Raw genomic sequence first — 128,528 nt, forward strand, 5'->3', positions numbered from 1 at the left:
TGCTTTTAGATATCCTCTAAGTTGATACTGTGGGGCTTGATTATTCAGTCTCTCCTGTTCCCTTTATTATACTTAGAGGTGTAAATGGGAAAACTGGCCCTTGAGGTATGTCCCCTGACTAGGGTGGTGCCCTGGGAATGACTAGCACATTTATTCACGTATGTGCTAACATAGCCTAACCTGTGTGTCTAAAAACTATCTTTGTGATCTTCTTATTCCTGCATCTAGCACATCTGAGCAGAAAGAGAAAATTGTGGCCCTATATGTCCACCTACCATAGTATCCCACTACCTACCAAGTATTTTAAAATGGACATAATTTTCTTTCTTTCTTTCTTTCTTTCTTTCTTTCTTTCTTTCTTTCGGAGAAATAGCTTCATTATTGAATAGTGTTGTTTGTGTGTATTCTCAATCTGGTGAGGTTCACTTGCTTATCTCTTGTAGGAGTCAGTTCCATGGGACTGGTCCAGTGCCTGTGAAAGTTCTGTTTCTGCATATGAAGTTTCCCTTAGTGGCCAATAGTTTCATGGTTCCACTGGAATGTAGCTGTCCTTTGAGAGGAGAGCCAATATCTCAGGTAGCTAGGGTAAAATCTATGAAGGGCCTTGAATATCAGGGCAGAAACTTTGATCCAGGCCTCTGTATTCAGTGATGAGCTGGTGTAGAGTGATGCACCAAGGTGGTGCTTACCATAACTTGTGCTGCTAAACATATGGGAGGTTGCCTTTTTAAAAAAAAATCACTTGGAGCTTTTTGTGGGTTAGAATTGCAATAACAAAGCCCGGAGCTGATGTCACGAATGTGTGGATCACTGTGTATGGGTCTGTGATTGGTATAATAGGTGAGATCTTCAGTCCAGTCTCAGATGAAGTCTGTTTTTTTGCTACTGTCCCTATTTGAGATTCCAGTAGCATTAAGGAGTCCAAAAAGACCTCAAGGCTATAGATCAACTTATCAATCTGAGGACAGTTGCCCTAAAAACTAGGGGGTGGTACGCAGGGCCGGCTCTAGTATTTTTGCCGCCCCAAGCACACACCAAAAAAAAAAAAAAAAAAAGTCACGATCGCGATCGGCGGCAATTTGGCAGCAGGTATCTAAAAGGGTGTCATAAGGAGGAGGGAGAAAACTTGTTCACCTTAGCCTATAAGGATAGAACAAGATATTATTAGTCCAGGCGCTGATTTTGGCTAATCACTGAGAAATCTGGGAGATGGTGCTGTTTTCATATGATGTAAAAGAGACAGAGAGCTATACATCTACTGCTGGCACTTCAATCCCATCTCATGTTGTCTCACTACCTCTCACAATGGCTTAATACACATGTTGAATAATACAGGGTAGATCAGTGATTCTCAGATCTCGAAAGAGCCACAGTAGTGTGAATTTATTGTTTCATTTACTATCTATCTATCCATCTATATACATTCTCACAGCAAAATAACTGACCAAGTATTATTTTATCAACTACAATTGGTTAATAACATAGTAAAAGCATCCTGATTGGTTAATAATTAAATCATGTGGTGTTTTAATATCCTGTTCTGCAAAGAGCCACAGGAGACACATGTGTCTCTCAAGCATCAGTTTGATTCATAGATTCATAGATTCTAGGCCTGGAAGGTGCCACCAGACTCCTTGTTGTTTTTGTAGGACTGGAAGGGACCTCGAGAGGTCATCGAGTCCAGTCCCCTGCCCGCATCTAGACCATCCCTGATAGACTGTCTAGACCAAATACTGTCTAGACCATCCCTGATAGACATTTATCTAACCTACTCTTAAATATCTCCAGAGATGGAGATTCCACAACCTCCCTAGGCAATTTATTCCAGTGTTTAACCACCCTGACAGTTAGGAACTTTTTCCTAATGTCCAACCTAAACCTCCCTTGCTGCAGTTTAAACCCATTGCTTCTTGTTCTATCCTTAGTGGTTAAGGTGAACAAGTTTTCTCCCTCCTCCTTATGACACCCTTTTAGATACCTGAAAACTGCTATCATGTCCCCTCTCAGTCTTCTCTTTTCCAAACTAAACAAACCCAATTCTTTCAGCCTTCCTTCATAGGTTGTGTTCTCAAGACCTTTAATCATTCTTGTTGCTCTTCTCTGGACGCTCTCCAATCTCTCCACATCTTTCTTGAAATGCGGTGCCCAGAACTGGACACAATACTCCAGCTGAGGCCTAACCAGAGCAGAGTAGAGCGGAAGAATGACTTCTCGTGTCTTGCTCACAACACACCTGTTAATGCATCCCAGAATCATGTTTGCTTTTTTTGCAACAGCATCACACTGTTGACTCATATTTAGCTTGTGGTCCACTATCACCCCTTTATCCCTTTCTGCTGTACTCCTTCCTAGACAGTCTCTTCCCATTCTGTATGTGTGAAACTGATTTTTTCTTCCTAAGTGGAGCACTTTGCATTTGTCTTTGTTAAACTTCATCCTGTTTACCTCAGACCATTTCTCCAATTTGTCCAGATCATTTTGAATTATGACCCTGTCCTCCAAAGCAGTTGCAATCCCTCCCAGTTTGGTATCATCCGCAAACTTAATAAGCGTACTTTCTATGCCAATATCTAAGTCGTTAATGAGTATCGCTGGGGTAGAGGATTGAGACTGGAGGGATTCTGCTGCTGAGGTAAAGGAAGGATTTGAATCATTTCAGGACATCTCCTTACACTTCTGCATCCTTTTGGGGGTGGAGTATGTTATACATTCCAGCAGAATACCGGAATTTGTATTCTGCAATAATCCATCCATTGATGTTATGGAATCTTTCATCCAATATCTCACAGTAGGGTATGTTACCCTTTCAAAGGGCAATGTGGCACTCTCACCAGCTGTTTTTTAATGCTCTATTGTATTGAGAGACATTCTGTTCCTCTCACACCCATGTCCATTATACAGTACTTTTATAGACTATAATTAATATAAATTGAGATTTTCCAGAAGTGCCTAAAGGAGTTAGGCACCCAATTCTCATTGATTTTTTTTTTTTTCAGTGGGAGATGTACACCTAACTTGGTCAGGCACTTTATTGAAATCCCACTCCTGGAGTTTGGTGGTTAACTACACAGAAACATTTCTGTAAACTATGATTATTACAAAGTTAAAATGTATTAACTTTATTGTGTTATCCCTGTGACATCTGTGCAGTTGATTCATAACAATAATTATACTTTGTTATGTAGAACTTTACATCTGAAGGGAAGGAAAAGCATCATTATTTCCATTTTTGTAGGGTTAAATATTAATCTCTGCATTTGTCATAAAGTCTGGAAGAGTTTCAAAAATGTTTTCTCAGTTTGTCCATTGAAATGTAAAATAAACAATGAAAGTTCATATCTCATACAGAGCAGGAAAAATAGAGGACCTGGTTGGCCGAGGGCAGTTAGTAATACATTATGTAGCTTTTTATCGTTAGGGCCAGATTCTGATGTCATTTACTCCAGTGTCAAGGTACAGTAACTGCGTGTGATTACTCTGTCTTTACACTGGAGTAAATGACATCATAATTTGTCCCCAATGTTGCTTGTTTGAATTCATTGCTGCTCAATATTGTTTCAAAATCATTATCAAATGACATCTATTTTCTAGCCTATGTGGAACGAGTTGATGACCTCAATTTATTTCCTTGTAGAGAGGTGCTCTCAACATAACGAGCACTGTTGATCTCAACATAGAGTTCAAGATTTGAACAGGCACCGCAAGCAAAGTTCTCTTGCCTCTCGTGTACTGATCCTACAAGAACAGGATTGAGATACACTGGGACAGGTGATGCCATATCAATTCAGAGTAAAACTGTTGAAGTTTACTGTACATTTGCATTGGTGTTACTGAGATTGGAATATGTTGATATTAGGGCAGTGCTGGGAACGCATGTATTAACCCTGTCCATATGCTACCTGTTCCAGTGCCTTAGGTTATGTCTATGTTTGAGCTGGGAGGTGTGACTCCCAGCTCTCATAGATGTTACCCTAAGATAACTAGCTCTCTGCCAGCTAGTGCCTATCAAGTGTCGTGCATCCACAGCAGCATGTGCAGTGGCTAGCCACCTGAGAACATAGCTGGGGAGTCGGGTGGGATTGTACTTGGGGTGGTGAACTCAAGTGGCCACCTGTGCTGCTGCAGACAAACTGCTATTTTTAGGTGCTAGTTCAAGCAGCGCCAGCATGGCTACTTCTACATGGGTGGGAATCACCACTCCCAGCTCATACCCTAAAGCCTCGATGGCTGCCAGTCGGGACCTTTCATGAGCTGGAAGATGAATAAAAATGAATCTGAATCCTGACTGTGGGTCAGAACCTGCGTGGCCCTTACATGTATGTCTTCACCCTGTCCCTCATGAGGCTCTCTTGAGTGCCAGGCAGAACTACAGCCTGTATGCAGAAGGGCATGGGGGCTTGTAGGCCTCACCCCGGTACAGAGGGGGTTAACTCACCTTGTTTGGCACAGCTAACCCCACCCTCTTTGCAGGAAGTTCCAGAAGTATAAAAGCAGAGAGCCCTACAACTCAGTTGGGGTTGGATCAAGGAAAGGGGCAGACATTCCTACCACATAGCTGAGCCACCAACAGAGCCCATGGCTGGATTCGGGAGAAGGTAGGCAGTCTCTGTATGTATAGAATACCTCCCAGTACATGCAGCATGGCATATTTGAGCTGGGTCTCAATGGCACATGATACCTGCAAGCTCTTAGCTGATGCAATATGTGGATAATACATTATTTTTGCTTGCACATTCTCAATTTATTTACTTCAAGTCATTATGTTGCAATGAATCATCATGACATGATTTTTCTGTTTTAAATGCAGTCAGAATGATATCTTCCAGATAGAGTCCAGTTTATATTTCTTATATGTGTGATGGGAACTGCACTTGATGTTTACTGACTTCCCAAAAACAAAAAACCCCTCACAACCACAACTATCCAGACTGTTATTGCACACAAGTCAAACACGTCTGTACTAAACATGAGTCTCAGCAAGAATGCAAGTGAGGGACGGAGGATCTGCAGGCACTGCTCCCTGGAGGAAGACTATGTATTTGCTACACTGTCTAAGCTTTCTTTCCCATGAGCTGCAAATCCATGTTAATAGGAGAATTCACAACCAGGAGTAAAAATTGGGCCAAATGACCCAGAAATATCTTGTGCAGGCAGCAGATTGTCAGTTCCGAAAAAGAATGTGTACTTTAATTTGCAACATTATTTATTATTATTATTATTTTATTTATTTATTATTTGCATTATGATAGCACTCAGAGGCCCAACTGAGCTCAAGACCCCGCTATGCTAGGTTCAGTACAAACAAAAAAATTAGACAAATCAGAAAAAGGATAGGACAGGAAACAGGCACAGAAAAGTGACAGTAGGATGCTAAATACGTGCCATTGTTACTGTAAGAACTGGGGGGAAAGAGAAACAACTGTTTGAAAGAAGGCTGCTTTGTGAGGTTTCAAGAGCTTGCCTGAGCTGGATGAGCTAATCCTGCAATATTTATGGATCCAGCCTGCTTCCCACTCTGCCTCTGGATTTTAATGGAGAAACCTCAGAGTGGTGTCAGGGGCAAAATAGCAACACAAACATCTCAAAAATAGAAAAAGGATAATTAAAAATATGCCAGCAAACAGGCCTGGTGTGTATTTTGTAATGTGGACCCCATAAAAGAAAGTGCTTTATGTTGTACTGGGGTGTAGCTGGAACTCTTGGGTTCTCTTTCCAAACTTCAGTGAGGTGCCTTGAGGGCAGTAGATTCTCTTCCTAGGGGTGGTTTAAAAATATTATTAAATGGCATTTTTCCAGGAGATGCAAATAAAAGAGCAGTAAACTATGAAAAGAGCTTATTATGCAAGGGTGTTACATTTAAAGAAACTGGCTGTGGCTAGAGTCATAAATTAAGACTCCAAACGTTCCAGAAAAAGAATACCAATTAAAAGGGCAACAGAACATATGGAAACCTCCTAACTCTGGATTGACAGTACGTAACTTCCACGCCATATCAGACACTGCCAGCTTGACTGCCACTCAGGTTGAACTGATGCTCTTGTACTGAGTATCTCCAGGTACGCAACAAAAAACTACATTTGTTTGTATCTATCTTATGCATCACCACCATGGTATCTGAGCATCTTTGAAAACGTCTGAACAAAGGGATGCTCCAAATATTATGGTTTGAGCTCATTTTGTATCTGTAATATATGGAGAAGGAAAAAGAACTAGACTGAAAATCATAAGGTGCTGTAGGTACATTCTTGGAAGTAGTATGGGATGTCAGAACTAGAGATGAAGTATGATTGTAACCTGGCTAATCTGTTAGGAGGAGTAGACTGCAGTGAGCATAGAAAAGTGTTTTAAACCTTAGCCCTGCTACAATGATAGGCTTTTGTCTGAGCAAGATTGATCTAAACTACTGTAGATTTCTCTGTTGAAACTTTTACTGAACTGGGAATTTCCAAAGCAATAGCAGAAGAAAGCAAAGGTCCTTGACTGCTTCAAAGGAAGTAGTGAGGGAAAGCACACAGTGGAGACTGTTGGTTTGTTTTGATTTTGTTTCTTGTTTCTTGGGATATTATGGTAATGGGGCACCACATGTCGGGAAAGATGTGGACAAATTGGAAAAAGGCAAATGAAAAGCAACAAAAATAATTGAAGAAAAACATGACCTATGAGGAAAGATTGAAAAAATTGGGTTTGTTTAGTCTGGAGAAGAGAAGACTGAGGGGAGATGCGATAACAGTCTTCAAGTATGTAAAAGGTTGTTTTAAAGAGGAGGGTGATAAATTGTTCTCCTTATCCGCTTAGGACAGAACAAAAGTAATGGGTTTAAATTGCAGTAAGGGAGATTTAGTCTACACATTAGGAAAATATTCCTAACTGTAAGGGTAGTTAAGCACTGGAACAAATTACCTAGGGAGATTGTCTAACTTGCTCTTAAAATCTTCCAATGATGGAAATTTCACAAACACCTGTCAGGGATGGTGTAGACAATACTTAGTCCTGTCCGCGCAGGAGACTGGACTAGATGACCTATTGAGTTCCCTTCCAGTCCTACACTTCTATGATTCTATTTGGAAGGGTATAAATAATGGTGTAAATTGATACATTTTGGATATACATTCTAAAGAAGTGGAGGTGGTCAGTTGGACAGGGATGTACTAACTGCCATGAACTAGACCAAGGATCGTCAACCTTTGGCACGTGGCCCGTCAGGGAAATCTGCTGGCGGGCCAGGACAGTTTGTTTACCTATAACGTCCAAAGGTTTGGCTGATCACAGCTTCCCCTGGCTGTGGTTCGCCATTCCAGGCCAATGGGGGCTGCAGGAAGCGGCATGGGCCGAGGGATGTGCTGGCCACCGCGTGCCAAAGGTTGCCGATCCTTGAACTAGACCCTTTGGGATTTTCATCGGGCTGCTATAATTTAACCTGGGAGTAGATCTGGAGGACCCTGGATGAAGCGGGCAGAGAAGGGCATTTTTGTGATTCTCCCTCACTCGGTTCCACTATGCTGAGCCTTGTCTTAAAATTGTTTTAAAAGGTCAAGTAGCTGCAAAAATAATCCCTGAATGGATCCAAAGAGCTTTCCTAAAAATGAATAGAAATTAGCTGAAATGAGAAGAGGAAAATAGGTGTATCTGGTTGACATATCCTTTTTTCTCTATAAAAGTGACCTATCACTAACAGGCCTGTAAAATCCATGCTAGAGCTATATAATTAAAGATGTAGGTTCTCCAATACCAGGGAAGTGAGAAAAGTAGCAGACTCATGAAGTCCACTAGGGAGGGACATTGACCTGCAGATGTAATTTACCTGGGAAGTACTTAAATACTACATGGGTGGGGACTATAGAAAACCCTAAGATAGAATTTATGTAACAAGACATGTAACCAAATAAGTTAATTATGAACTTTAAACAGGCCACAGTTTCCTCCCTTTCTTTGCACACTGAAAACATCCACTCCATGTGAAGTAGCAGTCAAAAAAGCTAACAGTGTTAGGAACCATTAGAAAAGGGATAAATAAGACAGAACATATCATAATACATCCATATAAATCCATGAAATGCCCATATCTTGACTACTAAGTGCAGATCTAGTTGCCCATCTCAAAAAAAAAAAAAAATATATATATATATATATATATATATATATAGGAATTGGAAAAGATACAGAGAAGTGCAACAAAAATGATTAGTGGTATAGAACAGCTTCCTTATGAGGAGAGTTTACAAAGTCTGTGACTTTGGAAAAGAGAGGATATGCTAAAGGTCTATAAAATATTGACTTGTGTGGAGAAAGTGAATAAGGAAGTGTTATTTACTCCTTCATGTAACACACTCCTTCATGTAACTAGGGGGCACACTGAAATGAATAGGCAACAGGTTTAAAACAAACAAAAGGAAGTATTTCTTCATACAACGCATAGTCAACCTGTGGAGCTCTTTGCCAGATGACGTTGTGAAGGCTAAAACTATAAGAGAGTTTAAAAAAAAAAACTAGATAAGTTCATGGAGGATAGGTTTAGTGTAGCAATACTATACTTGCATTTCATATAGTGGATCTAAAAGTATTTTGCTTCTAAACAAGGGAGTAGGTACTGAACGTCTCTGAATGCACACACAACTCCTCTATGGATTGGAAAATATAACCTTGCATTCCTCAGCCATCCCACCTGCCCATTGACTCCAATGAGTTTTGGATAAGGCCCTGAATGCACTGATTACAGCTACTTGGTTATATCACATCTAGTTTCTATTTGTGTTTTAATCCAACCCTGCTAACTCGTCTCTCTGTCCATCAAACACTGATCTTTTCAAGTCAAAGCAAACATTTTTTTTAAAGTCATAGTTGTGCCAAGTGGATGAGTTCTGACTTCTCGGATTTTCAGGAAAAAAAACCCCAATAACCTGGATTCATCATTTCACAGTATCGGTTAAAAGCAAACAAACAAGGTTTTACTTTGCTAACCCATATTCTCACCCACTTCCTGCTTCCTGTGTTGCAAAATCTACCTAATTAACCTCCTCCCCAAAACCCCCAAACCCTTAAAAACAAAACAAACATTTCCAGGTCTGTTCTCCTGAGGTAGAGTCCGTTGCTGTGTGAGAGAGGAGTTTTTCGCATGCATGGTACAAAGTTAAAATGTTTTGTCAAATATTCAACACTTAAAGCAAGAAGAAGGGGTGTGTGTGTGTGTGTGTGTGAAATTTAAAAGACAAAATGTACCCGTTTTGCATTGTGTGCAGCAAACATATCTCAGTGATTTAGTAGTAGGTGGGGAAGTAAAGAAAATTTCATCATTAAGCTGTCTGTTTCTTGGCTCTGGATATTCAATAACTTCCCCGTCAGGGACTTTATCCAGTTCTTTCCCTTTATGAACTTGGTCCTTCAAGATATTGAACATTCTGGACCCTACTTGTGTTTAAAGCTAAGAATGCTCTTTGCTACATTGGTGCAAGGGTGCCCAGCATTTTGCAGGCCAAAACATTTTCTTTGGCTTGGGCAATTTTGTGCTCAATATTTGATGACATACCATTTACCTCAGCTGAGTAATTTCTGTAGGAATTTCACAAATACATTACTATGCAATGGTATGTGTGAGCCATAAAAGATTTCAAGCTGCTCTTGACTATTTGTTTCTTTAAACTTCTTTTGAGGCATTCTCTTGTAAATCCTTGCTGTTTACATACAGCGTAAGATAGACAAGGTAGCAGATCATTCTGTGAACCTGGATTTTTGGGAGGGCTATATATCTTGACAAAAATATAATGTCTGAGTTACAAAAGATAGTTAATGGATGTTGTTTGTGCTCTCCACATATTGTGCAAAGTACTGTTCAAGCTGTGCTTGACCAGCAGCCAACAGATGGGAAAGTCATTAGTGAGGAGATCTGAACAACAGTTGCTTTTTGTGTTTACAAAGTTCTGTACAGGATCTGGACATTAACAAGTTGTAAATTGAATGGGAAAATGCATTATGGATTTCCAGCGTGCAACCAGTGTGAAAATGAAAGTAATCAACATATAGTTGATTTAGTGCACTGCAGGAATCTTGTCCAGCATATGGCTGAAGACTGTAATAGCCATTTGAAAAGGGGACAGTTCTGTAGGGAAAGAACAGAAGCCATCTGGCATAACTGTAAAAGAATACCAATTTGTGAATAGTACAACAAGTTCATCTTCACAAAAGCATGGGGCCTACTTGTACTTTCATTAAAATCAATGACAAAATTCCCATTGATCTCAGGAGGTGCAGGAATGGGGCCCTAGGTGCATAAATTATACCCACATCCAAAGCTGGAATGCTCTGGAAGTTCTTGGCAGCGTTACTAGAGGAATATATTCTCAAGGATAAACTGTGTTTTGGACAATCTCTAGAAATTACTAGGCACAAATGGATGTTTAGTTAACAGGGTTGGCATTGCCTTTTTTCCTCCTATCTAGTTCATTGAAGAAATTAACACTGGATTAAATTTATCTCTAATTTCAGTGGAAGTGTGCTAAAAGATGAATTTGGCCCATTATGGCTAATTTATTATAATGGAATCTCTGGTTTTTTACTTTTAAATGTTTCCCTTTGCTATAACATCAAACTGTTCCCTCTATAGTATTGTTCAGTGACCCAGGTTAATCAGTTTGGAAGCTGTATCAAGATGCCAGAGGCACTGTGTTGTTGGAGGTGCCATCTTTCAAGTGAGAGTAAGACTGACTTGATCACTGTTAAGCATTAAAGCTCATATGGCACTTTTGCATTCTAATCAAGTGGATTTTGATCCATATAGATCAACTATCCATTTAGATATTGAACCACTTGAAGATGTACAGTAAATCCACAAAGGGTAAGGGAAGATTTTCAAAGGCACAAATGGGAGATGTGTCCAACTCTTACTGATATTTAATGGAAGTTGAGCACCTAAGTGCACTTCATGCTTTTGAAAATCTCCCCCATAATTCATAATATCCCTCCCTCTCTCCTCCCTTCTTCTTAAAGCCAAAAATGTGATTCGTGAGAGAGATGATACCTGGGATGTGTGAGATCTTCAAAAGACTATGATATTGAAATGTGCCAGACGGTCATGAACTTTTGTGACAATATTAAGTGTTAAATATGTTTTCAGGAGTTCTGGCTTGCTGAGCTTGTTTCCTGGGGAGTTCCGAGTGGGAGGGGGGAGTGGATAATGCAAATCTTCCAAAAATGGTTATGCAGCCCAGTCTTTGAAGGAGAGGAGGCATTGACTAAGTTACCTGTTACAGGAGGTCAGAGATCAAAGACCCAAACTGTGTAAAGAAACAGCTGACCTGCTTGTGACGGGATGTTCACCTTACACTTGCCCTGAAAGGGTTAATGAAGACTAAAAAGAGGTCTAATTAACCCAACAGGCCACAGCCGGGAGGAATCAGGTGGCTAAGTAATCCCCTGACTGAGTGAGAGAGTCCAGCTGAGGAGACCGAGCTGGACTGGACTTATAAAAGCAGGAAATTGACAGCTGAGGGGGCTGCTGAGAAAGTCTGCAATCGCTCCTTGGAGGTTACAGGGACAGGTAGCCTACAATTGCTCCTTAGAAGGGGGTGGGGAGTTAGAAGACTGGCAAACCACAAGGAATGGGCAGAGCTAGGCAGTATGGAAGAGGTTCATGGAACGGTAGCAAGTAGCAAGGTGCAAGGAATGGAGAGCAATACAGCAATGCACAGACAATCCAGGAAGTTTTTGGAGACTGTTGGGGACAACTTCCTGGTGCAAGTGCTGGAGGAACAAACTAGGGGCCATGCTCCTCTTGACCTGCTGCTCACAACCAGGGAACAATTGGTAGGGGAAGTAGAAGTGGGTGGCAACCTGGGCAGCAGTGGCTATGAGATGGTCGAATTAAGGATTCTGACAAAAGGAAGAAAGGAGAGCAGCAGAATACGGACCCTGGACTTCAGAGAAGCAGACTTTGACTCCCTCAGAGAACTGATGGGCAGGATCCCCTGGGATGCTAATATGAGGGGGAAAGAAGTCCAGGAGAGCTGACTGTATTTTAAAGAAGCCTTATTGAGGGTGCAGGAACAAACCACCCCGATAAGCAGAAAGAATAGCAAATATGGCAGGTGACCAGCTTGGCTTAACAGAGAAATCTTTAGTGAGCTTATACACAAAAAGGAAGCTTGCAAGAAGTGGAAACTTGGACCGATGACTAGGGAGGAGTATAAAAATATTGCTCGAGCATGCAGGGGTGTAATCAGGAAGGCCAAAGCACAACTGGAGTTGCAGCTAGCAAGGGATATGAAGGGAAACAAGAAGGATTTCTACAGGTATGTTAGCAACAAGAAGAAGGTCAGGGAAAGTGTGGGAACCTTACTGAATGGGGGAGGCAACCTAGTGACAGATGATGTGGAAAAAGCTGAAGTACTCAATGCTTTTGTTGCCTTGGTCTTCGCAGACAAAGTCAGCTCCCAAACTGCTGCACTGGGCAGCACAGTATGGGGAGGAGGTGAGCAGCCCTCAGTAGTGAAAGAACTAGTTAAGGACTATTTAGAAAAGCTGGATATGCCCAAGTCCATGGGGCCTGATGCAATGCATCCAAGGGTGCTGAGGGAGTTGGCTGATGTGATTCCAGAGCCATTGGCCATTATCTTTGAAAACTCATGGCGAATGGGGGAGGTCCCACACGATTGGAAAAAGGCAAATATAGTGCCCATCTTTAAAAAAGGGAAGAAGGAGAATTTGGGGAACTACAGACTGGTCAGCCTCACCTCTGTCCCTGGAAAAATCATGGAGCCGGTCCTCAAGGAATCCATTTTGAAGCACTTAGAGGAGAGGAAGGTGATTAGGAACAGTCAACATGGATTCACCAAGGGTAAGTCATGCCTGGCTAACCTAATTGCCTTCTATGATGAGATAACTGTCTCTGTGGATATGGGGAAAGTGGTGGACATGATATACCTTGACTTTAGCAAAGCTTTTGATATGGTCTCCCACAGTATTCTTGCCAGCAAGTTAAAGAAGTGTGAATTGGATGAATGGACTATAAGGTCTATAGAAAGCTGGCTAGATTGTCAGGCTCAACGGTAGTGATTAATGACTCGATGTCTAGCTGGCAGCCAGTATCAAGTGGAGTGCCCAAGGGGTCTGTCCTGGGGGCAGTTTTATTCAACGTCTTCATTAATGATCTGGATGATGGGATGGATTGCACCCTCAGCAAGTTTGCGGATGACACTAAGCTGGGGGGAGAGGTAGATACGCTGGAGGGTTAGGGTCCAGAGTGACCTAGACAAATTGGAGGATTGGGCCAAAAGAAATCTGATGAGGTTCAACAAGGACAAGTGCAGAGTCCTGCATTTAGGATGGAAGAATCCCATGCACCGCTACAGGCTGGGGACCGACTGGCTAAGTAGCAGTTCTGCAGAAAAGGACCTGGGGATTACAGTGGATGAGAAGCTGGATATGAGTCAACAGTGTGCCCTTGTTGCCAAGAAGGCTAATAACATATTTGGCTGCATTAGTAGGAGCATTGCAAACAGATCGAGGGAAGTGATTATTCCCCTCTATTCCGCACTGGTGAGGCCACATCTGGAATACTGCTTCCAGTTTTGGGCCCCCCACTACAGAAAGGATGTGGACAAATTGGAAAGAGTCCAGTGGAGATCAACTAAAATGATTTGGGGGTTGGGGCACATGACTTACGAGGAGAGTCTGAGGGAACTGGGCTTATTCAGGCTGCAGAAGAGAAGAGTGAGGGGGGATTTGATAGCAGCCTTCAACTACCTGAAGGGGGTTTCCAAAGAGGATGGAGCTAGGCTGTTGTCAGTGGTGGCAGATGACAGAACAAGGAGCAAGGGTCTCAAGTTGCAGTGCAGGAGGTCTAGGTTGGATATTAGGAAACACTATTTCACTAGGAGGGTGGTGAAGCACTGGAATGGGTTACCTAGGGTGGTGGTGGAATCTCCATCCTGAGAAGTTTTTAAGACCCGGCTTGACAAAGCCCTGGCTGGGATGATTTAATTGGGGTTGGCCCTGCTTTGAGGGCCTCCTGAGGTCTCCACCAACCCTAATCTTCTATGATTCTATGACCTCGGCTGCTGTATAGAGGGTCCATGAGCCAGAACCTGAGTAGAGGGTGGACCCACATTCCCCTGCCAGCAACTGAGAGAGTGCCACTGTGAGGCAGTGAAGTGGGAACCTTGATATACTCCCCCTAAAAGGAAAAACCACAATAGTGACCTAGCCGGCGGGCTGAGTCATGAAGAGGACACTGCGATTCCTGGAGTGAGAGGGGCTGCAGAGGAGAAACTTCCAGTGTGTAATTGTTGGAAGGGGTGTTGGCCAGACCAAAGTAATCCCCAGAACCTCCAGTTGGCAGTGCTGTCCAGTGGTGAGTAGAGCAACCCCATCACCCCTGACATGAACTTCTAATCAAAAAAATCAAACCTGGTTGAGAGGTTTGAAAGTTTGACCCCCTACTAGAGTCCTGTGTTGGAGATTGGGGGGGACCTCTAGTAAGCTTTTAGCATGTGGGTAGGTCTGTTTGTTGTTTTATATGTTTTCTTTGTGATGCTTTTGTCTGAAGAATAAATGGACTTTGCTTTGTGAAGGCTGTTTGGTAACTGGTTATAGGCTGTTAGAGCCTGGGGAGAAAGGTTAACCACAGGTGCTGGACTCCAGTCAGACTGCTGGGAAATCACAGTGAGATGCAGTGCCAATGAAGTACCAGTAAGAACAGTAGCATTTTAACCCACTTTGCATTGGTGTAAGTGATGACACAAGGTGCCAGGCAAAAGAGTCAGCCCCAGGATGTTTCAGGAAACTTCCCCAGATGGAATATTTTAACTTTTCTGTCCCATTCTGTTTTGAATATCTTACTCTGAGCTATGTAAAGATCAGTTTCCTTTCTTAAAAACAAACAAGAAAGGTCATTCATCGGTTTGCTGTAGACATTAGCTGTTAATGGCAAATCCAGTTGTAGAAAGAAGAGCTTCATCTTTTCACAGTATATCAATAGTTTTTCTAAAATCAGGATCCAGGAAATGTGTTGGAAAATATGACTTAGCTTTCCTGCCAGGATCCTGCCAAATGACGATGTTAGGTATGACAGCTCAGCATAGTAGTGAAAAAGAACTAGAAAATTAGAAAACCAAATTCCCCTGTGTTGTGGGGGTGTCTGTGTATGTGTACAAGTGTTTTTTTTCCTCTCTGTATATAAAATAAAAAAATTCTTAACATCTACAAGCAACTTAAAACCTGCTCCTGATTTTGCACCGTTAAAGTCAAGGGGAGCTTTGCCAATGACTTCAATGAGGACAGGATCAAGCCTTTAGTCAGCAAAAATGCATATAGTATACTGAACTAATAAGCATCACACATATTCAGTCATTAAAGTGGTTTCTCACTTGTGATGGGGGGAACTTTCAAATGCTCTGTATCAAACTTGAAGTATAAACCTAGAACTATATTACCTGATTCTCCACTGCCTTGAACCTGGTGTAGTCACTTACATCTGTGCAGAATGAGTGTAAAATACAACCATTATGAGTACACCAACTTTGCACAGATGTGATAACATAAGGTGGCAAGAAGTGGAAAATCAGGACCTATGTGTTGCCAGGATCAGGCCTCTAGTTACTTTTCACTTGTATGTCAAAATTTTTCTTGCCATATTTGTCAGTTAATTAAGTTTTTGTTTACAGAAGACCTTGTCCCATGCTCAGATGGGGGAACTGAGACAAAGTAATGAAGGGCCTCCCAGCAAGTTAATATCAGTCAGAATTAGAACTCCGGGGTTCCTTTTTCCACATCCTATGTTCATTCCTTCAAATCACTCATTATATGTGGGCCAAAGGATATATTTTCCAACTAGTGGTTTATGGGCTTTATATTTGTACCTCGGGTATCTTGCCTTGAAAAATACCCCAAATTACAGGGTGACACATTCACAGCCAGTTCAGTGACAATGAGCAATCAGATTGTTGAATAAGGAAAACGAATATAAAGATAGGGTGTTTACTCAGAATCTGGATTTGTAGCTTTTTTATAAAATGATAGGGTTAGACACAGTAATGTGTCTAACCTGACCAAACACCATTCTTTGGGAACTTTCATATTTGGACCATAACTTTGGAGCTGGCATTAATCTCTAAAATGGGCAAAACCGAAATCTCAGCTCCAAATGCCTTGAATTTTGAGAGAGCTTGAATTTGGACCTGAACTTTGTAGGATGGGCCTATCACTAGTTAGACATAGTAAAAGATCACCCAGTGTTGTTTTCTTTCATCTGTAACTTTTTAAAATAGATTTCCTCTGACTATATTTTCACCTTGATTTGCTGCTTTAGGGAGAAAACCCTTCCTCTGATGCCAACATTGTTGTAATGTGCAGAACTGGTGGCAACTTGTCAGCTGTCCTCCTATAGAAGAGAGAAGCAAATCATCCAGGTCTCAGTCCTGTCATACTCTGTGTACATCCTGTGTACATCTGTCCATAATCCAGCAAAGTACTTAAGAACATGCTTAATTTTCAGCACTTGAGTAGTCCCATTGACTCCAATAGGATTACTTAAGGGTTTTGCTAGCTCAGGGCCAGAGGGCTCAGCACCGTGCAGGATCAAGAGATTTAGATTAGGGGAGTCACAATGGCTGGTTCTGGTGGCCCCAGAGAGATGCTGACCTCCTGATCTTCATTAGTCCTGCACTTCATGAAGCAGAGAGCGAGATAGTTTAGGATGATATTTCTGCAATCTTCTCCCTTGGGGCACTGGGGGATTATTGCTGTGCCGAAGAGACATTATTGTACATAAAAACTGTAATAAAAAGAAGCCTGTATTTGGAGTGGCACTAACTTGGCACCATGAAAGGAAAAACTGCAGCTCCACTGGAAAGAATGGGGTAAAGGATTTAAAAGAATAAAAAACTCGACAATTTTGCTTGACATGAAATTCAACTATATTTTCCTCATGCAAAATGAAAAATAATGCTGGCAATTGATACTGACTGTTGAATAAATTGAAACCATAGGCAGAGAATTAAGTTATAGTTTTATGGAAAGAACAGAATATGTTTAATAAGCGCTGGCTACAGCCAACAGGTCTTGCACTGTATAACTTGCAGGGTGTTTTAATTATGTTGAGGTCAGAATATCTGTTTCCAGCTTTAATCAGTTGATTCAGTTTTTTTTATTGGGTCAGAATAAAAGTGCAACAGGGATTTGGTGCATAGATTTATCTTGTATATTTAAAATATGAATTGGAGATAAAAAGGTAACAGAGTCTATAGTACGCTAGTGATGCCAAGTTGTTTTTATGACCAGACATTTAAGTTAAAGAAATATGGTTACATCTTTGAGAAATATGTTGTCTGAATTCTGGGTGTTGTGCAAATCTTGGGTTCTTAACCAGTGGCTCTTACTGTAATTTTGAGTCACAAAGCAGTTTAGTTTATATTACAAGGTGATAGTTAAATAAGGAAACAAACTTTTCAAGCCCTCTTTGGACTCACGGGGTCCTTTGCTGTTGGAGTTGAGCTATACTGGTATCATTTGTAAATGGTGCTCTTTAATGTGTACTCTCAAATACCAGTTCATTGATGTCAAATGTGAATTAAACAAGATAAACTCCTTGGTTTTCCTTTGTTGTATCTGCAGGGAGGTACCAGTCTTTATGTAATTCTGTCGCTTTCTCTACATGAGAGATAGGTAAAGAAGTGAGGAGGGGGGAATCGCCTATTTATATTTTTCATAGTGGTGGACATCCAGTGGTCTGGACATCTCTCGGCACTAGACCTACTCATTCCATCACAGTGGAGGCAATTTAGGCTTTTAAAATTTTTCCTCCCCTTCCTCTGAGCTCAGAAAGGCTTTGCTGAATTCCAAAGATGAAACTACAAAAACGAAGTCAAAAAAAAAAAAAACCATTGAAGATTATTGAAACTAGGTAGAAACAAAAGGACCATTGAAGATTATTAGATTAATAGGTTTAAGGTATAACACAGACAAACTTAATTTTATAACAGCTTTTTATATAGAGAGGGGCTTTTCAGACCCACTGCAGGCTTTTCATTATGAAATTAAAAATTATAGGTAAAGAAACCATATTTTTTTTCTTGTTGCCAGTCATCCACTGACCTGGACAATACTCAAGGGATGTATCCAGTAGTAAGAGCCAATTCTTACAGAGGGAACAAATATTAAATATATGGCAACATAAACCCAACCAGGAGAAATGAAAATGGAGTGTAATAATTTACTTTCTCCAATTTTTGTTTCCTTGCTTAGTTTAGATCAATGGCAGCCAGAATGACCAACGACTACACTGGTTGAGGAGATTGTCAGTTATGTAGTATGTGTTGAAAGAATTGGAAATCTCCAGTGGGTGTGGTGCAAATCCAACGTGCAAAGACGTAAGGTTCTCAGGAGCCTCTTGCAGAATGTATTTTGAAGATCCTATGAGGGGACTTAATGGATGCTTCGAATGTTTGCCATATGTTTGATATGATTCATTGACAGCATTAGTACTGGAGGCTCTCAAACATTTGTGAGACCCTTGGAGGTATGAGTAGACCCTTGGAGGTATAAGTATCTGATGTTCTCCACTCATTGGTCCAGTGTAGATAGATGATAAAACTGGCTGTTTTTCTAACAATATTTGGTCTTGAAACAAATATTAGGGAGAGAGAGAAATTGCTTAAGTGGAACTCATAGAACTAGAAGTGACCTTGAAAGGTCATCATGTCCAGCCCCCTGCCTTCACTAGCAGGACTAAGTACTGATTTTTGCATCAGATCCCTAAGTGGCCCCCTCAAGGATTGAACTCAAAACCCTGGGTTTTGCAGGCTAATGCTCAAACCACTGAGCTATCCCTCCCCCCTCTTTGTTTTCTGGTTGTATACAAAGTCAGGATCTTAACTAAATACCATCTTCTGCAAGACAAACTGAAGATACTTCCTTCATTGACAGAGGTCCCAACTTGCTCACTCTCCTAACAGAAGAAATTTCTGTAAGGAAGGTATCTGTAATGTCCATACTAGCAGATACCTTTGTCTGAGAATAGCCCATGAAGAATATGGACTAGCAGCTAGCGCACTGAACGGGAGTTAGGAGATCTGTGGTTTGTTCTTTTGTCAGGTTATGTGACTTGGGACAGTCACAACCTCTTTGTAAAATGGAGATAATTATATTTGCAGGAGATTATGAATAGAGGTGGGCAAAATATTTTGGCCAACTTTTTTTTAGCCACCGAAAATTGCATATTTTGGTTGACCAAAACATTTTGTCTGTCGCCATCTGGGATACAATTCCACCGACCTAGGAGTGGAGGCGGCCCAGAGGCAGGCGCCCTATTACATGGGTGCATCAAGTCTGTTCCAACATCGGACTTTCAGCCCATCAAGTCCTTGTGGCCACACAGGCACAGACCAAATGGCAAACTATCATTATGGCCAACTGTTTGGCTAAGCGTTGAAGAAGAAGAAGAAGAAGAAGAAAACATTTTGTGAATTCATGTTGATTTTGTTGTATTGTTGCAGCTGGAAAAAATTCAGGAATGTTGAAATGATTCATTTTGACCTTTCAGAAATTTATTCTTTTGTTTTGAACACATCATTTGGACATTATCAAAACAAAGCCTTTTGATTTTTTTTTTCAGACTAAATTCACATGGGGATTTAAGTGGAGAAGATGCCCTTATGCCCAAAAGCTCTGTGGTTAGGCCATTCACCAGGGATGCTGGAGACTCAGGTTTGAATCTGGAGCAGGGGCTGGAAGCCAGGTGTACTTCCCCTCAGATGAGTGGCCTAGCTACTAGGCTGTAGAGTCATTCTCTCTCAGGCCCAGTGACTGTTCAAGTATGTTCTATAAAGCAGAATTGATTCAACGTGAGACAGACCTACCTTAAAATAGCCAATAATATGGTGGATAGGACATTCACCTGGGAGAGAAGAGAGCAGGGAAAGGAGGCCACCAACACTGCCTGCTCCTTGGTTTTGTGGATGGTGCCCTGTAGCGGGGTGGACACCCGTTCCTGCCTGAAAGGGGTTTGAAACAGCCCTGGGAGAAGGCTGGTGCAGGGAGAAGCAGCTACTGGGCTGATTGGGGGAAGTGGCTGTAGATGGGCCACGCCCCAATCAGGCCTCAGCTGGCCTGTACAAAGAGGCTGGGAGCCAGGAGCTTAGCAGTCTCTCTCTGCCTTCAGAGAGAGAAGGGCCTGGCTGCAGGGAGACAGGGTACCTGAGTGGAGCAGGGCTGGGCTGGGGAAAGGCTGGGGAGCTCCAGCCTGGAAAGCTCCAGGCTGCGGCCTAGTAGAAGGCCAAGTGGTACTGGGGGTTGCAGAGGGCAGCCCAGGGCTAGGCCAAGGCAGCAGGTCCAAACCCAACCTTGCCGATGATGAGTGGCCTAGTGCTGAGGCAAGGTGGGGATAGTGGGTGAGGGTTCCCCAGGGAGGGGAGACCCAGATCTGTGGGGTACTGCCAGGGAGCAGCATCCCGGGAATAGGGGCACCGGGTCCTGGGAGGGACACGGGTGCCAGAAGAGGACAGGCAGATCACCAGCCTGCAGAGGGCGCTCCAGACGCTGGACGAGCTGATTCCCTGGAGTAACCAGCAGGAGGCGCTGCAGGGGTGAGTCTGGCTCCTCTTACATGCCCTAAATCCCCATATGAATCTAGTCCAAAAATCAAAATGCTTTTACTGCAATTGGGCTATAATTGAGAAGGCTCTCATGCAAATAGGGCTCAGATTGTGTGAAGACAGAATTGGCCACTAGTAGGTGAGTAGAAAGGGGAGTAGTGAAAGACCTGCTCTGTGAGGTGGGTTGAAGCAAACAATTGGTGCTTCTTAAAAACCTGGAGGGGCAGTTTTTCACTGGATGCCTAGTTGAGGATGTTTTCAGACATTGCTCCTTGTTAAGTAAGCAGCGTTTTATTCCATTTTGCTCTTGTGACCCCATGGATGCTTTTGCAGGTGCTTCCCCATGGGGGTTCTGTCACCTTCTGGTCTGCAGCAGCAGCTTCCTATTCTGAAGGGGAAGTTCCAAGGGGTGGCCACGTAAAGTCTAATATGGCCTCTTGTGTGCTCCTCCTTTCTGCTTGCCTGGGGTGAAGTCACAGACTTTGTTCCACCCAAACCTTGGAAATGACATTAAGAGAGGCAGCCAACATCCCTGAATGTCCAAGGCATGGAAACTTCTTGCAGGGATCACACTCGCAGCCAGCCAAGAAAAGTTCTTAAAAAGGTCACCTACACATGGAGAAGAGACCTTCTGGGCAGATTCTCCCATAGTGCTGATTAGAGGAGGAGTTAAGAACACCTTTTCAATAGTGATAGGAACCCCTTGCTTTAGATGGGCAATCAAGGAGGAAAAGCTCCCTTAGTTGTTGTAGAGCAAGGAAACTTCATGACCTCTTCCTCTTCCAAATGCAGAGATTGTGAGATTGTTGTCATCAAACCTGTGTGAGATCATATCGATACTGTCAGCTTCAACTTCTGTGGACTCTTGTCTTATGCTCTCAGACTGTCCCCTGAAGCAGAGTTTGGGCTAGACATGAGTGGGGAAACCAATGGGAGCATAACTTCAGAGGCAGCCAGGCTGTTAGGGGAATAAGTTGTGCAGAGGCATGGGGCTATCCTTCTAATGTACTAGACCTCTTCTGATACCCTGAAATGTGCAGAATTTCCCATTGAATCCTGGGACATCCACAGGCTAGGAGGGCCACTTTCCCAACTAAACCACCCAATCTGGATGAAATGATTAGAGGAACTTCAGTGGCCTTGATGCCACGGATGCTATGCTAACTTTTGCCTACGCTATGGATTGTTACACAGAAGGCTACAGTTTGGCTCAAAATATTTTGTATATATTTTTATTGCATGATTAATAGAACAAAATAGTCTAACCTGCACTAGGAGGCAAACATTCCATTGTTAGCTTTTTCACTGACAATAGTAGCTTTCTTTTTTCTTGCAGAGCACGGTGTCTCAGGAAATGAAATATTACTGCCGCTTGATATGTAGAAAAACTATAACTGTATATTGGTTGATGATCAGCTTTGCATGGACATACCAGACGTTTGGAGAGGAAGCTGTGGACCCTTTAGAATTTGGTTCGGTTTAGATAATGAGGCTGAGCTGAGAAGCAGAATGCTCCTATCAAGCACCCACATGCCGTGTATAAAGCATGTTTTGAAAAGTTACCATTAATACTAGAAACAGACCCATTTGTGATGAACTCCAGATGATTCCACAGATATTAATTTGAAAACCTGGAAGTAATTCAGAGATTCTTGCACTGTTAAAGAAATTGTGACACACTTTGGAACTAGCAAAAATGAAAATGATTCATGGCATCTTTCCTAAGTGGGATTTTTTTAAAACATTTATTTTGCAGTGGCTTTAAGTACAAGCCAGTTAGGTAACAATATCAATTTTAATAAACAAATGTTTGTAGACAAAGTTTGAAATGGAAAACATCTGCAGAACAGCATCAAAAGAACAATATTTGAGAGCTTTCCCTCAACCCCTCCCAAAGGGATTTTAAATTTTTGTTTAATTTTTTACTCTTGAACTTTAAAATGTTTGAGTGTTGGGCAGACAAATGGCTAATATTGGCCTCAGTTCAGTAAAGATCTGCAAGAAAGAAAGTATTGTGACTTTTTTTTTTTATTGTTTTACCTGACATATGTTATTTCTCTCACATCACTCAAGCAAAACTCTCATTGGCCTTCAGAGGACATTTGACTGAACAAAGCCTTTAGGAGAGGGAATGAGAGAATATCCTTGGCCCTCTTCTATCATGGCACTGTTGCCAGATGCTGCTGGGGGTGCAGTGTGAAGCAGCCACAGGGTACCCGAGGATCTGACCATACATCGCAAGGAGCAATCCTGCAGCCAAAAGGGAGGGAACAGAGAAACTAAGAGGTCTTTTCCATCTCTAATATATTGGATTCCATGATTCATTCTGCTAAATGCTGGAAAACTTTTCACAGTTCGAAATCTTTCCATTGTCACCAGGTGAATGCATGCTGAAAAAGTATCCATAAGCCAAAATGATCTTGCTCAGCCAACTTTTGCATGCAGGAAGGAGTAAAGTGGACAAAATAACAGTAAACGCAGACCTCTGCCTTATGTCAGAAATAGGAAAGTTAATTTAAAATCGCCCTTTCTCCTCTTTTGCACAGTTGTGCTTTTCCTGTATTTTCACAAATAGGGAATATCTGAACACAATTAGTTGAACTTTGGCACAGGGCTGAAAAGTTATAGGTTGGCAAGTGTCATAGTAAACAAAGATGGAAAAGCCCCAGGAAGATATCTTGTCAATCCTCTGCCAATGCAGGATTGTTCCCTACAGTATATTTCTAATGCTAGTCCAATTTTCCACAGACCAAGTAATCAGCCTTTTAGTTCCAATGAAATCTAAAAAGAAAAGTATTTAGTGTCAAATTTTTAGAACATGTGTAGCTCTCTAGATGAAATTTTCATTTGATATTTTTTCCCTCTGGAAGTTAGTAGTATGTATGTCTGAGTTTCTAAATCAAACATTACTTTTTAATTTCCACATTTTGAAAAGTAAATTAACTTACTTATGCAGCATAAAGTAAGCACTGTTATATTGCTAGCAAATTAGTCTTCACATAACCACCAATAGCCCAGTTCTAGAATATTTTATCTTCATTGGAAACTGCCTTAGAAGTTTTGGAAATTTCTTAGCCCTTTCTTAGAAGTGTTGTGTCTTTGGGCACGTCTTCACTACCTGCCGAATCGGCGGGTAGCAATCAATCTATTGGGGATCGATTTATCGCGTCTAGTGAAGACGCGATAAAATCGATCCCCGATGGTTCTTCCGTCGACTCCAGAAATCCACCGCGGCAAGAGGCGGAAGCGGAGTCGACGGCGGCACGGCAGCGGTCGACTCACCGCCGTCCTCACAGCCAGGTAAGTCGACCTAAAATACGCAACTTCAGCTATGGTATTCACGTAGCTGAAGTTGCGTATCTTAGGTCGACCCCCCCCCTGTAGTGTAGACCTAGCCTTAGAAGAAGAGGAGGCCTCTTTGAAAATATTCAGACAAGATAGGGCTTCCTCTGGAGATTGTCAGTAGGGGCTCCTGAAATAAATTTGACAATTTTCATAATCTCTTCTTTGCAACTTCTTTTTCTATCATACATGTACTTTTTCTGTGGTCTATATCAGTGGTTCTCAACCAGGGGTACGGCGCCACCTGGGAGGGCCACGAGCAGGCTTCCGAGGGTCCGCCAAGCAGGGCCAGCAATAGACTCTCTGGGGCCCAGGGCAGAAAGCCAAAGCCCCACTGCATAGGGTTGAAGTCTGGGGATCTGAGCCCACCACTCAGGGCTGAAGGCGAAGCTATGAAGATATGTAGCTTCATGGGGGGAGGCCTGTAGCATGGGGCCTTGGGCAGTTGCCCTACTTCCTACCCCTAATGCCAGCCCTGGCTTTTATATGCAGAAAAACAGTTGTTTTGACACAGGTGGGCCGTGGAGTTTTTATAGCATGTTGGGGAGGGCCTCAGAAAGAAAAAGGTTGAGAACCTCTGGTCTACATTATACAAGTAATATGAGCCAACAAGTGGGGAGGGGGCAGTAAAGCATGCACTGGATGTGTGGGTCAAGAGACCAAAGGGGCCAGAGATGGTGCCCAGATTCTAGGCTGGAATGACAGGGAGATTGGTGGGATGATCAATGGTGACAAAGTAGGGAGGGCTGGGAGGAGAGTACCAGTTACTTCAGAGAAAGGTGCAAGGATCTCTATAATAGAAAATTGTGGAATAACCTATGCATGAAGGAAGTGTCTCTCTAACCTCTGTAATTAGTGGCTGATTTATGTTGTGAGGATTTATAGCCCTTACATAAGTCATCCTACCCAATGTAACCAGGGATAGTCTCATTATCGTTATAGAAGTCTAATCCTGTTCTGAATCCTGCTAAATTCTTAACCTCAATGATATCTTGTGGCAGTGAATTCCTCAGGTTAATGTAAACAAATCTCTTATCAGTTAACTTTCTGCCTTTCAGTTTCATTGGATGCCTCCTTGTTGTAGTATTATGAGACAGTAAGTAGGAGCACCAGATTTACCTTCTCTACACCATTAATTGACAACGTTTTATCATATCTACTCTCTAAATTAAATAATCTTCATGCTTTTAATCTCTCATCATACAGTATTCTTCATGCTTCTAATCCAGGGATTCTCAAACTGGGGGTCGGGAACCCTCAGGGGGGTCAATAGGTTATTACATGGGGGGTCGCGAGCTGTCAGCCTCCACCCCAAACCCTGCTTTGCCTCCAGCATTTAGAATGGTGTTAAATGTTTAAAAAAGTGTTTAATTGATAAGGGGGCGGGTTGCACTCAGAGGCTTGTTATGTGAAAGGGGTCACCAGTACAAAAGTTTGAGAACCACTGGTCTAATAATTTTCACTACCTACCTATTGCTGCCATTCCTTTTCTGAGATTTGGTGACCAGATCTGAACACAATATTCTAGGTGAGGGGATATCATCAATTTATATATTGCCATTATAATGTTCTTATTTTCTATACCAGGGATTGGCAACCTTTGGCATGCCCTGGCAGGCCGGGCCGGTTTGTTTACCTGCCGTGTCTGCAGGTTTGGCCGATCGCGGCTCCCACTGGCTGCGGTTCGCCGTCCCAGGCCAATGGGGGCTGTGGGAAGTGGCACGGGCCAAGGGATGTGCTGGCCACCGCTTCCCGCCGCCCACATTGGTCTGGAGCGGTGAACCGTGGCCAGTGGGAGTTGCGATTGGCTGAACCTGCTGACGCGGCAGGTAAACAAATCAGCCCGGCCCGCCAGCGTGCTTACCCTGGCGGGCCGCGGGCCAAAGGTTGCCAATCCCTGTTCTATACCATTCTTTATGCATCCTTATTGTTTGGTTTGATCGTGTGTTTTTTTTTTTTAACCCATCACTCTGCATTGAACAGAAGTTTATTGAGCTGTCCACATAACATGAGTCTTTTCTCTGAGCTGAAATAATTAATTTAGAACTCAGTAAGGTATATGAGTAAGTCAAATGATGCCTTTCAATGTGTATTACTTTGCCTTTGTCAGGAGTGAATTTCATCTGCCGTTGTGCAACTAGTTTTGCCACTTTTGCAGTCCCTCACAGTCTTTAATCTCAGTCATCTGTCATCTGCACATTTTGCCGCCTCCTCGTTCATCCCTCTTTCCAGGATCATTAAAAATATCTTAAGATTAGTCCAAGGATAGATCCTTTGGACTTACAGCTATATTTACACAAAAAGAATGTGCATCTCCATTGTTATGATGTTAGAAAACATCCACATCTTTACTGAAGATAAACTCAAACTTACTGTAATGTCTAATATAGAATGGTACAACAACGAAAACCAAAATATTGTTTTACACCTCTTAAACATACTTCTAACAAGTAATTTATAAAATCTTTATAGTGGTTTAAAAAAAAAAGCAATCATGCCACAATGAAAAACAGTTAAGGGTCAGTGAAACTTTCTAAAAAGCTCAGATTTCTGTCCAAAGATACTCATGCTGAGTTACACTTCCATATTTATTACTGTGTGTGACATACCGGTATATTGTTTGTATGTGAATATTCTTTCTGTCAAGCAATTCTGGAAAGTCAGAAAAGGCAGAAAATCTTAGCGTAAATCTCTCTTGATTGTTCTTGATTTCTCAGAAATCTAATATAGAGGAGCCCTGCTGTGTTGAACTTTGCCACAGTGAATTCCCTAGGATCGTAAACTTTTCCTCAAGGTCTACTACCTTTCAGTCTATCCCACCAAATCACAATTGCTTTGTAATGAGATACTGTTAGAGTGAGGAATCATTGGCAACATAGACTCCTTGTCCAAGGAGTAATGGACAAATTACTCCTTAATCAAGTTTTACCATCTGTTCCATTCCCATTTAAGACTGCAAGAGGAACATATTTTACAATTACATCAGTAAAAAAATTAAATGATTGGAGTACACAATATGGATTATACATATTCATTTAGACAGTATAACATGTAATGGTGATGTTTTCTCCTTGCTCTGGGCATCTATGAAGGAGAACAGTTAATTTCTGGCACAATACATTTGGAGTTATTTTGATGCATTAACTACATGAAAGACTTTTCTCTCTCTAGGTTTCATTGGATGTACATCTTTGTATCAGAGCATCCTGGCGGGATCCTGGAAGCAAAGCTTAGCTTGTTCTACAACATGTGGAGGATTAAAAGGTATCAGAGGCATTAAAAACTGACAACTGTAATTTTAATATGCCAGGTAAATGGAGCTATTTTGTATCACTTTCTAAAGTTGTTAACAGTTATGCCATCACCACGATTTACAGAAAAAGGACCTGCGGTAACTATTTAGAGGGAAAACCATTATTTTTCCTGCAAACTCATGCCCTGGTAAATTACAATAAAGACTGATAGAGCAGCAATTAAATGAAAGAAAATCCAGTGGCAGCATTAAAGTGTGCAGTTAGGGGAAAACTTTGTGATAAATATGGCAAGTAAATCCTTTCCCTTCCATTCTCTCTTTCCACTGTTTCTTCCCCTCCAGGCTTTTAAAAAATTGTTTCAATATTTTAATTGCTATACAACATATACAAAATCTCTTTGCTGCTGTTTTTGAGTTCAAAACAAACTACTACCTGCAGCAGTAATGTACAGCAGATTTATCTCTTCACAGTTACATTTGATCAGGAGAGCATCACTAGAACCAGTCTAAGACCAGTTGTTCTACTTTCCATGAAGGTTCTCTTTTCTGATCAAAAAGATTGGGCCAGATTCTGAACTTGGTTACTTTGGTGTAGATTGATTGAAGTCAGGTGAAACTAAGATCCAGATTCGTATTATTGTAGCAACTAGGAGCCCTAGTCATAAATTACGACCCCCGTTGTGCTAGGTGCTGTACAAACAGTCTAGTCTGCTGTCTGTTAATTATCAATTCTGCCTAAGTGCTTAGTTATAACAGATTTAATGCCGCCTTTGTAGTGCTATAAGGGACTGACATCAACCATTTGCAAGGGGGGGCTCTTCTGATGGTTTTAGGAGGCACTGACTCTAGAATGACTGACTCAGGCATATAAAGAATAGAAGTGGCAGGCTTAGCAGAACAAGACAAAATACATTAGAGAGAGATTTGTGGCAACCATGAAAACCTGTAATAGAAATGGAAAAGTGGAAAGACAATCAAACCAAAATATACAGAAGCTGATTGCTGGATCATTCCTACAATTTTTTTCTTACTAAAGACAGATTTTAAAGGATGCTCAATATGAGCTATTTTCAATATCTTATGGACCTACTTTTGGCTAGTACCTTTCCCCTCAATATACATAAGTACTTTTCTTGGGAGTGGGGGGGGGGTATTTTTGTTTGTTTTTTTTTGGAAGAGAGGTGCCACAGGGGCTTATGTTTTTAGCTTAGAGAAGGCAAGTTAGAATAAGTGAGTCCTGTGCTTGGCAAAGTCTGTGATGGTCCTTAGATCCTGTAGGAGTTTGTTCCACAGTCTCAGACGATCCCCGAGAAAACTCTGTCTCCTGTGTAGACAAACTTTATCCTTATGCTAGAAAATTTCACTGTGTCATAGGAGTGGCATTGTTGACCATGGTCTTCATCCCAGAACAAAACCCTTTCAAACATCCCTTTCAAAACGAAATCTCCTGAGCCCAATTATTCAATTATTTTCTTTCTGTAAATCACCTTTATGTTTCAGTCTGGGTCCCACAGACCCCCACCAGTGGAGGCTTCCTGACTGTTTGAAGTGTTTGGAGGTTTGGCTTGTTAGTAGTCTGAGGAGAGATGGATTAGTGGGCAGAATACAGATGAGGTGGTTAAAAGTTCATGATAAATACATTTTATCATTTTGTTCTATAATTTATATCATGGATATAACCACTGTTTTTTTGGTGGGGGGGGACATGTACATACGCATGGGTTATCTATAGATGTGGGTTGTTTATGTATGCGTTCTGTAGTAAAAAAGAATTAAACAGTGGTAATTGTCTCTTAGTGGTAGCTGACATTTTGCTGATATAGTACTGAATCAACCTGGATCTCCTGTTTGGAAGTAGATAGCCTGATATAGGAAATGCATCCCACAATTGGAATGAATGGAAAACTCAGAAACTTTCAAAATCTTGAAAAGTTCTATTTTTTTTTTTTAAAGAAACTTGTTTGATTTAACAGTGGTTTAACTGTATAACACTGTTTGTTTTGCTGAAATGAAGATTTTCTTCTAGTGAAGAAATCAAACTTCTTCCTTCTTCCTGTGTCGATTTTGTATTTAGGAGGTGATAACATTTGGGCCATACTGGCTATAGCTGTTCTTTACTGTGTCTCTTGGGAGTTCAAACTCTGGAATGAAACCAGAGCTGCAGCTGTGGCAGTAACCATGCGGCTTTTCTAATGAGAAACATCTTGCTGTTTTTTTCCCCCCTCGGGATAAACTTGTGCTCTACACACACAAATAAAGACTCCAAATCATGGTTAGGCCACAATCTACTGAAATCTTTCATTTGGATCAAAGAATGTATCCTTAAATTGGACTTAATGACAACTTTTTTTGGGGGGGGGGGTGTTGGGCTATGAATATCATGTTTGTATGTTGAGATGCCTCTTGTAGAAGAATATCCTCTTTCGTCTATTCTGTGTGTTAATCCCCAAACCTCCTAAGAAATAGAAATATTGTTTTTAAAAAACAGTATTCTATACAAATACGTCCTCTTTTTATACAAATTGTAGCTATTTAAATAAGTTGATTTATTGGAAAAAAGTTTAAATTCTTCAGATTTAGCTTTGCGATAAAAAATTGGTTCATTTCCCACAGAGTTTGAAAACCACATACTGTTTCATTCATTCCAACACATCATCCATTGATGGGTTAATTTTGTGTATTTGGAATTCTAGACCTAATTTTGCTTTGGCCGCTGTATTTACTCCAGTAGGCTAATTGCTGGGAATCCCAGTTGTTAAGATGAGTTTATGATGTGTTAGCAAAAACTAAAAAAAAAAAAAACAACTGACAACCACACACTTTGTTTTCAGGACAAAATTTATATTTACTTGCATTTTTTTCAGTGATGTTGAACTATTAGAGCACAGAAGAATTCACTGAAAAGACTATTGTTTTGTTATAAAATACTACTTTTTAAAATTTCTTTTGTACTACAATTTACTTAATATTTCTGTCTATAATACAGCTAAATGCAGTGAACTAGGTAAACCTAAGGTAATAGTCTATTTTTGTAGGTTCTTATATTGCCCTCATCACCATATTATCTGAACACCTTCCAGAACAGCATTAAGCAACATGACTAACATTTGTGATCATTCTCTCTCCCGTCTTATCTTATACCACAAAGCTAAATTCTGATATTAGGGGCTCAATCTTTCAGGCAAAGGCATAACAATAGCAAGTGGCTGGAAGATGAAGTTAGAAACATTCAAAGTGGAAATAAGATGCAATTTTTTAACCATGTTAATCTGACTTATTTTTCCAGTTCTACAGACATCAAGAAGGCTCAGGTGTTTAATGCCTATTTTGTTTGTCTTCACTAAAAAGGTAAATTGTGACCAGATATTTAACACAATTATTATTAACATCAAGGGGAAAGGAAAGCAAGCCAAAATAGAGAAAGAACGGGTTAAAGAATATTTAGGTAAATTAGATGTATTCAAGTCAGCATGGCCTAATGAAATGCACCCTATGGTACTTAAAGAAGCAGCTGAAACAATCTCAGATCCATAAATGATTACCTTTGAGAATTCATGAAGGATAGGTGAGGTCCCAGAGGACTGAGCAAACATAGTACCTATCTTTAGAAAGGGGAACGCAAAGGACCTGGGGAATTATATATCAGTCGATACCTGGAAAGATACTGGAACAAATTATTAAACAATCAGTTTTTAAGCTCCGACCTAGAGGATAATAGGGTTATAAGGAATAGCTAACATGAATTTGCCAAGAAAAGTCATGCCAAACCAACCTAATTTCCTTCTTTGATGGGGTTACTGGCCTAGTGGATAAGGGGAAGCTGTAGAGGTGATATCTTAATTTTTAGTTAGGCTTTTGACACTGTCCCATGTGATATTTTCATATGCAAACTAGGGAAACATGGTCTAGATGAAATTACTATAAGGTGGATGCACACGACTGATCGAAAGACCATACTAAAAGAGTAGTTATTAATGGTTTGCTGTCAAACTGAGAGGATATGTCTAGTGGGATCCCACGGGGCTTTGGTACTCGTCAATATTTTTATGACTTGAATGATGGAGTCGAGATTATGCGTATAAAATTTGTGGATGATACCAAGCTAGGAGATGTTGCAAGCACTCTGGAGGGCAGGATTAGAATTCAAAATAACCCTGACCAATTGGAAAATAGGTCTGAAATAACAAGATGAAAATCAATAAAGACAAATGCAAAGTACTACAGTTGGGAAAGAAAAATCAAACTCACAACTACACACTGGGGAATAACAGTCTAGACAGTAGTACTGCTGAAAAAGGATCTGGGAGCTATAGTGGATCACAAATCGAATACGAGCCAACAATGTGATGCAGTTGCTAAAAAGGCTGAAAACATTGTGGAGTGTACTCATGGGAATGTCTTAAAACAAGGGAGATAATTGTCCTGCTTTACCCAGCACTGGTGAGGGCTACACTGTAGTAATGTGTTCAGTTATAGGTGCCACACTTTAGGAAAGATATGGACAAATTGAAAAAAGCAACACACGTGTTAAGCTTTAGAAAATCTGGCCTATGAGGAAAGGCTAAAACACCTGGGCATGTTTATTCTTAAGGAAAGAAGATCGTGGAGGCACCTGATTAGCCTTTACCTATATTAAGGCCCGTTATAAAGAGGACAGTGACCAGTTGTTCTCCATGTCCACTGAAGATTGGACAACAAGTAATCAGATTAATCTGCAGGAAGAAGATTTGGGTTAGGTATTGGGAAAAACGATAAGGATAGTTAAGCATTGGAATAAGCTTCTAAATCAGATTGTGGAATCTCCGTCATTGTGGGTTTTAAGAACAGGTTAGAGCAGTGGCCAGACGACGAGCCACGGAGGACCGTGGCGGCGGACGAGCATCCGCCGAAATGCCGCCGACAAGCGGCAACGTCAATAGATGCCGCCGACAAGCAGCGTCATCCAGAGGCGTCGCTGCTGAAATGTCTCTGGCGACGCCTCTGGATGACGCTGCTTGTCGGCAGCATTTTGGCGGCTGCTCGTCCGCCGGCCAGTACGCAGGCGCACTTAGACTTAGACTTAGCCATGGCGCCCGCAGGCACCGCTGGGGACCCCTGGGTTAGAGAAACAGCCTTCAAGGATGGTCTAGGTATACTTCATCCTGCCTCAGTGCAGCGGGCTGGACTAGTTGACCTCTAAAAGTCCTTTCCACCCGTACATTTCTATGATTCTGTGAACATACGTCAGTGAGTCTATAAACAAGTTCAGATATAAATCTAAGCAAAGGGAGGAGTCTCTTGAAATGTACAGTCACATTTTGGAAGCAGTTTGGTGTAGCAGTTTTTACATGGGACCATAAGTCAGAAATTCTAGATTTTATTAGCTGATATACCATTGACTAGCAAGACATACTAGAATTTATTATCAAAAGATGGACATGCAACTGATTGCTTAATTAGCACAGACAATTATAACTTCATTAGCAAATCATGCATGCAAGTTTAGGCTTTGGCCTATATTTAATCAAGATTTATTTATGCATAATCTGTCTCTAGGTACTTATATGGCCCCCATTACTCAATCTAATGCATTTATCCTCACAACATGCTTCTGAGATAGGGAAGTACTAACATCTCAATTTTACACAAGTTATTGAGGTCGAGTATTCTGTAAAGTTCAATGAACCTGGAGCTGAGGCCCAGAGATTAAGGTCTACGTTCCCAAAGGTGTTTAGGCACCTAATGGGACTTTCAAAAGCATTTAAGCAGATTAAATGCCCACTTCCCATAGAAATCAATTAAATCAACCTGTTTAGGCACTTTTGAAAATTCACCTAGGCACCGAGCTGCATCTTCAGATACCTAAATACCTTTGAGAATCTGGCCCTAAATCTGTGATGGAAGACTGATGTTTGATTCTCTGATCTAAGACCCAGGCTGAAACCCTAACCACTGTACCATCTTTCCGCTCTACTGCTCTTTAAAACATTGGATTACTCCCCAAGAAGGTATGGGGTTTTCATTTCCTTGTCTACAAAGCTAAGTCTTTTAGAAACCGTGTTAGGGAAGGTCAAGTCTAGTAGCTGGAGCTTGGGATGGGGGGTCAGAACCAGAATCAGGAGCCCAGTGTGCTTTTGGAACAAGGCTGGACCAGGAGCAGGACTGAAGCAAGAGCAAAGCTGGAGCCAGCTAGGGGTTGTGGAGTCTGTTACCACTAACAAGCAAGGGAGAATTCCAGACCAGGGAGTGATGTTCAGCAGACTGAGCTGCTGTTTCTTCTGTGAGGCTTATATACCTGCCCTGAGAGTCACCAGACCAGCTCTTGACTTGTGGATTGGCTAGAGCGTAGCCTAGGAATGACACATCAACACATGTGGCTTTATCAGGCTCTAGTTGCTTTTAAGAACAGCTTATCACCTTACAAGGCCTGCCAATGTGTGTGGGTTTGTTTTGTTTTTTTGGTCTGAAAAGATGTGCGTGGGTTGACTATAATATCTTCCCCAACCAGCTGGAAAGGAAGGGTTAACATTCTAATTAAATAATGGATTTGTTAGATGCCATAGAAATCTTAGTCTGCTTTGAAGAACACAAAAACAGCAAACACATGTCCAACTTTGAAAATCTGGTCCTACCTTATGAGTCTTATAGCAAATATTCTGATTTTCTAGGAACCAGATTTGAGAGGAAACAAGTGATTCTTCTCTTCTCTACTTTCTTGCTTTCCACCCACTCTTTTGCCTCTCTTTCTTGCTTTTTAAATAGTTTATTGTACGAGAAAATGGAAACTAAAAATGTCATCTTCTGTTTCTGAATTTATGTGAGTCAGATTAAATTAAATGTAAACCTACTCATATGTGATGAGTTGAAAGAGACTGAGATTATAAAGAGGAAAACTGCCTCAGAATAAAAGGGGTGAATACTTCAAGGACCCCAAATAATTAGGAGAGAGCAAAGCTGATTATTTCATGCTATCACATGAACTCATGTCAACATTCTAATTTAATGACAACTTGCAAGAGATGTCACACATCAATGTGAATTACTGTGTCAGCGGAACAAAATTTCTAACCTGAATAATGGATCATGTTGTGTCACCTCACCAACGTATCTGTTCCAGAATCTACAGATATAATACTGGTTTCAGAGTAGCAGCCGTGTTAGTCTGTATCCGCAAAAAGAACAGGAGTACTTGTGGCACCTTAGAGACTAACAAATTTATTATACTATATATATAATACTGTATGTATGAAATAAACTCTATTAACATTGTAAAGACAAAATCAAGCACGTATCTCTGAGTTATCTGCTGCAGCAGTATGAGTGCCATTAGGTTCCCCCCCACCCACTTCCTCAGACACATTGGTTAATATTGACACATGGAAATAATGGCTATATGTCAGTATCTACTCACGAGACCTCAGCAGAAGAATTTATAGCTGAAAACAACATTGAGTTTACAGCAGTGCCCTAATAAACTTTTCATGCACCGGAATATCATGCCAGGATTTTAGACATAGAGGATACAAACAGCAGATGCTGAAGTACTTAAATTAAAATCATAGCGTAGATCTTCAGCAGATGAATACAAAGTATCTAGAGGGATTTTAGAAGTAAAAAATAATGTCCCTCTCTAGTTATATCAAATTTTTCTTGTTTCTATTTCAAAGCCCGCAGTTATGATCCCAATTACCATTACTAGGAGTTTACACTATCTTGCTATGTTCCTTCATGCAAGGATTTTTTTTTAACTGACAGCCTTTTCTACTTTTCCCTTTGCTAAATATAAACTACTGGCATTATACCAGTATTTTAATATACATTTTCTACCGAGAATACGTATAATGATGACTTGCACAAAATAGCATGGCTAACATGGGAGATATGCTTACGTCAACTCTAGAAAATTAATCTGTTTCTAGAGATTTTCCAGATGCCACAATGATTTCTGATATCATTAGAAGTTTCTCCAATGCCCGCTAGTCAGAATATATAAATTAGAGCAGATGGGATTTTAAAATTGTTTCCCCTTAGTGTTTTCTCTGAAAGTTACAGAACACCTCACCCATTCTTTTAGGATAAGTACAGTAGTTAATATGCCTTCCATCTGCCTCATTAGTGTAGCCTGGCATGTGAATTACAAGATTCAAAATGAATATTCCATATTAGTCCCATCTCATAAAAAATGTATTTAAAGTAAAAAATACATGTTCTTCCTTTATAATTGATAATTAAACTCATATTTTACTTTGTTTAATCTTCTAACATTTCCTAGATATTAGTCAGTTTGGCATATCTAATTTTTCCATGTTTTAAAACAAATCCTTTCATTAAATTTTTTAAGTCTTCCAGATTTGGAGGCTCTATTAATCTTGCTGTCATTCTTTTCCTAACATGGGGCCAAATTGCCTCCCATCTGCAAAGGGAGAAAAATAGTTGAAACTCAGAATTTCCAAGGTTAAGAGTTTACTATTGCTTTGCCATTTGTAAATAACATGGCTATCCCATACTCATGACAATCAAACCTTTGGACCGCACAACTCCTTTGAAGAGGGAAATCTAATTCTCATTTTAAAACACTCAATAATCTGAACTATATTAAAGAAATTGCCACTTGATACCAGTAACTTTGCAAACTATCACCCAGTTTCCAACCATCGAAGCAAATTAAATGAGAAGCTAGCTAAAAATACCCTTCAACACCACCATCTACATCCAACAGCCTGGATCTCTCCTAATCAGGTTTCAGACCAGGGCAAGGTACAGAGAGGGCACCTGTTCTTTGGTGTCCACAATGGAAGTGCATCCTGCTGGAACTGTCTGTCCCATTCAGGAGAATTGATCATCAAATACCTGTTCTGCCTTCAAGAATGAACAGAAATGCACTTAAATGGTTCAGGAGCAGGTGCTTCCTCTCAGACTGAACCCACAGAGTTGTAATGAGTAAACTGTTCCTCCACCCCTACTGCATTCAGAATTAAATTTCAAACCCAGCTTGTCAAGGCTGTATCCCCACTTTGAACTTTAGGGTACAAATGTAGGGGCCTGCATGAAAACTTCTAAGCTTATCTACCAGCTTAGCTTTGGTCCGCTGCCACCATCACAAGAATTCCCTCCCTGGGAAGCCTTGAGAAACCTTTCACCAATTCCCTGGTGAACACAGATCCAAACCCCCTTGGATCTTAAAACAAGGAGAAATTAACCATCCCCCCTCCTTCCTCCCACCCTCCTTTCACCAACTCCTGGTGAATACAGATCCAAACCCCCTTGGATCTTAAAACAAGGAGAAATCAATCTGGTTCTTAAAAAAGAAGGCTTTTAATTAAAGAAAAAGGTAAAAATCATCTCTGTAAAATCAGTATGGAGAATAACTTTACAGGGTAATCAAACTTAAAGAGCTCAGAGGACCCCCCTCTGTCTTAGGTTCAAAGTACAGCAAAACAAAGATAAACACTCTGGTAAAAGGTACATTTACAAGTTGAGAAAACAAAGTAAATCTAAGACGCCTTGCCTGTCTTTTTACTTACAAGTTTGAAATAGGAGAGACTTGTTTAGAAAGATGGGTAGAACCTGGATTGATGTCTGGTCCCTCTCAGTCCCAAGAGCGAACCACCCCTTAAAACAAAGAGCACACACAAAAGCCTTTCCCCCCCCAAGATTTGAAAGTATCTTGCCCCCTTATTGGTCCTTCGGGTCAGGTGTCAGCCAGGTTACCCGAGCCTCTTAACCCTTTACAGGTAAAAGGATTTGGAGTCTCTGTACACAGAGAGCTGTTACCCTTCCCTTTATAGTTATGACACAGCTCTTTGAGTTATCCTCCAATAGTACATACACCAGCTCACTCACACATTTTATATTTTAAAAAATTATTTATCTCCGTAGAAGGAAGAGAGAGATCGAGAGAGCACCATTATGTCTTTATAGTATGAGGCACTCAGATGGTATGGCTTTGGGCACTAAGGTTTGAAACTAGGCAGATAATTATTTTATAAAATCTGGTAAGAAGTGACTACAGGAATTGTACCATACATCAACAGATGTTAAAATATCCATCCATTCTTTTGTATATTGTCTAACACAGAGCCTATCTGGTGGTGCTGGGTGCCCTTAATTCAGTCTTCACTAGAACTTGAGGGTGCCTTATACCTCACACGGTCTGACCCTTAAATTCTGAGCTCTTTGGGGCAAAGACCTTGTATTTGTAAAGTACCATGTACATCTAAAGTACTTCAGAAATAAAGGTAACTAATACTAATAAAAACTTCATGGTGTAACTTACTTGGTCAGGCTTGCTATGCGCTTGATTCTGTAGCAGGAGACGGGCAGCTGCTATAATAGATAAGGGATCCTAGAAAGACACTTTGCTGGGTAAATTCTACAAGTTCTAACTTGCAATGATACCGGTCAGAGACAGAGATTTAATAGCATACTCTCATGTTTCCCATTACCACTAACTCCTGTCTATTTGTTTGTCTATCTTCAGAATGTTAGCTCTTTGGGGCAGGGATTTTTAACTTTTTGCCTGTCTGGAAAGAACCTAATACATAATAGGCAAAACCACAGACAAATAACAAACTGTATCTTTCACTCCGTTCATCATGTAACTAGTTTGTAGTGGTTCTACGTTACAAATTCACATGCAGACTCCCAATCAAATAATGGGCCAAAACCTCTCCTAACCTGTGCCCCCATGGAATTCTACTGAAATCTCAGCAAAGTAAATGTATCAGTTACAGTACCAGTGTTGAATATTGCGTACCTATGCATCAATATAATATTGCCCCCATCTCTTTAGGTAGCCACAGATGCAGAGCCTAACCATCTCTTTCCCCTCCAACTTTAAATGTATGGCAGACAGCCTGATTGCACACAGTCAAAAAAAAAAAAAGAGAGAGGATGGAGTTCCAGATTCCTGGCTCCCTTAAACATGCATAACCTTCTGCTCTGCAGAATTATTATATTTGATTGATCCCTTGTATGCCTATAGACCATATTGGTACTTCAAATTTTTTGCCAGCTATTTTGGAAACTGCAAAGATGCCTAATACTTTTCTTCTGCTTATCCCAGTTCAAGGTATGTCCCAAGGTTTGCAGATGATGGGAAGCTGCTTGGTACCCACAGAGTGGTTGGCAATGAGTGGTTCATTCAGATTCACCCTGGCAGTCTGACTCCCAAAAACTGATGGTGTTGCCAAAGTGCCTGGCAAAGGAAGTATGTAAATAATTCCAAACTATGCAGTTACATCTGTGATATTGGGCTCAGCTTAGTGACACAACATACCTACTTTTACCTACAAATTACTTTGCAGAGTCACACGTGGATTTAGCACACTATTATTTTCACAGATGTAAGTGGCATGTTAATTAACTTTATTATGATGGGGAAAAAATCATATCAAGCACAGCCATTTCCATATAAATAGCACTGAATGCAGCTTCCTGTACTTGATGGATGATCTTGGAAGGGCGACTTGGTTGTACAGACAAGGAAATGTGTATTTTTACGTAACGCTATTTGTATAACTATTGGAATATCTATTCGCGCAGAAACATTGATGTTGCTGCTGGGGTTGCTGTACAGCTTGAAAAATCAATACATTTTGAAATTATTCTGCTGTTTGTGTCCTGGTATTTCTGACACTTCCCTAGGGGAGTAATAGGGAAAAAGTCAGGGTGCTTCCATACTTAGTCTAATCTACTGAAAGCTGTTTAGCCAAAAGAAATGCCAAAGTCAGTTTTCAGATATTTTAAAGACATTGGTCTCTGGATTGGAACAACAGGGTAAGCAAATGCTTGACCCAGTTTTCTACATTGCCAAAGTGAAAAGTAGGACATGCTGAGAGAAGACTGAGTTCAATTAGCAAGGCCTCTTATAAGGAGACAGGATTCTTCCGGAATTCTTGAAAAAAAGGGAAAAAGTTTTTCACATCATGCCACATTACATTGTGCCATAGATAAGTTGATTTTCCTGGTGGTTTTTCCCCCCTACAAAATGTATTAAGAAGAATTAGAAAATTGTTTGCCATTTAGGTTACTTGTATCTTAAAAAAAAAAAAAAAAAGCAAAGGGCTTGGTCCTACATTCCACATATACACAAAACCCAGATTTATTTTAGTTGCAGTTTTGAGTGCTCACTATCCCTGAAAATTAGGCTATTTTATTTAGTTGACAAATTTCAGGTATTTTAGGCACTCAGGCATTTTCATACTGCTCTACATTCATCTAAGTACTAGAGGCATGCCAATTACATACAAGAGATTTTGGTACCTATTATAGTCCACACGGCTAACTAGGGAGGGGGTTGAGGAAGAGGGCAGTGGGAATCATCACTGAAGTCTCTTTATCCAGTCTTTGTGCCTATCCAACCTTAGCAGTTATTAAATATTAATACTTTTTTGTTTCTAGTTATTCTTTTCATTCAAGGATCTCAAAGTGCTTTCCAAACATTTAGAAAGACAAGGTGGGTGAGGTAATATCTTTTACTGGACCAACGTCTGTTGGTGAGAGAGACACACACTTTCGAGCCACACAGAGCTCTTCTTCAGGTCTGGGAAAGGTATTCCAAGGGTCACAACTAAATGCAAGATGGAACACATTGTTTAGCATAAGTAGTTAGTGCATGTTCTAAGGGATCATTCAAGGTAGAGTGACCCATTAATACCTCTTCAGTCATAGGACAAAAAGGGGGATTAGAGGGTTAGATTGTTGTAATAAGCCATAAATCCAGTGTCTCTGTTCAGTCCATGATTTTTAGTGTCTATCAGAGTTATGTGCTAACTACTTACACTAAACAACCTGTTCCATCTTGCATGTAGCTGTGACGCTTGGAATACCTTTCCTAGGCCTGGTCTACACTGGGGGGGGGGGAATTATATTAATCTCCCCAACTTAAGCCTACGGGAAAAACGTAGCTGAAGTCGACGTACTTAGATCGACTTACCATGGTGTCTTCACCGCGGTGAGTCGACTGCTGCCACGCCCCCGTTGACTCCGCCTGCGCCTCTCACCGAGATGGAGTACAGGAGTCGACGGGGGAGCACTCGGGGATCCACTGATCCAGCGGGTAGTGTAGACATACCCCTAGAACTAAAGAAGAGCTCTTTGTGGCTTGAAAGTTTCTCTCTCTCACCAACAGAAGTTGGTCCAATAAAAGATATTACCTCACCCACCTTGTCTCTCTAATATCCTGGGACTGAGATGCCTACAACTGAATTCCAAACATTTATTAGTTAAGCTTCACAACATGCATGTTAGGGATATAAGTGGTAGGGACTCCATTGCCCAACCACTAAAATGCAGCCACCTCTAAAGTGAAATGCAATAGTAGTTTAACAGTGTGTCCACCAGGTTAGGTCAGGAAGTAAAAAAATAATATCCTCTTTAATTGAATCTGAAGGAGGAACTCAGGGGTAGAATATTATCTAAATTACAGTTTGGCCAGGACAACTGATATATAATGTGTCTACTATGCAGAAAAGTGATATGGAATCTTTACTGACAAAAGAAGTCAGGATCTCAGTTTTACATGTCATGTGAAAGACAGCAGGCCAGATTCTGACCAGTTACGTTGCTGTAATCCTCGGGCACCTCTACTGAAGTAACTATATTTATATCACTGTAACTGAATATAGAATCTAGTCCAGCACCAGACAGGCACATTGATTCAGAAATGACTCAGAAGTAACAACTACTTGGTAAGTTATCAGAACTAATTCCGGCAGCACTGGAAGCTTAATTTGGAATTTAAATTAACATCAGTTTCTACTTGCAATATATATAACTCACAGAGAAAATACAATTAATCATAAACTACTTTGGTAAATTCAGTTTTTATCACTAATAGGCAATGCCATCTTAAAATCAAAGTCAAAATTGTCAGTATTTTGTACTATCGGTGCTTAAGAAATATGTAATAATACAATAATGAGAGAGACAAGATAAGCAAGGTAATATCTTTTACTGGACCAGCTTCTGTTGGTGGAAGGTATAAGGTAGTCCAGTAAAAGATATTACCTTGCCTACCTTGTCTCTCTCATCCTTGGACCAACATGATTACAACTACACTGAAAGTACAATAACAACAGTTACAAGGAATTATGCAGCCTATTACTTTAATGGATAGTCCACTTTTTCTTCCATTTCAGAATTAAACATTGTTTTTTCAAAAAACAAAAAACAAAAAAAACCTGGCAATAAATGCCTGGCATAAATCATTACTTAGAAAATATGACTTCTTCTTTCACAGTCCCCTGAGTTTTGTTGGGAAGCAAAGAGCAGTTGGAAAAATTTCTCCAATAATTTTTTTCTGAAGAAGCGCAAGTTGTTTTAGCTTGAGATGCTGGACTAAGATCAGAAACAATATTTAGTTTCTGTTACACAACACTGTAGTTGCTCCTCTTCTTTACCACTTTTAAGACCTTCTCATGCTTTTGAATATATGGCATAACACAGTTCCTCCACTGTCTTATTCAACTGGTCTCTCTGTTCAGAATTAACAAATGCTCTAACTTTTCTCAATGTATATTGGATCATTTTCATATCCAAGTAAAGCAGTCATGACAAAAATATATATGTATGCAGTATCTGAACCTAAACTCCCAACAAGAACCTCCCACGTACAAAATTTATGGACTTTGTCTGATGACCGAAGTTTTTTTCTTTTTTTTTCTTTTTTTTTTAAATATTCGCATATGCTCCAGGACTTTGTTTAGTCCAGTTTTAATGTCTTAAATGGTGTGACTACCATTGGCAGACTATTCCAATCTAAAACATCCAATGGGATATTGTTACCAGTCCTCTCAATTTTTATGAATATCAATATGAAAGAAGCTGATGTTACAGCATGTTAAGATGCCCTGGTCATCCAGTCCCATGAAAATACCTATGGGGTATCCTGGTGTGAAGAAAATTTCCGCAAGGATTTCCTCATGAGGTTTCCCACAAACCATTCTGAGGGGATGGAATTTATGTCCACAGAATGGGCTGTGGTTCCCCTCTCCCCCCACCCCTTCCCCTGAGGACAAAGTAGTTTGAGATCCTCCTGAAGCATAATCCTAGAAAATTATGTCTCTGTTAAACTCTCTGATCTCCTTGGCAAATCAGGCCCCCTTTGCAAGCCATCCTCTGGTAATGACAATCCCCAGAATCACTCTTGAAGGGACATTCCTTGGTGTGGAGAGGGCTTAAGAGAAATGTAATATAGACTACAGTTGAACTACCTTTTCTGAGTAATCTCCATAGAGCTAGCGAGGAAAAATGTATGGTCCCCCTGTTACTGGCCCAACCTTCCCCACTCCAGGTTCACCCTCTATTCTGTATTGATTTTGATTCTTAAACAGGTACAGGAGGTCAGTATACAGTGGTGCATAAAACCCCTTTTATGCATGGATTAGATCTGTATCCAGATCCTGAGCCTATGAAAGAGCCAATTAATTTTCCACGGTGCATTATTATTTGAGGTCTGAAACGGATTTGATTTTTTTTAATATTGATCCCTCTCTTCTATAATAGTATTGAAGACTGGCTTTAAAAAGTGATGGCAACAAACTTAATTAGCCTGTAAAGCAAGAGATGTTCAACAGTGAAATGTGTTGTGGTAATGAGTGGATTAGCAATATAGATTAGCTTTGGTAGTCATGTGGAGTGGTGCCAAAGAAATAAAGGACTGGCATATTTTAATAAATAGCATATTTCGTGTATAAGTGGTATTATCTAATGCCTACTTATCCCTGCATAAAGGTTCAACAGCAAAAAGGAGGTACAACATGTAACACCAGAGGTTTACTCCATTTCAACAAAGAAGTTTTTAGAAGACGAAACAGAAGTTTTCTACAAAAATACCTTAACTTCAGCAACTTTTCTCTGTGTGAATGATCTTACTGTTGTTTTCTGCCCTGTTATCTCTCACCACAAACTCATTTTGAATTATCTTTTTTCCCCCAGACTATTTTGTAGAGTATTATCTCTGATGCACCTCATGAAATGACATTCCTGCCTTAGATTCAACTAGTGAATTTACAAACATATGAGGATTAGAAAGAAGGAAAATCCATTAGCAAGATGAGAATGTGAGAAAAGGGTGGAGGGAAAAAGCTGAACAAGGAAAACTAAACTTTAAAAAAATGTAAAATGATGCAGATGAAAAGCCAAACAATTACCCTCTTTAACTGGCTCAGTGAATGCGAAAGCTACTATAGTGGAATAAAACAAATAAAATAAAAGGAATAAATTTTCCTTATACCATGCTGTTTGCCAAGTGCAACCTAGAAATTATGGTCATGAAATAATGTATTAATCTTTAGATCATGTTTACATTATGTGGATGTATGCTATTTTGAGTATCCTGTCAAATTATTTTAATTAAGTTTCAATGCAAAACACTCTGAATTCTGTCCAAATCTTTTTTTCTTCAGTGAACTGTGCAAAACACATCTCTTCTAGTCTTTCAAACACAGCAAATTAAAAAATATGGAGATAGTGTCCCATTGGTCTTCACTCAGCTCTGTAAGCTTTAGCCTTCATCTTTGGAGCCATCTAAATGTTCAGTTCATTTCAGAGTTTTTCTAGGTCATCACAACATAACGCAGGATCTCCTTTTCATGTGATGTGATTCTTAGAAGGCTCTAGTACTACACCACTATTTTTCATACAAAAATATTCTGCTGCGTATTTCACTCCTATTGAGGTTTTACTGTTTAACTCAGACTGAAGGACTCAGATTGAATGTAAACCTTTTGGCATTGTTGAGTATCCATAGTAGTATGTGTATCCATGGTAACTACAAGAGAAGGTATGGGTGTATAAATGCTCTTAAGTAGTTCAGATTGATATTTCTATTGGAAGATGAGAAATGCTAGATATTTATAGGCTTATTAAAACAGCTTGTGCATATTCAAGGATGCGCACACATTCTTTAGCAGCAAACTGGATGCTGTTATTGTAAATCTTTAATATGTGACAATAGTTCAGGAATATGGATAAAAACCAAGGGGATTTCTCATTCTATTGCTTTGGATGTTAGCAAGCAAACAAACCTAAGAAATGGCAGATCTAATTTAATCCCTGTTTCCTTATCTTCATCATATAATAAGTGTCATCATCACTATTTATGTCATTCCTCCTGTTGCTTCTTACATAAGGGGTACAACTATGCCCTCCATTTCATAGGTTCAGCTTACTTTGATCAAAGTAGAGTTTGCACCCTTTAATGTGATCTGCAGCCAGGTAACTGAGGGCAGAATTGGCCTTACTGTGTTCACACATTTTTTTCCATATTGTATAAATTGATAGTTGAAACACTGACTAAACACGATATTGGCTATTCTTACAAAGCTATCCTGGATATTTTAAGCTATTTTCTTGTTTTGTTGCTATTTTAGGTTTGTAAAAATAACCCAATGGTTTAGAATTAAAATTATGACTAGAGTTCAAATGTTTCTTACAGCAAAGTCACAAATTATCCACACATCATTTGATTATGTATTTTCCAACACTGACCTTGCAAAACCTTGTGTGGACAGCAGGAACTGCAACAGTGCTGCTCTCCACCACCATTGAATGAGCAGAAGCTGTGCGTGGTCACATGGAAGCTAAAACACTAGGCATAGTCCTGTATTGAAATAAACCTTAAACTCCTTGTGTGCCTACTCTCTTGCTCTCAAGAACTCAGGGTAAAAAGAGGGCTGGATATGGATGGAAGATAAGTATGCTGGAGGGAGACATCCGTTTAAGAAACAAAATACTTTTCTGATGCAGAAGAGGAAAGAAAAAAACAAGAAAATATTATATACAGGCAAAAGGATTTCTAAATGGAAGATTTTTTCCAAAGATTTCCACGAGGCTTCAGCTGCTCTTTAACTGGGCATAAAAATTGAAGAAGGAATGCAAGCATAGGTTCTGATCCCACAGAAATTTTCTTCTCCAGCTGCTGACCTACAGAAATTTGGCACGCGTGGCTTTCCAGCCATGAATAGTAAACCCTATTCTTGAGTAGAAATCCACAATTTTCTGCAACTATGGATTGCTGAATTAAGCATTGTGAGAGATACCCTTTCACAAAGCTAGAAAGTCTGATTGTGTCTAGCCCAATTATTATTCAAGGGAATAAGACACAGGGACTCTATAGTCAGCAGTTTCCTAACAACCTAATGCTGGATGAGTTTTCCTCTGATTGACCAAACGTCGGTTGCCAGCGTGATGCTGTGTATAAGAAAGATGTATCGTTGTTGCTACCACTGTTATACAATTACAACAAATCATGTACAAAATATGTCATATAAGGTGTCGATGGAAAAGTTATGATTTGCTAAGTATGATTATCCTGTGCATATGCATGTATCATCATTGTATCTGAAGTTATGAATATTGGCTATATGCTTGTATCTTACACATGTGTTGTATTCCTGGGTGATATCCCCCCCCACTCCCCCCGCCAAGTAGATTTACATCCAGGCTAGACAGTTATGTGCTGATGTCCCATTAAGAACACTTCACTCTAACAATGGACCATTGAAGAAACTCATCCCACCCAGCAGTGTTCCCTCTAATTTTTTCCATCCATGTGCGGAATGAATTTTGTTACATGCACCAATATCGAAGTAATGTGCGGATGTGCACCACCAGTAGCAACAAAAAACCTAGATATAATGTATATTTTTAAAAGTTACCATAGGGATAATTACTCCAGCCAGGACAGGTTAGTCATTTTAGAATTCGCTACTCAAAGAATTAAATTTAAGCATAAGAGAGAAATAAAATTATGAAATTGCAGGAAGTACCAAGAAGTAACAACAATAATACAAGTATGTGTTGGGAGGTGAGGGTGAAAGAGAGTGTGTCTGTGTGTGTGTGTGTGTGTGTGTGTGTGTGTGTGTGTGTGTGAGTCAGAGACTGCGTGTATGTGTTTGTCAGCGACAGAGACAGTGTGTGTGTGTGCTGGCTGCTGGGGAAGTCTATGAGAGACCGTGCGCTGTCTTTTTAAAGCACTCACACACCAGAAGGCTCAGACCACAACATCTGAGCCCTGTCCCCTCTCCCCCACTCTGCAGAGATGGGGTACATGGGTAGGTGGAGGTACGGGAGGAGGATACTGACATCAGCGCCCCTTCTTCCCCCCACTCTGCACAGCAAGCAGGAGGACCCTGGGAGCAGCTTGCCAGGGGCTGCAAGGCAGAGGGCAGGAGCAACATGGCTGAAGAGCTGCATGGTGAGGGGCACCTGAACATGACGCTGTGCATGGCTCTGCTAACCAAGTGTGCAGCACTACATTCACTCCTGGGCGGGTGTGTGACCGCACAGCTTAGAGGGAATACAGCCACACAGTAGGTCTTCCTGTAGATGCCTCAGACTCTGAGGGGGCCAATGGCCACCCCTTGTAATTCAGTAAACTATCTATGGACATGTTATATGCTCATGTCACACTGGACTCCATCTTGGACAAGTAACTCTCCACAATGGGCTGTAGACTTAAGGCACCTGAGACATCTCCATTTGGTCTTCATTTCTCTGGACTGGATTTCTAACAAGGACTGATGACCTCAATCTGTTTGGGTGATTTCAGAGAGACTTTTGCAAACTAGCAGTTTATTCCATCTCTGCTACAAACCTGATATAAGGACTTTGCAATCATTTGTATGTATATTATAATTCTCTTTTCTTTTCTTTTTTCTTTTTTCTTATTAAACCTTTAGTTTTTAGTAACTAAAGGATTGGCAACCGCGTGATTATTATGAGCCCTATTCCAGGCACCCAGTCACAGCCAGGTGGAAAAAAATAGGTATTTGAAGTAGTTATAGTTTTGCCTGAGTGACCATTTTGTTATAGAGTGCAGACGGAGAGTAAAAAAGGGATCATAAATCCTGCAGATTTTAACCCTTCCTGAAAGCCTTTTTAGTGTGTCCCCAAACCTTCACAGTACAGGCTGGGTAAGGGGAAACCTTCCTCACTCAGCATAAGAATGACTAGGGAGAAGGCCTTGAAACTATAGAAGATGGAGGTGTGAAGAGATGGTGAGCAGTGGGAAGAAGTCCCCCTGCAAGTCTTTCCAGTACTTGAGAGAAGAATCCATCCCCAGTTAATGCTGTAGATGACCAATCATTAAAGGTAGGTCTGTATTCCAGTACAGAAGGAGATTTTGATAATTTAAGTCCTAGTAGTACTGTTTGCTTAAAAGAAAAGGTCAGTGCAGGAAGACTCTTAGGTGCTGGGGATGCTGCATGCAATGTTAATGGTGCCAGAAGGTCATCTGGCTGTGATACCAACTGTAGCACCTACGTAATCCCAGTCAAATCCTCTTGCAGCAAAAGGGAGTCCAGAACCAAAAGGCAAAGGAAATCTCATACTACTGCATAGACTTCTGGTGTCACTGATACCAATAAAGTTTGAGGCTGTCTCTAAGGTCGAGTGTCTAATACCTTAGTTGGAGCTGGTCTCAATGGTACCTGCATCAGTACCAGAGCCTACAACCAGCCTTCTTGATGTCTGTCAATTGTCGTTTCTGGGGGGCCATGAGTCTCCATCCGTGCTCTAACCCAGTCACTGTTTTTTGATGGACCTATCTTCCATGAACTTATCTATTTCTTTGTCTATGGAAAACTGTGTACGTGGAGCCCCTGCCGTTACAGCCTGCAGTTTGCTTACTCTCCTTGTGGATATTATGGCAAGAAGAAAAGCTGTCTTTTGGAAAAAAGGACAGAGAACAACTTGCTTGAGGCCAAATGGAGGTCTGATGAGGGCAGTTAGTACAGTGTTGAGGTCCCACAATTGAACTGCTTCTTTCACAGGTGGAAAGATATGGACAATACTTTTTAGAACTTGGACTACCATGGAGTTAAAAGAAATTGACTTCCCTTGGATTGGAGGATGGAATGCCAAGATGGCTGCTAAGTGGACCCTCAACAAGCTGAGAGACAGATTTGAGGATTTAAAATGTATCAGGTAATCCAAAATGTCCTGAATGCAGGCTAGCATTGGCTGAATTCCCTGAGACTGGACCAAACTAAAAAATACTTCCACTTGGCAGAATAGGGAGAGATAGTAGCGGGTTTTCTACTATTAAATTGGACTAATTGAAGTGCTTCTGAACATCAACCTTCCTCCTCATCTAAACACGCAGATTCCATGCCACGAGGTACAGAGTGTTCAGTGTCGGGTGTCTGATCATGGTGTTGAGTCAGGAAGGAGGGGAAGAGGTGTGGGAGGCCGAACAGTTAGACTATGACATTTGGAGAACCAACATTGTCTTGGCCAAGCTGGCACAATGAGAATCTGTTTGGAATGATCTGCTTCAGTTTGAGAATAACTTGCAGGATGAGCAGATTGTGGGGGGAAGGCATATAGCAGTGCTGATCCCCAATTCAGATGGACAGTGTTGGTTAAAGAGCCTGGACTGAGATTTGCTTGTGACCAAAAATGATTGAACTTCTTGTTTTTTTTTTCTTTCTTGTTTTTTATTGCAAACAGGTAAACAGACAGAATGTCCCATTCTCAGAAGATGGGCCTCAGAACACTGCACTTCAGGGGCTACTCATGATTCTGGGAGAAATTCCTGCTAAAGTGATCAGCCAACTGATTCTGGCCCCTGGTAAGTGGGCAGCCATGAGAATAATGCATTCCTTGATGCAAAAAAAGCCACAACTTTATTGCTTCTTGACAAAGCTGCTTGAAGTGAGCTTTCAAAGTCTCTAGATGCAGTCTCCAACCTATTGTGGAGATATCAGTAACTGTAGTCTTGATCGGTGGAGGATGGGCAAAGGATATATCCTATCATACATTGTTTTGATCTGTCCGCCCCTCTAGGGACTCCGGGATGACCAGTGGCACTCGGACAAAGCTGTCCAATGACTGGGAACTCCAGAGATAGACAGACAGATTTTAACCAGCTTTGAAGTGGATCTCCCATGGTGGACTAAATAAATGCTTATGCCCAGGCACACAGACTGTAGTTGAATGATGAGATTGGAGGGACAGACACAGGTGATGAATTGTTTGGAATCACTTGTGCAGGGGAAAAGCTCTCCAACTTGTAGTCTAGTATGACCCCAATGAACTCAATTTTTTTCTGTTGACTTTCCCCTGTTCAAAATCAGTCCCAACAAATTGATGAGATTCAGCATGAAGTGAAGTTTAAGGACTTGGTCTTCAAACTTGCCCTCACTAACCAATCATCCAGGTATGGGAAGACATGAATCCTCATTCTCCTGAGATAGGTGTGGCTGCAGTCATGAATTTGGTAAATATGCATGGGGCAGAGGACTGTGTATTGATAATGTTGATCTGCCATTATAAGAAACTTCATGTGGCTTGGGAAAATCACCATGTGGAAGTAGGAATTCTCAGATTGAGGATGGCAAACCAGTCATTTTGATCCAATGCAGGGAGGATTGTAGCTAGTGTTACCATACAGAATCTGATATTTGATGTGCTTGTTGATACCTCGGTGGTCAAGAATAGGTCTCAGCCCTCCCTTGGACTTGGGGATCAGGAAATAACATGAGTAGAATCCCTTTTCCCAAAACTGAAGGGTAACTTCTTCTATGGATCCTGAATCTCAGAGTCTGAATCTGCTGACAAAGAAGTGACTCATGAGAGGGGTCCCTGAAAAGGGACAGGGTAGAGGAGTGGGAAGGGGGGATGGACAAGAATTGGATCGCATCACCTGTTCACAGTTCTTAGGACCCATTTGTCTGTGGTTATTGTTTCCCAAGTACTGTAGAAGTGGGACAGCCTGTTCCCAAATGGAGGCAATATGGTCAGGAAGTTGACGACTGGTATGCTGCCCTTGAGAAGAGAGTCACATTGGCAGCTTGTCCAAAGCTGATGGAGGATGAGCTGGTTGTTGGTTGAAGTTGGAACCAGAGGGCCTTCTCCTTTGTGTCTTGTGTCTCCTCAGGGAGAAGTCTTGCTGCCTAGCAGGATAAGCCATCTGCCTGCAGTACTGCTGGTAATATTGACAGTATTGCTGCTGCTGTTGCTGAGCTCCATAATGATGACTCTTAACTTCTGGTATAACCCCCAATGAACATACAGTGGCTGGAGAGTCCTTAAAGGAATGCAGCATCTCATTAGTCTTTTTGGAAAACAAGAACTGACCATCGAAGGTAAAATCCTCTATACTTTGTTGAACCTTGGGAACTATGGCAGAGTTCTGTAACATAAGAACATAAGAATGACCCTACTGGGTCAGACCAAAGGTCCATCTAGCCCAGAATCCTGTCTTCCGACAGTGGTCAGTGCCAGGTGCCCCAGAGGGAATGAACAGAACAGGTAATCATCAAGTGATCCATCCCCTGTTGCTCATTCCCAGCTTCTGGCAAACAGAGGCTAGGGACACCATTCCTGCCCATCCTGGCTAATAGCCATTAATGAACCTATCCTCCATGAATTTATCTAGTTCTTTTTTGAACCCTGTTATGGTCTTGGCCTTCACAACATCCTCTGGCAAGGAGTTCCACAGGTTGACTGTGCATTGTGTGAAGAAATACTTCCTTTTATTTGTTTTAAACCTGCTGCCTATTAATTTCATTTGGTGACCCCTAGTTCTTGTGTTATGAGAAGTAGAAAACACTTCCTTATCTGCTTTCTCTACACCAGTCATGATTTTATAGACTTCAATCATATATCCCCTTAGCAGTCTCTTTTCCAAGCTGAAAAGTCCCAGTCTTCTTAATCTCTCCTCATACGGAAGCCGTTCCATACCCCTAATCATTTTTGTTGCCCTTTACTGAACTGGAATTTTCCAATTCCAATATATCTTTTTTGAGATGGGGCGACCACATCTGCACACAGTATTCAAGATGTGGGCTTACCATGTGTAGTAAGTGAAGGCCCTGATAAAGGCTCAGTATGAGGCCTGAGGCCTGAACTAAAGTAATGGTCAAGACTTTGCTAACATAAAGCAAAGTTAAGCTGTGAGCAAGAGGCAGGCCCTGCTCACAGAAGCTGGCAAGGAAAGGGCTGATGTTGCATAAATATATATCCACTTAGCATAGTTACAGTATAAACATGGTACCAAGACACACTATACCGAAACATTCCACAGATAACATGGAACAGGCCGACCCATCCCAATGACAGGGGCAAAAGGGTAAAATGATGGATAGAGTTGTTTTGATCGAACCAACAGGTACAAGGTGCGAGGTTGTACCTTACTACGTAGGGAGGTTGTACCTTGCTACGTGAAGGGGTTGCACCTCAATACGTCAGGAGTGATGTGTAACTTGTTTGTACCTGTGTATAAAAATGTATCCCTGGGGTGGTGTCTTTGTCCGGCCACGGGGGCAGTGGAAAGTCCCGTCACTGAGCCGGGTCCTTGCCAAGAGGCACTTTCTCGTAGTATGCCCGGTAGACTAAGTAATCTACGGGGAACTTCCATTGTGTCCGAGATCGCAATAAACCTACTCGACGTAATTTTGCATCTTACTAGACTCTGTGGTTATTGGGGTTCTCGTCGGGTTTGCTGTGTCAGCTATCTGCGCAGAGCTGGGGCAGCACACAGAGGGAACACATGCACGCACGCAGCCGAGTGATATCAACAGGAGAAAGCAGAAGCACCACACCGGTAGCATCTGACAACACCATGGATTTATATAGAGGCAACATGATATTTTCTGTCCTATTATCTATCCCTTTCTTAATTATTCCCAGCATTCTGTTTGCTTTTTTGACTGCCGCTGCACATTGAGTGGATGTTTTCAGAGAACTATCCACAATGACTCCAAGATCTCTTTCTTGAGTGGTAACAGCTAATTTAGACACCATAATTTTATATGTATAGTTGGGATTATGCTTTCCAATGTGCATTACTTTGCATTTATCAGCATTAAATTTCATCTGCCATTTTGTTGCCCAGTCATCCAGATTTGAGAGATCCTTTTGCTCTTCGCAGTATGCCTGGGTCTTAACTATCTTTAGTAATTTTGTATCATCTGCAAATTTTGCACCTCACTGTTTACCCCTTTTTCCAGATCATTTATGAATATGTTGAATAGCACTGGTCCCAGAACAGACCCCTGGGGGACACCACTATTTACCTCTCTGCATTCTGAAAACTGACCATTTATACCTACCCTTTGTTGCCTATCTTTTAACCAGTTACCAATCCATGAGAGCACCTTCCCTCTTATTCCGTGGCAGCTTACTTTGCATAAGAGCCTTTGTTGAGGGACCTTGTCAAAGGCTTTCTGAAAATCTAAGTACACCATATCCACTGGATCCTCTTGGTCCCCATGCTTGTTGACCTCCTTAAAGAATTCTAGTAGATTGGTGAGACATGATTTCCATTTACTAAAACCATGTTGACTCTTCCTCAACAAATTATGTTCATCTATATGTCTGACAATATTGTTCTTTATTATAGTTTCAACCAGTTTGCCTGGTACTGAAGTCAGGTTTACAGGCCTGTAATGGCCAGGATCACCTCTGGAGCCCTTTTTAAAAACTGGCGTCACATTAGCTATCCTCCAGTCATCTGGTACAGAAGCTGATTTAAATGATAGGTTACAGACTACAGTTAGTAGTTCTGCAATTTCACATTTGAGTCTCGATGACTTATTGATATTTAATTTATCAATTTGTTCCAAAACCCCTCTAATGATACCTCAGTCTGGGACAGTTCCTCAGATCTGTCACCTAAAAAGAATGGCTCAGGTTTGGGAATCTCCCTCACACCCTCAGCTGTGAAGACTGATGCAAAGAATTCATTTAGTTTCTCCTCAGTGGCCTTATCATCCTTGAGTGCTCCTTTAGCACCTCGATCATCCAGCGGCCCTACTGGCTGTTTAGCAGGCTTTCTGCTTCTGATGTACTTTAAAAAAAATTGCTATTACTTTTGGAATCTTTGGCTAACTGTTCCTCAAATTCTTTTTTGGCCTTCCTAATTGTGTTTTTACACTTCATTTGCTGGTGTTTATGCTCCATTCTACTTTCCTCACTAGGATTTAACTTCCACTTTTTAAAGGATGCCTTTTTGCCTCTCACTGCTTCTTTTATGTTGTTGTTTAGCCACAGTGGCTCTTTTTTGGTTCTCTTACTATATTTTTTAATTTGGGGTATACATTTAACTTGAGCCTCTATTATGGTGTCTTTAAAAAAGTTTCCACATAGCTTGCAGAGATTTCACTTTTGGCACTATACCCTTTAATTTCTGTTTAACTAACCTCCTCATTTTTGTGTAGTTTCCCTTTCTGAAATTAAATGCTACAGTGCTGGGCCACTGTGGTGTTTTTCCTGCCACAGGGATTTTAAATTTAATTATATTATGGTCACTATTACCAAGCGATCCAGCTATAGTCACCTCTTGGACCAGATCCTGTGCTCCACTTAGGAATCAATCAAGAATTGCCATTCCTCTGGTGGGTTCCAGGACCAGCTGCTCCAAGAAGCAGTCATTTAAGGTGTCAAGAAACTTTATCTCTGCATCCTGTCCTGAGGTGATGTGTACCCAGTCAATATGGGGATAACTGAAATCCTCCATTATTATTATTGAGTTTTTTATTTTAATATCCTCCCTGATCTCCCTGAGCATTTCACAGTAACTATCACCATCCTGGTCAGGTGGTCAGTAATATATCCCTACTGCTATATTATTATTAGAGCATGGAATTTCTATCCATAGAGATTCTATGGTACAGTTTGATTCATTTATTATTTTTACTTCATTTGATTCTATGCTTTTTCACATATGCCACTCCCCCATCAGCACAACCTGTTCTGTCCTTCCAATATATTTTTTACCCTGGTATTACTGTATCCCGTTGATTATCCTCATTCCACCAAGTTTCTGTGATGCCTATTATATCGATATCCTCATTTAATACGAGGCACCCTAGTTCACCCATTTTATTATTTAGACTTCTAGCATTAGTATATAAACACTTTAAAAACTTGTCTCCTTTTAGCTGTCTGCCATTACACGATGTAATTGAATGGGACTCTTTTTTATTTGACTGTTTCTGATCAGATCCTGCCTGTATTTTATCATTTTCCATCCTCTCGTCCTCACTAGGACATAGAGATTCTCTATTAATACATCCTCTCCTAAGGGATGTCCAAACCGTGTGCTCCTCCGCGCCAGTCGGCTTTCCCCCAGCCCTTAGTTTAAAAACTGCTCTACAACCTTTTTAATGTTAAGTGCCAGCAATCTGGTTCCATTTTGGTTTAGGTGGAGCCCATCTATCCTGTATAGGCTCCCCCTATCCCAAAAGTTCCCCAGTTCCTAATAAATCTAAACCCCTCCTCCCTACACGCATTGAGTCTCTGCAGTTCTGCCTATCTAACTGGCCCTGCCTAGAGGCTCTTCTCATTGTTACCGGTGAGGCCATAGTTCTGGAGGAAGTGTCCAGCACATCCAGTGCTGATTGCAGTGAGGTCTTAACAACTAGATGATCTTTCACAATTAAAACTTTAAACTCTTCCCTGGAGGATTCTGGCAATTTATATGTAAATTTGGACACCGCATCCCAGTTGACAAAGTCATATGTTGATAATACATATTATTATTGATTAGGCTGTTGATTAGCAATGCACATCTATAGTGAGGAGATAAAATAAATCTTCCTTCTCATTAAATCTAACCTCTTAGACTTCTTTAGGTGTAAACTTATACCTCCCTTTTCACAACCTCTCATTTGCCACTGTTACAAGAAGAGAGTTAGGGGCCAAATGGGACTTAAAACACTGATACCCCTGCATGGGGACATAGTACCACTTATCTGAATGGTTTGCTATAGGACGTAAGGAAGCTGGGGTATGCCACAAGGCTTTTGTGGGTTCCAAAATAGGTTTATTTATAGGGAGAGCTACCCTCCCTGGTGCCGAAAGTTGAATAATGTCCACCAATTTATGGCTATTCTACTGAACAAACTCATCCTGAATGCCCTGTAGCCATTTGCCTCACGAGTTCTTGACAACACTTACAATCCTCAGACACAGGAGAAAACAAATCCAGCACTGTGGAATCATCTGGTGAGCAAGAAGAGGAAGAAAATAGAGCCAATCGGATCTCCTGCATCAATACCTGCTGCTGAACAATGGTTCAGGATGAACCAGTTCAGATGGAGCAACATCAGTCTGTGTCTCCAGCCTGGGCAGCTTGGGAGGCGAGATTACCAAAGATTTTGTTGACCTTGCTCTGGACTGGGCATAGGATCTCCAAGGCACAATAAGTACCGAGTGTTTAGGGATAACCACCCCACACAACAGGCAGTGCTTAAAACCTGGCGAAGGCATTGCACCAAGCTAAATTCTCCTTAACTAAATGACTACTAACTGAATACTAAGGGTACTACTGTAACTTACTATAACTATGCACATGCATTCACAGAAAAAGTACTATGATAGCAAAACATGAGCTAAGCACTAGAATAAATTGCCCAAGGAGGTTGTGGAATCTCCATCATTGGAGATTTTTAAGAGCAGGTTAGACACACACTTGTCAGGGATGGTCTAGATAATACTTAGTCCTGCCATGAGTGCAGGGGACTGGACTAGATGACCTCTCAATGTCCCTTCCAATCCTATGATTCTATACCACATAGAATGCTCTGGTGGTGAGAAAGAACTGAGGGGAGTTGGGGTGGTGTGGCCCTTAAATAGCCATGGGAGAGGTTAAGGGGTTCCAAGGGCATGTGTGTCGCCCCAACTGATACTGCTCAGCAAAGTTCTCTGGCTTTTGGCGCACTAGGCATGTGCGCACCTTTGTGGAATACACATTTGCAATCAATCGAAGAAGAACCTTACATGACACCCATTGGTGAACTAGAATGTAAATACCAGATCCAGGGGATCCTTGTAACCCTTATGCACCTCTGTGCCCTCTGCCAGTCAGCATCAAGAGGTCCTTGGATCACACCATGCACAGATGGCCCTAGCCTCCAGTGAATTTCATGAAATCCATCTACATATTCAGGAATTGTGGGTACTGGTGGCTGACACCTCCACTGTTCAGCTGCCTCATTATAAACCCCACTCCCCAGGCAGAATAATCTAGGTAAACTTCATGACATAAATCTCAGTTTTCCTTCCCACTTCCCATGGGTTTTCCATGGAAGGGGCAATCTATCCCTAGTTTTAGTAGTGCCTTTAAGCTAAAACTGGCTGTCTGCAAGCCTCCTTTCAGAATATAAAATGCAGGGTTTAACCTATAAACCCATAATAACGGGTTTTGCTACCTGAGGAATAATTGCCTTTGTCCCATGCTCTAATGCTTGTGATCAGAGGACATGCTCAAGCTAGATACCCCACAATTTAAATGGGAAGGTCTCCTGGCAGGTCATTTTTCATGATGTGTACTTGACTCTTGATCAGTCACACTTCCAGGCATTCTAACAAGCCCTTTTTTCCCATTTGGAAAGGCAGTGGGGAAAGAATTAAAAATGAGTATTAACTGTTTAACTTAACTGTACCTGGTATTTATAGCTTTTTGCATAGAAAACAAATACGTTTAGTGATGTGAGTGTAAGTACTTCATTAAATAATATATATGATTTAACTACTACTAAGATGGTTATCTAGGATTTTTTACTTTAAAGAGGAGACAGCTAAGAAAAATCTCAAAGAAGCTTCCAAAAACCACGCCTTCCATATAAACCACAATATTACAGAGCCTTTTCATCATACAGTGTACAGTATTGTTGACAACAAAGATATATACTGTTCTATTTTAAATTAATCCGTATTTGCAGGGTAGATATGTTTGACTATATAAAATGATGTAAGTCTCTTTCCCTAGATTTGTTTAGCTGTTTTCACCTTCTTATTTGAACATGTACATATGGTATGTGAGAGTGAGAGCACTCTCTGTAAATGTTTGGAAGGAGCATCTGTCAGACAATAAAACGTACAAGGAAATATGCTTCTCATTTAAAGCATTTCCACCAGAACAATTTTAGTTTTGGACTCAGTTCATTTTTATAGCTTAGAAAACTTTAATAAGATGTACAGAGAACTATACAGTCACTAGAAAACCTGAGGTGTTGGTAATAATCTAAGATAATTTTAAAAAACATTCTGTGTCTAGTCAGCATCACAATTTTCCAATAGAAACCTGAAGTAACTGGCGTACAGGAGATTCTGGTATTGCATAAAAAAAAACAAGCAACAGTATGGAATTCATTTTGTTAAACTGGAAAGTCTAAAGGTTACGATAACTGTTGGACCAAAGGGACCCTCTTCAGGCATAAATAGCAAGACTCCTACTGTCCTCTCTTGCAGAACAGCTCAGCTGCCAGCAAAAGCAGGTGCTCTCGCCGTATCTGAGCTCCAGAGGAAATATTTAGTGAGTACTCAAAACTCTTTTAATGAATTACTGTATTATACAACTATTAGTGTTTCAATTATGTTGATGCAGTTTTCTCTAAGGACAAAAGCATTTAAAAAGCGGGATTTTAAATAACCGAGTTTCAGTCTGATGCAAGGATGTTTGCAATTATGTTAAATTTTAAATGTTTTTTCATAGCAAATATGATCGCAAAGTAATGAATTATATTTGTAATGTATTTGACTTTAAATCTGTTCTAAAAATTCTGCTTCAACTTTTATGTTACTTCTCCATGCTTTTTAAATTTAATTTTATCTTTAAAATAATAAATGTATCATTAATGTTTTTACAGAAACATTTACTAGTCTAATTAATTCAAGATTCTAATAAGATTTTAAAAGAAAATCAAAAACATGTTTCCTCAAACTCATTACCATGAACAAGTTTAAGATATTTTTTATTTTCCATTAGAAACAGTTGTCCTAGATAGAGTTACAGCTTTGTAACATACTGCATGGAAACTTCAACTCTGTAAGTCCTATATGTTCTTAGATGCATTAAGTTTTTAAATGCATTGGATGTGTATTTTCTTCTAGTTCAAAACTTATGCTATATTAAATTTCATTGGGTTACAGTTATTCAGTTTTGAATCTACAGTGACTAATAAGGCTAACATGGACACTTTTTTTTTTCTTTCCATGTGTAGGGAAATGGAAAACCTGATGCTTGGCTACAGTTCCTGTAAAGTTATCTGGACACTGCTTATAACAATTTTAGGCTATACCAGCTGTCTGCCTGTGGGTGATGATTCTGTTTGCACAGCAGAGGAAGTTGCTAAGTACAGCATAGTCTTTGTAGGGAAATGGAGTCAGGCTGCTTTCCCTAAGCAGTATCCCCTTTATAGGCCTCCAGCACAGTGGTCTTCCTTGCTAGGTAAGTGAAGTGTGCACAGTGTCAAGACCAGATAAAACTTTCTACAGTTGTGATTACTTCTTTTTGTTCTTTATTTGAATTTATTGAGAATTCCCTTTAGTAAAATGAAAGTCAAAACTGATGTAGCTTGACAGATAAACAATAACATACAGAACTTGCAGCATCCAAAATACTTACAGAATCTACAACGGTTTTCAATTGACTTCAATTTTCAATCGGCTACAGCTGAAATAAATAGTGATAAGCTAAATGTTTTAGAAAATCCTAAAGGTAAATACCCAAATGGTTCCACATCAGAAATAAAACAGAGAAACTGCAGCAATTACGATAATCCAAAACAGACTTTTATATTGAGCAATGTGTTCCCTTAAATAGGTGTTACCCATAGTTCTGACTATAACATGTGGAAAAAAGATGAATATGCCAGCAATGGTGTGCGTGATTTTGCTGAAAAGGGTGAAGCATGGACATTAATGAAGGAAATAGAAGCAGCTGGAGAAAAAATTCAAAGTGTGCATGGAATCTTCTCAGCTCCTGCCATTTCCAGTGGTACAGGACAAACCTTCACGGAATTAGAAGCACATTCAAGACACTCCTTAGTACGTACATTTACATTTTCATTTTAAGGGTCGCTTACTAGTTTTATGCCAGCAGGATGCAAAAGGAGATATTTGAAATGCCACTGATAGCTTTTAAAGAACTTTATGAACATAAAATCAAATAAAAAAAGCATATGTTCTTTTAGAACCCTGAAATAAAATAGTCAGAAATATGTTTGACCCATTGTCATACTAGAAATCAGACCCTGAAGTTCCTGCTACCCAAGCCTGTAGAGGCTGGCAGGTGATTGTTAATTATTATGATGTTTTTCTTTCACTTCCTAGGTTTCTTTTGTTGTACGAATTGTGCCCAGCCCTGATTGGTTTGTGGGTGTTGACAGTCTAAATCTATGTGAAGGAGATCATTGGAAAGAACAAGAAACAGTAGAACTTTTTCCATATGATGCTGGAACAGACAGTGGTTTCACATTTTCCTCACCAAACTTTGCCACTATTCCACAGGATACTGTTACAGAGGTAAGTGTGTATATGTTGTATACATATAGTGCTTGCGGAAGTGGGAAAGAATAGAGAAGCTGAAGCACCACCCTCTGTGACCCCTTATAACAATACCACATCTACTACAGCACCCATTATTCCCCAGTCCGTATCCTTGCCACTGCCAGCATTCCCTACCTACAACTTCTTGTCTCCTCCATCAATCTGCTCCAAGCATTATTGTGCACGCTGACTACCCTCCATCCAGTAACTCCATCCAAAAATAGTCACAATTTCTTGTGTGATCTCAGTCCCAGAATCCTTCCACAAAAGTTAGTGGGATTATCTTCATGACAAGAAATCACAGCTTTTTTGTGAGTCTCGGGTGCATAAAGACTGTGCACCCCCAATTCATATGAGTTTTACTTGCCCAGAAACATAATTAAGACGTGATATTCTGTTTAAAATTTCTATCCTTACTAACATGGCAATATTATTTCTATAAACTTCCTTTTATTTTTAATTCACAGATCACTTGTTCCTCTCCAAGTCACCCAGCAAACTCATTTTATTATCCCAAGCTAAAAAGTTTGCCACCTATTGCTCGAGTAACCATTGTAAAACTTAAAAGAAACCAGCTGGGTCTTCCTGGTCCTCAGCCTAACCTGACTGCTGTAGGCAATGAAATAGATGACTCTGTCTCAGGTAAGCGGTTAGTACTTTGATCAACTAGATCCTTTTGTTCCCATTCACTGAGCAGCAAAGGAGAGAAGCAAAATTTTAGAAAACTTCAAATCTGGCAGGCCTTGTGGAAGAGAATAGGGTTATGTAGAATATTCCTGCTACAGGCTGCAGCAACTTTTCCCTTTACAAAAATGCTGCAGAGAAAACGGGGGCATGCCCAGTCAAAAAGCAGCTGAATGTTATATTTCTCTGTACCCTTTTCTACGTGAAACAGCATTAACTATTCCTCTGGATCTAATTCTAATATCACTTACACCTGCATAAATTCGGAGTCATTCTACCAAAGCCAATGGAGTTACACAAGTGTAAACATAGCGTAGGTGAGATTAGAATTGGGCCCTCTGTGACAGAGACCGGAGACCACAACAACAGTAAAGGAAATAAACTAGTCCAAATGTCATAGGAAGAGGATACCAAAAGAAACATGGGGGGACGGAGGGGGGAAGCCTTCATGTCTGGCCAGGGATCCGCAGATTTGGGTTAGATCCACATGTCTTATTCAAGCCATAGAACTTCCACAGAGCCACCAGTCCTGTGTGAAAGGGATACTCTGTCAGACTCTCAGCTCCCCAAATCCTGTGCAAATACTAAAGAAAGTGCTTCCTTCCTGTGAGTTCTTACATAATGGAGCAAAGCGATTATATTTACTATATTCTCCTTGGTAAGAAGTATTTTGATAGTGATATGAAATAAGAAAACAAAATTCAGTTCACCAGCTTGAATAGAATTATGATGGCAACTGATACCTACAGAACAAGGTACCCGAGGAGAGTTTGAAATTTTTATTGAAATGCTCAAGTGAAGCCAAGATTTAATTTCAAACAATAATATATTTATCCCACCACAGCATTCTTTTTTTTAAACTGTCTGTGAATGCTAGTGCTCATGTAAGTGAAGGTTCATAGCACTGATTTGACCCAGTCTTAGTGACAAATTCTAAGCTTCAAACTCAGCATAAATGCTACATCCCCTCTGACTGGAGGAAAGAGGACCGATGGTAGAGAGCCCCGTGCAGGCTTACTCTATGCACCCTCTGGTGACTTTCTGTACAGGATCGTAGAAAAGGGGAATGAGGAGCACTTCTTAAGAAAGTTGTGCAGAGACCAAAATCCTCCACAGGAGAGATCCATTGGACACATTCCCTGCATATTCTGTAGTAGCAACCACTGCCCAAGTGCATGCCAGCTGCTTCAGATTGGGACTGGAGAGTCTATTTCTCTGGCATTGGCTCTGTGCCAGGAGTTTGGACCATAAGGTGGGCTTCACAAATTTCCTCACAATTAATAAATAAAGAAAACTTACCTTCCCCATGGTTAATAAGGCCTGACTTGTACATTTAAAACAAGCAGATTTCTAGTTTAAAAAATGTTTTCTTAGTAAACAAGAGCTGATCATCCATCATTCAACTTGGGTGACACAAATCACATATAGCATAATATCCTTTCCTCCACAACATTTGAGAAGGGATTACTATTTACTCTAGCCCCAGTTCAGGAAAGGAGCTCAAGTATGTACTTAAGTGCTTTCCTTATTAGGGATGGTCTTTAAAACGTGCGTCAGTGCTTCCTGAACTGGGTCCTTAGTATGCTACTTTGAAGATATCATGCAGGATTCTCATTCTTGGGTCTCAGCTCCCTAGCCTAAGACAGATGGGTTTGTCTTGTCCTGAAAGCTTAAGATCCAAGAGTTGGAAGTCACCAGTATGGTATTTTTAGAGACTATTTATTTAATTAATATTTAATTTTTATTTAATTCCCCATAAATGTGAGTAACTGGACGTTCTAGCTAGAGCAACATGTTGTATTAACTTCCCCACAACGTTAATTAATGTGCCTCAGTGTAGTTTAACCCCCCCCCCCAACCCCCACCCTCAAGTGTTCCAATACTGGGCATCCCCATAGCAGATACTGTAAATCAGTGGTTCTCAAACTGGGGGTCGGGACCCCTCAGGGGGTCACGAGGTTATTACATGGGGGGTTGCGAGCTGTCAGCCTCCACCCCAAACCCCGCTTCGTCTCCAGCATTTATAATAGTGCTAAATATATTTTTTAAGTGTTTTTAATTTACAAGGGGGGGTCGCACTCAGAGGCTTGCTGTGTGAAAGAGGTCACCAATACAAAAGTTTGAGAACCACTGCTGTAAATAGTAGCAAACTATAACAGGTTATGTAATATATTTGTAATACGTTTGACGAGATAATAGTCATTGTTTAGACAAACTACACATTTAGTTCTTTTAAGCTTTCTATACAAGTCCATTTTTCTACTCCATTAAAAATGTTAGTAATTCAGGAGATATTATAAAATAAGAGCAACACATACTGAATCAGAGCAATTCATTGTAAGTAAAGTATTTGTTGGACATTCCTAGTCAGAAGTCTCCACTTTGTGTATATACCAGTAACTTAATCCATATAAAAAACTTACTCCACAGGCATAAGGAAAGATTTAATTACCAAAGGTCAAACCATGTTCCCCATTCACTCAAGGTCCATAGAGATCTGCGACTACAGACATATTTCCTCCCAACTGCAGAGGGAGAGAGTATCTGTCTATTTTCTTTGAGAATTTTATAACTTACATATCATTCATATATATATTCTGTATATATGTATATATTACTTTACAGAATTTCTGATTTATTTGGTTGTAGTAAATGTAAAGGATATTAGTATTAAAAAGCTTTTAGTTATACAATTTATTTTATTGGCAAAGGGAAGACTGTGTGTATAAAAGGTGCTTTACCTTTTCTTGCCAAAAACTAACTACAAGAAGATTTAGCCTTAAAAAGAATTAACATTTTCTTTACTCATGAGGAAGAATAGAATAGGACTTAAACAGAAAATGAAATGAATAGGAACAATATATACAAAGACGTCCCAGACTATATAAATAAACTTGATAAAAATCTTAATCCTGGTATTATCCAGCAAGCCATGCAAGGGCAAATGAGTTATTAGTAGTGAGATGACAGTAAAATACAATTCTATTTTCAGAGCATGCTCATTTTAAAGTTTTCCATGAAAATAACATTTTAAATTCTCAAATAAATATTATACCATAACTAATGCAGTACCTCAAACAACCTCTACATTACAGTAAAAAAGTCTACCTTTTCAGGAGCTGAAAACAGATGTCTTTATTTACTAGACAACATATGGCTTTTATTAAAGGAATGTAAAATTAAAATCATGTTAATTCTGTTTTTTCAAGTAGATCTTTTTAATATTATCAGTAATGTAACTGATAGTAAATTCTTCATGTATCAAAACAAACATCAGCCTTATATTTATATAAGTAAGGACAATTTGATAATAGTTTTGTACATTTTACCAACTATGTGTTTGCCTTAAGCACATATTTCTGTCAAATCACCTCTTCTTATATATGTTACAGAGACACCATTGGACTGTGAGATTTCACTGTGGTCTTCCTGGGGTCTTTGCAGAGGTACTTGTGGAAAGATAGGGACCAAAACCAGAACTCGTTATGTACGCCTTCAACCTGCCAATAATGGAACTCCTTGTCCAAACCTGGATGAAGAAACAGAATGTGAACCAGACAATTGTGTCTGAAATCTCCTTTCCAATGGAATAAAGAATAGACGATAATTTAGATCATTTAAATTAAGGTTAGATTTAGTTGAATCTATACTCCATGTCAGTCACTATTCCTTATAATTCAGGTATGTTGTCATGTTTAATTAGACTGGATGCTGATTCTATTGTTTGATATCAAGACTTTTTTTAATGACTTAATTTTAGTCCAACAGTTTTTGATCATTTACAGGGAAAACAAAACAAAATCCACGGAACTCATTCCTTTCTACAAATATTGTGTAAGTTCTTGCAGTACCATCTAGTGGCAGAAAAGAAAATTTTGGACATACTGCACAGTTCATTTATGTTAACAAATCTTTTGAATACAATCTAGATTATCACATACATTCTTAAATATTAGAATTTGTAGATTTAAATTTGTTTATTTATACCTATAAAGCTAATTATTATGTTGCTGTAAATTATGTTTTATTATAATTTATTGGCATTAATGTTGACTTCTTTTAATCATGTTTAATTGAGTACACTTCTTTGGAAAACACTTACATAAACCAGAGTGACCAGATATTGTAACCTAGTTAGGACAATAAAATAACTGCGTAAACTTGTCTTGAATCCTATGCATGCAGAGCAGGAGGTTGGTTTTTCCTCAGACATTGGAAAAATGCCAACTACAAAACTACTCAGCTCAGAAGCTTCATATAAGCACTCAAAAGTCTGGATACTAATGGAGAGCCACTGAACTCAGTTGAGTTGAATCTCTTTTCAGATTTAAAAACTGACTGATCTTTGGTGTGGATCCCTACACAAATAAACTGACTGGGAAATAACTGGTGAACAATTGTAAAGTCTGTTCAGCTGACTATAAGTTATACCATTTTCTACATGTATGAAATAAATGTGTCCATGTTTCTCTAAAAGCATATGTGGATGTGAATTATTTGTTTATGTAAAAATCACAAAGGCATAAATGAGAAATTATAGATTTGTTTTTAAATGACTCAAAACAGAATTATGTATGGATTTCACAAAGCATAATATATCAAAAATGGTTCCAGACTGTGAATTTTGTTACTCAAATAGCTAATTGGTTGAAAAAATGATAGCACGTGGGTTATGCAGAGTTTTTAGTTATAACATAGGAAAAGGATTTTTGAAATATAAGAGTTCAACAGAAAACTTTTAAGCTAGTTGGGTGTTTATAGGTCTACAGTGCACTGTCCTAGAAAATATACAAAAATAAGAAAGGCACAGATATGAACAAGAAAGATCTTGGATGGGGCCGGGCAGGTTCATTCTGAAACATGCCATCTATGAAAACCATTTTTGTATACTAAAAGGGACACAGCACACTGCATTCTCTTTAGGTACAGGAACACTTAAAAGTTCTGACACTTTTTTTTTATAGGACTCAGATGAGGATCCTGACGAGTCCTGAAGAAATTAGAACTTTTATCAGCATAGTACATACTGGTCCTCCAAACACTGAATAAACAATTAAAACAAACACTCAGCTCCAGTTGAATACAGCTAAGTATTTAAAAAAAACAAACTAACTTTTGTCATTTCTGGATGCCTTGCATTCTTCTGATTATCACTCTCCTGTCCTCCATCCCCCTTGTTTCACTTATTCTTGTTTATAACATCTTCTTTTTCTCCATGTTCCTCCTGTGTCCACATTCTTACAGGTTCATTAGCTCTCAAATATCCTGATTTTGGAGAGAAAGGAACTTTTCTCAGGTCTCTCCACATTCTGTATTACTTTTATGTCCTTTTCCATTCTTTCTTTATTTTCTATACAGAAGTCTTCCTTATTTTCTGTTTTTGGTTTTTATTTTATTTAACTGTATAAATACCTAGATAAACAATTACATCCATCAGCAGGGTATCAGAACAACTTTAAAATGTATTAAAATATACATGTGAAGTATGCTCTCTGCTTTTATTCTGTTCCCTTGCCCCTTCCCCAATCCATTCTCATTGCTCTTTGCCCCATTTCAGTGGGCCATCTTGCTCTGTGAGACAGCCATGTCACTGTAAGGGATGAATTCAGCCTCCAGCATCATTCCTATTAGTGGCCTGGACAGAATTTGAACTGTTGACTGATAAACGGCCAAAGGCTCCAAATCCTATTACTAGTCCATGTTCCTGGACTGATGATAGAACCCTAAGTTAAAACATAATATGTGATGGTTACAAACACTAGGAGTGAGAGGATAAGAAGGAACTTGTAATATTTTCCACGGGATCTCATGACAACAGCTGTAACTTATAACAACATGAAATATATAATAAAGGGCAGATTTTTCAAGTACTCAGCATCCGCAAATTGGGGCTGGTTTTTCAAAAGCACTCAACCACTGCTTCCATTATGACATTTATGTAACCCCCTTGGGGTTTAGAGAGGATGGCCCCTTTAAAACCTTGTCCTGAGGCAGAGGGAGTGCTGATTGTTGCAGCAAGAGGAAGTGCTGGTTGTTCCAGGGGTGTGGAGAGAGGTAAAGTGACAGAGTAGGTCTGTCTGTAGCTTCAGAGAGAAGGACTATATCAAGCAGGCCCTCACATAGTGAAGCAGCCAAGAACCAGCCCGAAGCCTGGGCGGGACAGAGTCACCAACCAGGGATGCCCCAGGACAGGAGCCAGGAGGAGCACCATGCTGAGGAAGAATCACTTGAGAAGGACAAACCGGAGCTGGACTCAGTATCACAATTGCCCAGAACTGGATGGGACCATGAGTACTGGGGCATGTGACCTTGCATTGGACATAAGGAGGGAGGCTGTCGCTCTGTGTGGCTTTGCAGAGAGCGGCAGAAAAGGGACTGGAGGAGTTTATTGTTGAAAGGTTACTGGCGCCGAAGACCAGCAGGAGCACCCAATACTCACTGCCATACTGGAACTCTGCCCCGGGTTACTGGACTCTGAGTGTAGACACATTGCTTGGTGTCTGTCCTTTTGTATTGTGGTACCACTGGACCTGTGGAGCCTTGTGTTTGGATATAACACTGTTTTACCGCTCCCCCTATCTTCCCTCACATTGTTTTGCTCCAATCATCCTTCTGTAAATAATATTTGCTTTTCCTATATTCATTGTACTATGCTGGTGTGTGTGTTTACACCAGGGGGTGTGGAACAGGTGCTCCTGGGCTGGGGGAGAGTTTCCCTGATGCGTTCCTGCACATGCCTTTTGTTGGCTGGAGTTGCCTGTTGAGCAGACTCAATCTTGGCCATGAGGGTGCATTTATAACCAGGTTTCCTAGCATGCAGGATATGGTCACTTATTTGTATGGTAAATCTGCTGTGTTGAAGGTTTTGCTTTTCACATACTTGCTGTCTGTGTCCCCAAATCAGGATGAAGGATAGTCCCTTGAGACAGGAGGTGGGAATCCTGAGGTAAATGCCTGTATTTGTCTATTAACGATTGAAGCAGCTATTGTGAAACAAACGTATCCTGGCAAGTCAACTGTGAAAGCACTTGAATCTCCCAGAATCTTGTGGATCACTTTGTGGAAACTGTAGAGGACACTGTGATACTGGGGCATCACAAAGATATCCACGTGTCTCATCTGCAGATTGTGACAGAGGCTGCAAAAAATTCTATGGATAGGTGTCCTTTCCTGGAAATTAAGGGCTGGCACAGTGAAGGAAGGAAACTCCATATGCCTCAGAAAACTACTCTGGGTTTACAGTCTACCTGGTAGTTGTTCTTTCCTCACCTCACCTTATGGCACAATCTAGATCTAGGCCAGGCTTTAGTGGAACTGATGGATGATCTCCTGCAGCCAGTGCAGAGGACAAACTCTCATCCTCCTGAACTTCTCTGCAGCTTTGATAAGAAACTGCACCTCTACTATTAGACCCCTCACTTGTGGAGTCTCAAAAGGATCAACTCTGTCTTTGTTCTATTCAACAGCTTCATACAGGCACAGAGTGAACTGGTAAGATGCCAAGTGCCAGCAATATGCAGATGATACACTGCTTGTCTTTCACAATATATGATACCACTACCACCAAGATGGCCCACAATTTGAACAACATCAGCTCATGGAAAAAACCCAACAGGTTGAAGCTGAACCCAAGCAAGACAGAGGTTATGGTAATAGGCAGAGGAAAGCATTTTTAAAGGTTTGCAACCACAGTGGAGTGTCTCCTTTGGTTGATGGTACTCCCTCGCTATAGGCCAATTTAGTCTGTAGCTTAGAAATGTTCCTGGATTCCTCACTGATATTAAGAGCTCACACAGCAGCATCCACGAGTGACACTTTGTACCATCTCTGGTTGCTGGGAGATTCTGTCCCATCCTGGCAAACGATGACCTAATCACAGTTACTCACATGTTTGTCACCTCTTGGCTGGACCTCAGCAATGCAATATACTTGGGAATGAAGCCTTTAGTGCTTAGTTACACAACATTGCACCATGTCTGCTCAGCAACACTGGCTACTGCGAACACATCAGTCTCGTCCTCCACTCCCTACATTGTCCTCTCATGGAATATCATATCAAGTGCAAGGTCTCAGTCTTCATCTGCAAGGGGCTCAGTGGTCTGGGCCAACAGTAACTAAAAGACTGACTAAAGCTCCGGGATGAGGATGTGATCGACAGTTTCACTCCTCTGGCACAATGGAACTTTCTGCAATAAAGATAAAGCTTGTCTGTGCAGGAGACAGAGCTTTCTTGGATCTGGGCAAAGACTAGGGAAGGAACGCCAATAGGAACTGAGGGCCATCACAAGCCTCACCACCTTCCACTCTAAATACAAGGCATGTTTTTTCCTTATCTTCTCTATCATAAATGTACCAAAATGTATGTGTCCAGTGCACAATTGTCCGCTTGGGGAGAACATGAGTGAACCAACTACTGGAAGGGGCTCTTGTACTATGGTGAGTGCTGCATTAGGAGGGCTGTGTTGTGAGATGGTGGGGTGAATAGCCGAGTGTCTGTCTGCTGTGACCATTTGTTTGACTGGAGCTAGTTGCAGGGACTGTTTGACCATGTGTTTGTTTGAAAAGTGTGACTGTTTGATCGTGTGGTTGTTTGTTTGAAAAGTGTGAATTGGGAGTGCTTTGTTCCAGGTGGTCCTTGAGTGGTTGATTGGAGGGAAGGCTTTGAGCTGGGCCAAGTGCTATGAGCCAGCAGCCTGATAAAAAAGCAGCCAGTTGCAAACAGAGTGAGCGGTGAACAGAGGACAGGCAAACGGAGTTCGCCTGGGAGTTCGCTTGGGATGTTTTTGCCTTTCAGGCTTCTGTGAGCAGTAAATACAACATCTGAAGAGGCTCTTAGAAGAAAGACATTATGGATAGTGAGCGATCAGTGGTTGTGACCTGCACAGGATGTGCCATGTTTGTCTTTCTCCCAGAGGATAGAAGCAACTTCACCTGTACGAAGTGCAAGCTGGTCTCCATATTAGAAGAGAAGGTTAAAGGACGAGAGACCCAAGTATCAACCCTGCATTGCATCAGAGAAAATGAAGATTTTCTGGATAGAAGTCAGCATTTGGTATTGCAGGCACAGAATCTGAGAGGGCAGTGCAGCATTTGGTATTGCAGGCACAGAATCTGAGAGGGCAGTGCAGAACGGGGAAGAAAATGGACAGCATGTGATCTCCAGAAGGAGAAAGAGGAGAACCCATGTATCCCCAATGCAGATAGAGGTAAGAAACTTTTTTCGGGTTCTCTGCACAGGTATTATGGCGGAGAATGATTTGGAAGAGTCATTTGAGGGAAGGGATCAGAGGGAGACCACATTGACTGGAAGGCATGGGATGCATTGTCCTAGGGATGGTGGTTCTACGACCACCACTCCCAAGAGGAGGAGACAGGTGGTGGTGGTCGAGGACTCCCTCCTAAGGGGGATAGAGTCATCCATCTGCCGTCCAGACTGGGAAACTCGAGAAGTGTGCTGCTTGCCTGGAGCTAGAATTCAGGATGTGATGGAGTGTCTGCGAGGACCACTCCCACTTCCTACTCCTCCATGTGGGCACCAATGATACTACAAAGAATGTCCTTGAGCGGGTCACTGCAGACTATGTGGCTCTGGGAAGAAGGATAAAGGATTTTGAGGCACAAGTCATGTTCATGTCCATCCTCCCTGTTGAAGGAAAAGGCCCAGGTAGGGACCGTTGAATTGTCAAGGTAAATGTGTGGTTACACAGGTTGTGTCAGAGAGAGGGCTTTGGATTCTTCGACCATGGGATGTTGTTCCAGGAAGAAGTATTGCTAGGAAGAGATGGAATCCACCTAATGAAGAGAGGGAAGAGCATCTTCGCAGGCAGACTTGCTAACCTAGTGAGGAGGGCTTTAAACTAGGTTCGCCCGGGGATGGTGACCTAAGCATGGAGGTAAGTGGGGAAGTGGGATACTGGGAGGAAACACAAGGAGGAGGGTGCATTACACTGCAAAATACATCCTTTCCATGGAAAATACTGTTTTTCTTAAATGATCCTGTGCCATAGAAGGAGACCTTTCCTTGAAAAAGGCATTTTTGGTCACTAGCACATACACAACAGAGATCCCTTTTGACAGATGAACAGAAATAATAACACAGCAAAACTTTGAGATGTTGCCAGGCAACTCAATAGACAGAAATTATCCCAGACAGTGCAGTGATGCTGGAATTGGAAGCAGAGAAGAGTTTATTTTAATCTTTATTTTTCTCTTGTTTGTTGAACTTAGGAGCAAGAGAGAAATTTAATTTATTTACACCCCTCCCCAAACAATTTTGATTTCTCATAATGACAACATCCATTGATAGGAACATTCCACTACTTAGTGATCCTGGCCATCTTATTGACTATGAAAGCAGCTGTGCTGGATTTTATTTTTAAATACACACACAGAGAATACTCAGCTGACCTGTTGGACCAAAACCCAGCAGTAACTGTCAAAGCTGACAAACACACTAAAAGCATACAACTCAGTAAAACATGAAGTATTGCATTTTCCCATTGTGGCACTTTCAGTCCTAATGTAGTCCGTGTGTGTGTGAGAGAGAGAGAGTGCGTGCGTGTGCACACACACACACACACAAAGAATTATAAATTAGTCCTATAAAACTTCATATATCTGAGCTATGAATAAAATTTTGCTCCTTTCATGGTAGGAAAGACTTCACAAATTATCTTTTTCTTATCTCATTCGGTAGCGCATACACGTATATAAATAACTGAAGTAACTACCAGATGTCTTTTCTCACATTTTTTCCCAAAACCACACTGATAAACAGCAAACAAGGAGTGAGCACAGAGCTGTACTCATTTCTAACTAATCATTTCCAAAAGGATACACCAAAATCATGAAGAGCCACTTAATAGGAATTCTTTTGAGCTTCTGGGTTGCTGTCTCAACTGCTTTGTATTTTCATTCAGGGGAAAGAGAGGAGAAATGCATAATAGAAGACATTCCAAGTGATATCTTGATTACTGGTAGGTAGATGTTGCTACATGATGGTCAATGTGTTTAATATTTAAAATGTTAATCTATGAAGTTCTAATGCTGATAGCCTGATATATGGCTTTCTTGAATGCCAAAGCCCTGTGGCTGGCCCTGCTTAGGTGAATGAGTGGTGGTGTGGTGAGCAGGGCACAAAGAGCATGTCCTTCTTTACTCCCAAAACGAGTGCCAGTCACGATATGGAAATGCACTATAGCCATGCTAGCCATGAGTGTTACAGTTGTGTTGTGTACTGCATGCTGAGTAATAACATGAGAGGACTCCATGTTTCTGAATCTAAACTGGCTCTTTATTAAGAGAATTAGTTACAGAATTGCTGTGACAGCAGCTAGCATTCAAGCTATGTGCACACAGAATGGCTTCCTGATGCCTTCTCCAAACTCTTCCCTTCTATCTCCTGTGCTCATCCCTCCAAGTTCCATGCAGGTTGCTAAAGGAGTCCTCTGCACAGACCAGAAGAGCTGGCTGAACTAAGATGGAAAGCACAAAAGGCACCTATTTCTACAGTGCTGGAGATGCCATTGCAGTATGTGCTTCCTCAGAGGAATTCTGGTTTAGTCAACCATTACTCCCAGGGCTCCTATTATTGCACGGTTTTGCCACTCTCCCCCACCAATGTGAGATCTGCATTTTCTGTTTACCAGTGGTCAGGACCTCATTCAAGACCTGCTAAAAAAAAGGACCATTCCACTAAGTGTTTTATACTGCGTTCATTAAAATATTCCCAGATAATGAGAAAGCAAAAAGCCCTTATTTGAGAAGGAGAAATATGCAAGACTGCCAGGGAACCATCAAAGAGCTGATCGCTTTCTTGTTCACAAGTGCTAGGGGCTGCATGAAAGACAATCATACAAACGTAATTTGAGTAATGGATACCTGAACTTTTGGGACTATCTGCCATGTGCCATGGCTTGCTAACCAGGTCAGAGCATGCACGGCAATGATAATAAATTGTCACTTTTCTTTCACTGGTTTGTAACTTCTTGCTCACTCCATTGTGGTGCAAAATGCCACAATCTAATTATATGGTGAACTGGAAAAAATCATAATTCTATTAATTATGTAAATTATCTTGTACTTAATTTTGTTTTTATAGTGACTTGATGTGAAATGAAAAAGTGAAAGATATTTAATATACTAACTTGTAATTAACAGATTTGTATCTGTTTCTCAGGGAGTTACAAGGTACAGCAATGGGACATACATGAACACAGGTTTCTTGAATCTGCTCCTGGTTTGGGAATGTTTGTGACCATTACAACTCCTACTAAGGAGGTAAAACTTATTATTCACGTTTTTGGAGGCATTTGTACTGACTCTTGGAACTGGAAGGTCATACTATCTAAGGGGAATGGACAATATTTTTAAAAATAGGTGCCTAAAATTCGGTTCCTTAATCCATATTTAAGCAGCTAAATAAGTGGTCTGATTCTCAAAAGTGCAGAGCACATGTTGGTTTCATTAAGGTCAATAAGAGAAAAAGGGTACTCAGTGCTTTTGAAATCCAGGCCATTTATTCATGTATCTATATGGGTTTAGCACCTTGATTTTAGTCGTCTTTTATTTATTTAATCTGGTAATGCTTTTTGCGTTAAAGCTAGATTTGGAAAAGCTTGCCATCAAAGAATACTTAAAATATAGTTGAAAAAACAATATTTTACATACAGACAACGTGGTTTTGTATTGACTACTGAAGCAACATAGTAAAGCCAGTAGCTGTGTATGGAGAAAGGAAGGAGATGATAAATTAAACCAAAAATATTAGATTAACCGTCAGGATGCATATACCAGCAATTCACAACAACTGCCTTCATTGCCATTGGGTGTTCAACACTTCTGAAAATCAGGCTACTTATTTATGTGCCAAAGTAAGGACTTAGGAGCTACACTTAAAACACCCATTTTTGAAAATTTTGACTTTAGTTTAGTGTCTATAGATAAGTTTTTAGTTCTCAGTGTAGACCACATTTTTTTCTAGTTTTTATTCCCTAAATAAAATGTGAAAGTTAGGTTAATTGTATTTATATTAATAATATAATATAATTAATATTAAGTTTTAAATGTTAAAATATTCTGAGGTATGATACATAGCATTTTATTTTTATGTTAATATCTGTGGTTCATAAATTAAAAAAATACACTTAACACATTACAGCTACTGTTGTCAAAATTGTATGGTCCACAAGGAACATTCTCTTTTACGTCACACTTACCTGGGGAGCATAATATCTGTTTGCAGTCTAACTCCACAAAGCTTATCTCATTTGGAGGAAGTAAACTGGTAAGAGTATTTCTTGAATATTCTTTTTAATGATGATATCTGTCGTATCTAAACCACAGGCTCTGGAAGACAAATGGACATACAGTATAGAGTTCTAGGAGCATAATTAATGACAAGAGTGAAAGGATTATGAAAGTATCTCAGTGGATCCATGTGTCCAATGTTGCTCTTTGATCTTGCAAAGCAATTCCACGTAGGTGGACCTTTGGACCTCCTGAATTCAATGGAGCTCCACCCATGCAGAACATTCTGTATTATTTTGGTTGTGGTCAGTGTTTGAAACCAGAAGAATCTTGCTTTGATGAATTATCTCAGAGATTGGCAAATGACTCTTTAGCCAATATATGACATTTCCTAATGACTGAAAAAGATAGTGCTGGAGCTCAGAAGATGAAGAGATGAAACAGACTTTCCTTTCATGTCCAAGGAGTCAGGGCACAGTCAGTCTAATACAGTGTAGATTAATTAATATTTGTACAGCACCTTGATTATGTAAAGCTTCAAAGTCCTGATTAATATGATGAAATGTTATAAGGGGAAAGATTTATCAACACAAATGCAGGTACAAAAGCTTACTTATCTGAAAGCTATTACATTTATGTCGCTCCAGTGTCTTTGAGCAATACCTCTATAAACTTTAAAGAGTTAAAATCTATGGGAGAGAGCCACACATGAATTATGTATTTATTGTTCTTTATATCATTATAAACCAAGCTAAACTTTGGAAGTAATTGGAGAAAATTGCCTTTAGAAGCATATTTAATAACCTACTGGAAGTGCTATAGTATGCCAGGTGGAAGACCTAGGACTGATTCTCATTATTTCTGTTTCTGACTTTGCTTCAGCTACAGCCTAAGTGGGAAGAGTATTAAAAAAAAGGATTGATAATGGTATCAATTTTTAATTAGAGTGGGTAGCCCTAAGAATGTTCATTTTTTGCCCTTTGTTGGACACAGTATAATAAATAGTTCACACTGGTTGAATCAATAGCATTAGTATAAAATACAACACTAATAACAAAGTATGTAAATTTGTGTAATTAAAGATTAAAACCTTGAAATATATACATTTTAAATATCTTATCTCTTTAGTAAGGACATATATAAATAAGTTAAATACCATTCCTATAAGAAGGCTAAAAAGAAACCTTTGTTATTTATGCCTCGCTTTGTTTCTGACGACTTTTTTTTTTTTTAAATACCCACACCATAAATTCATGGGACTAATAATTGTTGTTATTGTGTTCATAGCGTATCCACTTGGACATTAGAGTTGGAGAGCATTTTCTTGATGAAGCTATCGCTCAAGCCAAGGACAAAGTTAATGAAGTTAACTTTAGACTCGGACATCTAATTGAGCAAATGCATCACATATCCAAAGAACAAAACTATCACAGAGTATGTTTGTTCCCTAATAGAAATATGAAAGAATAATGCATGGAAACATCTGGATTTGGAAAGTAAAATGTTGGGTGGCATATTACAATATTTAGTTGTAGTATTATTTTTAATTAAATGTTATTAAAAGTACTATTAATATTTAACCAAAGTGGACCACAGTATGTAAGTTATTACTTAAAACTGAACAATACATATTAATTAAGGTTTGTAAAACACTTTGCAGCTATAAAGCAAAATACAGTATATAAGCTAAGAATTAATTATTAATTAATCTTTATATAATCATCAGTTTTACTCTACAGTACTTTCCACTACTTAAATCATTTGGTTAATTTTAGTTTTGCTGGTCATAACTGCTATAATTCAAGTTGTATGTGCATCAAATTTTAATTTAAATTCTATTTTCACATGTTCATAACTTTGTGATAAATTACTATTTTGGGCTGAGATTCTCAATACTTAATCTCAACCTAAAAGTGAATTTGTTTTAGAAGGACTGAGTAAAATCCTTCCATAGAATCATAGAATATCAGGGTTGGAAGGGACCTCAGGAGGTCATCTAGTCCAACCCCCTGCTCAAAGCAGGACCAATTCCCAACTAAATCATCCCAGCCAGGGCTTTGTCAAGCCTGACCTTAAAAACCTCTAAGGAAGGAGATTCCACCACCTTCCTAGGTAAACCATTCCAGTGCTTCATCACCCTCCTAGTGAAAAAGTTTTTCCTAATATCCAACCTAAACCTCCCCCACTGCAAATTGAGACCATTACTCCTTGTTCTGTCATCTGGTACCCCTGAGAACAGTCTAGATCCATCCTCTTTGGAACCCTCTTTCAGGTAGTTGAAAGCAGCTATCAAATCCCCCCTCATTCTTCTCCTCCGCAGACTAAACAATCCCAGTTCCCTCAGCCTCTCCTCATAAATCATGTGCTCCAGCCCCCTAAACGTTTTTGTTGCCCTCCGCTGGACTCTTTCCAATTTTTCCACATCCTTCTTGTAGTGTGGGGCCCAAAACTGGACACAGTACTCCAGATGAGGCCTCACCAATGTCGAATAGAGGGGAATGATCACGTCCCTCGATCTGCTGGCAATGCTCCTACCTATACAGCCCAAAATGCCGTTAACCTTCTTGGCAACAAGGGCACACTGTTGACTCATATCCAGCTTCTCGTCCACTGTAACCCTTAGGTCCTTTTCTGCAGAACTGCTGCCTAGCCATTCGGGCCATAGTCTGTAGCAGTGCATGGGACTCTTCCATCCTAAGTGCAGGACTCTGCACTTGTCCTTGTTGAACCTCATTCGGTTTCTTTTGGCCCAATCCTCTAATTTGTCTAGGTCCCTCTGTATCCTATCTCTACCCTCCAGCGTATCTACCACTCCTCCCAGTTTAGTGTCATCTGCAAACTTGCTAAGAGTGCAGTCCACGCCATCCTCCAGATCATTAATGAAGATATTGAACAAAACCGGCCCCAGGACCGACCCTTGGGGCACTCCGCTTGATACCGGCTGCCAACTAGACATGGAGCCATTGATCACTACCCGTTGAGCCCCATGATCTAGCCAGCTTTCTATCCACCTTATAGTCCATTCATCCAGCCCATACTTCTTTAACTTGCCGGCAAGAATACTGTGGGAGACCGTATCAAAAGCTTTGCTAAAGTCAAGGAATAACACATCCACTGCTTTCCCCTCATCCACAGACTCAGTTATTTCCTCATAGAAGGCAATTAGGTTAGTCAGGCATGACTTGCCCTTGGTGAATCCATGCTGACTGTTCCTGATCACTTTCCTCTCCTGTAAGTGCTTCAGAATTGATTCCTTGAGGACCTGCTCCATGATTTTTCCAGGGACTGAGGTGAGGCTGACTGGCCTGTAGTTCCCTGGATCCTCCTTCTTCCCTTTTTTTTTAAAGATGGGCACTACATTAGCCTTTTTCCATCTGTAACAGCAATTTGTAGACACTTTTAACAGAACACAAGAATGGTAATTTCAGTTTCACTCCTCTTCACAGGGATAGCTCAGTGGTTTGAGCATTGGCCTGCTAAACCCAGGCTTGTGAGTTCAATCCTTGAGGGATCCATTTAGGGATCTGGGGCAAAAAATCTGTCTGGGGATTGGTCCTGCTTTGAGCAGGGGGTTGGACTAGATGACCTCCTGAGGTCCCTTCCAACCCTGATATTCTATGATTATTTTCACAAAAATTAAATAAATAAGGGTTAGATTATAGCATTTAGCTATGCCCACTCTATACATCTCTGACCAGTTGCTTGCAAGGGAGAAAGTATCAGGAGAGCAACTGTTCTCCTTTGTCCATGTCTGAGCCCTGGTTTCAACAATCCTAATATGGATGGAAAAGGAGGACACTTACAAGATCTAGTTGTATATAAATAAAATAATGAAATAAATAAATGTGAGCTGCAATGTTAAAAAAGCTGTTTGAGCATGCATAGTAGTAATTTTTGCTAATAATAGGAACTACAATGCTAACTGTGGTGCTTAGCATCATTAACCCCAATTCTAACAACACAGATGTGAATGATTTTGCACACATGCACTATTTGTAGGATCAATATCTATGAAGAATGTTTGCAATGCAGGAATGAATTCTATGAGTGTTATTACTATATATTGCATATTATTGAATAAATTATTGAAATCTTTGTGCCTGTGCCAGCTATAAGCTCATTAAGCATAACAACGCTGGATTTTTGCAGTTTGTTCTAATTTTTCTATTTAGAACAATTCTCTCTAAAATAGAAGAAAAAGTAATTAAGGAAGCCCCATGAGACTTTCTGAGCTTGATCCTGCATGGCACATGTGCAGAGTAGTGCATATGCACATACAAGGTAAAAAAACAAGTCTATTAGGATGGAAAGGGTAACTCAATCCTGAAGTCATGAGCGTGGAGTTGTATGCAAGTTACTCCAATTTAGTAGTAGGAATAAAGCCCAGGATATGATCCAATACTTTTGAAATCAATGGAGTTTTGTCATTGTCTTTAACAGGAGCTGGAGCAGGTCCCAGAGAAGGAAATTTGGATTGAAGGGTCAGATTGCAGTGTTGCAAAACTCAGTCCCTTTTGTGAATCTAGTTCCAGGCACCTAGTTGCTTCTTCAGATGCCTAAATACCTTTAAATATATGGTCCCTAAGTGCCTTATTGTGCCTCCAATTCAGGGAAAAAATTAAGTCTGTGCTTAAGTCCATCCCTGTTCAGGAGAGCACGTAAGCATATGTTTAACATTATGAATGTGTTTTAGTCCCATTGACTTCAGTAGGAAGTATGCATGTGCTTAAAGAACTATACCTAATGCTCAGCCCAACCTGTGACCATATGAAACTTCTGCTCACACTTTCACTGCAGCACAAAAGCCAACCTTACATAACCTGTTGTTCAGTGCTCAAATTGTGATTTGCAACCCTGAAAGTAATATGGATAAGAAGTTCAAACTCTTATTTTCATCAAATTGATTATAGTTAAGAAGAGAACATCGTATAGGGCTTGTTCATTCTCTCCAGTATGTGGACAGACAACATGTGCCTTGATACCAGGTAGCAGCATCAAATAGTGTACTTAGATTTTTTTAAATCAAATAATTATGCCTTTTCCCTCTTTTCAACAGGAACGTGAGGAGTACTTTCGATTGACAAGTGAAGAAACGAATAGCAATATCCTGTGGTGGGCTCTTGCACAAACATTAATCCTTATCTTAGTTGGAGTCTGGCAAATGAAATGTCTTAAAGATTTCTTTATAGCTAAAAAGCTTGTTTAAGACTGATAGAAGTGAATATACTTCTAAATTATTCAACATATAATGCATAATGTCTACATTAATAAAGCACAAAATGCAAAAATATGCACTATTTTTGATGTCTTATTTACATAAAAAGGTGAAATTAAACTAGTTTTCAAGTAGCTGAATACAGTAATCCTCTGGTAAGAAAAATATTACAAGAAAATATGAAGTACATGAATTGAGGGGGGGGAGGAGGAAATTGTCAATATACTCTTCTCAAGCATCACTCATGCCTCCCAGTCTCAATAATTACCACTCCCACCTCCTGCTCCCCTATCAGATTCACACTGTTGGGTCTCTCCTCCCATTTCCTTTGGCAGAATCCCAACCGTAGTTCCCCCACTTCCTTCTAAAGATTTAGTTTATATCTAAATCTGAATAGCACCATACATATATACATCTAAATGGCATATAGTTGGCAGTCCATCCTGCCTTTTGGCAGTTTTGCATAACCACTCCAAATAATCTTGAATAGTTATGTAAATTATCACAGGTGAGAACTATCCTACTCAGTCTGATTGGATTATAGAATTCCTGGCAATCCCTAGATTTGTGACTGTCAACTTTATATGTAAGATTATTCATACAGTTTCAGTTCTTCAGTGTTTTTCTTTGTTGGAAAGCTATTTTTATTTTAATTAAGAGGCCACAGATGTTACTTTTGAGTACTGATCATAGTGGATTTATCAGGAGCGTTGCAGTGTATGACTTAATCATGTAGTTCCCCTCCAATTGGATTAACAGATGGGTTGAGAGAGTTGCTTCTATAATTTGACAAGTTTTATTTAGTTATAGTTTATGGAGAATTTGATTTAAAAGCAGAAGACGGGTGGTGTGCATCTCCTATCACAGCAAACACTTAGCAACTTACTTCCTTACTAACCTATGTCCTATTTCCTTCTGTGAAGAAAATAGCTTGTAAGGACATATAGACCTTACATAAAATTTAAAGTTATATATTTCAAGTGGGTTTCATCCTTTAAAGTAATTTTTCTCTGTCAAGCTTTTGGGCTTGTGTACATAGCCCCACAGTGCACTACGGGGGACAGGGGGTATGAACGGCAGTGTGCAATGTGTCTGCCCTCATGTAGACCCTACTAGCAGGAACTAATAGGAACCTAATTCATATTAACCTAACTCCCATTGAAATCAATAGTTATAGGCCAGACAGTTTATCTTCTGAAATCAATGGGAATTAGGGATCTAGGTACTTTTGAAAATCCCAGTATCTGCATCTTTAGGTACCTAAATAGCTTTAAAAATGTGTCCCATACAATCTTTTAAAAACATTTAATCCAAGCAGTCTATGAGTCTGAATTTTTTATGTTTTGGGAGGGGTCCCAGACTAAGTCTGTGGGATATGGAATATACTAAATATTTTTAAAACTGGTGATTTAAGCAGGACTTTTCTAAGTTGATGCTTGCTAATTATGTCCTAATTCAGACTTGATAAGACCAAGTTGCATGGGTCCCAGATAGGCCTCACCTCTGATTTGTCCATAGACTTTGAAGGTAGGTACTGAAAAATAAGTGAGAGAAATTTGTAAACCGTAAGAATCAAAGGTCAGGCCAAGAAGCCTCAACTTTCAGATCAATGAACCATCTGAGGAAAAACTCATGTTCCAGAGTCTCCAGAACTGATCAGCTTAGAGAGAGGAAGTTATGACAAACAGGCTATTTCTACCTTTGACCAGTCTCTCCCTGCACCTGAAGAAGGTCTACTAGTGCGAAGTGCTATGCCAGCAGAACATCAGCATTTGGCAACTTGTCTGCAGTTCCAGCTCCTACACGAAGAAAGTCCAGAAAACACAACTCCTCTATAATTTTATGTATCATATTTCATCCTTTTGTATTTAGTCTTTTGTTTTTAATTCTCCGGGAGCTGTTCCATCCTTTATTTTTAGCATATGAAAATAAAAGTGTGGTTGTGTGCACACATATGTGTGTAGAGCTAGGCAATTTTTTTTTTACTAATTGTTTTGCAACATAAAAATTAATTTTGGGGGGGGGTGATCTGAAACTATTTGCCTAATTTGGGTCAAATTCAATTAATAGTTTTGATTAATGAGTCAATTTTATGTTTTAAATTCTTTTTTTTTTAATTTTTAAATTTCACCAGTTTTAAAACAACACACTCACACAAAAAAGGTGAAAACCACCTGTAAAGTCAAATCAAAATGAAAAACTTATGAAAATAAATCATTTTGTGTAAACCCAAATGTTTCAGTCAACTCGAAACAAATCAAAAAACCCAAAAGATTTTGTTTTGGGTCAACTCAAAACATTTTGGTTGATTCTAAATTCAAGTTTTTTCTGTTTCGATTCAATGAAAAAAAAAATTTTTTAAATTGGGGGTTTGAATGAAACCTGGTTTTTTTCAGAGGGGCGGGGAGGTGTTTCAAACTTTTGGTCCAGCCCCCAAACCAAAAAAATCCATTATTTGCTGAGAGCTGTGTGTATGAGAGCACTTATAAAGCCCACACAGGGAAGGTGCCAGAAAGAAACATTCTCCAGGTTAAAGAGCTCTAAATATTGTCTTATAAAGACACTCATTGAAATTTGTTCTGTGTTTAGAAGTCTAGAGCCATTAGGATTACCATCAGGTAAACACGATTGTTAAACATTGGCTTATTATTGAGTGTTCTGTTAAAGTGTATATTATAATACTTGGTTGGATGAGAAAAGGTTGCCAGGAGTTCTCAAACTTCATTAAACCACGAACCCCTTCTGAAAACAAAAATTACTATAGGACCACAAGAGGGGGGACTGAAGTCTGAGCCCACCTGAGCCCTGCCACCCCAGGGAGGGAGGCAAAGCCAAAGTCTGACTGCCCCAGGCTGGGAGGGCCAAAGCCGAAGCCCAAGGGCTTCAGCCCCAGGTAGGGGGCCTGTAACCTTAGCCCTGCTGCCCAGAGCTGAAGCCCTCGGGCTTGGGCTTTGACCCTGAATCCCAGCAAGTCTAAGCCAGCCCTGGAGACCCCATTAAAATAGGGCCATGACCCACTTTGGGGTCTCGACCCACAGTTTGAGAACCGCTGGGTTAGACACAGCATACTAACTGAAGGTTAAGAAGGAAGTTTTATAATTGGCTCTAAGGTTGTGGTTCAAACATTAGATAATAATTTGGTTTCTGTATTAAGCTATTTAGCCAGATTCAAATTATTGATTTGATTGACATTAGTAAAATTCCTTCTTTGGGATTTATAAATAAATGGACAATTAGCCTCCCTCTTAAAAGTTATATAAGGATTGATTACATCTCTGGCATTAATTTGATGATTTAACTTCAGTCCAATATTGAGACTACCTGGCTTGATTAGATTATGATATGATAGTGTCTTATTCTTAGTTTAGTTTAGTATTACTAATATCTTGGCTTTGGTGACATGTTTTCTTGATTCTATTTTAATTTAAGATTTTTAATAAGATTTAGAAATTGATACTGAATCATGTTTCTTTCAATAAGCAACATGGATCCAAACCTTTGAGAGCCTATGCTGGATAGCAGCAGGTCAACCTAAAAGCCTGACCAATTCCTCCTGATAAGTTTATGGTTCTCACATTTCTCTAGCTTATATTCAGGGCAGCATTTAGAGTAGTGATTAGAGATGGTTGAAAATTTTCTTTTGAAATTTTTTTCAACCAAAAATGCCTTTGTTTTCCTCAATGTAAAAAAACCCTAAAATCAATTTTTACTTAAAAAAAAATCCTCAAAAATTAAAAAAAGTTTTCATGGCAAAGTTTTACCATTTTCTGACTATCTCTAGTTGTGATTATTGTACCCATCTATTGATTTAACAAGTTTGTCTAGATAAAATTCTATTATAAAATACTACCTATATTCAGCTATTTAGATTGCTTAATTAGCTGAACATTCTAATATTTTTCCTTTTAAAAGAGTTGCCAGATGCAACTGATCATAGAATCATAGATATCAGGGTTGGAAAGGACATCAGGAGGTCATCTAGTCCAACCTGAACTGATTGTTCTATTGTTACACATCACCGGGGAGTTTCTAACATTGTATTTTTGAAATGCAGTTATTGAAAGATGTAAATCAGTAGGTGCTTAATAAAATTAAGTAAATAGATGCAATGAATGATGTCTTTTTTCATAATACAAAATATTCCTAAAAAAAGCACTTTTGGAACTGTGAGTTGCAGGAGTTTTTATTTTTGTTGTCTTTTCACCATTAATACAAATGAAAAAGGAATACATATAACTGTTTAGAATGCACTTAACTGATCTTAAATCACTAACAGTTTCCACCACTATTCTGAAAATTAAGAAAGGTATTCTAAAAGTAATTATTTTTTTGTCTCATACATTCCAGGACCTCCGTTCTGGGATCTGTGCTTCCCATGCATATGCTGATAATATCAACAACACATGCAGCTGAGCAGACCAGTGAAGTGCCTTTCTTAGCATGATTTAACTGTTAGTGATATCATCAGCTGCAGAAGGAACCTGAGCTCAGATTCTAGCAGGTAAAAGAGAATGATTCCTGAATATCATTTAAGCCTGATTTGTAATAGAAGGAATACATTTGTGCCAGTACGTGGTTATTTGTTTATCTGGCCATGTATGGACAAAATCAGTATTTGCATGCTCATCTCTGTTAAGAGCTGCACACAGGAAACAATCTGTGGTACCTTTTATCTAGAGTTAGTTAAAAAAAAAAAAACCACGAAAAAAACCAGAATTTCCATCCTGTGGGAAATTGAGATTTTGAAATTTGGATTTATCTCAAATAGGGATGAAAAGTCAAAGTCTCAGAATTATTCACAAAATGATAGATTCCAAAATATTTTGTTTTGACTTTATCAGAGCATTTCATTTTAATATGGTCAGAAAATGTTCATCTCAGCTATATTATACTATAGTGGAAACAATAAAGTCAAATGAGATGATGATTAAGTCAAAATGAAATATTTCAAATTTACATGAATAAAATGTTTTGCCATTATAGAAACAAAACATTTTGATAATTACCCCAAAATTTAGATGAAATTGATACATTCCAGCAAAATGTTTTGATTTAATTGAAAACTGTTCTGTCGGAAAATTTTTGGCCAGCTCTAATATTAACAATCTTATTGAACCCACAAACTTATGAATGATATCGGGGATGCTATTGTTCTGATATGCCATCAGATGGCAATGTGTATATATATAAACTCCCTGGTAGTTGGGCAGAGGTGAGTAAATCCATCCCACCTCATCGCCCTGTTAGGGGAGAGGAGCGGATAAATCCTGCCCCTCTCACCACTGTTGGGTGCTAGGAGCAGGGTGGGAAAATCTCTGCCCCTCACCCGGTTCTCCGCCCCTGTGGGGTGGCAAGGTCAGGTAAATTTCCCCGACCGTCCTGTTGTGGGGGGAGGTGGGTGAATCCCCCATCTGCTCACCACCTTGTTGGGAGTGAGGGAAAAAAACCCTCTTATGCTCATTGCCCTCTTGGGGGGGAGGTGTGGGTGAATCCCACACACACATGCTCACCACCCTCTTGTGGGGGAGGGACGGGTGACTCCCCCCTAACATGTTCACCGGCCTCTTGGTTGGGGAAGGGCGGGTGAACCCCCCCACCACCACATGATCACCAGCCTCTTGGGGGGTGGGGTTGGTGAATCCCCCCCCACGTGCTCACTGTCCTCTTGGGGGGGAGGGGTGGGTGAATCCCCCACACACACATGTTCACTGCCCTCTTCGGGGGAGGGGCGGGTGAATCCCCCCTCACACACGCTCACTGCCCTCTTGGGGGGGAGGGGTGGGTGAATCCCCCACACATGCTCACTTCCCTCTTGGCGGGGGTGAATCTCCCCACACATGCTCACTGCCCTCTTGGGGGGGTGGGGTTAGTGAATCTCCCCTCACACGCTCACTACCCTCTGGGTGGGGGAGGGGCGGGTGACTGGCAGCTGGAATTCCCTCCCCTCATAACTGCCACTCACTTCCAACCCCGAACTGCCACCGCTCCGGGTGCAGCTGCCAAATGCTGCCTGCAGCGGCTGGAAGGCCAGGAGACGAGACAGCCTCCATCGTGGTTGGGCTCTCCGGGCACATTAGCGCCCCAGCTCCCCCATTAAGATGGCTGCCCTGGTGTTCTGCAACGTGTGTTTCCGACAGCCCCGAACGGCCACGCCAAGGTTCAGCCTCACCAATTGCGGCCATGTTATCTGTGAGCCGTGTCTTCAGAAAGGTAATGGCCTATCACGAGAGGGAGACGTGCCCTGTCCCAGGCCATGCAGCTCCCTGGCCTAAGGGCTCAGGCAGGGAGCGAGGGTGGCAGGTCTGGTGGTGCGTCAACCCATCAGGGTCACATCAAGAGCTGTGCAATATTTCCGACTGGCCATCGGGGTCCTGGAACAATGTGTATAGTGGGGGTGCTGGGAGCCATTGAACCAAACTGTAAACTCTGTATATAATGGAAACCACTTCAAGCCAGGAGGTGCAGTAGCACCCCTAGTTCCAGCACCTATGCTGGCCACTCTAGCAAATTAGCTTGTGGCTGAAGGGCAGTGTGAGCTTAATCAGTGTGAAACAGAGCAGACTAGCCACTAGGTCTTTTTATGAGGAGACTGTGCGCACTCCTCCTTCCCCTTCCGCCGCCCCCCCCCCCCCCCTGCAACCTCCGCCTTCATATAGTCAAAAGATCATAGGGCTGCATGGTATTTGTCCACTGAAATTGAAACGCCTGAGAGTTTCCTTTTTTTTTAAATCACCTAACATAAATTTCTTACCTTAGGTTTCGTTAAAACAAATATTAAATGTTTTCTAAATTAAAATTTTAAAAAATTGAATTAAAAAACTCCTTATCTGACTATAGTGTTAGTCAAGGTCTTGATACTTTGGAATCATGCCTTATGCATCCCAAAATCTCAGGCTTTAGTAAAAAGTCTGAGGCAAGACAGATAGGGTCCCCACATTCACTGCCTGATTCAGATTAAGGTGCAGACATGCACTGTTTCATTCACTCTGAAGAACTGTTTAATTTTGCTTTAATTTTATAACAGATTTCAACATATGGGATTTACATTATAAGATAGATTTTACTAGTTGCTTCAGACATTTTAAACCCCACTACAATATTATTATTATAAATTTTCCTCATTTAAATCGTTACTGTTTGAGAGCTGCAGGACGTTTTAAAAAGGGGGAGTTCCTGCAATAATTTTAGACCTCCATGTTATGCATCTGGCCTATCAGCTACATTTTGGAAGCCTTACAATATATATTTAGGAGCTGTGGCAGAAGCATAGGGGAGGCAGATTTCTCTTGGAAATATCAAGCTCGTAAAGTGGGATCCACAAAGGGATTTAGGCGCTGCAACACTCAGTGTCACAGCAGCTAACGCTTACGTGTCTAGAAAATCACAGGAGCAACTCTGTGATCCACAAAGCTGAGTTAGGTGCTTAGGCTCCTTCTACAATAAATGGGGAGAGAGAGATACTTCAGAATGGAATTCACAAAAGCCAGCAGAGTAGGCAAGGAGCTGCCTAAGTTAGCCAATGGGAGATGTTAACCAGAAAGTTGTGTGCTAGGCCCTGCTCCTCTCTCCGGGATAGGCACAAAAGTCCAGGTTGCAGGGAGATGCCTGTTTCTGCTTAGTGGTCCATGAACTGGTACACACAACGTGGAGTGAGGCAGCTTAGGCACCTAAGCCTCTTTGAGGGAATGAGTTAGGCACCTCGCACCACACAAAATGGCCCAATTGTGTTTTAAGTATTTATCCACAGTGGAATAGTCATTGGGCCAGAGAGAAAGCATCTGAATGACTCTCTTGTCCTGTGGTTGGGGCACCCACATGGTATGTGGGAGACCCTGGCTCCAGTGCCCTGGCTCCAGACACTCTTTCATTATTTATCCAATAGTGCCACAGCTTCAACAAGAGAATATGAGGGAGTCAGAATATGTCATATCTCAGTGGTTAGAGCATATTCCACAAAGGATTTGAATAGGGGCACCTATTCAAACCCTCCCTTTCTCCCCAGCTGGCAGAGAAGGGGGAATTGAATGTAGGTCTCCCACATCCTAGCTGAGTGCTCTAACCACTGGGCTAAACATTATAAGGCAGGCACCATCTTGTCCTTCGTATGCATTTTGAATGGAACCCCATCCAGTCAATGGTCTCTGTGTGCACCTGTTTGCCCCGGCTTTGCAAATTGCTCTGGAGCTTAGGCAGCACATAGACTGCTGGACAGATAGAGGGAGGCATTAGTGCGTATGCCCAGACTCTGAAATATAGGTGCCTAGAAAATGTTTACTCTGAAAAACTTAGGCACTGAGTGAATTTAGGTGCCTATGGATTGTACAAAAGCCAAAACTGGGATTTAGGCACCGAAGTCTGAGGTTTAGGCACTGAAGTACCTTCGTGGATGCCACCCCTATTGATTATCAGACAGACACAAAATATGGCATTTCTTCTCTTTCCTTGTCAGACTCTGATGTCATTTCAACAGTTCTGGTTTTTCTGAAGGTTTATGAAAAAAAACAAAAATTCATATATCAAAAATTAAAGAAATTCTTCAAGAATTAGCTAGTGTAATCAGTGGCTTTGTTTAAGAGGAAGGTGCCCAAAGTGCAGCCCCAGTAACTGAACATAACTAAAATGTGTCTCACATCTGTCCCTTCTTAATAAAGTCTGAGTGAGAAGAAAATTGATAGAGTGTAGGTTTTTACTGGTGTGAATTCAGATACTATTTCTACCTGTTATAATACCATTTTTACAGTGTTCTTCATCTCCAAACATCATTATAAACATTGATACTCAACATGTTAGGCAGTAAGCAAATAGCTATTGTATAAATACATAAGACATATCTAGTCAACTATCAAGGAAGATAACGAGTGTATTTAAATATTATGATTGTGTGTATCTATTTAGAATAATTGTTAATGTGTTTCAAATAATAAAGACATATTTTAGAAAATGATTACTTTTATGCTAAGGAATAAAGTCTGATCCTGCTTATATTGAAGTCACTGACAAAAAAACACAAAGGGTGAAATTCTATTGAAGTCAAGACTTCACAAATTTCACCCACTGAGTTCAGTGGGGGCAGAATTGGGCCCAAAATATCTTAAAGTCATACCTCTGGTTAGTTCTCATCCATCAAATCATTTAAGCATGAACTTAAATTTAAGCATGTGAGTAGTCTCATTTAAGTCAACAGAAGTACTCAAACAACGGGATTCAGTGAGACTACTCTTGTGCATAAAGTTGCTTGCATACATAAGTGTCTGTAGGATTCAGGCCTGGGAGCCATTGCACATTTTTCCCTGTGCAACTGTGTGTTCACATTTTTGAAAAATCTAACTCTTTATATGATTTTATTTGCAATTATGTACAGCCTCTTTGATTCTTGATACAAACAAGGTCTAAGCATCAAAACAAGTTGCATATGCTGTATGACATACACTCCTATGGCATTCATTTTTATTTTACAGGCAAAAAAGATGAATGTTTGATTTGTAGAGCTCCTTGCCGTACAATATTTCTTTCTAAAAAGGTAAATTAAGGCTTTCATAATATTTGTTTTATACTAATTTGTAGTTTCCTTAACAGTAGAGTTATTTCATTACAATATACTTTCCTTTTGTTTGTCAGCTGTACATGGACATTCACAAACGTTTTGACAGTAGTCATAGATGCTCTGTTACTATATAGGGTACATTTATGGATTTCTTCAGACACAACTATATATAGCCTGGAGTGTATACACCCCAGAAGTCAGCAGCAAATCAGTACAACTTCTTCAAGAAGCAAGTTGGTGACTAACGTAAAAGGTTAGAAGTGATTGTCAAAAAGTAGAAAGTTCCATGTTATTATCAGATTTCGGGTAAATTAACCCTGTCCTCCTGTGCACTACAGTTCATTGTACTGAGTGTGGCCTTTTTGCCCTCCACAAAAAGTGTGCAACCTGCACCAGTTACTCTGGCTCTTGGATTGGAGGAAAAACTTAGCCAGAATAAAAAATTCAAAGGGTGTGATTTTCAAAAATACTTAGAAATGCTAATACTCCCATTGACTTCAGTGGGGCAGAATTAAGCCAACACTAAGTGCTTTTGAAAACCCCACCCTAAATGTGTGTAGATATCTATATCAACATCAATGTGTGAAGCTTAAAGGGAAATAATAAGTAAACTAGACTGTCTGGCAATTGAAGAAGATCTTTATGGCCTAGGCATTTCTGAATCTTGGTGGCATGACAAACAAAAGCCTATGCTATGGAATCCTCTATTATTAAGGTCTAAGTCATACAATAAGGATAGATTAGGTTGTAGAGGTGGGGGAAGTACCATTATACCAAAAATAATATAAAATCTATTGAACTAAAATGTATTAGTTTTGAGTAGAATATGTATGAATATAAAACTCAAGTCATAAGAATGTAAATATATGATAATAGTTTTACTACTGTCCTCTATAACAGGAGGAGAGACTTTTCTTGACATAGTCCTAAGCAACACACAAGAATCAGGCCAAGGAATAACAACAGATGAATCACTAAGGCTCATTATAATAGCTGATCGCAAGATAATTAAGTTCAGCATCATGATACTGAACTTTCAAAATGGTTTAACTGAGGAAGCTAATGAAAAAGACCCTAAAGACAAAAACAAAAATCCTTAGACTTAGTATGGAGGCTATTTAAGCATACCAAAATAGAGTTAGAGTAGGCATGCATATACAGACCAAAAAAAAAAGGATGCATAATTAGATGGCAGAGCACAAAATGTTATTAGAGCAAAACAGTTATCTTTCAAAAATGGATATCCAGCCCAACTGAAGCCAGCAGAAGGAGACAGACTCTGGCAGGTAACATGTAAAATGGAGACTAAGAAGCATAAGAATTTGACAGCAAATAACCAAAACATAAGAACAAATAAGAATGTTTTTAAAAAATATATCATAAGTAGGAATCCATGGGTCTGCTGGACTACCAGGGAGTAATTAAGATGGACAGAACATTGCAGAGAAGTTTCATTATTTCTTAGCATCAGTTTCACCACAAATGATATTGGGATTTACATGCCCAGGTCACACCCACTATTTTCAGGTAAATCAATGAATCACTGTCAGAGATTGAGATGTCAACAAACTGATAAATTATAGTGACTTCTGGCTCCATTGCAATCAATGGGAGTTTTGCCATTGAAGTCAGTAGGGCCAGGATTTCAATCTTAAATTGGAACACATCACCAGAACTGGATGGAAAACATCAAGCATTCTAAAGGAATTCAAGAGTGTAGTGGCTGAGCAGTTAACAAAAGGATTAACTGTTTCATTAAAACCTGCTACTATATTGGAGAACTGAAAGGTAGCTAATTACTGTATCGTTTAAAAAGGTACTAGTGGTGATCAGTAAGCCTTGCTTAAGTAAATCAATGGGAATGATAATTAAGCATCCATACACACAAAAAATGGTTGAGCTCCATAATTTAGGGACCTGAGATGAAAAATGGCTAGTAAGTTTTATGGGTATGATGCTGACCCCATTGATTCTAAAGGGCAAAACTCCCAACTGACTTCAGTGAAATCAGGATAGGGCCCTATAAATGTGCTAAAACTCCTCATTACATTATTTATTTGGGGTAGCTGAAGGGTCACATTTTCAATTAGTGCATGGTTGTCATGTATAGCTTTATATTTTTACTATTTTTGTACTTCAGTCACCAAACTGGTCGTTATTGAAGAACAAGCTTAAGTACTTTGCTGAATCAAAGCCTCAGTGTTTATTATTTTGGGATATTATAAAAACATCCAATATTGCTTTATACAATAATAATCTAAACATTTGTTACAAACCCTTATTTTTGATGGTTTGTAAATCTCTTCCTAGTGGAGTTCTTCATTTAATAGATTTCTAGCATGAATTCAAGAACCTCTCTCTTTGCTAGAACCTTAAATAAATTTTATAGCTTGTCCATAAAATACATTTTAAATATGCATACTGCACTTGTATGAATATGATGGTTGCTCACTGGATGAAATTTTATTTTCTTATATTGGTGAATAAAGGTCACTGAGATTTGCTAGCACAGGTTTCAGTTTGAATAAAAGATAGGTTAGTGTGCATTAGTTTATATTTATATAGGTATACAAAATGTTCACTCAATGAGAACTAGATAACTGCTTCATAATTTACATGGTAAAACAATAGGGGGTCAACCATGTCATTATGTTAGAAGGCAATGTGGAGGGGCACTGCCCCAGCAGAAGCTTCAGGAAAGAAAATTTTATCAAAGAAATTATATCTCAGAGTCTATTAAATCTTTCTTGAATAGCACTACTTACCAGCCTCTACAATCTAGTCTGTCTTTCATTTATATTTGATAGGCAAGTGCTCCATTATCCCACTTATATTTGTCATTCCATTATGTTTCTGTACAGACTAGTCTCTCCCCTAAAAAGTTACAACAGCTAATAAATTTATAGTCCCACTTCTTTACATTATCTATTCATCCATGAATTGAAATCCTGTCTAGTTGTTCCTGAACACAGAACCAGAAACATTTCAGAGAAAGCTATCATCATGTATTATGTTATTTATTTTGATATTAAGTTCAGTTTATTATACACTACCCCCAAATTTTAAAATGCACCACATTTTCTTAAGAGAAAATACTTAATTGCACTGTAGACATTTTTTAGTAAAACTCAGGAGGTTTCATAATGGAGTAGGGAACAGCTGGGGATTTTGGCACCAAAGTAACTATGAGAGGTGGCTTTTTTCTTTTGGCATTCAGGAGGCAGCTGAGATTTTCTTACTGGGGAATGGATAGAACTCAAATTTTCCAACTTTTTGGGGGCAGAGCTGACTTAAAATTTGGGGGAGAAGTTACCCACCTCAGCAAGTAGCTGTCCCACTACAAAATGTTTAATGTATGCTACTGCATCCAACAATAGTGGATAGTCACATTAGCTTGTAATTTCTGCTGAAATGCTCAGCTCTGAAATAGTTCATATGGCTATGTAGACCATGTGTCCTTCGGCTTCAGAGTCAGCACCCTTTACAGATGAATGAAAATATCTCACGCTTCTCTAAGAATTCTTGTTTCAGGCTCTTCAGACATCAATTTTAAACTCAGTTCCAATTAGGAAGGGTTTTCTTTGCCACTATATGGAGGTATTTACTTTTTGCATGCGCGCTTAAAATATGGAACACAATTATGCAGCATATTTAAAAATTTCAGCAAACCATTGTGTTATATTAGGGGCCTCACTTATAAAATACCAGGATAAGAAAACTGTCACTTCTTCATATATTACTCTCCATGAATGTTCACTTTTAAATTTTCACTCTTAGCTATATGAAGCACATTTGTTTAATAGATTATCTATAGTGTTTAAATATATTATTAAAAATTCTTCCAGATTATTAAAAAGATACTGAATGAAACCAGACTTAATCTCTGCATCTTCCTACTGGATACCACCCTACAACTTGTTGCATTAGCATTTATTATCCATGTACAAGCATTCAATCAATCAGTTTATGGAACATTTAATGTAATGCTGTATTTTAAAGCTTTTCTAAGTACCAAGGGTAACATTTTCAAAAGTGCCTTATTAAAAGTCAATGAAATTTAGGCTCCTAAGTACATAAGTCACTTTTGAAAATGGAACCTAAGTTCCTTAGTCATAAAGGCACTTTTGAAAATTTTACCCTAAATATGATATCCACTACATTTTCTTCAGCCACTAATTCTGTCTTTTAAAAAATTACAATGCTATATTGTAGACATTAATTTTGGTAACATTTAGTTACTCTTTCTCTGCAGACAAATCCTGAAATTCAATCACTGTTTATGGGAATAGATATGTTATGCAAAAAATATTCAAGAGAAATTACACAGGTGAGTCCTATGAAACTTGTTTTGCAAGATTTGGTTGCCATCTGTCAATCAGAATCCAGATTTTGTGTGTGTGTGCTTTTTCTTGTTTTTTAGAAACTGACTTATCTTCATTCCTAACCCATTTTTTCCTCATTGTCAGTATAGTTGTAGGTCTAGCAGTTCCAGTTTTCCTCATTTCTTTTCTCTGTTTTTTTGTTCGTTTAGCTAGTTGATTTTTGTTCCCGTTTTGTGTTTTTTGGCATTTTTGGACTGACCAACTCACTGTGGCCTGATTTTCAAAGTGCTAACCATTTGCAGCTTCTATTAACTTCAGTGTAAAGGGAAAAATTGTATGAATAGTTCAACTTCCACATTTTCTTTCTCCAGTACACAGTTCCAAGGTGCTTAAGAAAGCATCAGGGCTACTGTTTGTGTCTTAATCTCATACTAATTATCACTACTTCTTGTTATTTTAATGATGCATAAATATTTGCAATGAAAAAGTATCAAATATTGGCTATATCAGAAATTAAACAGGTAAATTTAAATCACTGTTGGCACCACATGCTATGGCTAAAAAAAAATACAAACCACAAAATGTTTCAAAGGGAGGGGGAAGGAAAATATGATGTAGAAACTCATGTGAGCATTTGGATGTTGTCTAGATGAATAGTCTATAGAAAATGTTTCAATGTGCACAATTCAGAATCCATTCAGAAATTTTCAAGACTACAGTTAGAATCAAAAGACAGTTATTCAGATGTCTGTTCAATAGTTTCCAGTAAACTCTTAGCTTTCTTAATTTCCCAGAAAATGAACAGTTTCATGTGACAAAATCCAAGTTTCATTTAGGACATGGCACATGGCTTGGGTACTGAGTCCCAGATCCGAATATATTAGGATTCTGTTTTTTATTGTACAATATATTTCTTATTTCCCTGTAAGGGGCACAGAGAGGTTGGTTATTCTTGCTTCTCCACTATTTTATATTCACAGCCTCTTTATCAGTAACATTTGATCAGCAACCCAAGCCTTTGTTTTTTTTTCCTGTGCCTAATACTTTACTGCCAAAACACCTCATGCCATTTTGACACGGCCACAAGAAATTAGCATATAGAGAGTCACTTGTTTCTCTTCCAGCCCAGTTGATATGTACAGTTAACAGTTTATCTTACACCCATTCCCACCGTGAGCCTGGCCTCACAGACTAGGCATTGTAATATTTGCTTATAGAAATAAAAGTATTTATTGGAACACTGCAAGTAACAACTCCAGCACACAGAGACAGGACTGAACTTCCTCCTAGCTGCCCCTCCCTCACAGCTATGACAACAACATAATATACAAATAAGACAACTTAAACCTAAGATAAAGATACATTTCCACCTACAATAGAAGTGCTGTCTGCACTGACCATTACAGATCACATCCTAGCCCCATTAGTATTTTGACAATCGGATTTGTCAAACCCCAAATAAAATATTATTTTAATAAAATAATTGTGAAATTCACTGCTAGAGTGTGTGTTCTTTTTACTGCCTTTCAATGAGTTCTGAAAGCAAAAACAACATATACCTGGCATGGCCTCGTTTTCCAGCTGCTGGAAAAATATATTATGTGTTTAACCCAAGGGTAACTATTGTGTGTAAATTTATACTCTGCTACTTCATATTAGTGAGATTTGCCACAATATGCCAGTTTCCAAGTAGTTTGAAATTATTTTTTGAGTTCAGCAAGAGTTACTACTTACTAAAGTAGTATTAACAACTAAGTAGGATGTCTCACTGTGACCAGGGTCCTAGTGGGGGCCAGCTATGGTCACTCAATTAGGGTGAACTGCAAAGAATGGGGCAGACAATCCCCAAAAAGCTGGTGGATATTCCAATACTTAGATTTACCCAACCATCATAAAACAGCTTCTTTATTACCTCACTGGTTACTCAGAAGTCCAAACAACATAGTTCCCTTAAAGTGATCCAGCCTCAGGCCTCCATCCAGGTACCTAAGTCAAATATGACAATTTCTGAAAATCTTATTTCATCATATAAAATAAAAGGTTCTACTACTCCCAAAGGATCGGACACATTACCTCTGAGGTTATTGAATATTCCATCTTTTACCCAAATACACGCTACAGCCAATTCTTATTAACTAAACTAAGCTTTATTAAAAAACAAAAAAGAGAGATGATGGTTAAAAGATCAATATACATACAGAAATGAGTTCAATTCATTTAGGTGCAGATTCATAGCAGAGATGGTGAGATTTGTTGTTGCAAAGAGTTCTTTTAGAAATAGTTCATAGGTTAAAGTCCAATGTCCAAATATCATATTCAGGGTGGAGCAGCATAACTGGGACCTCAGCCTTGCAACTCAAACTTCCCCTGATGAAGCCTAAGCAGATCTGAGATGACAGAATCAAGACCCAAAGATCTTTTTTACAATTTTATGTCTTTTGACAAGTTGGAGTTCCTCAGGGAACAAAAGGTAATTAGGATGACTTTGAAGGAGGTCCATCACTGGTACTTGGCTATACAAATTAACTTACGGCCATTTACTTGTTCCTCCAACATTCACAGTACATTTCAAAGAGAGACGAATACTGATATATATCATGTTTACAATTCATTTAAATTATAGGATGTTCTTTTGATCTCTGTATTATCAGAATACAGCAAAGACGGGGACTGTTGATTACATTGTCGACCCTACTCATACATATGTAAATACACAAAAACACAAACATTATCTCCCCACATGTCTTTTGAGGGTTATTTATTTTGCAGGATGTTAAACTCTTTCTAGCCATGTGTCACACTCGGACAATATTTGTAATTAACAGAATATATTTTTACAAGACAAGCTATAATAGCCAATAAGACATAGTATGTTTTATATTGCCATTTTATTTGTGTTTGTGTTTAACTCTATATTGAATAAATTTTGGGCAAACACTGTAGGAAAACTACACTTCCTCTTTTTCTCCCTTGTCATTGAACATGGTCTTAAAAACAAACTCAATAAAATAAGTCCACCATCTCCTAGGCAGGCCACTCCAGATTAAAACATATACATTTTACAAGTTTTTAGTTGCCACCTTGGTGTATAACTGGAGAGTGTTTTTATTGGATCTGAACCTAAATGATATATAAAAACATATAAAAATAAAAAAAATGGGAATTACTTCAGTTTCTTTTTCCTTCATGTTGTAGAAATGTACTATAACTGAAGCGATTTCAACTTATATAATATAATATAATATGGAGATATACCTATCTCATAGAGCTGGAAGGGACCCTGAAAGGTCATTGAGTCCAGCCCCCTGCCTTCACTAGCAGGACCAAGTACTGATTTTGCCCCAGATCCCTAAGTGGCCCCCTCAAAGATTGAGCTCACAACCCTGGGTTTAGCAGGCCAATGCTCAAACCACTGAGCTATCCCTCCCCCCAACTTGTCCATATGATTAGTTGAAAACCATTACACAAGTTTTATTTTTAGATTTCAGAATTTCAAGAAAAACACAGAAGACGCTTATTAGCATACTACAGAGGAAAGGTAACTAAGCTTGACTTTGGGTGGGAAGGAGGATTGTTTTGTGTGCCTTATTTCTTTGGTTTATATTTAGAAAAAAAATTTTGATTGGACTTTCCTACTTATTAAGAGGGGGGTGTTAGCACCTGTCATGGTGTCTGGAGTGGTTCACAACCATGAATGCCTACCTCAGGGTAGATTGTCAGAAAACAGGACAGACACCCCAAACTGGTGGTGTAGTCTATAATTAGATTTCACCAAGCCAGTAACAAATGTGAACTGCTGGCTCACTATATTAGTCTTACCATGGAGTCACAGACTCCTGAGACTCTCCAGTCTACCTTGCCACTTAAACAAACTGGACATTGTGATGAAATGGTTACTTACATGAAAAATCACACCGCAGTTAAGTTGCGTCCAGTCCCAAGAGACTAATCACTTTACTCAGATCAGTTGGTACCCTAGATCTTACACCAAAGACAATGCTGGTAGCCAATTTTATAGTAGAATCATAGAATATCAGGGTTGGAAGGGACCTCAGGAGGTCATTTAGTCCAACCTCCTGCTCAAAGCAGGATCAATTCCCAACTAAATCATCCCAGCCAGGGCTTTGTCAAGCCTGATCTTAAAAACCTCTAAGGAAGGAGATTCCACCACCTCCCTAGGTAACCCATTCCAGTGCTTCACCACCCTCCTAGTGAAAAAGTTTTTTCCTAATATCCAACCTAAACCTCCCCCACTGCAACTTGAGACCATTACTCCTTGTTCTGTCATCTGGTACCCCTGAGACCAGTCTAGATCCATCCTCTTTGGAACCCCCTTTCAGGTAGTTGAAAGCAGCTATCAAATCCCCCTCCCCCATTCTTCTCTTCTGCAGACTAAACAATCCCAGTTCCCTCATCCTCTCCTCATAAGTCATGTGCTCCAGCCCCCTAATCATTTTTGTTGCCTTCCGCTGGACTCTTTCCAATTTTTCCACATCCTTCTTGTAGTGTGGGGCCCAAAACTGGACACAGTACTCCAGATGAGGCCTCACCAATGTCAAATAGAGGGGAACGATCATGCTGGCAATGCCCCTACTTATACAGCCCAAAATGCTGTTAGCCTTCTTGGCAACAAGGGCACACTGTCGACTCACATCCAGCTTCTCGTCCACCGTAATCCCTAGGTCCTTTTCTGCAGAACTGTTTCCTAGCCATTCGGTCCCTAGTCTGTAACAGTGCATGTGATTCTTCCGTCCCAAGTGCAGGACTTTGCACTTGTCCTTGTTGAACCTCATCAGGTTTCTTTTGGCCCAATCCTCTAATTTATCTAGGTCCCGCTGTATTCTATCCCTACCCTCCAATGTATCTACCACTCCTCCCAGTTTAGTGTCATCTGCAAACTTGCTGAGAGTGCAGTCCACACCATCCTCCAGATCATTAATGAAGATATTGAACAAAACCAGCCCCAGCAACGACCCTTGGGGCACTCCGCTTGATACCAGCTGCGAACTAGACATGGAGCCGTTGATCACTACCCGTTGAGCCCGACGATCTAGCCAGCTTTCTATCCACCTTATAGTCCATTCATCCAGCCCATACTTCTTTAACTTGCCGGCAAGAATACTGTGGCAGACTGTATCAAAAGCTTTGCTAAAGTCAAGGAATAACACATCCGCTGCTTTCCCCTCATCCACGGACCCAGTTATCTCATCATAGAAGGCAATTAAGTTAGTTAGGCATGACTTGCCCTTGGTGAATCCATGCTGACTGTTCCTGATCACTTTCCTCTCCTCTAAGTGCTTCAGAATTGATTCCTTGAGGACCTGCTCCATGATTTTCCCAGGGACTGAGGTGAGGCTGACTGTCCTGTAGTTCCCCGGATACTCCTTCTTCCCTTTTTTAAAGATGGGGACTACATTAGCCTTTTTCCAGTCATCTGGGACCTCCCCCAATCGCCATGAGTTTTCAAAGATAATGGCCAATGGCTCTGCAATCACATCCGCCAACTTCTTTAGCACCCTCGGATGCAGCGCATCCAGCCCCATGGACTTGTGTTCATCCAGTTTTTCTAAATAGTAAACTAACTAAAGGTTTATTAGCTAAGAAAAGGAAATGAGAGTTATTGAGATGTCAAAGCAGGTATAATATATGGACAGGTGAGTCACTGTCTATAATTCCAAATGGCAGCAGAGATGATGTAATCTGCCAGTTTCCCAAAAGTCTCTCAGGGCTATCCAGAATAATTCTGAGGACCAACAGATGGTGCAAGCAATTCTCAGTTCACAGTTCTCAGTTCACAGGCTGGATTTTCTTTCAGCCTGTGACCACTCCCCTTACTTCAGTGTTCTTCGGGCATTTATTGATGTTATGAGTAGAGTGATATAAGGTGGAGAGAAGAGAGGTGGCTAGAGGAATTTTTCCCCTTCTTATACTCCAACTCTTTTGTGCTGGAAAAATCCTTGCTGGGTCATAGGGCCAGGCAGTTCCATTGTGTACGTGAACTCCAAGATGTCCTTCAGATGAATTGTAAATTTCTTGTTCACACCTCCCTCCCCCCCACAGGGAATGTCTGATTAAAGAGGCAATGGCTCTTTAGCACCTTGCTGGCTTTCCAGTGTGCCTTTTTCTCTGAGAAAATGGTTTGTGGGAGTCACCCAATACTACAATACATTTCAGCAACAATCATATAGTGAAAATCTCATAATTGTAAATGCAGTGATGTTACACACATCTTAATAGTACAATGATGTTCAGCAGATTATGAGTTTTTAAATGATACCTCACAAGGCATACTTTCTACAAAACATATCATAATAACCATATAAAAGAGGTACAGGGTGTCACGTGGGGTATAGGGTGTCACAGAGGATAACCTGCTATTGCTTCCAGTTATTCCATTAGCTCAATGGGCAGAGGGTTTTTTTCAGTTTGCTTTTATAGAAACCTGGGAAATTATATACAAAAAACTATGTTAAAAGAACATCATTAAGTTTGCAAGTCAAACACTCCAAAGTTAGGAAATGCCAGAATTAAGTTTGTTTGTACAACCTTAATTCAACCTATTTATGCATATGCACTATGATAGAATCTTTAACTACGTGATTGTGATGGAAAGCTTAAACTGCATTATCATGCTTAGTCACTAGGTGGTGCTGTTTGAAGATTACTGCAGCACATCTTCTCTGAGTGCTCGAGTCCGGAGACGGTCTACATTATTTTTTTTACAATAAAGTTGTTGTTGCTAGTATCCATTTTTCTCTGTCTCTGTGTGACTAAGCTGACGTGGTGTCAGAGGAACAATAGAAACTGCAGAATTTCATCATAATTCCTCATGCATGAGAGAGCTTCATCTTTGACAGACCATCATATTGGAAGGAACAGTGTGCATGATTTCGCATCCCAGCTGAACTCCACAAGGCGAATGGGGAGATGCAGTTTAAGGTCTTAATCAGGAGCAGCGCCAGGGTTTTTGCCGCCCTAGGTGGCAGCGCTCCTCCTCAGAGCATTCGGCAGCGTGGGTCCTTCTGCTCCGCGTCTTCGGGGCGCTCCGGCAGCGGGTCCTGGAGCGAGTGAAGGACCCGCCGCCGAAGCGCCCCGAAGACACAGAACGGAAGGACCCCCGCCGCCGAATTGCTGCTAGGGACGGCAAAATGCCGCCCCCCAAATCCTGCCACCCTAGGCGACCGCCTAGAGTCGCCTAGTGGAAGCGCCGGCCCTGGTTTTAGTCTATGACAGGGGTCGGCAACCTTCGGCAAGTGGCCCATCAGGGTAATCCACTGGCGGACTGCGAGACATTTTGTTTATGTTGACTGTCCTCAGGCATGGCCCCCCCGCAGCTCCCAGTGGCCGCGGTTCGAAGTTCCCAGCCAATGGGAGCTTTGGGAACCGGCGGCCAGCATGTCCCTGCTGCTTGCAGCTTCCAGCAGCTCCCATTGGCCGGGAATGGCAAACCACAGCCACTGGGAGCTGCAGGGGGGGCCATGCCTGATGGGCCGCGTGCCGAAGGTTGCCGACCCCTGGCATACTCTATTGAGAAGATAGTGAGGCGTTCAACAGAAACTATCGACATCTTCAGTTCGTTCCAGAGTTTGAACAATCAACTGAGCAAACTCTACAAGCTGCAGATGCAGAACCAGGAGGAGATGATTCACCTAGTCCAGAACTGCCAGAGACAACTGCTGCAAATAAAAGGCATCTTAGTCACCAAGTTGTTACCCGTTCTGACCGGATAGTTAAAACAAACAGTATGATTTAAGAATGGACAGGAAATAGCAGATGGCCACATGTTGAAATTTGAAGTTGGTTTTAAAAAATAGTTTCATGGTTTTAAAATTGTTAAAAAGCAGAAAAAGAAAAATATAAGGGTAGTTGTGGTGGAAAGCTTACACTGCATTATAATGTTTAATTACTAAGTGGTGCTGTGTGAAGAATACTGCAGCACATCTTTACCGAATGCTGGAGACACTCTACATTCCTTTTTTACCAATAAAATTGTTTTTGTTGCTCATGTCCATTTTTCCTCTGTCTCTGTGTGACTAACCTGACACAACTAACCTGATTACATACTATTTTTCCATAGGCCCCTGCCTTAATAATGTTCTTTTATCATAGTTTTTGTATGAATGTTTGATTTCCTAGATATCTACAAAAGCAAACTGAAAAAAAATCATATTTACATGCACATGATTCATTAGCAGAGTTGTGACCTTTAGAGTGCTTGACTTTGCAAATCTTAATAATGTTCTTTTAATGTATTTTGTGTGTGTAATACAATCTATTGTATCTCTTGAAAATTCTTTTTGAATCAAGTCAAAGTACAAAGAAGGACTCTAAAAAGCTAATTGCATTTCAGATCTCAGAAAGGAAATCTGTGATAACACTTTTATATTGGGGTTTTTCATTTATTTTCATTCTTATTCACTCCACTTTTATATCAGGGACAAAAATGAGAAGAAAGATAGAAACAAACTTCCTTTAAACTCTCTTCTCAGTATCACTTTACCAGAGCTTTGTAACATGTCAGTGCATTCTAGAATCAAAATTTAAGTTTGTCAGTCAAAAAACATGGACATGTAGATCTTCAGAAATAAAATAGATCCATATACCCACTACTATGCTAATTCTTTCCGTGTACTGGTATGGCAATAGTATCTAAGAATAAATGTGATTCAATCAGTAAACTCTCTATAAAAGTATGTGTTTGACAATCAAACTGTGTTTCGCACAAATGGAATGTCTATAAGTCTTTGATTATGTCATAGATTGCAAAATTAGAAGAATCTCTTAAGAAGGCAACACAACAGATACATCAGATTCAATGGTAAGAGGCTTAGCATAGCAAAGATAAGTTTGAAGTATGCTTTGTATTTGGAATACCGCATGTTTAACAAGAAGTTATATAAATTAAAATACAAAAAGAATCATGCTTATTTGCCTCTGTCTCCTATGATACATACTTGTGTGAGTAGATGAATTTATTATTTAACTTTCTAGAAATGAATGAATGATGTTTTCTGTTATCCTACCTCTTCCCACATGAACATAACATGACAGGAAACAAGCTTCTTATTTTAACATTCAAATCAATAAGTATTCTAAGAAGTTAAAAAAATTTTGCTGTCCATATTTTATGTTTGTACCAGGTAATAACTCAGATCTGAATGGATGTACATTTGAAAATTACTTGCTATACTATGAGACAAGCATTTTTGTATGATGTGGACTTTTAAAGTCAATTTTTAAAACTTCACCTTGTTATCTAGAAATGTTTGCAAAAAGTCTGATGGGCCTGGCAAGTTTTCCATGTGATTTATGGTTTTCTGAATAAAGCTTCTGTACTCACCAGGATTCCAGTGGCAACACAAACATCAGAGCCTCCTGCATCCCATATGCAGGATGATATGTTAATGAATAAACACAAGCATGTCAATATTTTTTCTTGAAAACTTTATTTAAAAAGACTACGGAAATTCACAAAACTAAGGTTGCAGAGTTAATTGCAATTACTTGTACATTAATAATATTGGGCCTTTTAATAAGATAGTCTGCCAGATGTTACCATAAGTAGATATTGCTATGCATAGAGGGATTGGTGTGGACAATATAATACACATACAATAGACTTTATAGCTAATCATATGCATTTTTATGAGCAACTTTGGCATGTTAAAAGAGCAATAGAGGATAGTTATATAACTCAAACATATGTTTTGTTTATTTTATGTCTATTGTAACTTTTGTTTTGCATTTAGCATGAGGCCTCCCCAACAAACTACTCAATCGTCAGTTTCCTCTACAGTTAGAAATCCCATTTCCAGTAAGAGAAGTACTAATTTAAAACATTAATTATGAAATATGTACCATTGATTGTAATAGTGCTCTAACATTCAGTTTAATTACTTTAGTTCCTTCAGCAAAACAGACTGGATATTCTCCATACACACTTCATCCCAACTGCCCATCAACCTCAGAAATGTAGGTACAGATCCATGAATTATCACAGAAAACCTTAGGAACAATGAGAGGTTTAAAATTAGTATTTGTCCAAAGCCTCTTATATTTACTTTGTGTTATTACTTTAGAAGAGTATATGTCCTGCTGGCTATGAGCCCAAACACTAATATATATTCTAATTTTAGTATCTAGTCTCTCCTCAGTAGTGAGACTAAAGAGTTGATGAGAACGACAGCTATTTATGATACAGTAGTCAATGAATTCAGGATGCAATTAGTTTAATCTGCTAAATACTAAATATTGTTGTATTACTGGTATAGGTCTCAGTTCTGCAATGTAGTAAAGCATATGCCCAACAATAAGCATTTGAGTAATGTCATTGATTTCAGTGGATCTACTCACATCTTTAAAGTTAGGCATGTACTTAAGCCATGCTGAATTGGGACCATAATTCCTACCTATATTTTCGTTTCAATCTCTAAAATAATTTAAAGCCAAATTCTTTATGGACTTACTTCTGTGCAAACCTCACACTGTCTTTAATGGAATTGCACAACTTATAATTCAGAGCAGAATTTGGTCCGAGAGAGACCAATATCACGTCAGAATCTGCATTTATATTAAGTTGTACATGACAATACAATGAACATTAATTTCTTTAAAAATGGATCAAGATTTTCAAAAGTGTAGTCACTTCATTTTGAGAGACTTAATTTTTGGAGCTCCATTTGAGGTGACTTAAAGAGGTCTGATTTTCAGAGTGTGGGAGATCAGCACTTTCTGAAAATCAGGATCCCCTTAATGTGTCTCAAGTTAGGAACCTCAAATTATTAATCGCTTTTTAAAATATTGGCCATATTTTTCATATCTGTTTCTAATGCTGTTTTTAATCTGCTTTCCTCTCATTTATACACACAAACTGGGATTTTCAAAGGATCTTACATGAGTTAGATGCCCAAATCCAATTAAATTTCAAAGGGATTTGGCACCTCATTCCTTTAGGCTCTTTTCAAAATCCCAGCCATAATTCTCCATGTTTTCACAGCAGAGCAGATCTCATAACCTGTAACTGATACCATTTAAAACAACACGTTTTATTCATATTTCAGAATAATATTGTCTATACAAATGAAGGAGCTGTAAATGAATTTATTTCTATTAACTAAAATAGTAAAATAAATACTGCAATAATATATTATTTGTCATTCATGAATGTGAGGATATAACATATAATTTTCACTAATATTATTTTAATTAGAATACATTTGTTATTTATTATTACAACATGCACATTTATTTTGCATTACTAGGATAGAATCCATGGAGGTTGACCCTGTACCTTCCCCAATGAGGAAAGTGAGTTCATTTCTATGTATACAAACCTGAGTTCTCCTATATTCTAATAATCATTGTATAAAGCAACTCTTAAACTCCTAGGCCCTGATTCAGGAAAATGCTTGAGTACATGCTTATTTTTAAGCATGAGTCAAGGCTGATTCCACAAGCCATAAAGAAATAAAGATCAGGAACAGTCAACATGGATTCACCAAGGGCAAGTCATGCCTGACCAACCTGATTGCCTTCTATGATGAGATAACAGGCTCTGCGGATATGGGGAAAGTGGTGGACGTGATATATCTTCACTTTAGCAAAGCTTTTGACACTGTCTCCCACAGTATTCTAGCCAGCAAGTTAAAAAAGTATGGATTGGATGAATGGACTATAAGGTGGATAGAAAGCTGGCTAGATTGTCGGGCTCAACGGGTAGTGATCAATGTCTCGATGTCTAGTTGGCAGCTGGTATCAGGTGGAGTACCCCAGGGGTCGGTCCTGGGGCCAGTTTTGTTCAACATCTTTATTAACGATCTGGATGATGGGATGGATTGCACCCTCAGCAAGATAAACCTAATCGCGTCTTTCTAGATATTTCCTGATCTACTTACATATCTGGGGTTTCAAACCTTGTAGTTTCTAGGTATGATTTGATGATTTTTCATACCTGGCGCAAGCTCTTACAGCATTGTTCCAGCTGTGTCCCTGCTCTCCGGGAGAATGCAGAATGCTCTCCTATGCATGCAGTCAGACTTTTTAACCTTTTACAGGTAAAGCAAGTAGAGAACAGCTACCAAGAAGAAAGTTATAGCTAACTGGCTGGCTGGGTGTCCATAAAAGGGAGCTACCTCCCCCACCCCCCTCATTTATCACAGCATGTTTAAGTGCTTGCATGTTTTTCAGAACAAGGATGTTTTTCTGAAGCACTAGTTGTTAAATTCTAGCAGTTAGTTTCTAATAGTCCATCCTTTGAATACAATAAATAGGGATTTAGCCACATCATGCCATTGCCAAGTTATATAGGAAAATGCTTGAAATCTGTTCTGAAATGAATCCCAATATGTTAACATTACAAGAATGTTGTAATCATCCTCAATCGTCCTTATGCAGGAACTTTAGAGGTAAGGTTACACTTAAAAGAAATCTCAACATTTTAAGGGATGCAAATGCACAGTTAAGGCACCCAGACAACCTTAACTTTTTGCTGTAGTGGCACTAGCCTCCAATCTTTCCTTGTTCTTATCTTACATAAGGTCTGAACAGTCTTGTAATTTTTTTATCCTTAAGTTACTAATATATGCTATCAACCCTATCTCCAGTATTTTGTCTGAGGCCAGTCTACACTACCGCGGTAGTTCGACGGCTGGCAATCGAACTTCCGGGTTCGATTTATCGCGTCTGGTCTGGACGGGATAATTCGAACCAGGAAGTGCTCGCCATCGACTACGGTACTCCACCTCAGCGAGAGGAGTACCGCGGAGTCGACGGGGGAGCCTGCCTGCCGCGTGTGGACCGCGTCTGAACCGCGGTAAATTCGAACTAAGGTATGTCGACTTCAGCTACGTTATTCACGTAGCTGAAGTTGCGTACCTTAGATCGAATTGGGGTGTTAGTGTAGACCAGGCCTGAGAGTTTTTGCTTTGTAGTCATATATGTCAAATGAAAATATCTCCGATGCCCAGTTGAAAAGAGCTATTTTTTTGAATTACTATAAATGCTGGTTGCCAGAAAAGGATTCTGAGAGGGCTACTGAGTAGAGAAATGAGGCATGGAGGGGAAATAGAAATCACTATGAATGGGCATCATTTTAAAAATGAAGGCAGCATATATATGTGCTGCACTACATTCAAACTACATGAATGCTGCATACACCCGCACCATTATGCATTAAGTCACTATGCATGAAACGTAGTCTCACATTTGAGCAATATTTATCAAAATAGTTTAAATGTTTTACCTTAATGTTTTATAGAATATCTATAATTTATTGTTAAAGTGCATTAATAAATAGCATATGTATTATTCTATTATTAATACCTTTCCATGCACTTAGCCTGAGACAGTGACTGGTCCAACAAGACTGTCATTGATAAGCCCACCTCATGATGGACGTATGGGTAAGATTTTTTGTTTTTTAAGTGCCTGGCTAGACATAATGTATTATATATCTATAATGCTTAGTTTAAAGCATATGTGTAAAATTAAATACATGCTTGAGTGATTTGTTGAATAGGAATGGATTGCTCATTTGAGCCCTCTGACCTGTAAGGAAGGTATTGTGGAGATATCAGTCCAGTAAGAAGGAGCTAGTTAAGAAGCAGAAATGAAGTGGTCTGCTCAGTACTTATCTTTTCTGGCCAGTGGGTGACCTCCCTTAAACTAAGTAATGTTTGCTAAACAACCATTGTTAATAGTTGCAGAAAAATTAAACTAATATAATGCTCAGAAACAGAAGTGATTTACTTGTGGTGCATGCACAGCCTTTTACTTGATTAGTTCACTGTCTTATTAGTTATTACAGATTAACATTGTCTTATTACAGATATTTGATGTGAAAAGGAAAAAATGAAGCTTGGTAATGAAAGTAAGAAAGTCCAAATTAGAAGCTTCATAAGAGTTGATTTCTCCTAGCACAAGGGTAGGGTGAGAATGGGGAATGGCTATGGTGGCTTTAAGTCACCTTTGCACTTTCCCAATACTGGGTTGTTCTGGGGTTGGACGTTGGAGAGGTCCCTGAGGTAAACTGGACAACCCTGGAGGCATGTCTATGTTATGGAAACCTTCCTGGGGTGTATTATGTTTCCCAGATCTTCTGCAGTGCTATGTACTGTAGACCCATCTCCAGCATGCCCCTCTCACCTCCAGCCTTATCCCCAGCATGCTTCCTTATACCACAGCTTGTGGGGGAGTCCTCAGGAGGCAGCCGTAGGGCTGGGTTCTGCAGTTCCTGCACCAGGGTAATCCTCCACCAGCTGGATATAGATTTTTTAGGGGCCCTTTTCGCTCCTCTAGCCATTTTACATGATGTAAAAAAGCTGGAGCAAAGGCGAAGACTCCCAGAGCTTCAATGGCATTCCTCATATGTTTAAAGTTCTGCACATGCTTAAGTGTTTCACAGGATCAGGGCTAGATTGTTCAGCACCTTGCCGGATTGAGTCCTTAGTTTGTGTGCAGTACACATGATTTTGTAATTGTAATACACATTCTTTTATTTCTACTTATCAGTAATCAATAATGATTTTATCATCTATTTCATATTTTATTTAAATGTTCAGATCCTCCGAAGCTACATTTTTCCTTTCAAGATGTCTGTATGTCTAGAGCTTTGGATAAGCATTTTGTCATGATGTTTAAATATAAATAAATGCATGAAATGAATTAAATAATAAAACTTAGCATAAATGTAAATCAGAGTCAGCGCTAGGCATGAGCACACTAAGCAATTGCTTAGGGCCCTGAGCAGCTCAAGGGGAGCCCTATTCACTTTATATTATTTGTTTTTTGGGGGGGGGGAGTATTCCTGTTTAGAGTCCCTAATGGGCTAGCACTGCCTGTAATATCAATAAAATTAAATGCTTTGCACTTTTCAGTATTCAGCCCAAAGAAAACAAAGGTTTGCAGTTGACAAAGTTCAGTGAATCAAAGCAAGCTGGTACAATAGGCATAGTGCTTACAAAATTGACTATTAATACAGAAAGCAATTTATTGGTAAACTAAAGAAAGCTTCTTAAGAAAGGATGGGTGAAAGAGAGAAACAATAATTGGAGAATTGAAGCAGCTCAGTGGATGCTATTTTAATATTTTAATTAACAACAACAGGAAAAAGAAACTAACAAAAGAATTGGGCCAATTTTTTCAGCCAAAACCTCTTTTTACCAAAATATTTAGATTTGGGTTGATCAACATTTCACAAATGGATGTAGAATTGTCAGATTATTTCAGTTGAAAAAAAACCCCTTAAACTTTTTTTTATTTATTGAAAAACTCCCCAAAAAATTGTTTGGGGTCAACTGAAATAAAATTTTGTTTTAAATTTTTGGTATAGTTAGTGAAGTGAAAAATTAGCTATTCACACAGCTCTACGCAATTTTAAGACTATGTTACTCCCTCATACATATACTAGTTGTGGTCACTTTCTGCAGCCACAACCTGCCTAGCTCTATCTTTCACTTTTTGTTATCAGAGCTCTCCACCTGGCATAAACCTGTGGTGAATTTGGCCCAAAGTATATAAACTAAGATTCTTACCTTTGTCTCCAAAAAGGATACCTTCAGTAAAGCGTGTACTTAATTTTTAATATTGTTTTTAAATCTATTGTTCATTATAGGTAGTGTTTCTTATAAAGGTTGTCAATCATTGGGACTAACAGGAAGTCAAAATAGCATAGCAGGATCTCTAAGGTAACTAGATACAGCTCATGCTTTTCAAGATGTTACAGTTTTTGTAAAGAGAATGAAATTAAATCTTGCCTTTCCTCATAATAAATCTATGTAGTGTAAAGGCTGTATTGTGTATTTTGCCTTTCCAAAAAAGAAAAGATATTGTGCAAGCTAACTGTAATTTATACACATTTTTATTCTTGTTGGAGGGTCTGATTTTGAAACTATGGGTTCCAAAATTTGCACTGGCAGTTAGAGCATATATAGTTGTTTGCACCTGCAATCATGGTATTTGCACACAAAAATCTGTCTCTAATGTAAACAAAGTGGCCAAAAGCTTTGTTTTATGTCACATCTGAAAGGCAACACTTCCACCAGCACAATATTGCATTCATTATACTTGGGATATGGCTTCTGTAATTACTCAGAGAGAACAGTGCTACCCACTGAATCACCTGAACCACTTCCTGCAGCACCTACATCTCACTTTGAAGTTTCTCATCCAAATATTGACAAGACTCATTTTTTTAACTTGCATGAACTGTGGAAATCACAGAACAATGTGATATGGTTCCAGACCATGCAAGTGCATTGCATTCACAGTTTTGAATCATAAGAACAGAAAAATGGCCATACTGGGTTAGACCAATGGTCCATCTAGCCCAGTATCTTGTCTTCCCACAATGGCTGGTGCCAGATGCTTCAGCGGGAATGAACGGAACAGGGCAATTATCAAGTGATCTATTACTTGTCATCCAGTCCAGCTTCTGGCAGTCAGAGGCTTGGAGGACACCCAGAGGATGACTAGCTTGGCTAATAGCCATTGATGGACCTATCCTCCATGAACTTGTCTAATTCTTTTATGAACCCAGTTATACTTTTGGAGGTGTGTTGTGTGAAGAAGTACTTCCTTAGTTTGTTTTAAACCTGCTACCTATTAATTTCATATTATTATACATTTTCAGATTGATTTTAAAATACATAATACAAATATAAAAATGTCCTTTTTTCCTGTTTCATCACTTTCTCCCTTGTCTTGTCTTTCAGTTGTTTGAAAAATGTCACCTAACAGTCTAACATTCTGATAAATAATACACGTGTAGTGTGCAATAACTGATAATACATTTTTCCTTTAAAATATAAACTTTGAGAATTTCTTCAACAATTTTTGAAATCTATTGAAGTATAAAAATGCCTCAGATCTTTTCACTGCACTGATTGCATTAACAGGTCAACACCAGTAAGAATACCACATAACGGACATTCGTTTACTTCATCATCTGGCTCACAAAGTACTAGAATAGGCTTATGGGATACTTCTGGTTTCAGAACTCCTCAGTTGTATGCATGTACACCACCTTCCTCACAGGCATCTGTAACAAGACATCCAATCACCATCTCCAGTCTTCTACAGAGGCAACATGTAGGCAAGTAAATTCTATGAATTATCAAAATGAAATTATTTGCCTTGAAAATTTTTCAAGGTACAATATAAATTATTGATTATGCAACTCATAAGTTATAATTTTGGAAAATTTGGGGTATAATATCAATATACCTTTTGTTTTAATTTGTATAATAATAATATAATAAAGATATAGAAAAGCTTAAATCTAATAATTTTAATATTTGCTTCTAAGCAAAGTCCCAGTTTTGAAAAATTCAATCTATATAATAATTTAGTAAACATTATTGTGATAGCAACTTTAATGTACTTCTTTTTCCCTTAGTTAATCCCTTGAAATCTGTAATTATTCCGAGGCAAAAAACTTGAATAAGAAGTTACTACCACTGACCTTTTTGGCAAATACCCTGAGAGGTTTTAAAAAATGTAATGTTATTTGAATGTAGGTCTACCTTAAGCCCCCGTGGCTAGCCCATGTCAGCTGACTTGGGCTCGCAGGGTTTGGGCTGTGGGGTTATAAAATTGCAGTGTAGACATTTGGGTTTGGGCTGGAGTCCAGGCTCTGGGACTATTCCCACTCCCAGAACTCAGCCTGCAGCCCAAATCCAAACATCTACACCTCAATTTTACACCCCTGCAACCTGAACCCCATGAGCCAAGTCAGCCGCAGGTGTTTAATTGCAGTGTAGGCATGCTCTGAAAGTCTTGAAATCAACAGTAGTGGTGGCCTTGGCTTCTTGAAGAAACTGCAGATGCAGATGATAAACATGCAAGAGCGAGTGGTTCTATTTGGCTGCAGTTTAGTTTTCATAAATAGCATGCACTCGGCATCTAGGTAGGGTGACCAGATGTCCTGTTTTTAAAGGGACAGTCCAATTTTTGGGGACTTTTTCTTATATAGGCGCCTATTACCCCCCACCCCATCCCATTTTTTCACAGTTGCTATCTGGTCACCCTACCTCTAGGGGTTATTGGGGCTTCAGATGCCAGGCAACATGAGGCTGTTTATGGTTCTTCTGCAGCTGGCACCCAGATAGTAGCAGGGGGAAGCTGGTGTCAGCTCTGGCACCTCCATTCACCCCACCCACCTCTTTCCCAACATCACCAGTGGTAACATCAAAACCTTCCTTCCTCCAAAGTTTCAGTAATGGTAAAGACTAGGGAAAGAAAACAGAGCACATAAGGGGGTATCCTGGAAGTAGTTCTATAGGAGCTGGGGAAGAGGAATGAACCAGGTGAATTGTAGATACAAATGTGGTAGGAGTGTTCTGAAGAGATGAACTAGAGGCCCTGGAAGGACAAAGGTATTAAATGTGGGGCTGAATGGGAACCCTGAAGAGACAGGAGGATTTCAGCTGTGAACCTTGAGCAGTGAATTTAGGAATGTCTGGCATACGTAGAGAGATTCTTTTAGTGCAGGAATGAACAGTAGTGGTGGGGATAAACTGAGGGAGCATCTGTAATGAAGGTGCTGTAGGTAGTAGTTGGAAGGATGGATAGGATGTTGCTGGAGAGTGAGGGGCAGTTGAGAAGTCCTGAGGAGGAAGAAGAACTGTGTGGAAAAGAAACCAGAAGATCCTGAGAGTCAAGGAAGAAATGAACTGGTAGTGGTCTGGATAGGAGCTGGAGAGAACTAGTGGAGGAGCTGATGAATGAGAGCCCCTGGGACTGAGCAGGAAGACTAGAAGGAATTCAGAAATAATTAGCAGGTAAGAGAAAGAAGGAAGAAAGGAGTCCAGAGATGGAAGAGAGAGAAGTGATGACACTCAGGGGAGAAGGAAAATATGGAGAGAAGTGGGGATTGAAGAAGAAGAGAAAGATCTAGGTGGAAAAATAGTAAAGGGGGTACAAAACAGTGAGTGGGGTTGGATAAGGGGGACAGGATGAAAGGAATTAAAGAAGAATGGACACTGTAACAGATCATTTGAGTAAAACAGGGAATTGAAGGAAAAGACAAAATTAGAGGAAAGGAAATGCTGTTTTTCAAAGAACAAAAAGAGAAAGAAGAAGCTCTGACATATATGAGGGATAGACTGAAACCAGAAAGAAAGAAATGGAAGAGAAGATGCAAGAAAAGACACAAATTTTACATTATCAAATTTTATTTTTTATATTTATTGCATTTTAATTACATGTCCTGTATCTCAATAAGTTTGGGGGGAAGGGAACAGAGAGCAGTTATGTGCATTTAATGTATATTAATATTCCTGGCCATCTAATAGCAATTGTCTTGGTTGCTACTTTCATTATATTATCACCTTCCCCAATCGCTAAGCATTTCCATCACAGCACTGTGCCCTCATTTGCCAGAATTCCTACCTCAACTTCACCCTCCCTGTGGGCCCAACACTCATCATCACCCACATAAACACTCGGCAGTGACCGCAGGAAGTGAGAGTCACTTTAGCATAAAAACTACTGAATGCATCATAAAGATAGCTGGAGTACCTGCACAGAAGCTAGCCCACAAGCTTTGTACAGCCAAGGTAGGAGTTCCATGAGGACTTCAGTGTTAATTCTTCATGGATGAAAGTGCACATCTCCCATGAAAACTTTATGATTAGAGTTGTCAATTAATTGTAGTTAACTCATGCAATTAACTCCAAAAAATTAACTTTGATTAAAAAAATGTATTGCGATTAATTGCGCTGTTAAACAATAGAATACCAATTGAAATTTATTAAATATTTTTGGATGTTTTTCTACATTTTCAATTACACTGATTTCTATTACAACACAGAATACAAAGTGTACAGTGCTCACTTTATATTATTATTTTTATTACAAATATTTGCACTGTAAAAATGATAAACAAAAGAAATAGTATTTTTCAATTCACCTCATACAAGTATTGTAGTGCAATCTCTTTATTGTGAAAGTGTAACTTACAAATGTAGGGTTTTTTTGGTTACATAACTGCACTCAAAAACAAAACAATGTAAAACGTGAGAGCCTACAAGTCTACTCGGTCCTACTTCTTGTTCAGACAACTGATAAGACAAACAAGTTTGTTTACATTTACGGGAGATACTGCTGATTTTTGCTTATTTACAATGTCACCTGAAAGTGAGAAAAGGAGTTCGCATGACACTTTTGTAGGCGGCGTTGCAAGGTATTTACGTGGCAGACATGCTAAACATTCATACGCCCCTTCATGCTTCGGCCACCATTCCAGAGGTTATGCTTCCATGCTGATGATGCTCTTTAAAAAAATAACGCATTAATTAAATTTGTGACTGAATTCCTTGGGGGAGAATTGTATGTCTCCTGTTCTGTTTTGCCCACATTCTGCCATATATTTCATGTTATAGCAATCTCGGATGATGACCCAGCACATGTTCGTTTTAAGAACACTTTCACAGCAGATTTGACAAAACGCAAAGAAGGTACCAATGTGAGATTTCTAAGAATAGATACAGTACTCGACCGAAGGTTTAAGAATCTGAAGTGCCTTCGAAAATCTGAGAGGGACAAGGTGTGGAGAATGCTTTCAGATGTCTTAAAAGAGCAACACTTCGATGTGGAAACTACAGAACCTGAATTACCAAAAAAGAAAATCAACCTTCTGCTGGTGGCATCTGACTTAGATGATGAAAATGAACAGCTCTGCTTTGGATCGTTATCGAGCAGAACCCGTCATCAGCATGGACACACATATTCTGGAGTGGTGGTTGAAGCATGCAGGGACATATGAATCTTTACCACATCTGGCACATAAATATCTTGCGATGCCAGCTACAACAGTGCCATACAAACACCTGTTCTCACTTTCAGGTGACATTGTAAACAAGATGTGGGCAGCATTTTCTCCTGCAAATTGTAACTAAACTTGTTTGTCTGAGCAATTGGCTGAAGTAGGATTGGGTGGACTTGTAGGTTCTAAAGTTTTACATTGTTTTGTTTTTAATGCAGTTATTTTTTGTACATAATTCTACATTTGTAACTTCAACTTTCATTATAAAGAGATTGCACTACAGTACTTGTATTTGGTGAATTGAAATATACTTTTTTTTACAGTGCAAATATTTGTAATAAAAATAAATATAAAGTGAACACTGTACACTTTGTATTCTGTGTTGTAATTGAGAGTCCTGTGGCACCTTTAAGACTAATAGATGTATTGGACCATAAGCTTTCGTGGGTGAATGCCCACTTTGTCGGATGCATGCATTCACCCACGAAAGCTTATGCTCCAATACATCTGTTAGTCTTAAAGGTGCCACAGGACTCTCTGTTGCTTTTTACAGATCCAGACTAACACGGCTACCCCTCTGATACTTGTGTTGTAATTGAAATCAATACATTTGAAAATGTAGAAAACATCCACAAATATTTAAATAAATGGTATTCTATTATTGTTTAACAGTGCGATTAATCATGACTAATTTTTTTAATCGCATGATTAATCGCAATTAATTTTTTTAATCACTTGACAGCCCTATTTATGATATATCCAAAAATTGCAATTCTGATGTAAAATTGCAACCTTCCTTCCCAAAGCGAGTAAGAAGCACCATTCTGTCCCAAGACCAACAGACAGAAAAATTTGGAGTTTGTAGGCCAAGCAGTTTTGGAAATATGACAAGCCAAAAAGAAAGAAAGAGAAATTAAATTGACCTTAATTTTTGAATCCCCATATTATGCAATTTGCCCCAGAAATGTCTTCCATGGACTATGATCTGGCTTGTGAAATGACATATGCATTTGATGGATTCGGGAAAAATGGGTGATAGAGGATTGGGTAGAAAACTGGACTTGTAATAATGGAAAGATATCTTGAGCTTCAACCATAGGAACAAGGATCTGATCTCAGTTTCTGGTGTAAATCCAGTAATTTAAATGTAGTGTAATAGGGTTTCTCTGAATTTACACCAGTATAACTGAGATGAGAGTCTTACCCTAGTGCCTTTTAAACAATTAGAATCCTAATTTTAAGTATGGGGCTCAATCCTATTCACAATTACACTGAATCATTTTCATGTTCCCTGTAAAATCACTTACCATATTTGCACTTGCATACATAGAAACAGCTTTGTCAAAACTCACAGCAACATGTGGTCCTTTATGGTTGTTTTTTTATTAATATTTATAATGATTTTTCATTTTTGATTCTTTTATTCTTATTTTTCTTAACAAAATAGATTTCTAAAAGCACTTAAACAAGTGAATGCAATGATTCTTTAACTTTATGTAAAAATATTTATACCTTTTTATTTTTAAATCTTCCTTATTATAGGATCTACTAATCTTGGAGGACGTTCAATAGAAAGATAAGCGAATGTCTGCAATCTGTATTGTGAATAAGCATCTGGAGAAACCCTCCACTAGTTTGTGTACATTGGAGAGTACATGTAACTTCTATAAAATGTAATATTGGAATAAAACAACAAACTGGTCACCTTGGTAAAAGCTCTCTTAAAATAATAGTGCTAATTAACATCCACAGTTCTTTTAAATGGAAATTTAATTTAATTTAAAAAAAAATGGAAAATTTTTTACTGTTCTTAAAATCTTTGACCAAAAATTTATTGCATAAATATTCATGCTTTTGTAACCAGGCATCAAGACTAACATGACTGCATATTCAATAAGAACTTCTTTAAAGTACTCTTCTGTTGGTGAGAGCTTATAAATTCTCTGAATCGCCAAACTAGCCATGTATATGAGTAGCTGCAAAGTGCATATTTGTTTAAATGATTGTGCATGTATACACTATTGTGTGCATGCTCTGTATTATAGATAGCTCTAGATCAAAACTCCAGATCCTAACATCTTAATCTTTGGTGGTATTTGAATCCAGGATACCAGATCTTGATTCCTATTCAAAAGACCACTGTTGGCTTCCACTAGAGAAATGCACAAGTTTTCTGGGATTTTAAATTCTGGCAGACACTGCTGTGCCCATGAGTATAATGAAGTAAGAGATTCAATACTCCACAAAGTCCACTATTGGATTTGGTTGGCACTCCCCACTTGCCAGACAGAGAGTAAAGTGGGGGAAGAGCAGCAGGTACTCCCATGAAGAGACTGGAGGTCTGTCTGCTACCTTGATAAAACACAGCAATAATGAATGGGGGTCTGGAGACCAGCAGGGTGCCTGGGTGAGAGAGGTCTTTTGAGAACAGCTTTTGGTCTTGGAAGAACAAGTTCTTATGAAATTTCCACCATTTTAGTTCAGATGCTTGGTCTGAATTTGGATCCAAACTGCTACCCTGGTTTGAATAAAAATCTCAATTCCAACTTTGACAGCATCCAATTTTAAGCACATCTGGGTCAGCCCATTTCAATTCAATACACAATTTTCTATTGCTCATAACTGATACATTAAAAAAAAACATTTTTTCAAACCAAGAAAGGCTTCATTGAGGCTTTTGTCCATAGCAAGTTTCAAGCTACACATTTGAGATGGTTTTATTGCAGACATGTTCAGAAATGTGTGGTTAATATTATGTTACTTTATTTATTTTACAGTAGAAAGTTTTGTCCCCATTCTCCTCTAACTCAAATAGCAGACAAGATTCCCAAATAATTCACCTTCAGGCAGAATTTTATCCCAAGGTGAATGATTTAGAAAGATATTAACATTAAAACAAATGATTACAATGACAATTATTGTACATCCTTCCACTCTGCTTACAATACCTCTGAGAGGTGAAGTTATAAAAATGTCATTGCAAGCATCCATACTAAATAGGTCTCAATGATTTCCATATCAGATTAGTTCAGATGACAAGTAAAATATATTTTTCTGAACTGCCATCTCATCTCACTGCAAACTCATCCTGGGATCTGAAAGTCAAGCTGTGTTCTTTCTGGCTTCTGAAAGCCAAATTCTGCCCTTTGTTATAACTTTTGAACTTCATTGCTTTCTGTGGAATTGCACAGATGCAACTGAGGGCAGAACGGAACACAATGACATTGCACAGTTGGCTCTTCAAATGGAACTTACTTGGCAGTTTTGTTGATGTTGAACACACCTGGAAAGAATCCAGTTCACTCTTAGAGCTGTTGATTCTGCAGAGCTGACAGTAATTAAAAGTAGTAAAAACTTTCTGTCATTAAAATAAGCAGCTGTGACTCTGAATACACACGGAGCAGATTGTGTGAGTAGGAAGGTACCATATTTACATAGTCATTTTTCATTATAAAGTAAACTAACTAAACTGTGCCTCAACCGAGCTTGTCCCCCTCTACCTTTTGAATGGTAGCACTATGGCCCTACTGGTTTCCTTTAGTGAATCTTCTTACCCTTCAGAGTTCTTTGGCCCCCACTTGGTAAAAGGCAGCATGTAGTGAGGAAGGCCTGTGATCCTCCTCTTCCCCTCAGGCAGCAGCAAAACTTTTGGTGCGCAACATGAAGTTGCCCTTCCCAACACACACACAGCCTGCAGGAGGCAGCCTGAGGTCCCCTCTTTCCTCACTCCTTTTCCCAGGCAGCAGCATAACTTCTATAGGAATGCTCACCCACACAGTTTGAATTTATCTCTCGAGCTTAGTTATACTTCTGAAAAGTAATTTACTCAATGAAATGTGCCATATTGCACCAAGTGGCAAGCATAGGATATTTTCAAAAGACTTTAACAGGGGAAAATATGCCTGCGGTCCCTTACTAAGGTAGTATCTATCTTAGGGTTTTATACTGCTGCCCATCCTGAAGTATCTGGGTGCCTCCTACGTAAAGTCAATAGCAATAGCTAAGTTCCTACTGGACTTCATGGAGTCCCTGGAACGTCTCTCTTTTCAAAGTCAAAACACCGATTGGGGTAAGGTTTTGGGAATTTTTTTTTTTACATTGACATTGATAGGGATTTGGGAATAAATGGGGTGCTCATATTATTTATGGTTCTGCTGCAAATTGCTCAATATTGTAAGTTGGTCAAAAGCTATCATCTAGTAGTCCACTTGGTGGCTGCCAATCCAACCCTGAAACCTACAGCAAGAGTTTATAACTAGATCATATGAAATTTAAAACAACATCATCATCATAGTGGATCTAATTTACAGTACAGACTAATTACTTGCAAAAATAATTTTCTTAAATGGAAACCATGTGTGACCTAAGCAAAGAAAAAAAGGAGTATCTTAAATTGGTTAACTTCCCATGTTGTCATTTTTTGTTTGTGGTTTTTTTAGCATTGTACAACACAAAAATGAGTAAAATATTTGAAAGAGAATTTCTTTAAAAAAAAAAGGAAGGTGTTCTCTGTAATACACTGTACACAAAGGTCCAAACACTACGCTCATATTTAAGCATCTCCTATTGAAGTCAATGGAAGTTTAACTTTTAGCCACATGTTGCAGTCCTGAGCAGTTTTCCAATGAGCCATAAGTTCCTGAATACAAACATAAATAATAAAACGGCTGAACCACCCATAACTATTGCTTCACAAACATTAACATGAAAACTTATATAGTATTGTTGCTCTGGAGATTTCACTCTCCTTCATCTAACATGAAATTTGCAATAGAGCAACGGTACACCAGAGGGTGCTAAATTACCTTTAAACAAAATAATTTCAGTCATCAGATTTTTGTAGGCAATTCATGGCTTGCTAGTATAAAAGCTGTGAAGTGTTCTGGTCCTCTCAGTTCAGGGAATGTTTAAAAAAAAAGCTAGAAATCATACAAAGAAAGGCAACACAATGATACAAGGTTTTGAAGATAAAACATACAAGAAGAGACTGAAGGAACTATAATTAAATTCAGAAAAAATACTCTGAGAGAGCATGATCTGTAGTCTTCAAATACCTTAAAGGTAATAATAGTAATGGAAGCAGAGAATTAGTGACACTGGTAGGGCAAGGAGCAATGACCTGAAGGAGAGAAATATTTAGGCTAGATATAGGAAAACATTCTTAACAGAATAATTTGGCAATGGAGTAGACTCCCAGGGGATAGGGTCAAGGAACCATCATTGTGGATATTCAAGAATACATGAGATAAGATGTTGGTGGGAATGATGTAGTGCATAGTCCTGAAAAAGGCAGGGGTCGGCCTGAATGACCTAAGAGTTTTTTGTCTGACCTGTTTAGCTACAATTCTATGTATTTCAGCTCTTTATTCCTTACTTAAATACAAATTATACAAAAGGGCTAAATTGTGTCTTTTTGAGTTTGTTGTCAGTTGCAATCATGTGTGTGTGAAAATGTACTGTACTAGCCATAGGAACCTCCAGTGGCAGTTGTGAGCACTCTGAGGGCATGTCTACATTTACCTCCTGAGCGATCGATCCAGCGAGGGTCAATTTATCGCAACTACTGAAGACGCGATAAATCGACCGCCGAGTGTTCTCCCTTCAAGTCCGGTACTCCACCAGAGCGAGAAGCGTAGGCAGAGTTGACAAGGGAGCGTCAGCAGTCAACCTACCGCAGTGAAGACACTGTGGTAAGTAGATCTAAGTACTTCGACTTCAGCTACGTTATTCACATAGCTGAAGTTGCGTAACTTAGATCAATCCCCCCCCACCCCGCCCCAGTGTAGACCAGGCTTGAGGTGGCACCACTACTTTTAAAAGGAGTGTAACATGCACTCTTTCCAGCGCTACTAAATATAGGACGGGGTATCTGAGGCATGGCCCTAACCTCACTCCAACTCCTTTTGGATGTGTATTTATTTTGATGTAAGTAAATCTTAAAAGTGAATCTTAAAACAGCACAATATACCCAGCAACATTTAAACAACAACTATTTAAACAGGAGCAAATTTAGTCGGCCAACCAATCAGTCAGCTGCAAAAAAAAAAAGCACTCTTTTTTACACCCACCATTATATAGTGCTACTCTTGGTACCAACACTTCCCTATGCCTTGCATCCAGGATTTTAGCTGTTCCCTGCACAAAAGAAAAAGCTTGACTTGCATGGGCAATCCCCTGAAGTCTCATACTTATTTGAGGTACTCAAACAAAGGTGTGAGCTCAAGTGGATCTCAACAGCCACAACCTTATCCTGTCCTTCAGTTTCTTTGAAAGACAGAAGCATCTGATCAGAACCTCCCCAGCTCCCTAGCTTCCTCTTCCTGCTTTCTCTCAATCACACATCTTATTGTGTGTATTTTCTTCCTTTATTTACTGTAGTATAGTTTAGGGTAGAGTGTAAAGTTCAACTATTGTTTTTTACTCTATTTTTAGTTTTGATGATGCCACAGGCACCTCCCATCAAAACTTGAAGAGTGGAACAATCCAGTAAGGTAAAAATTAGGGCTGTCAAGCGATTAAAAAAATTAATCACGATTAATCGTGTGATTAAAACAATTAGTCACGATTAATCACACTTTTAAACAATAATAGAATGCCATTTATTTCAATATTTTTGGATGTTTTCTACCTTTTCAAATATATTGATTTCAATTACAACACAGAATACAAAGTGCACAGTGCTCACTTTATATTTATTTTTGATTACAAGTATTTGCACTGTAAAAAAACAAAAGAAATAGTATTTCAGTTCACCTAATACAAGTACTGTAGTGCAATCTCTTTATCATGATAGTTGAACTTACAAATGTAGAATTATGTACCAAAAAAACTGCCTTCAAAAATAAAATGTAAAATTTTAGAGCATGCAAGTCTATTCAGTCCTACTTCTTGTTCAACCAATTGCTCAGACAAACAAGTTTGTTTACATTTGCAGGAGATAATGCTGACCACCTCTTGTTCACAATGTCACTTGAAAGTGAGAACAGGTGTTCTCATGACACTGTTGTAGCCGGCGTTGCAAGGTATTTACGTGCCAGATGTGCTAAAGATTCATATGTCCCTTCATACTTCAACCACCGTTCCAGGGGACATGCATCCATGCTGATGACAGGTTCCGCTCGATAACAATCCAAAGCAATGCGGACCAATGCATGTTCATTTTCATTATCTGAGTCAGATGCCACCTGCAGAAGTTGATTTTCTTTTTTGGTGGTTCGGGTTCTGTAGTTTCCTCATTGGAGCATTGCTCTTTTAAGACTTCTGAAAGCATGCTCCACACCTCGTCCCTCTCAGATTTTGGAAGACACTTCAGATTCTTAAACCTTGGGTCGTGTGCTGTAGCTATCTTTAGAAATCTCACATTGGTACCTTCTTTGTGTTTTGTTAAATGTGCAGTGAAAGTTTTCTTAGAATGAACAACATGTGTTGGGTCATCATCCGAGACTGCTACAACATGAAATGTATGGTAGAATGTGAGTAAAACAGAGTAGGGGACATACAATTCTCCCCCAAGGAGTTCAGTCACAAATTTAATTAATGCATTATTTTTTTAACGAGCGTCATCAGCATGGAAACATGTCCTCTGGAATGGTGGCCGAAGCATGAAGGGGCATACAAATATTTAGCATATCTGGCACGTAAATACCTTGCAATGCTGGCTACAAAAGTGCCATGCAAATGTCTGTTCTCACTTTCTGGTGACATTATAAATAAGAAGAGGGCAGCATTGTAAGAAGAGGGCCTGTAAATGTAAACAAAGTTGTTCGTCTTAGCAATTGGCTGAACAAGAAGTAGGACTGAGTGGACTTCTAGGCTCTGAAGTTTTCCATTGTTTTGTTTTTGAATGCAGTTATGTAACAAAAAAAATCTACATTTGTAAGTTGCACGTTCACGACAAAGAGATTGCACTACAGTACTTGTATGAGGTGACTTGAAAAATACTATTTCTTTTGTTTATCATTTTTACAGTGTAAATATTTTTAATCAAAAATAATATATCCTTTGATTGCATTTACAACACAGAATACAATATCTATGAAAATGTAGAAAAACATCCAAAATATTTAATAAATTTCAATTGGTATTCTACAGTTTAACAGTGTAATTAAAACTGCGATTAATCACAATTAATTTTTTGAGTTAATCATGTGAATTAACTGCGATTAATCGACAGCCCTAGTAAAAAGCTTCAAATCGTGCCCTTTGCATAATATTTATTATTTGTATTTATTTGTACAGTTATACCAATAGCCCCATTATACTAGGTACTGTACAGATATATAGTAAATGACCGTTCCCCCAAAGAATTTAAGATCTGAGGGCCAGATTTTTTTAAAGGCATTTAGGTACCTTAAGATGCAGTAGGAATGAAATTTTGAAAATTGCCTAGTTACCTAAGTTCTATTGAAATCAATGGGAACTAGATGCCGAGCACTTTTGAAAATCCCACAAGGTGCCTACTGCATCTTTAGGCACCTAAATACCTGTAAACATCTGGCCCAACTTCCACTGATTTCAAGAGAACCTGGCCCTAAGTGCTGTTGAAAATCCCACTAGGCATCTATCTGCCTTTCTAGGGGTCCTAATCCTTTAAAAGGCTGGCCTTTAGCTTAAGACAAGATGTAATGTGGGTGAAACAAAGAAAGAAATGAGGATCTGTTCAGGCAATACTCAGTAGAGAGGAACAGGTTACTCCCCTGTATCCGGAGGGCTTTTTAGTTGATTTCATGTGCAGATCCACATGACCTGCCCTATCCCCCATGCCAGTCTAGGTAATGGACTTTCAGGTAGTGGAACTGATAGCGCCACACCTCTTTATACACTCTCAGGTCCAAACAAGCAATGCCACAAATATCTGGTAATAGGAGGAAGCATATACACAGTGCCAAGAGCCAAAGCTTACTGAAAGATCCTGGCAAAGTATGGAGAGTGCATGTGTACCCAAGTGGAGTTGTACAAGCTTTTATCTGAAAAAAGCTGTTACGGGTGAGTAACCTGTAATCAACAGATCTGAACTCTATATGTATGGAAAGCATATCTGCTTCTTTACTGATAAATCTATAGTTTTACCATTTTTCTCCCTGTTAGTCATGCAGCTGCAAGATCTTGACTCTATTCTGCCTTGCATATTATCAGCAGAATAGTTAACTAAATTCCGTTAGTACTGTAGAGGATGCAGAAGCCAGAAAAAAACACTGCTTGAGTTTTCAATCTCAGGTAGAGTTTGCAAGGTTGACTGTTAGAAAAAAGCACTTTTTTACTTGTTAACCGAGAAAATTTGATCTGGAGCTTGCTGACAGATTATAAATGTGGAGGTGCACAATGCCAGTTTTAGAGGGTCACTTTTCAGAGCAAAACCAAACTTAGGGCCTAGTTGTGATCCAGAGATCCACAGAATCTTTTCCATAGCAGTCTGTTCATGGGTCTGTGGATCTGTGGCGGGGAGTGGCCAGGCTAGGCAGTTCCCATCAACTCCCCAGAGTGACACACAGAAAAATAATATGGCCCCTGGCTGTGCTATCTTTTCATGTCTTTTCATGTCTTCTGTACTGGGGAATCTTCCTTTAAGGCAGATTCCAGTTCTCAGGAGCAGCTACCAACTGCCTGAGACTTGTCAGCATGGGTACACTGAGCACTGCTAGGGAGTGGGGCCAAGGATGTCACAGAGCCAGCCTGGAACCAGACCTCCCAGTGATCTTAGGGGATCCATGTTCCCCCAATAGAATAATGGGGGAGTAAACTCTGTACGAAAAAGGTTATGGAGTTTTCCTTCCCTTTTACCCACTCTCTTGGGAAGGAATGATAGGGTGCTTATCCATTTTCGCTTGGTGGAAAGTTCCAATAAACCAAGGGTGTTTTAAATACATGTAAACAAAAAAAACGAGTATTATTTTTATAACAAATTAGATTGGCATATCATGAGGTAATAGATGTCATTGGGGTTACTGCTTGTGCTACAAGTATAGCAGTTATTTGCAGTGTCTGCGCCAAGTTACTTGCGGGGCTGGCTCTAGGCACCAGCTTAACAAGCAAGTGCTTGGGGCAGCCAAGGGAGAGGGGCAGCACCTGCGGCAATTCGGGGGCGGCAGGTCCCTCACTCCCTCTAGGACCGCCGATCACGGCTTTTTTTTTTTTTTTCAATTGCTGCCGCCAATCGCGATCGCGGCCTTTTTTTTTTTTTTTTTGCTTGAGGTGGCAGAAATGCTGGAGCCGACCCTGGTTACTTGAGTTTCCCTGTGTAGTTTTCTCACTCACCTTTCTCACAAGATGACACTCTTATACCATATAAGGCATCCTCTCAATTATTTATTACTTTGCAATAGAGGGGAAGTCTGCAGCAGACAAATGTTTAGTCTGTGAGTTAACACTTGCCAAGTAGCATTTTGTACAATCAAGCTGATTAAGATGCGAAATTGCCACTGCTTATTTCTGTACTCTCAGGTTCTGCCAGTCAGATCTCTTCACAAGATTGACAAGAGAGAGTAACTAAACAGGATGCAGCATTTTTGGGCACCATCCATCCATAACACTCCCTTTCTCAGCTAGTACTTAATCTGTCTCTGATCAGAAGAAGTGCAGTTCAGTAGTTCACTCCTTCCATGGTTTCTGAGACAGAACTCTATTTTGTTTCTTCCCCAGGCTAGCATGGATAAAACGGGCTGAAAGTACTCTACCTGCAAATCAGCATTGTGTTCCTTTAGCCCTGGCCTCCTATTCCTGTAGAGACTTAAACAGAAGCTGTCTCCTAATAAATCCCCTCCCACCATTCACCCTGGCCAAGGCCAGGAAATAATTTTGGCTTCCCTTAATCCTCTTGGCAACAGGAGAGTTCCTAAAAGGAGAAGCTATTGGCTGATAATATTCAGGTCAGAGACACTTTTTACTCTACTTTGAGTACTTTCAACCTTCTAAATCTTATCATCCCTGGAGAATTATGGTTCCAAGGAGCTCTCAAATCAAATAGTCCATTTGTCTATGTTAGGTCCTTTTAGTTCCCAGGGTGAAAGAAAGATGGTTTCAGTGATTCAGAGACTAGTTGGAGGCCATCCACATAGGCCATGAACTTTGGCTTTTATATGCTTTGGGATTATCACATTGATTTTTTAATCCCGTCTTCTGCCCATGTGTGGGACTGTTCATCCATTCCATAGAAAAGAGATTTTTCTGTGGTTTCACACTTGCTCTTTATCAGGGCAGTAGTACCAGTTCTTCTTTTTCAGGCATAAAATGGTTGTAATGGTTGCCAGCCACACTGTGGTATCAGATACTGTGGTTATTTCTCATTATATGTAGCAATGTTGACTTTTTAACTGTATTTGATATTTTCAGGTTAATGTCTGTGTCCTATCAGGCATCTGATGTAACAAGAAATACTTCTGGCCCCAATCTGCCCTCAGTTATTTGAGTGCAGCTCCAAGTGACATCTGTTGGAATTGCACCAGGGTGAAAGTAAGCCAGTCCGGTACGGTATGGAGTACCGTCAAGAGCCGGTAAGCCATGATGGACTGGACTGGCTTCCCCAGAATGGCAAGTTAAAGGGCCCGGGGCTCCCTGCAGCGGCTGGAGCCTCGGGCCCTTTAAATCGCCTCCTGGGCCCCGGTGCTGGAGCCTGGGGTAGCAGCGGCAGGGCTCCGGCGATGATTTAAAGGACCCGGAGCTCCACTGCGGTAGCAGTGGCCAGAACCCCGGGCCCTTTAAATTGCCCCTGAGCCTCGAGGCTCCCAGCCACCTCTGCAGCTGGTAGCTCTGGGGGTAATTTAAAGGCCCTGGGGATCCCAGCCACAGCCGGAGCCTTTAAGTCTTGATTTAAAGGCCCCGCCTCTTCCGGTTGAGGCCACAGCCCTGCTCAGAACTGTGGCATACCAGTAAGTCCTTTAACTTACTTTTACCCCTGAATTGCACTCATGCAAGTGGAGATGTAATTGGGTATTTTGTAGCTCAAAGAGAGTTTCACATGAAAACACCAAACTTTCTGATGTCATTTGAGCTCTGGAATAGTTTTCTCCATCTTCCCATATACCCCTGAACAGGAGACCCTTTCTAATTCTCACTAATGGCCAGAAGCCCTATTGCAGATCACTGAATTTTGCAAATTATTGAGTAAATGGGCAGAGTTAAAAAGCAAGGGTAATGCACCTCAACATATCTAGAACTTTGTGCTTTTTTCACAAGTGTAGTTTAGTTTTCATTATTTCTGGTAACAATTCATGCGCATGGATGGCATATATTTTGTAAACACAACAAAGCCTTAGTAATGGTATGACACTATAGTATACTTATTAAATTTTTCCTGAGATGTGGGAAGAGTTTTGGGTGTGTGAGAATTATAGGGTGCACAGATTAGTGACGTGTGAATTAGCAAGGTTCTAGCCTTTAATACTGTACTTTGGTTTGCATATTTTTCTTAGATACAGGGTCTCTTATCTGTGTGTTTTGGGGAGGGGACCATTTTGCCAGTTATATGCTTCCTTCATATTCTCTGCTTTTGGTGCAACTGCAACTCTAAAGTAATAAGGTAAGTGGCTATAGTGCAGTATATTGAATACTCACACTATGTTTTCAGTGCTAAATTACCAGTGTATAACAATGTCAGTTCTTTGACACAGCACTCTTTGGCCTGGTCTACACTACGACTTTAATTCGGATTTAGCTGCGTTAATCCGAATTAATCCTTAACCCGTCCACACAACGGCGCCAGTTACTTCGAATTAAAGGGCGCTTAAAATCGATTTCTGTACTCCACCCCGACGAGCGGAGTAGCACCAAAATCGATTTTGTAAATTCGAATTAGGGGTAGTGTGGCCGCACACCACCGAATTAATGTGGTTAAAATTAATGGGGTAGTGTGGCCGCACACCACCGAATTAATGTGGTTAAAAACCGAATTAATGTGCTTAGTGTGGCCGCGCACAATCGAATTTATACAATCTGTTTCCCAAATTCGAATTATCTAAATTCGAATTAATCTCGTAGTTTAGACGTACCCTTAGAGTGAAATTATTTAAAGAAAACTTTGGAGTCTGTATTCATGAAATATGCATTTTAATTGCTCTTTTATCAGTTTTCATTTTTTTTTTCTAGCTGTTGTAGGAAGTATGTGAATGAAATGTAGGGAAACCTTTTACATGGATATATGCATACTTAATGGTATTCCTTTTATCCTCTCATTTTTATTCTCATGTCAGTGAATCTGACATGAAATAATAACATGCAGTCCTCACATTTGACAGAAAAGGTGGGATTATAAAATAAACACAGTAAAATTAAATAATTTTGTTTTTCAAATACTTCATGCATTTGCAGTTTCAGGGCCGAAGATGTATGTATTGTGACAAAGTTCCTCCTCTATCTTGGTGGGTCCTGCGCTTATTGGCGGATTTTCACCATGAATCTCAGAGATTCACCATGTGGGTTGTGGAACAGCCCAGAGACCTTCCCCTCTGGAAGAACCCACAGTCCAGGTCAATTGGGAGGTTTGGCGGGAACCCGTGTCTTAATTAGCCTGCCTGCCTTAACTGGTTCTAGCAGGTTCCTGATTACTCTAGTGCAGCCCCTGCTCTGGTCACTCAGGGAACAGAAAACTACTCATCCAGTGACCAGTATATTTGCCCTCTACCAGACTCCTGTACCCCACTGGTCTGGGTCTGTCACAGTATGTTTAAGACAAACACCTGAACAACTGGTATCCATCATCCCCATCCTGTTCACTAGTGGCCACTGCAGGCATATATCTTCACTTGCTCCTGCAAGTGTGCTGGAATAACTATTTGAACAACATGAGTGTGGCATATCTGAGATTGCATTTTAGGGTAGGGGAGCAGAAGAGATATGCCCATGGTCATAAGCTCTCTCTGCCCACACCACAAACCTTTAGAATACTAATAAGGATCCAAACTATGAATGCTTTCCTTGATTTGATGAGCAGTTACTCTCAACTAGACCCATTGGTTTCACTGAGTAAAGAGTTCACAGTGGAAAGGCAGCTGTTTTGAAAACTTTGCAGAGATTTATGTGTGAAGCAGAATGCCATTTCCGCCCATGCCTCTTTTGCATTCCTGTGTTGTGGTGCCTAAAACCCCTTTGCGCCTCTTTCCCCAGCATTCAAGATAGGCTTTCTAAGCCCTACTACTAATTGTTGCAGCATTTAAGTAGTGAAAACACTTTCAGCCATTCAGGTACTGTAAACCAGACCAAAGGATGGCTTCATAACTAGTGTTCATACGCACAAACATTTCACTAAATTACAACTCAGCCACTCTTTATTTGTGTCAATTTTCTTTCCTAAAATATTTCTCTCCTTAAAAATCTTCTCGCAATAGATGATGACAAACTTACAAACATTATTCATCAACTTGTAAGCTGTAAAGTAAACACTACAGATACATAGGATGAAAACTTGTCTGCCAATTGAAACTGTAACTCACATAGTAACAATTTTCTTGACAATAAATTGAAGGAAAATCAGTTAGAAAATCGGCCTTCTAAAAATGTGTTGTTGAGGTAATTGCAAGTCTTCTAAATTGGTTGTTAAAATGGTAACAGAAAGTTTGAGAGGTGGTGAGGGAAGGAAATAGCTTTTATAAGACCTAGTTGTGCCTGTCAGAACATTTAAAAGGGTAATAGTTTTGTAGGCAATAAACTGGGATCCCTGCTGTGTTTCATTTAGTTTCCAAAAATCATAAATACTGCCTGTTTCCAAAAAGTTTAATTAAGATCATGAATAAAAAACAAAAGTTTAAGTAGAATACTTTCAGAATTGTTTTCATGAAATGCTAATCAGTATTCTTCTGCTTTACCTAAATGATTACTTAATGGGTATTCAATTTATTAAACATGCCAGATATAACATCATCTTACTGCTTTGATCACTTTTGATGAAACGTCAGCATACTACTTATATATTTTCCCTGGACTGATCATTTACAATTTCTTTTGTGTTTTGTCCAGTTTTACATAGAAGTCAGTCCTGAATTCTACATGTGCCCAAGAGAGTGAACATTCTGGCTGAGCAAAGAATACAAGACCAACCACTTAAATTATGCTATTAAACACTCGGGGCTAGATGGTGAGTGTGACGGGTTGGATCACAGAAACCCCCTTGGGAGCTGCCACCCGATGTGCCAAGACTACCCCTGCTTCTGTTTTCCCTGCCAGCTCAGGGCTTCAGCACCCTGTCTTGCTGAATTAGACACTCCAGTCCACTTCAACACAGATCCAGGGTCTGAATCAGTTGTCCCAAAGCTACAAGTTTATTCAAAAACAGCTCACAGGGGTGTGCTTGTCTTTAGCACTCAGATGCCCAACTCCCAATGGGGTCTA

General features: G+C 39.7%; 3 protein-coding genes and 1 long non-coding RNA gene across 5 annotated transcripts; 3 read left to right on the forward strand and 1 right to left on the reverse strand.

Moving 5' to 3' along the window:
* Nucleotides 1-57,357: 57,357 nt before the first annotated feature.
* Nucleotides 57,358-64,599, forward strand: SPON2 (spondin 2). Of its 2 annotated transcripts, XM_024201453.2 has the most exons (7): nucleotides 57,358-57,421; nucleotides 57,875-57,934; nucleotides 58,110-58,336; nucleotides 58,712-58,935; nucleotides 59,221-59,412; nucleotides 59,904-60,078; nucleotides 63,513-64,599. In XM_024201453.2, the coding sequence occupies exons 2-7, from the start codon at nucleotides 57,918-57,920 to the stop codon at nucleotides 63,689-63,691; spliced, it is 1,014 nt and encodes a 337-aa protein (XP_024057221.1). In that variant the 5' UTR covers nucleotides 57,358-57,421; nucleotides 57,875-57,917; the 3' UTR covers nucleotides 63,692-64,599. The 2 variants fall into 2 exon arrangements, with proteins under 2 accessions (XP_024057221.1, XP_029766504.1); XM_029910644.1 differs by lacking the exon at nucleotides 57,875-57,934.
* Nucleotides 63,565-73,421, reverse strand: LOC112107660. The gene is made up of 3 exons (XR_002908198.1): nucleotides 73,338-73,421; nucleotides 65,234-65,385; nucleotides 63,565-63,649 (listed from the first exon to the last, which is right to left on the reverse strand). It is a non-coding gene; the product is annotated as an uncharacterized LOC112107660 (long non-coding RNA).
* Nucleotides 70,874-78,574, forward strand: LOC112107659 (transmembrane emp24 domain-containing protein 11-like). The gene is made up of 5 exons (XM_024201455.2): nucleotides 70,874-71,096; nucleotides 72,299-72,399; nucleotides 73,280-73,405; nucleotides 74,656-74,802; nucleotides 78,425-78,574. The coding sequence occupies exons 1-5, from the start codon at nucleotides 70,967-70,969 to the stop codon at nucleotides 78,572-78,574; spliced, it is 654 nt and encodes a 217-aa protein (XP_024057223.2). The 5' UTR covers nucleotides 70,874-70,966.
* A 6,107-nt stretch (nucleotides 78,575-84,681) lies between these two features.
* RNF212 (ring finger protein 212) lies at nucleotides 84,682-114,790 on the forward strand. Its single transcript, XM_026647791.1, has 12 exons — nucleotides 84,682-84,793; nucleotides 88,042-88,103; nucleotides 92,380-92,454; nucleotides 95,931-95,987; nucleotides 101,209-101,267; nucleotides 102,199-102,263; nucleotides 102,352-102,421; nucleotides 103,711-103,756; nucleotides 105,786-105,849; nucleotides 108,060-108,132; nucleotides 109,342-109,538; nucleotides 114,753-114,790. Exons 1-12 carry the CDS (start codon nucleotides 84,682-84,684, stop codon nucleotides 114,788-114,790), a joined length of 918 nt encoding a protein of 305 aa, XP_026503576.1.
* Nucleotides 114,791-128,528: the final 13,738 nt, after the last annotated feature.

The sequence above is a fragment of the Terrapene carolina genome, unplaced genomic scaffold (genome assembly GCF_002925995.2).
Source record: "Terrapene carolina triunguis isolate 2854851 unplaced genomic scaffold, T_m_triunguis-2.0 Scaffold66, whole genome shotgun sequence".
Lineage (NCBI taxonomy): Eukaryota > Metazoa > Chordata > Testudines > Emydidae > Terrapene > Terrapene triunguis.

Coding starts and splice junctions, on each gene's coding strand:
- SPON2 (XM_024201453.2), top strand. Junction 58,936..59,220: donor CACATTCAAGACACTCCTTA/GTACGTACATTT, acceptor TTCACTTCCTAG/GTTTCTTTTGTTGTACGAAT. Junction 59,413..59,903: donor CACAGGATACTGTTACAGAG/GTAAGTGTGTAT, acceptor TTTAATTCACAG/ATCACTTGTTCCTCTCCAAG.
- LOC112107659 (XM_024201455.2), top strand. CDS start 70,967: ATGAAGAGCCACTTAATAGGAATTCTTTTGAGCTTCTGGGTTGCTGTC. Junction 72,400..73,279: donor TTACAACTCCTACTAAGGAG/GTAAAACTTATT, acceptor AACACATTACAG/CTACTGTTGTCAAAATTGTA. Junction 74,803..78,424: donor AAGAACAAAACTATCACAGA/GTATGTTTGTTC, acceptor TCTTTTCAACAG/GAACGTGAGGAGTACTTTCG.
- RNF212 (XM_026647791.1), top strand. CDS start 84,682: ATGGCTGCCCTGGTGTTCTGCAACGTGTGTTTCCGACAGCCCCGAACG. Junction 102,422..103,710: donor TGCCCATCAACCTCAGAAAT/GTAGGTACAGAT, acceptor TTGCATTACTAG/GATAGAATCCATGGAGGTTG. Junction 109,539..114,752: donor TCTACAGAGGCAACATGTAG/GCAAGTAAATTC, acceptor TCCTTATTATAG/GATCTACTAATCTTGGAGGA.